This window comes from Cheilinus undulatus, linkage group 4, assembly GCF_018320785.1.
Source record: "Cheilinus undulatus linkage group 4, ASM1832078v1, whole genome shotgun sequence".
NCBI classification, from domain to species: Eukaryota; Metazoa; Chordata; class Actinopteri; order Labriformes; family Labridae; genus Cheilinus; species Cheilinus undulatus.
The window spans coordinates 11,374,721-11,518,899 of NC_054868.1; the positions used below are offsets into that span (position 1 = coordinate 11,374,721).

Below are 144,179 nucleotides of genomic sequence, written 5' to 3' on the forward strand. Positions count from 1 at the left end.
GTTCAACTCTTACATGAGGGAAGTGAAATATAGAATTACAGACATCAGAGTTGTTGAAGGTGCTACAAATACTTCTCATGATACAATAGGAGGATTTAATAGTTATTTTTGGGACTGCAAAAGATCATTTCACACTACAAAGCTCACCGAGGATTTGTTGATTTTATGATGAGAAAAGTTCTGTACATGGTGGAGAATTTTTTTACTGGTCCAAATCTGAGGCCATGGTCCTCAGTCGGAAAAGGGTGGAATGCCAACTCCAGGTTGGGAATGAGATCCTGCCCCAAGTGGAGGGGTTCAAGTACCTTGGGGTCTTGTTCACGAGTGAGGGAAGGATGGAGCGGGAGATTGACAGGCGGATTGGTGCAGGGTCGGCAGTGATGCGGTCTCTGCATCTGTCTGTCGTGATGAAGAAAGAGCTGAGTCGAAAGGCGAAGCTCTCAATTTACCGACCGATCTATGTTCCTACCCTCACCTATGGTCACGAACTGTGGGTAGTGACCAAAAGAACGAGATCAAAGATACAGGCGACCGAAATGAGTTTCTCTGCGAGGTGTCTGGGCTCTCCCTTAGAGATAGGGCGAGAAACTCGGCCATTCGGGAGGAACTCGGAGTAGAGCCGCTGCTCCTCCGCGTCAAGAGGAGCCAGATGAGGTGGCTCAGGCATCTGGTCCGGATGCCTCCTGGACGCCTCCCTGGTGAGGTGTTCCAGGCAGGTCCCACTGGGAGGAGGCCCTGGGGGAAGACCCAGGATACGCTGGAGAGACTATGTCGCTCGGCTGGCCTGGGAATGCCTTGGGATCCCAGGGAAGAGCTGGACGAAGTGGCCGGGGAGAGGAAAGTCTGGGCTTCCCTGCTTAGGCTGCTACTCCCGTGACCTGACCTCGGATAAGTGGAAGAAGATGGATGGATGGATGGATGGATGGATAGATAAACTGTTGTGTTTTTCTAAATTGCAAACTGAAAGTGTACTGTGCCATAAACATGCTGTTCCTATGATAACAACATTAATCCATTTCTAACAAATGAAGTCTGCTTCTGTGTACACCTGGTCTGAAGCCAGTGAGCACTTTCAGGAGGAGTACTATTATTTAACTTAACAGATATGAAAAAAGGCAGCTGGAAGATGAGACCAAGAACCCTTCTATACCATTTACAGAGCATTCAGAAACTATCCAGACCCCCCTCATCCCCCCTCTTTTTCAATTTTGTTTTGTTGCAGTCTGATGCTACAGTTGAAAAAATTTCATTTAATTCTAGTGCTGCCGAAAGATCAAAATTTTCCCCGTTAATCTCAGGATTACTTTTTGAAATCAAATAAAATTAGTTCACTAAATGTAGATTGTAGTTAGTCGTGATTTTTTTCATGTGAATCTACACTCAGTACCCCATAATGACAAAGTTAAAACAGAAAAAGAAAAAACTGAAATATCACATTGACATAAGTATTCTTTGCAAAAACGCTTTAATTTTACCTCAGGTTCCTCCCAGTCTTTGATGAGATGTTTTTACGCCTTAATTGGAGTCTACCTGTGGTAAATGAAATTGATTGGATATGATTTGGAAACACACATCTCTCTAAAGAAGGCCTCACAGCTGACAATGCATATCAGAGCAAGGCAAAGATCTGGGGAAGGCTCCAAAAAAATCTGTTGCACTAAAGGCTACCAAGAACATAGAAGCCTCCCTAATTCTCACATGGAAAAAGTTTGACACAATCAGAAACTCTTCTGATTTCTGAGGCTCAGTCAGAGAGACCGTTAGGTTCAGGTCACCTCTCTTATTAAAGGTCACATATTTTACCCCAAGAAAAAGTTTAAAAAAGGAAAGTTTATAATGGTCTCAGAGGTCCCCAAAACATGCCTGTGAAATTTGTTTCTAAAAAACACTCCAGTATTGTATTTTTGTATGTCTAAAAACCCCTCTGTTTCAGCCCCACCCCTCTCAGGAAATGGATGTGGCTTATGTCCAATTAGTTTCATTTACCAGAGATGGAATCCAATCAAGGTGCAGAACCATCTCAGCAACAATGGGGAGAAATGGGAGGAACCAGAGCTAAATTTTAAATATTTCTGCTAAGGATCTGAATACTTACATCACTGATATTTCAGTTTTTTCTATTGATAAATATGCAAAAAATAAAAGATTCTGCTTTCAATTTGTCATTATGGGGGACAGAGTGGAGATAAAAGAATAGAATTGTTTTTCTTACAGTAGCTTCAGGCTGCAAAATAACAAAACTGACAAAAGTGAGGGGGATCTGAATACTGTCTGAGAATTGAGTTTTAGTAAGAAAAGACTGTGTTCTTTATTTTCAAAGCTCCAGAGAGTATACACACATGTTGTCAGTAGTAGTGACATATCCATGTTCCTAAGGCACTATGCTTCAGCTTATCTTTCTTATGTGAAAGGGATTTTATATCCTTGGTAATGTGTTTCTCTTCTGTTACACTTTGCCCATACATTTGCAGGAAATAGCATTTTTAAAATGAACTAAATGTACTGATATCTCAACTGTGTGTGGGTGTTTTGTTCAACTTCACAAACAGTACCTAAAATGTCCTATTCTCTTATGAAGAACACTTTTTCAAAAATAAAATGTGACTTGCAGAGATAGCTCTTACCACTCTTTGATAATGCTGCTGAAAAAATAGCTAGGGATCAACCCTCTGATGACAAGAGGTGCTGTGGAAAGTCTGAACAGTGAAACCACAAGAAAATGCTTGAAGAAAGCATGCAATCTGAAGAGCCAGTTCAACAGCATTACACAAATGTAGTTTGTTGGCCAACTTTGGCAGAGTCCTGCTTTTGTGATTTTTTAAATCAATCAGTTTGCACATTAGAAGTTATTTATTTTATTGCACTGTTTAACAATCAGTTTTACATTGAAATACAATTAAACAGATGTTTTTCTACCTAAAGACCTGTTTTCCAAACTTGCTGCTTATCTGCGCCTCTTCAGTCTCACATATAGCTTGGAAAGAGTTGAGAACAATAACATTACATTAACAATAACATTACATTAACAATAACGATAACAATACCATTTGAAATACAACCTTTGAATTTCTCTTTAAATATCACCTGAACCAAACCAACAAGGGGACACAGCTGTTTATTCTAATATCTGAAGTATACACTGCCTATTCATCAGACTCTACAATAATTATAAGTAGACATTTGAATTTTGTGTAGAAGCAGGCCAAAACATTTTAAAATTCTAACAGGTCATAGTTCTGAAGTGCTGCTGAATTAACCCTTTCCCTGACAGCAGACATGGTGTGTTTGTAAATAAGAAAGGACAGATATTCTGCAGCAGACTACAATAGCTTCAGGGGGTTTAACTAAATCCAAGAAACAACAAGAGTCTTTACCTTGCCTGTACTCTCTGTCATGTCTACATCATACTCCCATGCTCAGGACATCTCCTTCTCCAGGAGTGGTATGTTAGCTGCCAACGATAGTGACAGCCTACGCAGTGCCCCCTGGTGCTGAGGGGATTCCTGACACACGCGGTGCACGATGGTGTTGACAGCATGCACACGCTCCATCCCTCTTTGCAAAGGAGCATCAATGGATTCAGGTCTGGATACAGCTCGGAAGGTGCCCTCTTTCACCTGCTGCAACTTCTTGGCCCGGCCCTGAAGGGCTACTAGGCGATACAGGTTCTGTGGGGTGGAAAAGATGATAATGAGTGGGGAATTGCTTTCCAACAGTGCCCCACAAAGTGGAACAAACAATGAGCAGTTATGACTGCTAGTCTTGGTGTGGGGGAGTGGTTTTCAGGAGCGGAAAAAGTGATGCACATGCCAGTAAATTTACAGCATTTTCAAAATGACCTAGATGTGTGTTTAAATAAACACTCCCGCCTCACCTCTGTTAGAGGTATAAAACAATAACAGGCAACAGACTGATTGTGCATCCTTCAGTCCGGAGACTGTCTGACTCACCGTTGTTACATTTATTAAGTAGCCTAACCCGTTTATGACTAATTACTATATTAAGACTGATGACAAAAAATCTGTCCAGAGTTAGAAACAAAGATCTGATGAGCACAAAGACTGTTGAAAATTATCTGTAAATTAATCCATTGATAGAAAATCAGTTGATATAATTCCAAACCAGTTTTGAGAAACAGGTATTTCTGTAACATACTATGTACAGTTAATTATATAGGAAAAAGATATTCAAATGTAGCTCAGAGAGCAAAGATGGGAATGGTTAATCCATTCATGTCATTGAGTGTATGAGGAGTTTGTTGGTACGACTGTATGTGATTAACTTTGAAATGCGCATGTTTTTGTGTGGAGACATGCTGTTCAAAAGTTCCAAAGTATTTTTTAAGAAGTCTATTAAGCTGAGAATACAGGAACATATAGAGTTTTTTTTTTTTTTTTATTCACGTATCTGGTTTGTTTCTTACTATTTGGACTCTTCTGTGGATGCATGTTTCGTCTCTTTGCAGGTCTTAGTGTTAGCTCTGTTCCGAGTGATAGGTCAGAGAGTAGGGTACACTTACTAAAGCAGATAACAGCCACCTGAACTGTGAAATGCAATACTTAAACATTTTGATTCAGTTAATCAAAGATGCTGTTGAATGTGATGTACTCATGCACAGATTTAATGATGTGTAGGTGCTGTATCTTAAAACAACTGCTGGTTGAAATATGAACTGTAAGACCATTTTCAGGGGAGCTTGTGTGTATGAGAGGACTCACTGACCAGTAGATAAAATCAAACTGTAACTTTTCGGATAAAATTGCTTAATCTTTTTTAAATTTAGACAAAGACATTCCATATATGTTTCGTCCATCAGCTGCACAGGTAAACAGGACACCACTAGCTGATACATAAAAAAATAAGGACATCATGGGTACATTTTTCCAGTAAAATGATTGTTTTCAGCAAATTTTAAAGTTATAATAAGACTAAGCTTGAAGGCAGATTTCTGTTTGCATGTGACACAGTGTCTGAAATTAGGCCACGACACTTTAATGGTGATGGCAAGAATTACATGAGTGCTATAATCTTAACTTAAAAAGTGAGGGAGAAGAATCATGCTCTCACGAATCATACAGCCAAATGTAAAGCATTATTATGATGAAAAATACCCAAAACAAATTCTTGGAAAATAAAATAAACAATGAATTCTTAAGTAGAAATAGTAAGAGGCTATGAAACAGCAGTAGTTCTGTTGACAGAGAACTTAGAGGAGCTAAACTCTAAACAAGCAGGTGCATCTCAATAAATTAGAATATCATCACAAAGTGGATTTATTTCAGTAATTCAATCCATAAAGTGAAACTCATATATTATACAGATTAACACATACTGATATACTTCAAGTGTTTATTTCTTCTAATTTTGTTGATTGTGGCTTACAGCTAACGTAAGCCATATACATATACAGTTGCAATCAAAATTATTCAACCCCCGTTGCAAATTAGGTTTATTGTGAAAATATACAGACTTTCTGCTTTTTGCAATGGACAAATCAAACAAAAGTAATTAAAATAGCTCTACGTAATGAATGCTTCAGGTGGTTTCCCAGAATTCAACTGAAAATACAGCTTATAATGACATCACCAGTCTCTAAATTCTTCAACCCCTTCATGGTGAGAGTCTTTAGTACCTAGTAGAGCACCTTTTTGACCTGCTGCAAATGAGATGCATATCCAGACACCAGCTTCTAGCAGCATTCCTGGGGAATCTTAGACCATTCCTCATGTGCAATGACCTCCAGTTCAGTCATATTCTTTGTCAGTATGCTGCAACCACTTTCTTCAAATTCCACTGGAAATTTTCAATGGGGTTCAAGTCATGCAACTGTGAAGACATTGCAGAATCTTCCAGGACTTCTTATGCAAGCCTTGGTGAAATCAGAAGTATGTCTGGGATTTTTGTTCGGTTGGAGGGTCCAGTGATGCCCAAGCTTCAGTTTCCTCACAGACAGCATGATGTTTCCTCCTAGATTTCAATATACTTCGATGAATCCATCTGTCATTCCACACGCTGCAGGTTTCGAGTGCCAGAGGATGCAAAGCAGCTTCAGAGCATCACCGAGCCACCGCCGTGCTTAACTGTGGGCACAGTGTTCTTTTCAGTGTATGCTTCATTCTTCTTGCAGCTAGTGAAGCCCTTGATTAGTTACATCAGGTATTCTTGAAACAACACAAGTTTTGCATATTTGAGCTGTTGTGAGGGATTCTGTTCAGAGGTTGAATAATTTTGAGACCAGAAAAGTTAATAGTCAAACTATTTCAATTGCTTTTGTTTTATTTGTTCATTGTAAACAGCTGATAGTCTGTAATTTTTTACAATGAACCTCATCTGCAATGGGGGTTGAATAATTTTTCAAAACTTTGTGTTCATCTAAACCTTTAAAGTGACTCTTTGAGTATTGGTTTGGATGTGTTTGGGAAAACAAAACAACAACCCCAGCTTACAAAATGCTAAATTAATGGTTGGGATGCACTCATGCACTCACAATGGACTGGATAGACTGTATTGCAGAAAACAATCAGTCACACATAAGCCTGTACAAAACACAAATGCACAACTATGTCAACAGTCACTGAAAATGTTGGCAGGAACAAATGTCTTGTTAAGCATATATGTTACATAAAGTTCTTACACAGTCTTTGGTGTCCTGGAGATGAACAATCTCATGTTCCAGATCGAAGTTGGTTCTGCGGAGATCCTCCAACTTCTGCTCCTGTTGTGTAATCCTGTTGCTCAGGCTCACCTTGCTCTCCTCTAGGTTCCTGATCTCCTGGTCACACTCACCCACTTTCTAAAATTGTTCATATTCCAAAAAAGAAATTGTTAAAACATGCATCGCACACATGGACAGTTAAAAAAAAAAAACATAAAAGCATCATACCTTGTGTGTGTCCCGGACCTTGCGCTGCAGCCCCTGTATTCTGCGCTCAAGATCGCCTTTTCTATTCTTTTCTCGCTGTTTACTGGGATTGTAGACCATGGCCTCTCTGCGTAACACTAAATTCTCCCTCCTTGTCACTGTTGCTTCACTTTCTTTAAGCAGTCGCTCCCGTTGCTTCATCAGTCGGTCGAGTCGAATCTGCACAAAAACACATGTTAAATGGAGTCAAAACATTTCTTAAAAAAGAATAGCATACTAACCATGGTTTGATAGTTAACACATTTCCCCTCCCAAAATAATCACAGAGGCCAAGCCATGCAGTTGTTCACTCTCTGCCATTGAGTAGATAACTATGTAACAACATAAAGCCTTACTATATCATGAATTTATTCATTCATAATCCAATCAGTCTACGGTCCTGCTTAAGGAGCTCTTAACTGCTTTTTGTTGGACAAAGTGAATAAACAATTTGGTACTTTGGTGGTGGGAGCCCTTCTTTGTGATGAGTCTACAACACTGTAGATTTTCTATAAAAATCTCTGTAAACTTGTCATATATGGGAAGGCAACATGTAAGTCCTGATGCAATAGTTCTATTAATTATCAATAGTACACATTTACAGTAAAACCATGTTTGACATATACAGTGCTTAACAAATTTATTAGACCACCCTAACCCTAACCAAAGTAAGGTTTATGCCACAGCTGCCCTAAATTAACAGCATTGGTAATTACCAAAATCATTTTTTTTGTTTCTGCAATGGTTAATACACCAATATGTAGAAGCTCTTTGACCAAAGTGATATTTTGAATGCTAAGATATAATTATTATTGTTATCCATGAATTTTCAAATTTACTGACTTACAAAAAAAAAAAAAGAAAAAATATTAAAGCACATTATTATTTCTTGATTAATATGTCAAATTATAATTATTTACTTGCATTCTTGAAGAGAAAAAATAGTTTTAGCGGTTGAATGTTATGCTTGATTAATTTCTGACTCTGAGAAGCCCAGTGAGCCGGCTCAAATTTGGGTGAATTCAGTTTCAATTTCCTCATTCCTGTTCAAAATGGTAAAACGTGGAGAACTCACTGAAAATGAAAGAGTCCGCATTAAAGCACTCCATGATGCTGGACGGTCTTTGAGACAAATATGACAGGTGGTCTAATAAATTTGTTAAGCAATGTACTTTCATTGTTTGTTTAATCTCATGAAATTCAGAAACAGCTGGTTCTCAAACATGCATTTAGCTTTACAGTTACAGGAGAGCTGACGGATAAACAACAACAAAAACCTTAAACTTTTAAGTTTGTTCAGAAGGTGTTGGCTGTTTCTTTCAGTATTCACAAAGTGTATGTAAGTGTACACACATTTAAGCACTTATTAGCTAATTAACTATGTAGATGACCACTCAGTCTTGAGTTTAAAGTCTTCAGAATAAACATCATGAGCTTTATGACACTACCTCCATACGGCGTATCTCAGCCTTCATTTCCTGGACCTCTCCCTGGCTTTCCCTGTTCACAATAGAACGAGTTTCTTTAAGAATTTGGATCTTCTTCTCCCAAAGCATTATCTGCTGCCTGTTCAACAGAGTGCATGCGAGAAACAAGACAAGAAGTAAGTGCTTGGGGAAAAGACAAAATTTGTCAAACATGAGCTGCCAAAACTAATTTAAAGTCACGTTCATCCATTTTTGGATCCAAAACTTTTACATTGCTAAATTGCTATATGTATATGTCTCAACTTTTGAATAAATACCTGGGGTAACTGTTTTTAAATCTGTTAGATAAAATAACAACATACAATAGCATACAGTTGTCCAGTTTTTGTGTATAGTCAGGAACAATTAGTAACAGTAAGGATACATTGAATAATAATTTTGTAGACTCCAATGAAAAGATAAAGTATGTAGGAACATGGTAGCATTACCACTGGGAGTCCAATTACATCAAGATATGAGTTAAAGTAATAACCCTGGAGCATTTGCATGGCAGTGCATTGTTTAGTGTTGTTGCCTTACAGTAAGTTTCAGACAAGGCCTTTCTAAGTGGAGTTATCATGTTTCTTCCTATGTACAGTTGAAACCAGAAGTTTACATACACAGTATAAAAAGATGCATTACATTACATTATTTCTATTTGTTTAATGCCAGAATAATGACAGAGAGGATTTTTCAGATAATTTTTTGTTACTTTCTTCAAAGTCAGAAGTTTAAATGTACTAAGATTACAATACTTTTAAACAATTTGGGAAAGCCCAGATAATGATGCCATGGATTCGGGAGCTTCTGATAGGTTAATTGACAACATCTGAGTTAATTGGAGGCACATCATTGGATGTATTTTAAGGTGCTTCCTTGTGTGACATCATAGGAAAATCCAAAGAAAACAGCCAAGATATCAGAAAGAGAATTGTGGACCTCCACAAGTCTGCTTCATCCTTGGGTACAATTTCCAGATGCCTGAAGGTGCCAGGTTCATCTGTTCAAACAATAACATGCAAGTATAAACACCATGGGACTGTCCAGCCATTATAGTGCCCGGGAGGGAGACGGGTTCTGTGCCCCAGAGATGAACCTGCTTTAGTGTGAAATGTGCGTATCAAAGACCTAGTGAAGATGCTGGCTGAAGCTGGTAAGAGAGTGTAATTATCCACAGTGAAAACAACCCTGCACTGACATGGGCTAAAAGGCCACTCAGCGAGGAAGAAGCCATTACTCCAAAAGCAACATAAAAACTCCAGAATACAGTTTGCAAATGCACACAGGGACAAAAGACCTTAATTTCTGGAGACATGTCTTTTGGTCTGATGAAACTAAACTCAAACAGTATGGCTGTAATAACCATTGTTACATCTGGAGGAAAAAGGGACAAGCCTCCAAGCCTGAGAATACCATCCCGACCGTGAAGTACGGGGGTGGCAGCATCATGTCGTGGGGGTGTTTGCTGTAGGAGAGACATGTGCACTTCACAAAACAGATGGCATCATGAGGAAAAACATGATGTAGAAATATTGAAGCAACATCTGAAGACATCAGCCAGGAAGTTAAAGCACAAATGGGTCTTCCAAATGGAAAATGACCCTAAGCAAACCACAAAATTAGTTACAAAGTGGCTTAAGGATGACAAAGACATTGTTTTGAAGTGGTCATCACAAAACCCTGATGTCAATCCTGAAGAAAATTTGTAGGCAGAGCTGATGAGGTGTGAGCAAGGCAGCCTACAAACCTGACTCAGTTACACCAGCTCTGTCAGCAGGAATTGGCCAAAATTCCAGCAAACTCTAGAGAGAAGCTTGTGGTAGGATACCAAAACCTTGTACCAAAGTTGTACAGTTTTAGGGAAATCCACCAAATACAAAGGAAATGTAGGTAAAATTCTGACTTTACTGAAAGTAATGAAAGATTCTCTCGTTATTCTGTTATTTAGCAAATGGGAATTATTTTGGTAATCCTAACTGACTAAAACAGGAAAAGTTCAGTTTGATTTAATGTCAGTGAGAAAAAACAGTTATGTGTCTTTTTATACAGTGTATGTAAACTTCTGGTTACAGTTGTAGGTGTGTTTTCTCTCCAAATAGTCCCGCTTCCTCACACAGACCAAAGTCATGATCCATGACTAAACAAGACTAGGTTAGGCTATCTGGGATGCCTGCTGAAATGTCTGAAAAATGTCAGTCACTCTACAACAGAAATGCTGTGTGTGACTATAGCGATATTTTGCTTGTAAATAAGAAAACAACAAACAAGAAACAATTATGGTAAGATAATAGATTATGAATGTATTAAGATGAGGACAATATGGGCTGGCTCTCCCCAGATAGAACTTAAGATATTCATGTAATAACTAAAGAAAATAAACAAAAGGTAAACATTAGTTCCCTGGAGGGATTAAAAGTAGGGACTGATACAATACAAGATAAGGAGCAAATACTCTCCTGTTGGTAGGTGTCAGGATTCACATTGTTAATGTAAGGTCAAGGTGTCAAACTGGATGACAATTTAAGAGAAAATTCCAGCATGATAGTCTTGTTGAGTCGTGGTTGTGGGATGTCACACTACAAGACTGTTTGTCATTCCCGACATTCATGAATTGGCCTAATGTTTGACAATTAGCTGCAACAATGCAGTTGAGCCAAAATCTGGCTAAATTCGTGTAGTCTCAGCCAGCCTTTAGAAACCTACTTAAGAACAAGTTTTAAGAAAAATTTTGGAAGAAATGGTGAATGAGGCCCAGTGTTAGTACAGTAAGTTGACCTAACTCAGAGTTAGGGTGCCCAAGCAACATAATACAGCACAAGGTGATGAAAAATATGTTTTATCTGATTTACTTTAATTAACTTTTATATTTAAATTTTCACCCTTGGTTGTTGTCAAACATATTAAGCCAAGTTTTGGTGTTGTCAGGTCCTAATATTGTAAAATAAACAAAGATAACTAGCAATTTTCTTTTTAAGATGAATACTACATGAGTATATAAAATACATAAACTAAGGTAGTAAAAAAGCAGGAAAATGTAGATGTGACCCACTGAACTTCCAGCAGACAGTTGAGGAGTGTCTCGTTTTCCTCCTGGGTTTTCTCGTATTTCATCTGCATCTCAGTGCACTCCCGTTCAGCATCCTTCAGACATGATCATATTTAGGGTCATTTAAGTATAACTTACAAAAGAGAAAATGATTATTAATAAAACAAACTTTTATGACATGCCTTTAGTCTGTGCATGAAGTCTGTCTCCATCAGTTCATTCTCCTGCTCTAGTGACACGCTAAGCTGCGCATTCTTGCCGATCAGAGTGTTGAGCTTCAGCAGGTCTCTTTTCAGCATCTTTGTATCCTTATCCAGCTCCGTCTCCTCACGATGTTCTATTGCCAACTGACCTGGTTGGATTTGGAGATGGTGAAATGGTAGCTAATCAGGATTCTTAAACATTTTGATCACTTCTCTGTGGTTTTTACAGACAATATCTCTTGTAACTAAATATAACTATTAGGAGAATAAACTTTTAAAATCCAAATGTAAAGATGAACCTTATATCCTGACTACATATGATGATGTATTTCCAACATCCTTTCATGTCTCCATATGTTAGTCACTATTACTGCTGACCAGTCTTGTTAATTTACCGTGTCTCTATGTGGAAAGTGCATCATGCTCTCTCCAAATACATAAAACTGTTATCTGTTAATTGGTTTGCACATACATGCTACTTTAAAAGTACTTCCTACTGTCACTTACTTTCCAAGCAGATCTTCTCCTTTTGCAATCGTGTGGACTCTTGCTGCAGTTTGAACATTTTCCTGCTGTTGGTTTCTATCTTCTGGATTAACTCCTCTAGTATCTCCTGCTTTTGCCTCCAGAACTGCTTGACTCTTGTTATACTTGCTTCCAGCTCTGCATTCTGAGACTTCAATTCCTCTATCTTGATTTGCTGAGGACTAAGGTCCTCATGCTGGGAAAAAAATGCAAATAAACCTCAAAGCGAAGGTAGAATTTAAATACCAGACTGTAAAAATATTACCACATAAATGAATGAAGGCCAAGGATGACTGCTTTCTCATTTACACTTACCCCAGTGCTGGCGATAATCTGATCTATTTTTTTGTTACAGTTAGTTATGCTGGTCTCTCTCTGCTCAACGAGTTTGAGAAGGGAAGAAGCCTTCTTCTCACTGGTTGTCAGTATCTTGCTGCTCTTTGTGATCTCTTCATCCAGGGCTTCCTGGATGAGAGCCAGGCAGTCCAGATGTTGGATGACCTCAGTGGTCTCAAGATCCACAGCTGCTATATTGTTTTCCAGCTGGCACAACTGAGAGACCTAAAAGGGATGGAGATTACATGCAGAACAGAAATAAAACAGTATTATTTGTCTTTACTGTTATTTAGCTATTATGAAAAGGGCTAGAAGAAACAAATGTATTAAGAGTCCATTATGGTCCTAACAACAATGAGCAGCCACAGGTTTGATACAGTTTTCCTAATTTCCGGGATTAAAAAAACACAATTCTTACAGGTGTTATCTCAGCAAAAGCTTTTTTTTTTTTCATAATTCACTGGATCTAATGGTACTGAACAAAGCTCACCAGAGTTGAAAATAAACCGTGAAATAAAAAAACTGCTTTTGCCATCTGGATAATCTTGGCTTTAAATAAAAAAGTCTAAGTAACTAATGACTACTGTGGTGTACAAAAGCTTTCCATGAAGAGCAAAGCCAGACGTGTTAAATCTCCGGGGGTAAGCCCAAATGAAGGGTAGTCTAGGGGCATTGCTTCTCTAGAATTATTTTGCCTATCGGCCAGTTGTACACACTATTCTAACACAAATTCAAAAGAAAAAAAACTAATTTAAAATGCTGACAAACCCAGGGATGTAGCTAGAGATTTTGGGCCCCTAGAAAGAATATTACACAGGGCTCCCCTTAGCCGGCTAGCGAAGCAACAAATGTTGCATCTTTTTTACTAATATCTATGCATTTTGATGTATTTTTTAACCATAATTTCCCAATTTATGAGCAATTTTTTTACTATGGCTTAATTAAATTTACTTGCATTATTTTGTAGTGTTGGACCACACTATTTGGACATTTTAAAGAGAGGGGCCCCCCAGAATTATATTTTACTCGTTTTGATACAAATTTCAGTCTGTTGACCGATTCATTTAGTAACTTTTGACACAATAATGACACTAATTATTAAGAAAAATTAAATAAAAACACACTTTTCATATGTGGAAGCCCATTTCTGCCACTTAAAAAAGAAAAATGTGGAAGTAGGGGAATAAAAAAAGAAATCCAAAGTCATATTTATAAGATTAAAATGTACAATCATGAGATAGAAAATCATAATTGAAAGATACAAAGTCAAAATTATGAGATAAAAAGTCATTTAGTCAATTATAACTTTTTATGTCATATTATTGACTTTTTCCATTCATAATCTTGACTTTGTATCTCATTATTATTACTTTTTCCTCTAATCCTGACTTTTTATCTCATAATAATGACTTTTTTTATCTTATAATTATGACCTTTTATTTCATAATTATGACTTTGATTTTTTTTTTCCAGACTAGCTGTACTTTCACATTTTTTTCTTTTGTATTTAACCCAAATGGGCTTCCATACAGGCATCTCAAGGACCCCTCCCAACTTTGGGCCCAGGGAATCAGTACCCCTTTTCCCCCCTGTGCTACACCCATGGACAAACCTATGCATCATAAGGGCAAAAATGATACCTAAAAACCTAAATTGCTTACATCATTTTTTCAAGTGTTATTATCATCAAAATAACGATGCACCAAGTTGAAGTTCACCAATTTTCTCTTCTGCTGTCTAAAATTGTTTTAAGTTTATATTTTAAGTTACATTGCATAAGAAGGGCAGGAATTTGTTGAAAAGGTTTACAAGTGAAACTGTGGATTTTTAAACAAAGCAACATTTGGGGTTACATACACTGCTTAACAAATTTATTAGACCACCTGTCATATTTGTCTCAAAGACCATCCAGCATCATGAAGTGCTTTAATGTGGACTCTTTCATTTTCAGTGAGCTGTCAACATTTTACCATTTTGAACAGGAATGAGGGATTTGAAACTGAATTCACCCAAAATTTGAGCCGCCTCACTGGGTTTCTCTGAGAGTCAGAAATTAATCAAGCACAACATTCAACCACTAATTCAATTTTTTCTCTTCAGGAATGCAAGTAAATAACTATAATTTGACATATTAATCAAGAAATATTCATGTGCTTTACTATTTTTTTTTAGTTTTTTTGTAAATCTGTACATTTGAAAATACATGGATAACAATAATAGTTTTATTTTAGCATTAAAAATATCATCTCGGTTAAAGAGCTTCTACATATTGGTGTGTTAATCATTGCAGAAACATAAAAATGTTTCTGGTAATTACCAATGCTGTTAATGAAAATGTGTTAAAGCACTGTATATTGATTCATTCACAAAAGTTCTGAAAACTGTGTTTTTTGAAGAATGTTGGACTAGTGTTTCACAACACAGCAGTACAGGGCTTTATCTAATCACAGTGAGTGAGATAAAGTTAGAGAGGTTTGGGGTTTCCCCCCAGGAAATGTATGCAACAATATGTGGGGGAAGATGATTAAAAATCATGTAAGGTTGGCTAGAAAACAAAGATTGGATAAGGACAACTTTTGTATATGGAGGGACTCTAAAAAGGGAAGCATGAAAAAGGACTTTGCTCTAAGAGTACTGAGGCTACACACAATATGACTGATCAATAAGTCTTGAGCACTTCCCAGACAAAATATTTCACAGCCTCCTCTTGAATCCTTTTTCCATGTTTACCTTTTCCCTCTTTAGAGCGGCTGTCTTGCTAGTGAGCCTTTGGGAGTATTTGGCATCCTTGGTGTGGGTGAGCTTCTGTTGCATATGGGTCATGATTTTGTCCTCAAGCTCCAGACGCACGGCACTCTCTTTTTCCAACTGCTTCCTCTGATCATTCACTTCAGTCTGGAGGGTACTGGCTTCCTAAATGAAAGAGTAGTTAGGGCAGAGAGAAAAAGAAAGTAGCTAGACACTGCAACAGGACACTTATATTGTTAAAATGGCTACAGAGTTGTTACAACTAAGGCCTCCACATATCCTCTAGTTTGCTACCTTAGACAGCATGGCATGGGTGTGCTCAGTCTCATTCAGGGTGCGAAGACAGGTGGTGTAGCGGGCCTGCAGAACATCTTGCTGGGCCTGCTTCTGACTTATCTGATTTTTCAAAGTGTCGCATTCCATTTGGGACCAGTTAAGCTGCATGGTTAGTATCTCATTTTGCTCCTGCTCTTCAGTGACAGACTTCTTGTACCCATCAATCTCTCTGTCCAGTAAAATCCCCTGGTCTGTGACAGCTCTGGGAGAGGCAACAGTTGTAAACATGAACAGGTATTTGCCTGCCTTCCTTTTCCTTCTGAATATAAATGAGATTTGTATCTTTTTCCAATACTGAATTGCATTTCTACAGATTCTTAACACACTGGTAAATACTGACATACAAGGACATCTGAGCCACACTCATAGTAAATGTAGTTTTTTTATTTTCATATGTCTTTTTGATTTATATTTAAAACAGCAATCTAGCAATATATCACAGCAGAGACATCATCCTCATGATAATGTAAAAAGTATTATTAAGAACTATAATCAGTTACATGTATATGCACACAGTCAGAATATTGCCCTTATTCTCACCCCATGGCCTCCTGCATTGCACTGAAGGCCTCATCTCGTCTCCTCAATTCCACCAGGCTACTGTTCCACTGCTGCAGCAACTGCTTGCGAGTCATAGCCAGAGACTCCACTTCCATCTGAGCCTGCACAAAGACACAATATAAGAAGGCATGTTTCTTGACTGATAGTGGATAAATATTTCTATCTCTTATATGTATATTAAACAATGAAACTCACTAGAGATCTGCATTATAATAAAGATTTACATATAAATTTAAATGAATGTGCAAACCAACAATACAAAATGAGATTGTGTATTGAATTGAAAACTTAAGATTTGCTTTATGAGAAAAATAATTTGCCCTAAGGGGACAGATGGCAGTCCCTTTTATTGTTATCCTTAAAGTAAATTTTGTGTGGTCAAGAGACTGAAATCGATCAAACCTAATCAATAACGTACTTTCATAATAATATTAATATATACCATATTATTGTCCGTATTTTCTCTTGTGAATAGATCCAATAATTTCTTAACCTTAATATACCATACTTAAAACAAATATCTCTTTTTTAAATCATTTTTTTGGAAACTTTAAAGCTAAACTAATCAATATCCATACAGTAGCAATTATATCTAATGCCTAGGGAGTCTCTTTACAGACAGCAATTAATCATCACAGTATGTTGTAGCTCAACAGACTGCCTTGCATCTTTTATTTCAGTATTTTGTTTTTCTGCACGGCCTTTTTGATTTTTAAGCAAAGAGATTTACATTATATGGACAAAAGAATTTTGACCACCGGACCATTACACCACCAGGGAACAGGGAACACTCTCAGGGGACTTATCTATCTGACTGCCAAACAGAGAGCCGTCATCTGCCATTCCACAGAACACGTTCCTACTACTTCACAGTCCAGTGTCGGTGTGCTGTACAACACTCCATCTATTGCTTTGCATTGGACTTGGTGATGTGATGCTTGCATGAGGCTGCTTGACCATGGAAAATCACGAAGATTTTTTTTTGCAAAGGTGGCATCAAACCACAGTACCACACTTGAAGGCACTGAGCTCTTCAGAATGACTAATTTTGTATCAAAAATGTTTGCCAATGGAGACTGCATGGCTAGATGCTTGATTGTATAAATCTGTGGTAACAGGCTGATTAAAACACCAGAAATCAAGAATTGACAGGTCTTGCCAAATACTTTTGTCCATATAGTGTAGATCATAAAGCAACCAAAGAAAAAGATAGTCTGATGAAAAATAAGGTCAATTTAGTGGCTCAAAGACCATATTTATCTGAGGAGTTGGAAGAGGTCAGAAAGAGCAAAAGGGAGGGTGAAAATTGGACTTGAAGCTGTCTAAGTGCAGACACAGAGAGACCGACAAGCAGCCACTCTTACATTCAAACTTGCGATTTAGAATCATCATTTACACAAACACACATGTATTTGTAGGAATCCGAGCTTTCAAAGAGTACCCATGCAAGAACAAGGAGAACATGCAAACTCAACCCACTCGCAGTTTGGACAAGGAACCTTCTGATGCATAGCAAAAGAGCCAAACAAAGCACCACCCAACATTGGACTTACATGCTTTGTTTGTTTAAGTCAAATTAATTCTATTGTTGTGTATAAGATATTAAAAAAATGAATGGATATAAAACCATGCCACTGTTGCTAAAAAAACATACTATAGCCTGTTAGACATTTTTCTAAGTAACCAGACACATACCCCTAATAGGAATTTAATCCACAAAATTAAAGCAGTGTTTTGTGGAGGTATTGCAAGTTCCATGTGAATTTGTAACAGCATGCATTTTAATGTGCCAGTGTATAGCAGGTATTTAAATATTGAAGCATCGAAAAAAGAGCCATCTCCTAAAACAGCAATGTAAATTTTTTAAAGCGTTAAAACCCAATGAAAAAAACCATCATTTTATTATAATAGCACACCTTAATATGCAGGTTCCTTTGAAGCTTTACACATCTTGGTCAAAAGTTTCCATATTGTTGCGGTATAAATAGTTGTACATATTAATTATACATGCAGGTGGATACTGTAGTATATACAACAGGATAGTTACCTTAGAGAGAGCCTCTTTGACTCTCTTTGTCTCTTCTGCTTGGGCGCTAGCCTGGGCATCATACATGTCTCCCTGCTGCGTTACCCTCTCCAATTCTTCCGTTAGACGCTTCACGTACTTATCCTGATAACAAAGGAGTATTTTCAGTTAATAACAATGTCAATATATGATAACTCCTTATGTGACAGCCTTGTTTTTGCCCTGCCCACCTGCTTCAATTTCTGCTCCTCGGCCTGATTCTTGTCATCTCCTGCTTTGCGTCTAGCGTTCTTCATAACTTTCACATTTGAGTGCAAATCCTCACTGACTCCTTGTGTGAAGACCACTTGTGCCATCAGCTTGTCTAGCTCTGCCTGTTGTTTGGACACTAAAGAAGAGAAAGACAGTAGTCATAATTGGCAGTATGTATGAATTCAGTGTGGAACTGTTGCACCAGTATTGCTGAGACAGGACTGAAAATCGTCTGTTTTTGTAATCAAGTCTACCAGGCAGTCACTATGATGCTGTTTGGAATACCTCTCAATAAGTTTTAAACTCTAAAATCTCTTAAAAAAGCATACCTACTATCTAATTGCTGTTGCTTAATCACTCTTCAGAAATAAAACTGCCATCAACTTTATATATTATATTATAAGATCATCAGATCTTGTAAAAGTTTATGGAATGGGCTACTAATGTACTTGTGGAATTAGTGTTTATTTGTGTATTGTTGTTGTTCAGTGTTCTAATGTAGGTGCAATGTTGCTGTGATAGCAGCAGTATGTGCAGCAACTGGAGTACGAGACAATTTTTCCATTTTAAGACGTACTGCATCTTCAGTTTCGAACCTGTGTGACAACAGTTTTTTTTATTATAATATGTAAATTAAGCTTTCTTGGAGCATTCTGAGAGTAGACTATGAAGAAAAGAACCATATTCCATAATGTAACTGAATGGAAGGTGTTATTTTTTTAATTAAGAATTCTAAAAGTAACTATTCTAAAATCTTGAAATATCTATTTACAAGCAACGTATAACTGCCAATTTCAGGAAACTTCCAAGTCATTAATTCTGATTTTAAAACATTGATGTGTCAGTGATCATAATGCTGTTGCAGCTGGTCAGCCATATCTCACAATAATTGAGTTGTATTCATTTCATTAATTTATCTCCATCATTCTCAATGTAATTCAGGTCAGATCTGGCAGAGTTTAAAATAATCTCATGTGCGATTAAATCAAAATATAGAAAAAGCAGAAAACTAGACTACAACCTCTTTAGATGAATAGGCTTTAGAATAAACTACAAAATCTAAGACCTTAAAGTTTCTCATTTAAGACTTTTGAATATGTTTTAAAAACCTGAATTTTGGCTGAGTACTTTTTAAGACTTTGTGGACACCCTGATTCACCCCTGGCCGTGTGTTTAATATTTTGGTATTTCATATATGTCCAGGCTTGTCTTTCAGACCGTTTTGTCAGAATTTTTTGTTTCTTAGAATTGTTTATCATTCTTCTTCTTTTTTAATAATTTCATTAAAATTATTGACACAGATAGAGTTTAGTGTTTAGTACAAAAATGGATCGACGACAAGAAAAGGCTGCCAATTCAATCTCACCTTTGGCTTTGGCTTCACTATTCATACGGCTAACACTGGAATAGTGGGCCTTCATCACCTCCAGCTGATCCAGTGCCTGCCTGAGCTTGGCTTCAGCCAGGTCCTTTGAATGATTGCGGTCCTCCAGCCTGGCCTGGGCTCTGGCAAGCTGCTCCTGAACCTTGTACATCTCACATTGTACCTCTAGATTGTGTTTTTCCCTTACTTTCAACTTTTCACGCTAGGAGAGTAAGAAAGAGGATATAAATTAACACTTTTAGTCTTTCAAACAGCATTTATTTGACTCTGATTACTGATTTTTCATGAACAATTTCTTGGCAACATATATTCTTGTTGTCATTATTTTTATGTTTCTGATTGAAAGCAACAAATATAACAATAAATCAAAATACAACTTAATTTCTAAAAAGGTGAACAGCACCATCTGCTGGATGCTACGTGTAGATGATTGTAAACTTCATGAAGATGTCCTTTTCCTGTGCATATCTGCTTGTGAGAACTAATAAAATAAAGAGAGAAGCAGAAAACAAACTGTGTCTGTTTAGAGAAAAGTAACCAACCTTTTCCTCCACAGCCTGGTTAAGCCTCTCTAGCTGCTTCATGAGCTGGATGTTAAGAGCAGCTTGGTATCTTTTATACAGGGGCTGCAAACAGATCAAACATTGTATCAAAAGAATGACAGAGAGCTATTTAAATTTAACCAACTGATTGGTTATGTCTAAAAAAATCTTGTCTGTATAGTACCAATATAGCTTTAGTGGACATTTCTGCATGTGTTGGTAGGAAAGATACAGCTAATATATGGGTTTTAGCAATTACTCTAATATACCTGACACACAGACAATGATACCATTATTGCATTTAAGAGTCAATAACACTACATCATTTTGAAGCTACAGACATGCTCAGGGTCAAGAACAATGAACTCCTCCTCTTCTTCTGGCAGTGGGTCATGATCATCCATGTCTCCTGATTCATTAAGGTTTGAGAGACCAGGTATCAGCGGCACCTGGGGAACATTTTCCAGCACTGAAAACAGAAAATAAGATATCAATTAATCTATGACAGCATCTACATGGGAAAAAATAACATCTCTATGTATGAAATACATTTTGATTGGACATATGTCAAAAGTATCTCTTGTCTTTCTATGACTGTCTTCTAAAGTATGGTGTAGCAGGCCTACATGAGCTGTCTTTCCTTCACTGATGTATCTAAGTGGATTTATGCACTGTATATATTTTTTTCTTTAGGTTAAAAACATGTATTTACCTGTGTTATAATGTGCCACACTGTATTGCTCTATATCACTGTAAATTACAAGCTGGGTTTCTGTATTACCGACCTGAATTAAAGGCTGCAGTGGTAATATAATCATCTGTACCACTGTGGTCAGAGTGAGTATGGAGGGTTGTGGCATCTTGCTCTGGTCCTGGCTGTCCCTTTAGGCCCAAGTGAGACACAGACAGAAAGCATGTAACAACAAAATCTTTGGCACTGATGATGACTTAGATCAGTTGTTCTCAACAACTGTTGGGTTGGGACTCAAAAGTGGCTTAGAGCTTTTTTTCTGTGGGTTGTTGTAATTGTGTACAGAAGCTGTAAACAGACATAAATCCTTTTTTGTACTCTGTTTTCCCATGATTGAGAGTAAATATTGATTGTTTTCTTGAGATCTTGACTTATCTGTCTCATTTTCTCTGGATAATCATGACAATGTGTTCATTTCTCAAAAAAGCATCCATGCATGTTCTCTCAGGGCTGCCATAATTGAGCACTTTTAACTCTGTTTGCTTTTGCTTGTCTGTTTGATCAGACACATCTAAGGTCAGAACTGATAGCATTTTTAATCAGTATTTAAGACGGATGTATGGATGTATGGCCCACGTTATGCATGCATAATCTAATAAGTCCTTACAGAAAAACAAATACTAAGCCCTTACAAATTAACATTAAACTTTACACAAAAAGTTAAAATAAAAAAAACTGAAAGCATACACAATTTAATCCAGAAAAACTAGATTTATAACTGTACAAAACTAAAGCCGTGTTTTTGGAGGTATTGCAAGTTCTGTATGATCTGTAACAGCATGCATTTTAATGTGCCAGTGTATAGCAGGAATTTAAACATTGTCACATAAAAAGCTGTCTCCTGAAACAGCAATTGTGCATTTGAAATGTTTTTAGTCTATGAACTGGTTACTATGTGCTGCTGCCCTCCTGCCATGTCACAGAAGCATGGCCAGGGAAGAAAAAAAGATTTTGAGTCTGTCAGTGGAGCAGGATTGAGACAAGAGTCTTGAGCATTTTAGACTTTTATCATTTCTGTTTGATTAGATATAAATTGTATGTAACAGCTTAACCTTTGTGTTTTCTTCATTTGGATTATGCATTTATGGTCCTTGTGAAATTTGACCCACCCTGGTTTATAAAGAATAAGCATAAAGTGTCAATTTTCTCTTAATAACTCAAGGGTTATACTTTTGTCTTCAATTCTTGTCCAGTTTTGCCTCATTCACATGAGATTATTTCTCATCTTTGAATTTTAAAGTTTTTTTTTTTTTTTTTTTTTTTTTTTTTTAATATTAATATATTTTCTATGGCAGAAAATATTAATACTTGTCCTTGTGGGTCAAAAATGACCCAGTCTGGTTTGCCCTAATATAAAGCATATGCACAATCTTTTTTAGGCAACTGTAATACAGCCTAGTCATTCACACAAACTTAAAACTTCAATAGTTTGATTACAAGCACATAAACAAATGATAATGATGAATTATCAGCAACTGGCTCATTTCACAATTTCGTCAGCATGCTGTCTGCATGTAATGTTAGTAACAATTGTAACAACACTACATTACTAACACTATTACTAAACTATACACTAACATACTTAAGTACGCCTCAATTTCCTGTAAATTATTCTAGGAAGAGGGTGGTATCATCTGGAACCGATAATAAATATCTTTTTTACTCATGGCTGAAAAAAGTTGATAAATGAGTAAAAACTGCAAAGCAGCCCTCCACCAAACCGTTACTTGACTTCCTTTGATAAAACGGTTTACCTCTTGAGCAGGTGGTGATGTTGCTCCACAGTCTTCTACAGCTATAATTTCTCCATCCTGTGTTTTGCTGTCATTGTCATTCTGACCGTTGCTTTCCATCCTTTCCTCCTCTCTTTCTCTCTCATCGTCCTCTCCAGCGGCGCTGTCCATGATCTGCAACAAGCAACAACGCTCTCTAGTCTGAAGCTGGTAGCTTTAGCATGTCTCAACAGAAAAAACTGTTGGTTCCTTTCTTTCACTTTCTTTTACACTCCGTAACTTTAGAAGTACGTGCCTTTTTGATACTGTGGTAAGCTTACCTGCCTTTTCAGGGTTGTGGTTAAAAAAGTTAACTTTTTCACGCTAACGTTAACTTGTTAGCGGTTAAACGGTAGTTCTTTGAGAGACATTCAGAGACGTTTACACAGATTAAACTGCAGTTATAACAGTAGACAGTTAGGAAATACCTTAGTTGTGGAACAAAATACTAAAATACAACTTATGTCGGGACATTAAACTGCTTATATTTCAGTTAACTGAGATAACACCTACGGTGTTGTTACTTACCACCTTGACAAGATCACCTAACAACTGTTGCTAGGCAACCGCAAACTTCCGTTGGAAGATGGGTAGCTCTCTCAGACCGGAAGTACTGGTTAATCTCCGGTGGAGAAACACAAGTGAAATGGAATTACGCTTCTTTGTTAATGGGATATTTATGGTTTGTAGACACTCGACAGCACCGAAAAAAACCAACATTTGTCCTATAGCAGTTTTATGGTCACAAATCCTTTGTGAGTGTTATACTGATAAAACGCAGTAGTAACAGTAACTAGGGCCTTCCACCATTTACTGTAGTCTACATTCCAGGATCCTTCATAGAAACATTTATTTATTTTATTTATTTCGGACAACAAACAATAAAAAAAAGTGAAGCAATGATAAAACAATTCATAGTCCATTCAACTAAGTTTTTCATGAGTCCGAAACAGGAGTAGGAAGAAGCAGAAGCTTTTCGAGTCCTACCCCCACTTACTGTCCTTTTATAAACATCATAATGTTCCCGTGTCCCTCTTTAACATCATGCCAAACTAAAAAATTGATCACTTAGCATGCAACACACCACATCAGTAAACGTGCTAATTATACTGCGTTAGCCCACAGGGGTCTATCTATTTTTTCATAATACAGTTTTTGCAATTGCTAAAAGATTTTTGTCATTCTCTGGACCAAATGGTCAGTTGCCTAAACTCATGTATAAAATCGGCTACCCTGTTTGAAAACTCTTGAACATTTTCCTGGCTGGACACAATTAGCCAAACTCATTGGCTATTTTTCCTAAACCCTAAACACAATCTCACTCTCTAAAACACATTGTGCATGTAATAAACTTGTGGTACAGTATGGTAACCACTGGTAGCAGAAGTTAAACACAATATAAGCACGGTTGTCATCGTTTAAACGCACCAGGAAAAACTGAAAACATGAATCTCTAATGATATTGAACCAGTTTAGGCCCATTCAGAGAGCTAAAGTGAGTTAAAGTCGGTATCAGAAATGGATGGAAACAATCTGAGAGTCTGAGTGGAGGAGTGTGTGAGAGGTTGAAGACTATGAATAGGAAGAAGAAAGGGAAGAGAGAGAAAGACCCAGGACCAAGGACTGACATTTCTAGGGATGCACGATATGCATGGTATAATACTGCTATCCACAGATATTATCTAGAAAAGTGAATAATCATATCAGCAGATGTTACAATATCTTCCAATATTTACAACTGATATTTTGGTAATAAAAATCTGTCCATGGCTGTAAATATTGGTCGTATGAACAAATACATTAGTGAAATTAAGGCTGGACCAACAGGCAGACAGGCCGCCTTAAGTCTTTTTCTTTGATCATTATCTTACTTTGCACTTTAGAGTTTGTTCTAAGGCCTGAAATTTGTTCATTTGCTCATCCTCAAACTTTAAATTGTGTATTATCCAGACATAAGTTTTAGGTCTTATGTACATTTAAATATCGGTGTTGATATAGTGATATCACTATTGGCTAAAATTAATTTGTAAATTGCGGCGTATTGGACATCAGCAAAAATCCAATATTGGACATCCTTAGAAATTTGAGATGAAATTCAATTAACTGTGATAAAAGAAAATAGCCTGAAAACCAGGATTTGTGTTCAATAATTTGTGAAAAGGGAGGAAGAGTTTGAGAATTGTGTCCTAGCAATTGTGAAAAACTGAAAAAAGCACATATGGGTTGTGTCTGATCCCTAAGCAATAAATGAACGAATAAATAAATAAAACACTTGTGCATATAAAATATTTTTCATTGCCAGTTTATTTTGCTCTATAAATAATGCATTAATACATAATCACTGAATTTGGCCTTCAAAAGTCTTCATAATTTTAAAAAGTCATTCATAATTCACAGATACAAATCACGGCATGTCTTCATTTATCCTTGAAAATCTTATTTCATTCTGTTTATTCCAAAGCAGTTAACAAAAATACAACCATAACCCATCTTGTGTAGTCGTTCATAAACAAATAGCAACTGAGGCATTAAGGTTTAGACAATCATATAGAAACAAATTCATTTCCTGGAACAGTGCTTTAGTATCCTAATAGGTGACAAATTAAAACAAAATAAGAATGGGTGTAAACAAAGTTAATAAAGGTGTTGTAGCTCTTCAGTAAATATTGCCTTGCATTGTATCATTTCAAGGTGTGTACCTTTGAGCAGAGAGAGATCTGACCCTAAAGGCCTGATAAGGGAGTTTGGGTCAGATAAGACACATGACACAGTTTACAAGGCATTCTCAGAGAGGGACCTGGAGATAAGTCTATACATTCATGGCAAAGTTTGTCTACTACACAGATGTACCTCAGACTTATTTTTTAATTTTACTTACAGTATGAAGTCTTTTTAAAGCACCCTCACTTTTCAGAGTTGGCCATTTAAATTCACTTCTAGCAATAACCTCTTGGCTGAAGACACAAACGCCATTAAGTATTAATGATGTACAAAACAAAACAAAACAAAACAAAACAAAACAAAACAAAACAAAACAAAACAAAACACCTCCCGGTACTCAATAACATAATTAAATGACACATTTGAATATGAAAGATATGCAAGATGAGATAGTGTTTATCACAAACTTAAAGAAAAGTTATATTTGTGCAATAAATTGCATACCACAGTCAGAATGTGACTGGGTGAAAACTGTTGGCGTACAATAACAATAGTAACCAAAACTATCTAAATATACATTCAATAGACATGTTGTAGGCCTCATACTTCTCATCAGACAGTTTATATTACATCCATACAAGACCATTCAAAGCCTATGCAGCGTCTCTATCATTGCACTTATTGTGTTTGCGTACTTGTCATCAGTGATGGAATTCCATACTAAATGACACTTTTCCTAGATGCATGTTTGCTTTGAAGCATTATTTCCATGTAAACATGGATGAGGGCATCACTGGTATAAAAAGTGCCCTCGGCAAATGAAGGAGGGTGTTCAGTAAGTTGTCACAAGACAAATCAATACTGTTACCTGTTAACACCTGATCAAAAACCAGAGACATAATGACACTTTAAGGATTAAGGTTTCATATAGCAAATAAACCTAACACCAAGTATCTGAGCTTTTTTTCCAAATAAATTTCGTTACCATTAATGCAATGCATTTTCTACAATGAAAGTTGTTGCTCTTCATCACAAAATAATTCTGAAACATTCACTGCACTTAGCACATTTCTCTAATTAAGGGGCCATCTGTAGGCTGTAAGGTATCTGGTGAATACTTATACACTGACATGACTATAAAACAATATTTACTTATATATATATATATATTTATATATATTACCCTTTATCACTCAGGCAACCCATATTTTTACACATGACTCTCTTCATTTATTGGTCCCTATTCAATAGGTCCTTACCATTATACAAGTCCTTCACAGCCAAATTAACTTCTCCTCTGGCAAGAGGAATACTCTGAACAAAGCAGCAGGCAAATGTTTTTTTTTAGTGTTTCCTTGGTCAGCTCTACTTCATCCTTTAAAATTTATTAGGTCCTCTTAAGACAGAAAAGAAATCCAGTCACTACAGGATATATATGTATTTAAAGGTAGTGTCTGACTCATCGACTTTGGCTCCAGTTCTAAGCTCTAGGAAATACTGTAAACAATCTTCATGGCTGGTTGGTGCTGTCCTTCTCCTGCTGGGAAGGCTCAGGGTCCGCTGCAGGGCCCACTAAGGGTCCGCCGGCTGAGCGTGGGTCCATGGCAGAATGCATGATAGTCAGCCATACATCATCCATGTTTGGCATAACAAAAATTTTCTGAAAAAAAGAGAGAGAAAGATTGGTGGAGAGTCAGTGTTCTGTCACTTTAATGCATTTTTGACATCCAATCTAGAGCCCATTATAGGTGTTGTGCATTGGACAACAGCAAAAAGAGTTAGAAATAGGGATGAGAGAGCAGGGAATGACATGCAAGACAGGAGCCAAAGTCCATACAAAGGGCAAGACCTAACGACAAGGCCATTTGTTTGGGTGCAAGGCTTTGTCATCTCTGAACTTTAAAAAAAATGAGTCCTGCACATATTAACTGAAATAATGATAAACACTAATTAAATTGTTTATACAAAGGACTTTTGGGAAGAAAAACACATAGGCCTGTTTTATATGGTACAGCTTTTCTTAGATAAAAGTTGGGAGAGCTCCAAGGTGAAAAAAACAAACAAACAAAAAAAAAAGTTGTAATCAATACACTACAGCATCTTCACTAGGGCTGGGCAATTAATCAAAATTAAGATTAAATCGCAATATTTCCTACTGCAATTTTCAAATTGCAAAAGTTGCAATATTTCTTTGAAATTAAAAATTTGTTAAATACCAGTTTAAATTTTTTTTATGCAGCAGAGATATGTTCCAGATTTCTACTTTCCTTATTTTCATGTTTTTCTAAATTAAAATGAGAATGACATGAAAATGATCATTCCTGTCAATATAACAATTCATACCGCAATATGAGTCAAAATAATTGCAAATAAATATTTTTTCAAAATCATTCAGCCCTAGTTTAATCTATTTCATGTTGCGGTGGTTAAAATATAGAGGGATTTACTGCTCATGTTTGTTGAAAATACATAAGATGTGGGACTTAAAAAATAATAGCACATTAAATTGCCATCGCAATATTGGAAAAAATAATCACAATTAGATTATTTTCCAAAATTCATTCAGCCCTAGTCTTCACCCTTGTGCAACTTAAAGTGTTAAATGGTTGACTCTGAACTTGATAAAATGAAATATAAAATTTACTTTCATCTGAGAACAGGACTTTGGACAACTGAACAACAGTCCGGTTCTTTTTCCTTCGCCCAGGTGAGAAGCTGCTGACGTCTTTGTTTCAGAAGTGGCTTGACACTAGGAGAATGCCACTTGTAGCCCGTTTTCTGGTTCTTGATCCAGTGACTCCAACCTCAGTCCACTCCTTGTGAAGCTCCCTTGAGTTCTTGAATCTGCTTTGTTTGATAATCCTCTGAAGGCTGAGCTCATCCCTGTTGCTTGTGCTCATTTTCTTACCTCACTTTTCTCTTCCAGACAACTTTTCATGAATCTGCTTTGATACAGCCTCTGAGAACAGCCTACCCTTCAGCAGTGACCTTCTGTGGCTTACCCTCCTTTTGAAATGTGTCAACGATTGTTTTCTGGACATTTGTCAAGTCAGTAGAATTCCCAATTATAGCAGTTGTGTGTACTGAATCAGAGTGAGAGGATGAAGGCTAAGGAGACCTTTACAAATTGGACTTTTCAACAATATTCTAATATTTTTAGATGGTGGATTTTTTGTAAGAGATGAATCTAAATTTATGGCAGTTTAACTTTCCGAACTAAATCTTGGGAAAAATTCACTTTTACATGATATTCTAATTTATTTAGATGCACCTGTACATTAAGCCCTTTGCCCTCAACTCAGACATGGACCTTTACTACCACAACTTAATAAATAAGTGAACAGTATAGATATCATGGATTAGTAGGGTCTCTTAAGGCATCCAGTAGGCTAAATATGCTGACTAAAACAAACAGCAAATATCAAAAAAAGCCAGAAGACTCTTACCTTCAGAAGCCTGTTTATTTTCGGCAAAATTTTTGTAAGAATTAGGCAAAGAGACACACCCTTTTACCCTTTCTAACTGAACAGCTAGAACACCAAAACGTGCCTATTAAACCCTTCCTATAGTAAAATTATTTCACGGTATCCTGTATACTGACAGGATCTTCTATTATGTATTTTGCCGAAAGTGTTTCCTGTATTGTGTAAGGTTATTTGTGTTGAAAAAGAAACAAAAACAATCATAGTTAAAGGGACTTGAAGCACATTGTTTCTGATATTTCCAGTATAGTAACGCTCCTCCTGTTATTATAGAAATGTAAAAAATGGGGTTTATCAATACCTGGAATTCCTGATCCAGCTTTTTCTCGATCCAGTCCGTAACATGTGCAAGAGTGACTTCTCTTTCTCCTAGTTTAGGTCGTGCCTTTAGTTCCAGGTGAGGGGGTGTCCTAAAACCATACCTGCAACAGTAAAGGTCAAGATAACATAATAATGAAAATACAAACCAACTGAGACATGGAGCCACCAACAGAGGGCAGAGATGTGTTGTATTTGGGGATAATGATTAGAAAGGAAACTATGAATTTTAGATGGTCTGAATACTGATATCTTTATATCCTTACAATTACACCCTATACAAGTTTCACATAAATTATTCAGCAAGTATGCCATTTGTTAACTGAATTGTCAATACAAGAGAGGAAACTGGCTTATTAGGAGGAATCTATGAACCAAGCTGTGAATAAAGCTGGACACTGTCTACCATTTGTGGTAAAGAGCAGGTATAAATGTGTCTCTATGTCACCCAGACAGACATTAACATTCACTTTACATTCTTAAGTTGAACTTGCAGAATACAATCCTTCCTCACGTACCATATCCTGTCAGTTGGTGGAGGAGGTATGTTGACAGCTAGAGTTCCCTGGAGTTCCTGCAGCTCCACTGTGAGAAGAAGAGGCGTGTTGGACACTTCCTCCATCTTCTTCTTGATGAACTCTGTTTCTGTAGCCTTCTGGAAATATTTGGACTTGGTGATCTTGTCCACGAAGCGCATGATTTTACTGGGTTTGTGACCTCCAACAAGTCTTCATTCAAAAAGAGAAGATGAGGGTGAGATTATAAAGGTGAAGAAGCTGTATTTGACATCAGGTTCATTTATTGTTACTGTAGGACACCGAAAAAATGAGTTCTTTTCAATATTCATAAAATTGCATCTGACTTATCATTATATTGAATTATTTTCATAGACATTTCAACTCAACATTAAAGGTGTACATTTTTACAAAGGCAAACTTGATAAAGCCTAATGGTAAGAGTTTAAAATTTCAGATAATGGTTTATGTATGCGTTGTGAGTGCTCGATGTCTCCTTTCTGAGGGTCTTGGCACACTGGTCTGCTTTATTTTGCTTCCTGAGATTGTCTCTCATTTAAGAAGAAATATGTTGTTGTATTTCATCTGATACCTTTGCACATTGTTAGTTTTTTTTATTTGATTCTCAGTGTTTTTCACATCTGTAGAGAGATCCTTTAGAGCAGTGGTCATCAACAACATTTGTACATGGGCCAGCTTTTTCTTAACAGACACTTTAGGGGCTAGACTTTCTTTTTTAGTGAGATCAGTCAGATTGCCTGTACTACAGTGAGTGTCAAAGTGGTGATTTAGACATTTTTGTCACCTATTTCTGGGGCTGTCATGTCTGCCATCACTGGCTTTGACGCTAATATGCTGCGTTGTGATTAGTGATAAAAAAGGTGCAGGAAAGTGACTTTTAATTTTGATTTTTCAGGCAAGGAAGATTACAATCAAATCAATTAAAATCAATGCAGAAAACTACAGTTTTAATCAGTGATGGACTGATTCATATGTGTTTATCATATGCCATATTTGCTTATTGTTGGCAGACAGGGATTTCAGTAAAATGGATCAAAGGTCCACACAATCATCCTCACTGCTTGCTGACTTCATTTTGTCTTGTTGGATTACAGATCCAAAAATTGCAACACACAAAAAGAAGGACAGTGTGCAAAGATCTTTAAATTAAAACAATGAACCAATAGAATCACCATTATCTAATTCCATTTTTGGCCTCATTTCTGTTTTAATGTCAGTTCAATACCAGTTCCTGTAACTCTCTGAGAAATTATTTTTCAGAGATTGTACAGAAACTGTCTCTCACCCTTCTGCTCCAGCAGAATCATTTGAGAGCTCTGATGAGTCTTCTTCATCCGATGATCCTGCGCTGGATGACTCCTCATCACTATCAGCAAGGCAGTAAGTCCTCGGTCTGTATCTGGACACACATAAGTACATAAATTAAACACTCATCATAATCATGAAACACACCTAAATGCATGCACTAATGCATGTAGAAGGTCCTGCTACATTGAATTTTTAATGTAGTGCTGAATTCTATCATAGTAGGAAATACAGACTGGTAACAATCAGAATGAGAAATCAGTGGTTTTAAGTGTAAAACCTTAAAAGAAATTACAGTTATAAAAAAGAAATGCACAGTCAGCCTTAAAATCGAAGCAAAATCTACATCTGTTTCCTGGTTGGAACCGAGAGAAAGGACCGTCAATTCTCATTTACTAGCTTCAGGAGGTTAATACTGTACTTACCCACTACAGTTTATGATTTAATCAAACCAAGATGCTGGATTTATAATGGTACAGACTCTGAACTCGTCAGTCATGTAATAGCTATAAAGATTCTCATCCATGCATGTATTTACTTCTCAAGCAGCAACCTCAGCGGTTAAAAAAAGCCAATGTAGAAGTGCAACAAGCTCTATATCCTGAAGCGTCCACTTTTGACTGGCTGGAAGCCATAAACACTCCTCATGTTAAAATGCCCATCTATACAGGAGACATGAAAATCTTAAAGCGTGGTTCAAAAACAATTTGGGCTTTTGAATAGTCCCTGTCTTAATGGGTCATTTTAATAATTAGTCCTCTGTTTTGGTTTTTAGAGGAATAGGAGTTTTGCATCAGTAGGGGTATCGCTGATATGATTGTGAGCCAGCTTGGTGTAGCTGTTGTCGTGGGACTAAATACCTGCCTCAGTTCCACATCTTTGTTTTTCAGGTTAGTTCTAAGTTGATTTAAAGCCCTATTTGCACAGGATTAGTATCACCTAGCAACATCTGGTAATTTGTAATAATTGCACAGGACATCTACATCTTTAATCCTATGTGAATTCACAATGTCTGTAATTTGTGGAGTAAAAATTCCAAATTATCTACCATATTTCAGCGCACACAGAGGCCCACAGATAATACTAATCCCATGCGAATCAGCATCTCTGTAATCAAGGGTGGTAATTGTTTTTTGTTAAAGGTCTGTGTGTTTTTTCTGATTAAAGATAAAGAAAAAAAACTCTGTAGGACTGTATTAGTGCCTAAAGAGGGAGAGAGATTGGGAGCCTACCTGGGTGAGCAGTCCTGGTTGTTGACACCCATACTGCTCTAATGCTACATTGAATTTACCTCTGCATAAAGAAAATGCACCAGATATATCCTTTCAGTTAATATCTAAGGATGGTGCGATTCACAAAATGCAGATATATTGTTACTGTTTAGGCTCCATGTAACCTGGTACACGTCTTCAATATTAGATCTTAGCCCAAGTGGCCTGGTTCATCCTTTGAATCAGTGGTTCTCAACCTTTTAGGCCCACGACCCCCAAAATAAAGGTGCCAGAGACCGGGGACCCCCACTGTGCCCGAAGGTGGTTGAACAGCCATAAACATTCAAGAATAGTCGTGTGCAGACAAGACTGTCCATAAGGAGGAATAAAGAGGGAGGTTTCTGGAACCCAGCCAAACTGGGGGACCATGGAGGTCAGCAAAACCATGGTCCATTGTGAAGTTAAGCTGTGAAAACCATTTTTTATATTTGACCTGAATAATAACGACTCTTATCAAAGAAACAAATATCTTTATTTATTTATATAGCCTTCTTTAGATTTTTTTTTGCAGCAGTCTTTGACATAATATCCTGCATTTCCATAGCAGCAATGGAAACACGTATCATGTTTGTCATGCAGGCTCTCTCACGGCGAGACAAGACAAGGACTTTTACAACAAAAAACATTGAAAAATCTCTGGCTTTGAAAACTGAAATATCTGAGGTTATTCAAGGACTCAACTTAAAATGCAGAAAAATTGTTTTGCCATTTGTATTTTTCAAATACAGGGTGAAAATTCTACATATGGTAACTTTAAAGAAATTTATACTTATGGAATTAATTATTAAGTGGGATCCAGGCAGAGACAACAAGGATAAGAGGTGAAAAAAGATAATTCTTGAAAATCATGCCGCACTCACCAAGAGCAGCAACACAGCCGAATAGCAGTTGTGTTATAGGCAGAATCCAGTCAAAGAGGGAACAGCAAGGAAAAGAAAAAAAAGAAAGTATAAAAGGCAGTAAAGAAAGCGGATGAAAGGCAGACAGAGTGTAAAGACATTACAGAGAAAGTCAGCCCTTTAGGTAGAGGGAAAAAGGCATTCGATAATGCTGCTGCAGAAAATCTTGATTCATTTGTAGAATGTGGGTCTTTCATGTAACAGACTTCGACTGTCTTACCCGTCTTTGCCAAATTCCCCCAAGCGGACGCTCTCTCCCTCCTTTCCCAGGCGAATGAGATTCATCTTTGTTTCCAGGGTCATCAGGAAGGAACCGCTGTAGGAGAGCTCCAGGTCAAACCACAGACCTGAAAGGAACACAGAGTTGTTGTTAGAAAAACTGATCGGAAGGGGAAGGTCTAGGATTATGAGCTAAATATATAGTACATTAGACACTCAATGGACATCTATACATACTGCAAGGACAGCCATGATGCACTCAGGTTAATCAAGTACAACAACAAAGAAACCACTTGACAAATCCCATTAACTCATGTTAAATGTACTTTAGGCCACCTCCCAGCATTCTGAATCTCTCCATCTTACGCCTTTGTTTCCACAGTTTTCAGTTCTATCTTTGCTGTCTTTCCCTTTCTGTGACGCCACTCCCCCCCTCCAAGCATCCCAGAAGTTGGGACCCCAACAGATTTTATTTTCTTGATCTCTCCGCTAAGACGAGAAATACTCGGCGAAAGACTCTGTGAAGGAGCAGATCATAAGGTCCTTTGAACAGAGGAGAAACAGTTGGGGAGCACGCAATCTCCCTCTAGCCCCCTTTTGATATCAGTGGGGGGGGGGACTGACTGCATAAACAGGGCTCCCTCTCTCTCTCTCTCTCTGGCTCTCTTTCTTTGTCCTCTGCTTCACCAAAACTTGCTTTAATCTGGATTACAAAAACTCCTAAAAGCCTCCATCCAAAGCCTGACTAATGCAGGGTGGGCTTTACATGCTACACACTTTTTTTGTACAACACAGGATCACATGTTTCTGCATACAAAGAGCCACATCTAACCAAAATTACCATGGTGTTTCTCTTTTCACCACTAGGAGGCAGCAAAGGATAAAAAAGAACAGAAGGAAACCATAAACCCTAAAAGCAGTTAAACAAAGACAGGACCATGCACACTCTGCATAAGTCAATAAAATAAGTATAAAATATTGTACATTTGGTGTAGTCATCAGAGTTTTCATAACATCTTTTATAGCTAAAGTATACATGAACAAGGAGCATAAAAACAAGACAGGAAAAAAAACAGGTGAACACGCTTCTCTTTTGAATGGGTTCTTATTTCTCAAGGACACTATTTGTCCAAATAGTAGTTAGACATTCTTTTTGAAAGAATGTGCCACATTTGAACATCATTGCGTTTAAAGATAAAAAGCAGTGAAATGTGTCCTGTTACCTCATTGTTATGTTAAGGTCTCAACACCAGCTAGTTCTGCAAAATGGTGTGATAAAGGAAAAAGTCAGCGGGTGAAAAAAAGTCAGAGAGAAACAGAGCTGCAATCAAATGAAAAAGACCAAAATGATTTTAAGCACTAAAAGAGAACAAGGTTAAAATGTCAGGAATGCACAAAGTATAAATAGGAAGTTTGACAGTCAGTCAAAGACAGGTTGAACTGGCTGATCCACCTGACCTTGTGAGTTTCCTTCATCTGCCTATCCTGCATGGGGCAACTGATTAAAACACTGCCCAGTTTGTTTAAATCAGAGGTCAAACTACATGTTTTTAGCCTGATTATAGCCTGAACTGACAGCTGTAGGGCTTTAGGGCCTCCAAGGTTTAAGTCTTTCCTAACTCTTTATTGCCAATTTCTGGAACTTTCCACTGTCATACCTAATTAAAGGCATAATAGCCTTAGTCTGACAGGCCAGACAGAGTGTTTTACATATCAGTGGCATGAAAGATACAGGCAAACTTGACATGTTGTTTGGCAGCCAAGGTCTCTTGTCTGGACCTTTTCACCCCTGGTATTATCATCTGGAGGCCGCCAGTGGTTTTCAGCCCCTTGGGTCATTCACAGCACAACTAGGGGCTCATGGCAAGCCTACTACTTGCCTAGACAGTACCCTAGGCTGTGCTTACTTGCCACATCCACCCCTTACTCCACCCTAAAGGTGTGGACTTTGTTATTTTTTTCAACAGACTATTTTCCCATGCCCCTGATAATATCCAAGAACATCCTGAGCATGATTGAGGTTGTGTCAGTTCTCCTTCCTGCCCCATGGTGCCCTAAGACAGTTTACTTGCCACATCTGTGCCCTACTTCTTTTTGGCCCGAACATTACTAAAAGTTCAGCATAGTACAGTATGTACCAGGTGCAGGAGACAGCGCTCATGCAGGCAGGCTAAAAGCTAAGACTTGTTAACAAACATGCATGCTAAAATGAAAATTAAGCTGTAACACTGCCAAGATGCCATACCCCCAGTCTAAAAAAGGCTGTTACAGGCAAATAAAAGCTCCAAAACATATGAAATATCAGGTGTGCATTGCCTTGGGGAATAAACTATGTTGTTTTTGTTGTTCACCATCAGTGGAGCAAGTTGGTAAATTAAACACCTGCCAAAGCCAGTCATGAAAGAGCAAAAGTGTCTTTTCCACCAAAATAAGCTTTCAATCTAGTTCTTTGCTCTTCTTTAAATGAAGAAATATTTTCCAGTTCTCATAAAACTTCTGCTATAGCTGAATTTGCACTAATTTTTCACTGGATCCATTGCTAAAAAGCTTGAACTGCAGTAAAACTAAACTGTGCCCACATCTACCTCTTTCTCCTTGAATGATGCTGATTGGTCTGGCCTTCCCTGACTGCAGCAAGCATGTCTGCTTGAAGCTGATGACAGACATCAACACTGCCCAATCCATCAGCTATGCACGGTTCTGTTAGCACAAAAATAAATCTTAAAAACAAACAACAAAAAAGGGTTGGAATCGTACAAGGGTGTTTGATTCATGTGCCCTTTAAAAACCTTGCTGGCTGACCGCCTTGATGCATCAGCAAATCAACATTTTCTTAAGCATATTTCTGAGTACATGCATGTTTTGACACACATATGAGAGTCAGTTTCATGTGGAGAAATACACACACACAGCTGGAGAGGTTCATCGATCCAACACACTCAGCATGCTTGTTCCTGGAAGGAGCAGGGTGAGACGAGGCAAAGGCAGAACTTGAGATGCTTCGAAGATACAAAGACTTTAACACCAGAGAAGATCTAAAAATAAACCAAACTGAACAGCTCCACTGGAAGTTTTTTGAAATATCAATCAAGGTAAAAGGCTATTTATCATTGAAATACACAACACAAAACAGGAATAACACAGTGACTTCCCCCTGTCTCTGCAGAGCATGGACCCTTTTTCTGTTTTCTTTCCCTTCAAAGAAATGTGTCTAAAAATTAGGCACCTTGCTGTTTTAGACTGAAACTAGATCAATTCCCTACAATCTGTTAAAAAGAAATCAAAACATTTGGCAGCACAGTGCTGTTTCTGAACAAACCACAGAAATTAAAGCTGACGACCTATCAACAACATTAACAAAATGTTAGGCTAGTGTATAGACACAGATTTCTTTTGAGGAGGCTGCTGAAGTGTGTTTTGCCTGAACAGTTCCAACAAATGCCATCTCAGTTGGAGATGCAATCAATTCCTGCTCTGATTATAGGGTAATGTGAGTGCTGCGGTGATAAAAATGAGCTGGTGACTCATAGCACAGGAGGAGGGAAGAGAGACACTGAGACTAAAGAGTGAGTAAGGACACAAAGAGGAAGATGAAATGAAAGCAAATGCACGAGGAAGAGAAAACAGGGACAGTTGGGGACAGTAAAAATTAAATACATGATGTGAGAGATCTGTCGCAGGATGTTAGAGAGAATAAGAAAAAAACAATGTCGCATAAAGGGATGGAAAGGACAGTGCTGACATACAACTGAGTGGCTATAGAAGGCATCTTAAATGTTATGCAAAGCTCCTACTGATCAAAACTTTATCACAGTTTGGTGCAAACATTGGCTATACTCTGGTAAAAAAAAAAAGGTGTGTAATTGCTGCAAGCAAATTTCCAGTCCATCTCAAAGCTGAGACCTGAAATAACTAATTCATCATTTATACGATCCACAGACCTGCAAAAGTGCTTACAACTGGATTGTATTGTACTGAGTGCATAGCTAACTAACCAATCAAATCTAGTTTTACTTCCTAACAGGGCTTTAAATTTGAAGTCGTCTCTATTTACATATTCTACATGAAGATGTAGAATCTATAAACAGGGGTCATGATTCCTGTGTTCTGGTTTCTCATCTGCAGTATATTCATTTGAGATTAATTGGCTAATCACATCCCAGCAGGCTACACCGTACAAAGGTAAAACACTGTGTGGAAAACAAAAGGCAGAGCTTTATCTGCGCAAATGATAAGCCAGCTCCCATCAATGGTATTCTTATGATATTTTGTCTCTTAAAACAGATATCAGAGTTAAAAAACAGCTAACAATCCATCACAAATCAAACATTAAAACAAGAACCACAAATCTGCTCTATGCTGTGTAGTAAAAAGTCAAACTCAATTAGATTTCCTCCCTACTTGAAACACATCAGAAATAATCAAGACAGTTTGGCTGCAGACCACAGATCTCAGACGCCCCTCTCACAGACCACGACTGTGAGACCCCACCTCTGTCAGAACGGAAAAAGCAAACCAGTATTTTCAAAATAAGATTGGATTAATATTCTGGTTAAGGTAAGGGTTAGGATACCAAAAGGTGAAAGTCAAAAACCTGACTCGCAAAACCTGATTACAAAACATTTAATACGCCATTTGCTTACAGAGTAAAAGCTTGTCCTCCATGAAAACACTAACACAGCTAACATAGCTAAGACCAAAGCTAATCAAGCCACATTAGCTATCTAATCTGCGTATGTGGCGTTAGCTAATGCTACAATTGTTAAAGCTAACAAAGCTATGTTAGGTACATAGATGCTACCTACATAGCCAAGTTAGCATGTTTTGCCAAAGCTCATGTTGTTAAATAAATGTTAATGAAGCTACTTTGGCTTACTTAGTAGCATTGACTACATAGGAAGTGTAGCTACATTAGCTTTAGTTAAAGCTAACAAAGCTAAAGTGAGTCACAGTTGACGTAAATACTTAGAAAACTGGTCTACAAACATTTTAATCCCAGATTAAACCTTTTTCTCTAGTTTATCTATGAAATGCTGCTTAGGCTGTAATGTTTGTAATGTGGTTATTTCATGACTGTAACTGTCAGACTTTGTTAATAAACTTGAATAAAAAAAAAATAAAAAAATAAAAAAAAAGGGGAAATGGATTGTACCAGAAAATTATATAACTTCTGTCCTGACAGAGGGGATGTCTCACAGTAGTGGCCTGCAAGAGTGGGTATTTCAGAGAGGTGGTCTGCAGCCAGACCCCACTTGAAATTTTTGCTTCTTCCATTAATGATAGCTCAGAGAAAGTTTGACTTTTTACAGTTCAGAATCAGTAAGGTGTTATTTCATCAAACTCATTTGCCTTTGTGGGTAAGTCACATTTACATTAGTTTTTGTGGGCTCATACCACTAAAGTGAGCCAAATAACTGGCATTCTATTGCAGATTTGGCTCAAAGTTGAACAGCTTTACTCCGGGATGCTTTGGAGTTTTTTTATTGTTGTTTACCAGAAATAACAAGAAATTCACATCCATTCCAGGACTCATATACCAAGGATTGCTGATGGATGCTAAGATTTAATTTAATTTGTAATATTTTCAGGATTTTTAAGCACATGCTATTGTGACACATCTGTATAGTGAACAACTGAACCATCTGACCTCTTTAATTAGTTTTCACTAGATGGTCAGAGCTGCTTTTGCCAGTGTTGTTTTTCTTTTTAGAAGAAGTGCTTGTCATGTTTTCTGCCATCATAGCTTGATTTTCTTCTTCACATCCAGAGGACTAGATAAAGAATGGGAGCTCTTACCAATTATAAGACAAAAGCCACTTCTGCTAACGTCAGAACTGAAAAAATACTGACCCAGTTTGAGATTTAATACTACTTGTAGTGCTAAAATTTCAAAGAGAAAGGAATTGGATTTTTGGAAAGATTTTGTGAGTGCTCTAATTCCTGTCCTGAGTAGAACTTTGGGTAAGGGAAAAAGAAACTTCGGTGACCTACATAATAAGCCGTAAATAAATCTTAAAGTGCAGGACATCAAATACATTGAAACAATCCACTTAAACTGCAGAATTCATGTACTGTCATCTAATGAACCCCCTTTCCCTTACAGATGTACAAATGTCTTTATCTCGGTCTTTCAACTTTGTCTACACCTCTGAATGTTAAACCAGTTTTCCATGATTGGATAGCATCTCTGTAACAGCACTTCATATGTATAAAATGGATAAAGCTGTTTTATACAGTGCTAAATTAATTAGAAGAATAAACTTGTCTTCTGGCTTCCATTTCCTTATCCTGTATGTAACACTCTCCTTTATTTTTCATCTTGCACATTTCACATCTAATAAATATGATCCAAAATCTTTTGTGACAAGGAAAACAAAGGCTGCAATGCCTTTGTAAAGCTGATGATATTTCTAGGCCTGGGCAATCATATCCCAATATTCCTTGGTTATGAAATATTTTTATCTTGAACTCTTTAATTCAAGGAAAAAAAAAAGTGGTTGTCACAATATAAGAAATAAAAACTTTTTTATGATTCTGGTAAAAACCATATATTATTTAAACCTGTTTTATACCCTGGCAACAAGCTCAAGACACCCATTATCGGGCAATTTTTCATTTTTCAAAAATTGCCTGATATTGGTTGCAGGTAGCACACTCAAGCTTTGACACACTGCCTACAATGTGCAAAAACATTGGCAACATTTCTGTCTGTTGTCAAATCTTTAAATACTGTTTAATACCATGTGTTTAAAAATGATTACATCTCCATTGTTTTAGAGTTGGTAACAAAAAGTATAGAAAATTAATACTCCTCAGTCATATTTCTAACCAAAAGTGAGCAAGTAAGAGAGCATTGTCCAATATGTGCCCAATATGTGGCACGGCACATTTGGAAAAGTGGGTGGCACTGTTGAGGAGTGAGGGTTTCCCACTCTTGAAAATGTTGTTGGTGTATTTTTTGTGAAATTTAGATCATATACTGGAGTTTGTTTGCAATTTCTGATTATTTAAAACTAGGGCTGAACGATTTGAAAAAATAATCTAATTGAGATTTTCTTCCCAAATATTGCGATTTAATATGCTATTATTCTTGGGTTAATCTTGTGTATTTTTTTGACAAATTCAAGGAACATATAATTCCATAAATAAGACCGTGTGTACTGAAAACAATGAAATTATTTCTGAAGCAATTAACCCACAGTAGCATGAATGTGAATATGAGGGTGCAACAATCTCTAAGCTATAAAAGAGACGGCTGGGGTGGGGGAGGTGAGGCTGGCTACCAGCTGATCGCAGCTGGGGTATGACTTTTGTGAAGTAATGCTAGGCTTCATCAGTTTTAGATAGAATAAGCTAACTATTTTTGCTCATATTGTGAATGTGATGTCATTTGCCTTGTTTAAGTGCATTATCATTTTTTTGTCACTCATTTTGACTGAGAAAAACATACATAAAACAGAAAAAGGATGATTTTTGTAGACCATTGTAAAATACCGACATCTGAGTGTTTGCATAATGTCCATAAAATCTCTGCTGCTGCAAAAATTGATTTATCAAACTGGTATTTGACACATTTCAAGTCAAAGAAATACTGCAACTTCTGTGATTTGAAAATTGTAGGAGGCCATATTGCGATTTAATCTAATTTGCGATCAGTTTCTCAGCCCTATTTAAATTAATAAATAACCCAATACTGGGTGTCTAGAAGCTACATTTTTATTGCTTTTAATGTGCTATGGTTTTGGGGGTTGTTGGTATCAGACTAGCTGGCCTGAGAATTTCACATAAAAGATATTAAAACTGTTGCCTGGTCTGATGAGCCTTGATTTCTGCTGAGACATTCGAATAGTTTTGGTCAAAATTTGCCATAAACAACATGAAAACAAAGATCTATTCTGCCTTGTCTCAGCAGTCTGGGATACTAGTGGTGGAACAATGTGAGGTTCATTTTCTTAGCACACTTTGGGCCCTGTTGTACCAACTGAGCAATGTTTAAACATCACAGCCTCCCTGAGTATTATTGCTGGCCATATCCATCTCTTTATGACCACAGCATATCCATCGTCTGATGCCTAGTTCAAGCAGGGTAACACAAACCATCAGAACCATGTTTCTTATTCATGATGTGGCATCCACAATCAGCAGATCTCAGAGCAACAGCGCATCTTTGGGATGTGGTGGAATGGGGGATTTGCATCATCGTTATGCAGCTGACAAATCTGCAGCAACTACATGATGCTGTCATATCAATATAATGTCTGAGGAATGTTTTCAGCACCTTGGCAAACTATACTATAAACTATGCCATGAAGAAATGAGGCCATTCTTAAGACTGTGCTAGCAAGGACACTGTCATACCCTATATACTGTTTAGAAATACATGCCTTTATCTTTAAAACTCAATATATTGTCCATGCCCAGCAATTTCTAATTTAAGCTCTTTAAAAGTCAGTTTAAGTCTGAATGTCTTTTCTCAACATATAAACAGGACATTAAAGGAATTTAACAACTCCAGCTCCTGAGCCTTAGCTGTTTGCTATAGTATACACTGAGTGTTCAGATAAAGAATCTGAGTAATGATGAAAATTCATGTCTCCTCTTACTAAATATGTTGTGCATTAGGTAGAAACATTTGGTCCTGCAGCAAGAAAAATACTCCTTTTAATGAGCTAGTTATTTTTAAGAGGGATCAATGCTTTAGTTATCCAGAAAATTTGTTCGAAAATTCTTTTATTTTGTGAATGAAATTGCATCCATGAAAAATATACCAGTAGATTTATTTTCCAAGCTTAACATGCCTGTGGTGTTTGTGCATGTGGGGGTATGTATATGAGCCTAAGCTGCCTCACAGATACACTCAGGGGGATGGGTTAGGTTCAAGCTACTCCTCTCAAAGACCCAATTTCCAAAGCAAACCCAACACTGCAACTTTTTAAGCTGAGTAAACCCCATCACAAACACATCAATACAAGAACAAGCTATCCTGAACACCTGCTTATTCTTGTTATCTCAACTAATATGTACACAGCTAACAATCGCCAAAGGGGTATTGTACCTTCCAACAATGTTCATTTAAATGCACTGTGTGCCTAAGCAAAGACTGTATGATGATGGAGAATTTGCAGAACAACACATGGAACCCAATGCACCAAACATAATGACATGTAACCAGTCAGACATGCCAGTATCTGTTTGCAGTAACAGTTGGGTATTTGTGTGTGTGTGTGTGTGTTCATGTTTGATTGCTTTCTTGCCTCGGTAGTCAATGGAAGGTTTGGATGCCCGGAGGATTCTGGGAGTCACTGAGCCCATGTCCAGTTCTGTCAGGGTTAGCTCATTCATGAAGTAGGGTAACTGAAAAAGACACAAATTTTACATGGATACTTCAAGAGAATAATTATGAAAAAAAAAAAAAAACAATTCACAGAGAAAAAACAAAGGTGTAAAAAGGATTTAACATACCAGCTTGAAAAAAAGGACTCAGAAATGAAAAAGGAAGACAGGAACCTTTAAGCAAACACTAAGCAGACAATAAAATACTCTGCCCTCAACAACACCTTATAATGAAGCATGAGTAAGAGTTACCCCCCTGTGGACAGAACAAAGGTTGTCATGATACAACAAATCAAACTCACATTTAAAGCGACACAGAGGAATATGAGCAGTCCTGTGGGAGAAAATCTTAAGTCTATCCGTTGGCAACCTTGTATCCTTCCACTTTGCCCCTACCACCTAATGATGCCCCAAGGAGACATGCCAGCAATGGATCTTAAATCTAGAATTGCAAGATATTACAACATGATATTGGCATCTGAAAAATATTAGCTTATAAAGCTAGTTATCATAAAACTTTCTGCTAATATTTGAAAATGATATATCACCTCTGAATATCAGCCTACATTTGTACAGATGGAATTTCAGAGTTTTAGACAGGACCACGAGACATATGTCAGCTGAATTCTCTTTCTTCATTATTTCTCTTTCCTTAAACTTAAATGTGTGTTTTAAGGACTGAAGTTTTAGGCCTGAACAAACTTAATATATATATCCGTATTGATATGGGTATGAGCTACACCAAATTTGTAAATATTGGCATATTGGATGTTGAAAAAAAAAGGAGAAAAAAAAAAAAAATCCAGCATCATGCATCCCTAAATCTCAAGGTTCAAATCAGACCACGTATTTTAATGATGTTCAAATTGTTGTCTGTATAATTCAAAGCAGGTATAATTTATAACATTCTCAATTTTTTTTTCCTTCTGCAGGTTTCTAAAATCAAAATTACAAAGAAACAAGCAGTTAGATGAATGCGACAGGCTGTGCTATGAAAAGCTGCATCATTTCAATAACAATAGTTTTAACCCTTTATCAGGGACATCAACTTTACCAACATGAAATATGAATCTTTATGTGAATACCAAATTGACACATGCCTGCCAACCTCTGACGTAGCAATTTCTTGTTGTTTGTCTGATCCGCTCAGGCAGCAGGAGAGGTCTGAGTCAATGAGATTATTTTAATTTTCAAAAATTACTTCCAACAAGAAACAGTTTTTCTTTTATATAATCTGTGGTTCCGGCTGTTTCTTATGTAAGTATTCTTATATTGTTCTACTGTGTTACCTGCCAAGAGACTTAATTTATAAATGAGTAGTTTTGCTTCCTCCGACATGTTTACATATGTATTTTACACTTATTTACATTAATGTGCTCTGTCCCTTTTAAAAACATCAATAAATATAAATAAGACATTATCTCCTGAACAGGTTCTTTTTCCTTTTTGAGCTTTGACAATGTTGAGCATGACACAGTTTAACACAGGAAATGTGTGTGTCTTACGACTGGTTGCACATGCAGTATGTCGTGTGTGAGCATTTAGGGACTGTATCTTCAGGTTTTGGAACAAATACAGCTCCCTATGTCTGTGTCTCTGATTTATGTTATCTGCAGCCACTAGCCCATACCTGCATGATAAATACAGACAAGCTGAGATAAAACAGAAAAAAACTCAGCCTATAATAAAATAATGCTTTACAACCCGTTACTGAGTGAAAATATCCACAAAATACTTTTGTGAAATAACGTTTCAAAAGCTAAACTGTCTTCCAACTCGATCAGCAGGTATTTAAGGTGTCTGCACACAACTTCAGTGTTGTTTCTGGGTCTCTGCACTGGAATTTAGCATAGTTACATTAGTCCTCTAATCACATGGCACCAGGAATATGGGATGATCCAGGTGGATCGCAGATCATCTGTGATCTGTTACACAATTAAAGCCATCATTTGTCACTGTAAAGTGTGTTCCTATCAGTAACTAATCTCAGAACAGAAACAGTGACTGCAGAACAAATAAAAAAAAAACAAAGCAGAAACAATTTGATCCTTTTTAAAAAAAAAACAAAAAACAAAAAAACAACTTACTGACAGTCCTTTTAATTGAAAGTAAAACTGCTTAATGTTTTTCATGGAAACAGCAGGATGAACGCAGTAGAGAACTAGAATAATCTGACATTTTATAAGCTCATTGGTGTGTATTCCCTGTTTGGCTTTCAGCAAGAACGAGTGGATAATAAATTCATATCTTCATCTCTTTACTCTGCTTACTTTCTCCTTGTTCTTAGTTTTAAAATAAAAGGTCAATAGGGCCATGTTTCACTCACCCGTATCTTGCTGAGTTTCATCTGAATCTTGTTGGAAACCAGTTCAGCCCAGTGGGGCTCACTTAGAAAGTCCCAGAAGATACGACCAGCAGCTGCATTCACCCAGGCAACATTGTCTTCCTCCTCCTCAATGGATGTCACTGGGGCTGAGGTGTTGCTCTGAAGCTATAGACACAGGAATTTATAGAAAAAATCAAATTCCCATTCATTTTAAATACACTATACAGCTTTACACAAACAGCCCATAGTGTCAGTTTCTTGACATGTTAGTCACTGATAAAAATGTTCTACATTAAAAATGGAAGATAAGTATGTGCTACCTTCTTGTCAGACCCAGGGCTGCTCTGAGGACTCTGGGCAGCAGGGCTGGCAGCTGCAGGGCTGACTGCCGCCTGTTTTGGCAGTATAGAGGCCATGTACACATTGTAGTCCAATAGTGGCTTGGTTTTGGCACTTCCTACTATGGATGAGGCTGAGGAGTCCTTTGACCTGGGCTGAGATGTCAGTTCATCCAAACTTCCCCGGCTGCTGCTGCGACTGTGAGAGCTCATTGTTGTGGGCACTACAAACATCAGAAAAGGTGAGGAATAAAATGCTGAACTCCTGGGCTCTAAATGTATGTTAGATGAGAAAGTTATCCATGTTTGAGCACATTTGATTTTATCAGGAAGCTGGGGCCATTTGTTTGTATAATCCAAGCAATCTGTTCATCATTACCACAGCAAAATATGTTTTGTCACCTCAATCATCAGATTTTCTTACCACTCTTACATGATGCAACACTTGCAGATTTTTTTAAATCCACTTTAAGCCTTGAAGCTGATAGAAACCTCTGGAACCACTCCTCCTTCTCTCTCCCAGTCCTTCCAAACAGGTAGAGAGTCAGCTCCCTGCTAGAAGAGGACTTTCGATCCTGCGCTCCTACTGTGCCCTCTCCTCTGTCCTTTATGTTGGGGCTCTCACTGGGCTCCCACCTGTCACCCTCAGCCTTTGACATGAAGTCATCCTGTTTGCCAAGTTCAATGCAGATGGGGTATTTTTTGTTCCATAAACGCTTTCTGGCCAGGCTCTGAGGCACCAAACACACCTTGGAGAGGATTATGAAAGACAGATCAGAGTAAAACAAAGTTTCAACATCTTTGAAAAAATCATGCCCTTTTAAAGACTATTTTAAGAGTCTGACTATCCATGCAGTAGGTACTCTCTGTTCCTACCTGTAATTATTATAATGCAACCTTATTTTGTGAACTAGTCTCCAGTTAGGCTTAAATAGCTATAAGTGCTGCCTTGAGTTACACAGATTAGTTGCAAATGAGGTATCAGCAGGATTTGCAAAAACATAATTTGTTTACTTATCACATACTTTGCTGTTGGTGAGGTCATAGATTTTCTGACTGATATAGTTGACATCAGGTTTTGGTTCATTATGTGCCGCACGGCGTGCAATGTTGTGATTGGGTTTGGACAGACGAATGATGGAGCCCTCCAACCGGACAAACACAGACTGTGTCAGTGTGGCATGGTAAGTCTCAGGATCATAGTTTGATATCTCATTCATCCAGCCCTAGAGGGAAGAAACAACCATTTATATCATGTAAAATATGTTCACAGGGATTGTGTCCCAACATAGTCATCCTACAGAGCCAGTCTCAATCTAAAATTTGAAAAAGGTATGTGTTTTTCCATCACTATCAGGGCTTCCCAAACATTTCAGTCCTGACCTACAAGACAATAGTGCCAGAGAATGGGGATCCTCAGGGTCCCTGGAGGTGTTGAAAGCATATACTGTTGAAGGACAGCAGTGCACACTCACTAACAGGTGCTCCCAACACTGGCATAAGAATAAGGCAAAAACACGTAGCAGCCTAAAAGCTATAGCAGTATTTGACATACTGATTAAAAGTAAAGTTGGAAACAGAACACATTTCATCCCCATGTACAGACTTTAGCACTGAACAGACATACTAAATCTAATAACATACAGGTGATGACTCTGTGTGTCCTTAAAGAGCAACAGACTCAATGTTATTGCTGTCATGTGGAAATTGATATTTTAAAGGTTTTTGATACATCTCTTTAATTTCAGTATTTTTAAATTTATAATCATACTATGTTCCATACTATATATATATATATATATATATATATATATATATATATATATATATATATATATATATATATATGTATGTTCAGGAATGCAAGTAAATAACTATTATTTGACATATCAATCAAGAAATATTAATGTGCTTTAATATTGTTTTGTTTTTTTGTAAATCAGTAAATTTGAAAATTCATGGATAACAATAATAATTATATTTTAGCATTCAAAATATCATTTGGGTTAAAGAGCTTCTACATAATGGTGTATTAACCATTGAAGAAACATAAAACATGATTTTGGTAATTACCAGTGCTGTTGATTTAGGACAACTGTGGCATAAACCTTACTTTGGGTGGTGGTCTAATAAATTTGTTAAGCACTGTGTATATAACATACAATATAACAGCTGCAAATCAAGAAAAGATAACAATCCAAACTTGTGCTGAAAAAAAAAATATATAGAGGACTGTAAATATCTGCTAACAGTGAGATGTCATTCATGCCCATTGTTTGTTCTATAGGTCTGCAGATACACCACACTGAAAAAGTGTGGCTGACTCTGAAGTTCCACTCTCTAAAATAAGCCAGGGGTTCACATCAAGTTTCTTTTCTGCTTTGTCATTCCAGTGCAAAAGAAAGAAAGATGCTTCTTTATTTGCAATATTTGCCTATATTCACAGCACCACAACACTACAGATATGAAAAGAACATTTCCCTCCCATTAATCAGTGATTTTTTAAAAGGTCACAGTTTGGTGTATGCTAGGGTTCAACCAATAGGCTTATGCTTTTCAGGGTTGATACCGAGAGAAGTTCATAAGCCTCATAATAAATTTTGGAACAGATATGCATTGACAGAAAAAAATGAAATACATCTTTCTAAATTTGGATTTTGAATTCCTATAGATGTATAAGTACCACATGCTTGTTTAAATGTTAAAGATGGTACAGGTGAAGCTCATTATTATGAAGCTTAATCATAACAATACATGCATAAGTAGACTTTTGCATTATATAAATAACTTTAAACTGTCTATATATTTATTCTAAGAAAAGCAGTATTTTGCCTCTTAAATCTGGTTACATTCTAACCACATTTTTTAAAGTACCAGTCAACCACCTCTCTGACAGTACTGTAGTGTCCTCAATATGCTTTGTTATTCCATGATTCTAGATCAACAGATGCCTTTGGCTATGTTTAAGGTCTATTACAGCAGTTTAGAGTATGGTTAGAATATGACCCTGGAAAAGACTTTATGGACGACTGCTAACATATTCAATTAGGCTTTATGAAACTCTACGTCTGCTCATGTCACATTATATAACATGAGAAAACACGATATCAAACAGAATAGAAATGTTACATTTGCAGTGTGGACACTTAATTAGGCCCCTGCTGCACTGGCACCAATGTAACTTCAAAGATGCAACATGAGCTGTGGCTAAACGCATCATTTTAAATCCCACTTATGTACACTGGAGGTGTACGTTAGCATGGTAAAGTTTACCATTTGGGCATTTTCTGTGGTGTAACTGTGAAACTGGAAAAACTTGTCATTGCAGAAATCGTGCAAAGGATTGTGGTGTTATTAGAAATTCAGTGTGGAGGTTCTTAATGTTTTTAAATTTAGGGATAACAGCTGTATAACTGTCACAAAGCAGCAAACTGCTTCGCCCCCTGCCTGCCCGCTATGTTTCTCAGCACCTCAAGCTGAAGTTTTTGATTTGCTATAACTCGTGAAATACCATATATGGATGCCGATAATCAGCCAGGCCAATAGTTGTTTGACCCCTTGTGTATAAGTTACTACTTAAATGCTCTGTTGCAGCAATTTTTAATAAGAAGCCAATTCTTAACAAACACAGGGTGAAGCAGCTTTTAGTTTCTTCACCTCTGACTTGTGGAATGCACTACCAGAGAGCATGGGTGACTACATTGGTTAGCACTTTTTAAAACCGGTCTTCCACTTTTTAATTTACTGCTGCATCCCCATGAATTCAACCTCCTCTAATCTTCTGAATTCATATTTATTTTCTAATGGATGTATTTAATTTAATCTACTCTGCAAGTGACTCATTTATTTATTCACCATCTACTATTCAATTTATTATTTCAACAAATTCCAATGAATTATTCCAGTTATTATTCTGCTGTTCCCAGTAGGACTCAATTACAACAATACTTCAGGACATTTCTGATCAGAGGATCATGGCTCACAGGTGCCTGCAGTCTGCATAAATCTACACCCAGAGTTTCCTGCTTTGTCGAATGCCAGTGTTTTAGAGACCCTCTACAACTTCATGAAGATAAATTGGAGAAAACACCCTCAACCAGAAGAGCTAAATGTAAAGATATAATCAAACAAAGTTTTGGGTGTCACTTTTTTCTTCTAATGGCCGATAATTAGACAAGCCAGCATGGGCACAGCATGTTTACCTTATGAAAACACACAATGTGTCAGCTAAGATAACTACCCTTACAGGCCAATCCATTCCTCCATTACTGTATTGTGTCAGCTGTAGAACACACTATTTGATCTTTAGTATTCAACTCTTTAACCAACTGATATTCATACTTTTAATTACCTTACACTATCTACTGATATCGACTGACTGAAATGTAAAATGTTCAATTATAAGTGAACTACAAACAAACAAAACAAAAACTCATTGTAGGCTCCAGTAACCAGTTCTGGGCCCTTCTATGGCTTTGTTACTTAGGAGTAGCAGGACTTAGGAGTAGGACTTAGCAGTAGGGCAAGAACACATAGCCTACTTGTTGCATCACAAGATGCTTTCTGGAGGAAATGTAAATTTAATGAACATCTTTCCATATTGTATACAATTTATGCTAATATTTCATATTAGTCCTCTTTTGACCTGAAATCATCTAGACTATGCAGAGCAACTGTACCCGCCTGCAGCACTGTACAGCCTAGCTTCCTGGCCAGTGCCCTCAGTGCAGTGTTAATTATGTCGACACAAACTATGACTAAAATTGTTTGTCGACAGCCTTTTATTCCATGACGAAAACTAGACTAAAACTAACAAAAATAGATCTGTGTTGACTAAAACGGACAAAAATTAAGTTTATTTTTCGTTGGACATTCAAAATCTGCAATATTTCTCCATTGTGGGTAAATCTGTTAAAAAAAACAATGCATCTGTAGCTATTTTGCCTCTTAGCAGCAGAAAGCAGGGACCCCAGGTTTGGCAGGGTGCATAGAACATGACTTGGTACCAGATTTAGGCAAGAAAATAAATATTTGGACTAAAAGTAAAGACTAAAATGTGAGGACTTTCTGTCGACTAAAACTAGACTAAAACTAAAAAGGGTAGAAATGACTAGAATGGGATTAAAACTAAAAGACATTTAGTCTAAAGACTAAGACTGAGGCTAAAATTTAAAAAAAAAAGGCCAAAATTAACACTGCCTCAGTGGTCTCTCCTCAAAGGGGTAACACTGACTGAAATCTCTTGTAGCTAATTAAATTACAATTACCAAGCACCTTATACAACTCAACTCCAAAAACACTGAAATACCTCCTTAGATGCCTTATTTCTGGCTCTATAAAGAACTTTAAACAACTAAATTTATGAATGTTGCTCTATAAATAAAGTTGCCTTGCCTCTCAGTAATAGGCCTAGACATAAGAGACAGGCTGTCTTAACTCCTGGAAGCACGAAATGAGTTATTTAAAGGGATGCATGCAGTTAGCCAACTAAATGGACTAAAACATATTTAGAATTAGTCACTGAAAGATTTACAAGTTGGTTAAACTAATTATCCATCCATTATTTAAAAAAAATAAAGGCCTGAGATCCTGTTCAAATTCTCTTTTGAAACTTTAAAGAAGCTTCCTCCAATTAGCAGCCATTGTAGCTTCAGGCTGCTTCCTTCCTGCAAGGGCTCTCCCAAAAGCACCTTGCTGGACATAAGAAGCTTAGCATTTGGCATGTTATAGGAACAGTGCAGTATGGCAGTATTTTGAACCATAAAATGGAAATAAAGTTGTATTAAGGCTGTTGAGGGTTATACTTGTATATAACTACTCAACCGTAGTGACAAGTAACCCCAATAAACAGGATATTAGTCTGCAGAGATAAACGAAGGCTGGGGGAGCTAGCTGCTAACCTTAACCACACTAGGAAACTTAAAATCTGGACTTCTGTAGTATTGTGTAAAATTGACTGACCTTGTAGATTTCTGGTTCCTTTATGTCCAACTTGGTCAGATTCCAAAACTTCCCACTGTATCTGGAATTTCTAAAACTCCTGCTGGAAGGTTTTGGTCCTGTCAGCCACACAACCCCAATGGCTAAAAGGAATCCAAGCCCCATCCCCAGCAGCACTCCTCCGACATAACTGGGCAGAGGCAACACAAAACATCCATAGACCAGAACAGTGAGGATGATGAGAGTATAGTGTGGAACACTTGGTGCTGGCTGAATACTCTGGGATTCGTCTTCACTGTATGGTTCAGTACTACCACTTAGTGGCACTTTAGTTTGGCTCCCAGATCTAGAATCAGTTCTATCGCCACCATCACCATCTGTGACAGTGAAAGTCTCAAAGTCTCCATTGTAAAGAATGCAATAGTCCTCATCCTCTTGTTTTGCAAGAGCAGACATGGAGCATTTGTCCAATGACATGGACAGTGAAGATGATTTGTTGGGGCACTTGGTGTCAGAACAGGGGGAGTAAGGCGGTTCTGCTGGGACAGATGTATCACTGTTGGGGCTCTCAGCCTCCAAGTCACCACCTTCTTCCTCCTTAATGCAGTAATTGTTGTTGCTCTCCATGTGACCATTGACAGAAGTTATGTTAGAGAGTTCTGTGGCACTGGCAGAGAGGGCCTTGGGCCGGTAAATTCCACTGCTTGCTAGACTGACACTCTTCTCATCCATGATCTTACTCAGCAGCTGGAGTGGTTCAGAGATGGCCTCAGAGAGACGCCGCTTGGTGTCTTCAATCTTCGCCTCAACTTCCGAGACCTTGAAGAAGCTTCGGTTATCTGGTGAGGTTAACGGGGAGGAAGGGGCTGTTTTAGAATCACTTGCTAATGCAGCAACACCAGATGGAGTCCGGGACTGTGTGAACTGCTTGAAGAGTTGCAAGTTAAGGCGAGATTCAGGAAGACGGTAGGGTGTGGAGGAGGATGAGGATGTGTCCTGGGATGTGTCTGAAGATAAAGATTTGACTAAATTCTTCATCAGTTGTCTATGCCTAACTGTGGGAGCAGCAGTAGAGGGGGTCCCCTCACGAGTCTCTATGTCAGAGGAGACAGACTTCACCATACTGAGAAAGGATTTGTCACTGGTGGGAAAACTAGAAGATTTAGTAGGAGAAGAGTTGGAAGTTGAGCCTTTTTTCTCAGAAGCACGCAATGATGCCATGTGTGTGGGTGAAGTGTTCGTGTGATGTCGAGAAGACAGAGAAAGTCTGGATGATTCAGGAATGACAGCAACCTCAGCTTCAGAGTCCGGTGTTACCCCTTCGAACATCTCCTCACTTGCTTCTAAGGCTGTCACGATGTTTGAGTCATCCTGAGTGGCTGACGTAGCAGACACAGTTGTCATGTACAAATCTTCTTCCTCCTCTTCTTCCTCCTTCCCAAAAGCTGAGAAGTGGATAGTGATGTTTTCCTTTGACAGCGATCGCTGGACATGGAGCTTGGGGGACACGGTGGATGGCTTCTTTTCTGTGGAGTGAGCGCTCTCTGCATGGCTATGATGCTTACTGGTCATTGCAGTACTCCAACTGAGTCGAAATCTGAAAAGCAAACAGATACAAAAGGCAAAAAAATCAGCAATGATTTTAAAAGTCTTATAACCACAACAATTTCAAATTAAAGTGGCATGGATTCACTGGTTCCAGTGTGAAAACTGAGAGACGTTACAGTTGTTCTTCACTACTAAGGATGCACCCTGTTGGATTTTCGCCAATATGCCAATATTTACAAATTAATTTCAGCCGATACTGACATCAATTCCAAAATATAAATGTAGTTCAGATGGAAGACTTCAGTCTTTAAAACATACTTTAAAGTTTTGATGGTAGAAGAAACAAATGGGGCGTAGGTGGCTGAGTGGTTAAGGTGTGTGCCCCATGTATGCCGATGGCCTGGGTTTGAATCCGGCCTGAGGCCCTTCACCGCATGTCTCTCCCACGCTCTCATCCCTGTTTCCGACTCTATCCACTGTCCTCCTCTATCGAATAAAGGCACAAAAATGCCCAAAATAAACCTTAAAAAACAAACAAACAAACTTTGGTCCCTAGAACAATATAATAAGGATGATTAAAGAAAAAGTGTTTGTACATATGGTGGATATTAATGGCCGGTATATCGGTAGTTAAGACTGGTAGAATTGTTCATATCTGCTTACAACAAGAAATATCTTTTTGAGCTATCTACTGAAATGCAGATGATATTGTGCTTTATTCTTCACATACAAAAATATGGAATATTTTTGGGGGGTTTAAACTGTTGGTAGGAAAAATATCTTAGATTCTGAAAAATTACAATGAAATTTTGAATATTTGTGAAGTGTTTCTGACAAAATCTTCATATCTGATTACTTGTGTCAGTGACTTATTGATAAAAGCAAAATAAACAGCTTTTATTTGCTGCCTAGTTGGTTAACACTTTCTATGAAGCCTACCTCTATAAACACATTTTAACACATTATAAATATACTTGTGATGCATTAAAACACACACAGAATGCAGCTTGATCATAGTTATCAGTGCTTATGATTATTTATAATGCTTTATAATGGAACTTATATCTCAGCATAATGCACATGTCTATAATGAATTATTAACATACTGAAAGTGTGTTATAATGTGCATGTAGTTATTACTATTCGTAAATATTCAGAATTCTTTATAAAATTAATTTCCACATTCCATGAGGCATTTTAAAATGGCTATATAGTTGGGTGTCAGGACAACACATTTGCTGGCCACTAGCTGTATTTGCAAAGATAAGACTATTAAGATTTTTTCACTTATAAAACATTATAATTATATGACAAGTTATTTGATAGTCAACATGAATTCCGTGAAAATCACTCTACCTCTAGGGCTCTGATCCAGTTCATTGATAAAATACATAGCTTAAGACCAAAAGGAATTTACACTTGGAGTTTTGACTGACTTATCTAAAGACTTTGGCACTGTAGACCAAAGCATGTTGTTGTCTAAGTTAAAGGCTTCGTGGTGTCTGGTATGAGCTTGATGTGTTTAGAAGTTTTCTGCTTAACAAGAAACATTATGTTGTTTGGAATGGAGCTACATCATCGTACAGTAAGCTACAATGTGGTGTTCTACAGGGTTCCATACTTGGTCCACTTTAATTCCTAGATATATGCCTTTAATATCGAATACGGCTGAACAATTTGGGAAAATAATCTAATTGTGATTTTTTTTACCCAATATTGCAGTTGTGATTTAATATGTGATTATTTCTTTAATTTCACATCTCGTGCATTTTCCAACAAAAACAAGCAATAATTCAGTCTGTACTATAGCCAAAACAATATTAGATAGATGAAACTAGGGCTAAATAATTGTAAAAAAAAAAATCTAATTATGATGATTTTGACCCATTTTGCAAATTGGATATGAACTGCTATATTAAAGGGAATGATAATTCATGTATATTTCTCATATTTACCAAGAAAAGCATACAAAAAAGAAGAAAATTAGATTTTTTTGTAAACTATTCTAAAAATATGCCACAAGAATGATTGCATGATATGTAATGTATAACATCTCAGCTGCAAAAAAAAAGGTTTAAAACTGGTATTTTGACATAAATATCAGTTTAAAGAAATACTGCACTTTCTGCAATTTAAAAATTGCAGCAGGCCATATTGCGATTTAATCTAATTTGCAATTAATTACCCAGTCCTAGTATCGAATGATTTTCAATGCTGATGACATTAATTCTTCGTTCTCTGCTAATGTTAGTAAAGACACTTACAACAACACAGGGTCAAGTCATAACGTCAAGCTACACTGGTGCAGTCCAGCAGACCCAGATTTGTCCCCAAAACAACAACATCTAAGCTAACTAATGGGTCACCAGAGACTGCAGACCATCAACAATGTTGACAACAAGGAGCTTCAAGACGTCATCCAGGTTGCCTAAGATGACCAGTACCACAGAACACCTACAAGAACTACTGTCACAAGAATCCGTGAACTGTATGACAGCTAAAAAGGAAACTAAAGTAGAGCCGCTGGCCGAGCTACATTTATTACACTGACGAGAGACCACTGGACATCAGTCAGCAACTTCAGCTACCTCAGGGTAACAACAGCACGCCTGATCATTCACTTTATAGCACAAGTTACTTTGTACCTGATGTGTTTGTCTTCTGGGCTCGTTTGCAGTTTATAAATATTATTGCTCAATGAGTTAAGACACTCTGATTTACAAACCACAAATAAGTTTAAAAACTCTAGTTTGTTTAATATTTCTTGATTTAAACACCATTCTTCTACTAATTTATCTCAGACAAAAATGCAAGAAAATGTTAGTATTTTAAATGTTAATTTATAGATAGTAATAATAAAATTAATTTTTTTAGTAAAAAGTGTTTTCAAAGGGCTGTACATAAAGTTAAAATAATGAAAATAATGAAAATAAACACTTGATAATAAGAATGTTTAAAAATCTAAAAATTACTAAAACTAAAGAAATGCTGTGATTAATCATGATTAATCACAGCATAGGGACGTGATTAGCTTGATTATTATTTTAATCAATTAACAACACTAATAATAATACATTATAAGTGTTGAAATCTTAAGACACTTTTATGAATGGCCTATAAATGCTTACAACTACATGCACTATTTAACACATTTTAAGGAAATTTCCATCTTTAAACACACTTTTGTTATAATGAGCTTTAGTATTAGTTCAGTACTGTTATAACACATTATAAATGACCATGACAGTCGTTAACTATGGTTGTACAACATTATAATGCTTTATAGGTATGTTTATAGTATGTTATTCAGTGTTACAGATGTAGACCTCATAGAAAGTGTTACCTTTGATTCTATATGGAAACAACATTGACTCGCGATGTGGAGCGCTCAGCTGCTGCTTCGCTCAAAATAACTCGTCCATTTAACTTGACTATGATGCACAACTTATCATATTCAAAACGAATACTAACAAGAAGGGGGAGCATGTCCCCTTCACTACACTTGTAAATCTGAGTGATTGCCCGAGGGGACTGGGATTATCTGTCTGGTAAAGTTCCTTAATAGTAGATTAAAAGTGACTTGCAACACTTATCTAAGGGGAACCACATTACAGGAAGTAATGAAATAAGTCAAGTGTATGGAAATGAACGTTCTAGATTTTGGTTTAAAATATAAAAAAGAAAGGATGATGCACATGATTTATTAAAATTATGAATACATTTTAAGGTCTTTAACCATCTGTGTAACCATATGTGTGCCTGTGTAGGTGGTGACATATGTAGCGTTATATCTGCAACAGCTGGTCACGTCACACTTAACTTCTACAGAAGTTAAGTCATTTTATATCACCACAATGTGTCACACTCAGACGTAATGGAACCCTACTCCCACTCACCACCTGCTTGGTACTTTGGCGAATACCTGCCACAAACTGCTCAACTTTACTGATGATGCAGGCCTTTAAAAATAGACTTCACACTTCAAACACATGGAGAAGACTTTATAGTGGATATAAGAACACTTTGAAATGGACCCACAGTAACTGTAGCTGCAAACTAAATAGGTTGAATATTTAAAAACTAAAACTACATCAAATCAAGTTGTGTTATTAATCTCTCTTAAAGAAATTACTAAAACCTTGGCTAACTAAAATTTAACAGAACATTATCTATGTATTATAGATTGTCTACAAGAAAGGCCTGAAGAGCAAACACCCACAGACAAAAGCAGAAGTCGAGTTAACAATCTGAGTTTGGAATAATTTAAAACTGAATACTGATGGAGAAAGCTGCCCTCCACAAAAAGATGTCTGAGATGCTGTGGTAGATAATGAGATAGCTAAATCAGACTTGGCTGCATGAGACAAAGAAAAGGATCATGCTCTCTGACAAATGCATCAATAAAGTGCAGGGCAGATAAACAGAGCAATTTAGACCTTCATTTTAACTACTTTTTTTTAAAACAGTGACCTTGTCTGACCCAAAAGCAAACAAGGCCATCATCTCTTGCTGCTTATTTTTAATGTCTATCAACTGCTGCCACCTGGTTAGATTCCAACAAAGAGATTTACAGCGTGCAGACTGAAACAGCCTTTGTGTTTTCCCTGGCCAAGTTCACTGTGACTTGTACGTGAGATAGTCACGAGATAGATAGATAGAAGTACTTTGTCTGCAGGGGCTGAAAAATGAACACCCTCTGACAGGTCCTCACAAATGCCGGACCAACTGATTCAAAGAGAACACAAGATGTGCATATTACAGCTGAATTGTAAAGATCTTAGTGGTGGGAATGCATACGACTTTAAAAAATGCTATTGTAATTCTGAAGGAAACTGCCAGAATTCTGGACCTACCTCAGATGATGTCACTTGAGTCAGGAAATGAACTGAAGACTTTAAACTGTTGTGCTTTGTGTGGGAAATATGGGCACCATGTTTTGACATCAGTTACAAAAATATGGAATAAAACAGTTGTCAAACCCTGCTGGTTTTACTACCTGCTTAATTATCATCAACTACATTTTTATCATTATTGCAATTAGGGATGTTCAGATACCATTTTTTCTTTACTGATACAACTCTGATACCAAGGTGTTGGGTATCGGCTGATACCGAGTACTCGGCGCGACTCACCGACCAGTGTGATCATGGTCAGACAAGCTTTTCGGCCAAACACTAATCGAATGGAAACTGTCAGCCCTAATAATTAGACAACCTACAGTTTGTAAAATGTGTTAACCTTATGAAAACATTGTGCCAGCTGTCAAAGTGGAAAACTGAGAAAAAAGAACTAGGTATAGTTTACTTTATTGTTGTTTTCTCTAAAGAAACCTGCAGACAAAACCGCTGATCAGATACTCTGATTTGGCATAGCACATAGCTGGCAGCCACAGCTTGCATTGCAAAATACTGCCAACCACTGAGGCTTTCTGGGTGAAAAATTACAGATAAAGCATTCAATATAGCAAAGACATAGCATTCAATTGAGTCAACATTGTTTTTGGCCCATTTTTGCCTTTAACTCTCTAAATAACAGAGCAACTGTCTGTGGTAATGTGCAGCCTAGCTTCCCCAACTACATCCTCTTTTGGGGGACAACGCTCACTGAAACCATGCTAATACTAATAGCACTACTAATTCCAAGAACCATATACAACCAAAGTTTAAAAAATACTGCTATATCTCCTTAAGTTTTTCGTACAGAAGTATGCATTATGGGTCACACCATCTTGTCAGTTTTTACATTATGCATGTAAGATAAAATGGAGTGATGAGATGCTGCAACAAATGTTTGAACAATTGCAAATGTGAGTCGTCTGATAGAATCTATTATTGTTATGGGTGTGCAATTTTGAATTTTTGGAGAACACACTTTAAAGCATTTGTTAAAGCTATTCATTTGTTTTATTCTGAACACTGTGTAAATGGTGCTACAGCTTAGAACTTTCTCTTCAAAGCTACTGTAAAACCAAATCTGGTGGAAGAATGATAAAAGGAAATTACATATTGATAGAAGTCACACTCATTTAATTAAAGAAAGCAGCTTCTTTTAGGTCAGCTCAGCCGTAAAATAGCTATTTATAGGAGTTATAATGTGATTAAAAAAAAAAAAACTTCCGACTGAGGTACAAAATTGTCAAGACACCATCTTTAGTCTGGTGATATCCAGATTAAAAAAAGTAAAAAACTAACTGATCATGAAACAGATACAGACTGCTATATGTAATTGCTCAAGATCTATAGCTATGAATTCAGTGTGATACTAAGCTGCCCACTGTAAAGCTGTACAATACGCTTAGGAATTTATTCTTAAGATGTACTTTGCATAAGCTTTTTTCACTCTCCCTTAAAATACTTGGAAAACAAAACACCAAATATTTGCTTTGACATAAACAACACAGTCCTGAAATGTTTGGAACATTTCTGTATTTAGGTGAGATATTCTGCACCGCTGCCTCATTTTACATCTATGTGACAGAAATCCATGGTTATGTCTTGTTGACATTTAGCTCTGGCAGCGTTGTGCCTTGTCTGGACAACAGAGGTGGCGTGAGGTCATGCTTCCTCGCTCATACACAGGCTCAACTTGGCCACTCATTGTCACATGGGTCACGAGTGAGCTTGTTACCCAGCCAGGCAGACTGCCAGCCACCTCTGTCTTTAGCTAGGCAGCCTTCAGTCAGCAACACAATGAACCTATTCTCCCTCACAAGTTAGACATGGATTACATTTAAACATATTGGGCTCAAAGCACAGAGATTTATTTGTCAACAGCACACTAAGATTAGTGATAAAGTGGGAAAGTATGCATTTATTTGTTTGTGCCATCTGTCGGCTAATTCTGCAAATTCAACACTCAGGAAATGCAACAGATAAATAGAGCAAAACACCAAGTATGGGTACTGGTGCGTCCATGTATTTGCCACTTCATTCCAGTGTGTATATGTCCACAATGACAATAAAGTCCTTGTTTGCCCTGTGTTCCCAGTGCTTTTCCCAGAGCTAAGCAGACGGTGCAGAATAAAATGTAGCCATTGATGTTGATGAAGTTAATTACAGAAACAAGCCTGCCTCATTCACCCTCATGTTTTGCACTAATTAGAAACATGTTCACAGCTCACTTCTTCTGTACTAAGCAGCATACACTGGTGATGAGAAGAGACTCTCAGAGCTATTACACATACTGACAACATCTAAACACATGGAAATAGCAGCTTTACACGGCTCTGTTTCTTTGAGCCAACAGATCAGTGCTAAAAAGAAAACTGGAAAGGGATTCACTGGTGGGGTGAGGTAGTTTTAATCAAAACATCTGATTATTTAATACAAAAATGTTTTGATGCAGTGCATCATAAAATGAGTCATCATGAAACAGATTCAGCCAGTGTCTGAAGCTGGATGAATCTTGAATAAAAACTAATTTACTGTATCATGAAGTATCAGACATTGGCCTGATCCTGACTCAGCTAGATCGGTTATCTGTGACAATGAGCCATAAGGCCGACTGATGCAATTCAGTTCCACGCCCATTTTGAAGCTCTAACAGCCTACACTCTTCTTGGAAGGATTTCCACAAGCTTTTGGAGCATTTCCATGGGAATTTGTGCCCACTCATTCAGTCAAGCATTTGTGAGGTCAGGCACTGATGGTGGATGTGAAGGCCTGGCTCACAATCTACGTTCCAGTTCATCCCAAAGGTGCGCAGGGGGGTTGAGGTCAGGGCTCTGTGCGAGCACGAAATTGCCCAAAGTGTCTTGGTATGCTGAAGCATTAAGACTGCTCTTAACTTGAGATAAAAGGGCCTAGCCCAAACCCTGAAAAACAGCCCCACCCTCCTAACACCACTCCATACCACTCTTACAGGCTTAAATGCAGCTGCTCGGCCTTTACATTAATGCTAGTGGAAGTCCAGAACTCTTCAGATATGGAATCAGCAGAGCATTGGCGATTTTGACATACTAGGCATCTTAGCAGTCATTGACCCCGCTCTGTGATTTTACGTAGTTTTCTGCTCTGTGGCTGTTGTTCCTAAATGCCTCCACTTTCTAATAATATGCCTAAGTTGACTGTGGAATATCCAGCAGGGATTTAATTTCACCAACTGTCTTATTGCAAAGATGGCATCCATCACAGTACCACGCTTGAAGTCACTGAGCTCTTCAGTGAGTATCTTATACTCTTCATTCAGTATCACAAATGTTTGTCAATGGGGACTTCATGGCTAGGTGCTTGATTTTACACATCTGTGGTAATGGGTCTGATTGAAACACCTGAATTCAATAATTAACAGCCAAATACTTGTGCCTATGAGTCTGCGTGTTGGTTGATAAAAATCAGTCCAGCGTCTGAAATTTACACCAGACAAGCACCAAGTGTTGATTGTTTGTCTGGGGAGTACATTTCAGAGCACCACCAGAGGACTAGTGGGTGGATGTTTGCACACAAATCGTCACAAACATATGAGAAAACTATACCCAATTGAAATGGTATTCCTTGTGGCTCTGTCTCCCATGAGCAGGAGACAGAGCTAGAGCCTGGAGACCTCTCATCTCTCCCACGGGAAACCAACTGAGCCATACTCATAATGCTGTAGTCTGTGGATCTATGAAAATGTAACATCGTGGGGTTATATCAACTGCCAATAAATCAGCAGTAATACGTATGCACCACTGAGATCTGCTAAAAACAGCCTTTTCTGTCCTCTTGATACAGATGTTGCAGAACCAAACTGCCATGTGTGCTGTAGGGCTGTCAATATTTATCTACAGTCCTCTTCAAATTTCATTTGTTATTTTTTTACAGATTGCGAATTATATTAGAACATTTATGCACATTTTTTAATTAATATGTATGTAAAAGTTCAGTTGCTTTAATCACCGTGTAGTTACACATTTGTCCACTAGAGGACCCTCCAATGTTACACAGCAGATTGCAATGAAGAAATATTGAGCTTAAAGCAAAGGTAGTTAATGTTAATTTTTATGTACTTTTTTAGTGCAAACACAGCCACCTACTCCATTTAGAGGCCTTCAGCAGGCATTTTGGTACTGATGGTCAACTTTAAAATGGACAAACATGTTAGAAATTAAATGTCAAACAAAAATAAATTAAATTGTGCCACTTATGGCGGTGATGACATCATGTTTATAACGAACAAAACATTTTAAAAAATGTTGGTTCTATCTTGTGCCTACATGTTTTTACCTAAAATCACGAGCGATCCACGTTTTCCTAATCAAGAGCAAAGCGTTTTTATGCTCACTATCATCCCAGCCGTGGAGAAAACCCTCTACGCCATGGCGGAGGTGCCCGGGTTGCACACGTAAAGCTTGCCAGCTGGGACAGAAGAGGCTAACTGGACCGAATCATTTTCCATCACCACAGCAGGTTACGGTGTGCGTTGGTGCACATCAGATTTTACATCAGCATCTCTTGATGTAGCAAAGCCTTACTTGACAGATCACCACCAGCGTTTGCAGCACATTGGCGATAAACATCCCCAAACATCTGCACTGGCGGCCATTGCGGCGCCCTAGTTTTGGTTTGAAAATTTTATTGTTCATCATGTCACGTGTCATGTGATGGAACATTTGGTTCCTACACCTACACATGGGTTAAGTAGAGGCCAAGGAGAGAGGGGAGAGACTGGAGAAGGATTAAAAAAAACCCAAAACAAACAAACAAAAAAACCCACATTTGAATAGTAACTTCAGCTTTTGAATATTACTGAGTTTTTAAATATTCAAATTATATTCGAACCCCGAAATTCATTCCAACAGCCTTAGTGTGCTGTGATGGCAGTTTTAACACATACTGTACATCCCCCATGGTGCCTGCAAAAAAAAGCCAGCAGATGGCAGCAGTCATAGGACTGCACCATGCAGCACCAACACATGCCCCACTCCTCAGACCAGAGACCAGAACAAGTTGGTACTGAGACCAGGAACATGTATAGTGTTTATCTACAGCCAGCAGACTATAAGCAAAGACAGTGGATTATTTCCATTTTTTTCAATCAGCAGTCAGGAGTTTGACATTAACAGTGAAAGAATAAACAACTTCAATAACACCAATTTTCATCGACACAACACCAGAGGTAACAGAGCTAGGCTCACTAGGCTGATCAGTGTCATTCAAGCCAGAATTAGATGACGCTGTAAGATCCAAAGTTTCTCTTAACTTTTGATCAGGACATCATAGGCAGCACTTTGGCACTCATTTATCAAACTTACAGTGCTGTGAAAAAGTATTTGCCCCCTTTCTGATTCCTAAGTTTTTTGCATATTTATCAAACTTAAATGTTTCAGATCAAACCAAATTTTATATTTCACAAAGACAACCCAAGTAAATACAAAATGCAGTGTCTGAATGATTAAATTTTTGAGGGGGGAAAGAATCCAACAAACTCTAGAAGACACTCAACATTTTATTTGTTTCCTCTGGCATTACCTCTTTTTCTCCCTTTAATAAAACAGTGGTTTTGTTCTGCTTATATCTTCCATGATATTTTCCAAGTGATATTACAGTAAACAACAAAAATTTACTAATTACCTATGGCAGCCTAAAGAAACACTTGTTCATCAAAGATAACAAGTAACAAGGAAATCAGCTGAAAGCTAGACGTGTTCAACATCATTTCAAAAGCAACATTGCTCACAGCTATTGTTTTTGTAACACCCACTCGTCTGCTCATTTAAGAAACAGTGGTGCCATTTTAATCAGAAGTAAAGAAAAAAATAATTTTTACAAACTTAAGTGGGCATATAGTTAAGTGAAACCCAAAGGTCTATGAAAATTATGACAAACAACAGGTAGGACTATTCCAAGTTCAAAAAGCTAGATATTACTGTATTTGAATGTCTTAATAGCTAAATGATTATATACTATTTCAATTTACTTGGCTCGCTAAGGATCTGCAAATAACTGTTTTAAAGTGTAAAAAACTTTAACTATACATATTCTGTTATCCTCTACAATAAAGAAAAGCTGCTGTAGTGAATTCAGTGTAAGTGATGACATTTTTATTACGTCATGTTTATGACCCTGAATCGATGTGTATCATGATGTGCATCTTATTGAGGCAGAGGGAAATACCCTGACCTAAGAAGCAGAAAAGAGTGAGATTAATAAAACAAAAATCCCAAAAGCACAAACTACACCAAAAGCTCTTCACACCAAAACAGTGAAGCTACAGTTAGTGTTTGTTTCTGTCAGCAGACAGACTTCAACTGCTGACCCCTTGTTCTCTCACTATCAGTGTTTTTTGAGAAAATGACCCATAGCCCCCTTTTTTAACTGGTCAACAAAACACATTTCAGGAAAAAAAAGAAAGAAGCCTATTGCTTCACTCTTTATTTTTTTTTGTTCTGCACTGTTTTAAACTGGCTGCTCAAACTACTCCCATTTTCTTCCTCTTGCTCACATCAAATCGCTGATTCATGACGCAGAAATGAACGATCAGATAAGTCTCTTAGAGAGCTGAATGTGTCTGCTAAGAATGTGTTTTCTAACAGGGTGTGTAATCTTGCAGCATTTGGCCATGTACTGTGTATGCCATCTGTACAAAAAATATCTAGATGTCACAATACAAACATGGCTGATGTTAAAACTACAAACTTGGGATGACAGCAAACACATCTTGTACTTGAGTGGATGATGTTGATGTCTATCGTGTGATTCAAGGGGATGTGATAATTAGATAATCAAACGCTGTATGGAAACAAAAACTGTTTGTCTCTGGCTAAGCTACTTAGCATGGCTTCACTGGAGAGTAATGATGCACAGTGTGTGGAGAAACATTATGGGGGTGGATTTTTGTTTGGACACTACCATAAAGTAGAGCAAAGAGCAATGCTGCTTCAGTGGTCAGCACTGCAGCTGACACTTCTTCTTGACCAGATGACTTCTACACTGAGTTCATCCTCAGTTTAAAGTCACTCTTCTTCATTTCACTTCTTTCCAAATGTTAAAGCAGGAAAAAAGGAAGTCCCTAACTTAAGCAGAAATTTCTAAATTCAGTGACAGGAGAAGTCAGCCTGCCAAAAGAAGAAGGGGGACGGATCCCTATTTCAAAACTGCAGAATATTTTCAAGGATGACAGTTACTGATGTGTCCTCAAGTGGTTGAGTCTTTGTCACAATCAAACTCTTCTTCTTTAGTGTGACTGTGTGTCACAATGGGTCACTTCCAGCATGAACTCTGAAGTAACCTTCTACACCAGCATGAATCAATGAACCAATCACAAACAGCAACAACATGAGGAGCAGCTTCTTCCACCAATCCATTAGACTTTCAGAAATAAAACACAAGCACAATCTAACCCCATGGCTGTGTACATTTATATTTACATGCCTGGTATTTATTTTTCTAAATGAAGCAAACATTTGTACCCACAATCATAGCAGTAAACTTTAGTTTTAAGTCTTTAACCGAGCTGTAGTTTGGATTGCTGATTCCACTTGCAACTTCAAGTGTGACAACAATACAGTATATGCAATACAGTTATTCTGATCAGGAGGCTGGAGCAGTACAGGGCCAAGGTTGATGCAGGGAAGTGCCGAACTGGTATATGATCCCATACCTAATGGAATTAATTCTTTTTTAGATTTTGCAACCACTTCAAACCCTGCATGCCATTAATGCAAAATGCATTAATGTTTTAACTGCATCTTTTCATGCCTAACAAAAGGAAATACAGCCACCTGTTTCTGACATTGGGGAATACTACGGAAGAGAAGTCAAGACAAAAACATAGTAAGGAAAAATATGTGGTAACTGGACAGATATGAATCACTAGAAAGGGTATGCAAGGTTTCAACCTTCATCTGAGGCTGGTTTGATATCAGCAGACCTGCCAACCTTGGCAAAATATTTTGAGTACCACTTGCATCGTGCGGCATTGCTCGCAGTTTTTTGCAACTCCTTTGCCTTGCACATTTAAAACCTGTAGCACAATGTATAAAATATTTCTTACAAGGTTACCAACATGTAACCACAATATATGCTCAGTAAGTGAAAGTGCTTGAAAAACAGCCTAAATTACAGCCCTACATTAATGGCAAATAAAGCTAACAGCCAATCGTTGTTAAGGATTTTGGGGTGCAGCAGAGAAGAGAGATGCTGATGGTTCATCTCCACATCCAGACCAAAACAAGAGCAACCTGCAGGAAGCTTACTAACTTCATAGAAATGTTGGTGCTTGAAGACTATTAGAACAATATGATTTGGAAATCAGACCTTAAGACAGATCAGACAGCGGAGCAAATAAGCATTCATGCTGCTATTTGCTGCTGTAATCCTTTTATCATTCTTTTTTTTTTTACTTTAGGCAGGACCAACAGACAGCTGAAGTCTTTTTCTGTGTTCATCCTTATTACTTCAACTTTAAAATGTGTTCTGGAGACTGAAGTATATTTCTTTGTGTATCCTTTAACTGTGTTTCAAGGACTGAAGTGTTAGGTCTATGTATTTTTATATTGGTATTGATATTGGCTAAACGTAATTTGTAAATATCACCATATTGTATAAACCTCAATATTGTTAATCCTAGTCCAACTAAGAAAGAGAGTGAAGCACAAGTTTTATGTTCTTATGTGGGTCTTTTTAATGGATTTCTTGCAGGCCAATTCAAGAGGACCACGGGCCACAAATGGCCCACAAGCCATAGTTTGGACACCCCTTACATATAAACTGATACTCAGAGTAATAGGAAAATATTTGTAACATTATTAGAAGTTCATTAAACATTGTTAGAGTTTGGTCCATATTGTTCTATCACACTGGGGTCTGATGTTTATAGGGCTAATGTAAATGAATAAATCCCTTTTTTCTCTCTAACAGTGTAATCATAACATCAGCACTATTGGAGTTAAATGGTAACTAAAACAAAAATCTATCACCAAATCGTGTCTTTACCCTAACAATACACACAAAGTTTATGCAGTGTGCTCCTGTCTCTCTCTCTCCCTCATACACTGCTGTCTGTCTGTCCGTGTCATATCAGAATGCTACAATCAGATGCGTATTAGCTTGTTAACCAAACAGCAGCAGCTACAATACAAATTAGTGAAGAGAAAATGCATCGTTATACATTAATATTTAATCAGAAGTTTGTGCAGACTGAGCGCTCTGTCCTCCCACTGACAGTCAACACACCACGACGTATAAGCTCGTGCAGGGCACTTTCTTGCCATCATATCAGCTGCGGAGCGTGGCCGCTCACACTCCAGACACAGAGGATTATGCATGACGAGAGGAAATAAAAATGAAAGGATTGGGCGTGAATTTCAAATCTTAAATCAAAGTGGAGTGAAGTTTTTGTGGAAACAGGTAAAACTACGCGCCTGGCAAGCGCACCTCTTTCACCTTGTCATCGCACGGGGAGGGAGTCAGAGGGCAGGAAGGAGGGGGAGCGGGGATATAACACTATAGGTTCAGCAGAATTGTTATTCTCCGCTACTCTGCATAATTAGTTTAAACTGCTTCACCACGCTGCTGCATCTGCTGTCAGACATGAGTACAACGGTACACATTTCCCTCAGAACTCACATGTCCGCAGCTTTTAGCGTAGTTTAGAGAGGCAAAGTCATACCAGCGTATTTACATTACAAATTGCGTACCTGGTACGCAAAATGCGTACAGGTTGGCAGGTCTGTATTAGGGACCCGGGTCTAGATCTTGTTCAGCTGGTCAGTGTGAATACAATGTGATGCCTGTGGTTGCTGTCTCAGACTCAGGTATGATATAAGGAGATGTGAATGCAACCGTTGCCCAAGCACTGGGTACTTGCAAGAAAATGAAGCTGTTCTGGAATATTCAACATTTTATGTCTCTTCAAATAAGAACATTGTGTCTTTTAAGCTGCGCTGTAGATGTGAAAGTAGAAAGCTGACGTCTTTAAGGATGAAAGATGAACTCTGTTGTGCACAGGGAGCATAAAAAATTGCTGACCCAAATGTTTGTCATGATTGTCTTGTCATTCGTTCTTCTTTTTGGCAGATTTGCAAGCAAATATGTGCATACCACCACCTACTGCATAGGACAAAAATCATACCCAATGGGCTCTATGCATGCATTACTTCCACATTTGACATTAAGCTGCTTACAAACTTCCAGCTGGGTGATTGAACGCAGAAGAGATCGATGTATGATGGCTGAATTTTTTGCGGTATACCCACTGTTTGCAGAAGTTACTCAAGGTGACTTTCAAAGAAGAGTTAAATTTAGCTAAAGATGTACATTGTGGCACACTGCAGTGATGTCCAGAAGTACTTTTAACCAGTCTTTGAAACATCATTTTAGTATGTTTGGATGCAATTATGATTAAGACAAATACAAAAGCCAATCCAAAAAAAAAACAAACAAACAAACAAAAAAACTGTTAAATAAATGCAGTATAGGACGGTTTACTTTTGCCGAACGATGACAGTAGGTTCCATTTTAGCCTAGTAAGTATTGTTGGGCTGAAGTTGTCATGCCGCCTAATTTTCCATGGGAAATACATCACACCCTACCGTGTATAGAGCCAACTGTGCTCAGACACAGAAAAATGTTTCAAATATGACAGCAGACAAGTGGCAGAAAGCAGACCAGTCACTTTAACTGCATACAACCATACAACGCGTGATTTCAAGCCGACTCTATGACAATCTCTCTCTCTCACTTGTGCACACACAAACAGCATCACGATCAATGTCAGCTGAAGGTCTGCAGATAGGCTATTTCCTGCTTGTTCATGTCCTTAATTATTAGGGGGCAGAGCATTAGAAAGGCATTCCTGCTGTTTATGTTTTCATGACGATAGACAAAGGAAAAACTGCCCTACAGTTGAGGACTCTGCTCGTGGCACTGTAGGAGAGAGTGCAGTGGTACATCCAAAACATCAACCATGTCAGAAATCTATCCAAGCAGTCAGGAGCAGCTGGTTTGGCTGTGGTCAGGCTGTGGTCTGTCGCTGTGTCCTCCTGTACACTGCATGACAAAGGATGCATGATCAGACTGAAAGTCGGCACAACTAACAAGATACTCTGCGATTCAAAAACCATGTCTGAGTCTGCTGAAAGTTGGGCACTGTACACCTGGCTTAAGCCAGTACATCATGAATGCTTTTAGATAAAGGAGACTAGATATTAAGACATAGTTTTATTTTACTTGCTCTTGTTTTTTGTCCAGAACTGTCCTATGATTTAGACCACAGAACCACTGTAAAATGTAATTTTTCAACAATGCATTGGTATCTAAAAAAATGTAGTGTTTCTTTCTTATATTTGATCTTCATTAATGTGGTGCAGAAGAAGCTGCTTCATAACAATATCTCTTGTATTTTTTTTCTAATTTGTTACTTTTATCAAATCCCCCTTCTTCTAACTAAATCTATTGTGAGATGCCAACAGTCCAAGAGCCTTCAAACAATAACAAATCAAATACCTGATAACAACTCTTGGCAGCTCTCTTAGCGTGAGCATGAATCATTATAGGCCTCAACACAACAATTAAGGGGAATTGTTGCTGTGTGACTGCTGTAAAATGCATGCAACTGGGAAACACTAGCCTTCATAGTCCACAACAATGGACAATGGTAATGCAAACTGTTTCCCAGAAGCTCAGAATTTCATGGAGGTATTTTTCTACTCTTTTTCTGATAACCGGTTAATTAGGTTGATTTGCATTTAAGCACTGTCCTCATCTCCTGAATGCATGTAGGCTTAAATTATCAGTACAACTGGCAGACTGTATTTCCGCTATTACAGCTCAGTAGCCACACTCTCAGAGTATTTCTGCAAGTCATCCTGCTTCCTGCCAATACAACACCACATGCCAGGCCCCTCGATGCATCTCAAATATCATAAACCACTGTTGCAGGTTACATCAGTGGCATTGAGAGGATGTTGGCTTAAGCACAGAACAGTAAACTACATGAGAGAAAGACTTATAAAAAAAAAAAAACTGCAAACATGACTCACACAACCTCCCATTGGCAGACATAATGAAATCCCAGATCACTTTATGTTTTCCAGGTTGCCTAGAGAGGGAATAGAGGACATCTCACTTTCAATCCTGCTGTTTATTTGCAGTAGTAATGGCTTTCCCTGTGCTTAAACTGACAGTGTAGCTAATGACTTGCAAAGTGTCTCACAGTCCAGTACTCCCATCAATGCTACTGCCAACAGCTGCTACATTAGGGAACAGTTATTGGCCAGGCAATGACAACTTGCAGGTATCCAACAGCTGCATATGGACAACATGCCTAATTGTTGGATGCTGTAATTAGAAAGTAACTGCTGAGGTAAAAGAAAGCTTCAGAGGAGTATTTACCAGGGATGCCCTGATCATGTTTGTCTACTTGTTTACAGATGGTCTGTAAATGAGACTGGCTAGTTCACTACTGATACTGATCATATTTTGTGCACCTTTGCAATAAGATAGTTTGTGAAATCTAATCCCTGCTAGATATTCCACAGCTAACTGTAAGTGATATTATTAGAAAGTGGAAACGTGTAGGAACAACAGCAACTCAGCCACAAAGCATAACATCATGTAAAATCACAGCCCATGGTCAATGACAGCTAAGGTGCATTGTGTGCAGCAGGAGCGTCCAGGGAGTGGGATTCCATGGTCAAGCAGGTGCATGTAAGCCTCACATCACTAAGTCCAACGCCAAGCGTCAGATAGAGTGGTGTAAAACACACTGGACTGTGGAGCAGTGGAAGCATGTTCTGTGGAGTGACGAATCACACTTCTCTGTTTGGCAGTCAGATGGGTAAGTCTGGGTTTGGTGGATGCCAGGAGAACGCTATCTGCCTGACTGCATTATAACTGTGAAGTTTGGTGGAGAAGGGATAATACGGGGCTGTTTTCAGAGTCTGGTCTAGGCCTCTTATCTTCAGTAAAGGCCAATCTTAATGCTTCACTCTACATTCTGGACAATGCTATGCTTCCAACTTCATGGCAACAGCTTCAGGAAGGCCCTATACTGTTCCAACATGACTGTGCCCCAGTGCACAAAGCAAGGACTATAAAGACATGGGGTGATGAGTCTGGTGTTAAAAGAACATGTCTGGCCCTTACTGAGCCCTGACCTCAACCTCACTGAGCACCTTTGGGATGAACTGGAACAGAAACTGCAAGCCAGGCCTTCTTTGCCAATGCCAGTGCCTGACCTAATAGATGCTCGACAGAACGAGTGGGCACAAATCCACTCCAAAATCTTGCGGAAAGCTGCTCAAGAAGAGTGGAGGCTTTTATAGCTGCAACATGGGCGTGGAACTGAATTGTAACAGTCGGCGTCATGGCTCATTGTCAAAGATAACTGATTGAGCTGAGTCAGGATCAGGCCAAGTCTGATTCTAGATGATATACATGTTAAGTACAAGTTTGAATACAATATTATTACAGTCCCTGTTGGTGGAATAGTCAGGTAACTTAATACTTTTGTCCATATAGTGTATTTTCTAATGAGACCTGGTCAATCTGGACTTCAACAGTAATTAAATTGTCTTGATGTTTCTAATCTTCTGCTCTCTCATCTTCTGTAACTTTTTAAAGTATGAATATTGTGGTCGTATACATTAAGTCAACATGGATAACAAATTCAGACCTGAGTGTGCGAGAGGGCTTGTGTGTACACGAGTATTTTAGGAGAGGCTGTTTTAAATGGCAAAATGCATTTCACTAAGTCATTTAAAATACCATGCTCTGGAGACAAATAAACAATTGCAGAGCAACAGAACTGAAACTGTTCCCAGGAATGCTGACAAACTGGTGAAACAGGTGGGGATTGAAATGTCAGGCAGCAAGATAATTATGGGTAAGGCCTGTCTCTTCGCCTTCCTCTGCCAACTCAAGCACACTATGCCACTGAAAGAAGCTCATGTACCGACAAGATACCTTTGAAAAATCTGTTTACCATATCCTCCAGCACAGCAATAAGCTATACACAGAATTGTAGTATATGTGGCTCTTGCATGTTGTTGTATGCTTCCATCAAATTTTCACTCATCAAATTATGTAAAATCTTAAGTTAAGGTTAAAAGAATCAGAATAGAAAAATGTAAAAAAAAAAAAAAAAAAAAAAAAAAAAAAAGAGTACATAAGCAAGAGTTTTTTTATCCCTGAAAAAGACTTGCATTGAAGTGTAAGGTTTCTGACAGCGATAAGTCAGCTTGAATCAGCTGTTTAGACTGGGATATGGTTAAAAAAACAAACAGTGGCAAGGACTGAATGCAGTCCAACCACCAAGTTACCTACAAGGCGCAAAACATCGTCTGAGGAAGACACTGTGTCTTGCAAAGAAGCATGTAATAGATGTATTTAACCTTCTTTAAACAAACTTTTGGCTAAAGCATGATTATTGACTCATCTTTATGTCCAACACTCACTTTTAATGGGAGGTTTCATCTATCTTCAGTTAGAAAATTCCAATTTGTAGTTGTTTGAAATATTCATTGCAGCTGCACATATCATCATCTACACTCCACCCTCATCACTCCCTGCAGATTTTATTAGGCTACATGCAGAATTTGAGGAGTGATGAGATGGTGTTGTAACCCAAATATCAGAGCCCACAGGTGGATGCTCAGGGTGGTCGTTGGGTTTGCAGAGCAAAGAGCCTGGAAATGCTGCTGCACCAACTGGGAGGAGGTATTTCAGGTGATGGGATAATGTTGTTTGAAATCTGCACAGCTTGAGTTCTCTGCTTAAATGAGAATGCAGGCATCACTCTATTGTATGTACCGGGTCAAAAAGATGGCTGCATCAGGATATGAAATTTAGGATGCAGCACCTTCGGGGATCTGCCTTTAATGCATCAAAATAGTTCACTGTTACAACTTTTCTGCTTGACTAAACCTAGGGCTCAATGACAAAATTCCCAGGAAATAACAAGAAAATCAAAGAATGCAGGCTATAGGGCAGAAACCAATGATTAATATCCATCTTAATATATCAGTCATTAATTCTTGATAAACCTTCTTCAATGAACTGCCAGGAGAAGTGAAAACTGTCATATTTACCGGTGACAGAATTTAGATTTTTTTCTTTTTGAAGAATACTGCAAAATGCACTAACAATCATGTGTAATGTTGCGGAAACAGTGTTAGTTTTTAAGGTGTTTTTAGCTGAAATCATAACATCTAAAGCTGGAGTAGGTTACTTTGTGGAAACCAGCAAGATGAAGAGGCTGTGAAAAACGTCAGCCACATGCAAACAAATGAAAGCCCACTGACAAAGTCATGGTGCAGGAGGAGTCAAAGAGAAAGTCGGGAGCTAAAGATTGCAGCATATTTTTGTCATTGCTAACTGAACTCTTCTCTTCAACTCTTGAGCAACAGACTGGCTAGTTTTAGCTCGTGGATGACTCTTGTCAGAGCACAGTGATGGCAGAGTAAGTATGTGCACAAACAGGAGGAAAGTAAGATAACAGGCACATAAGCCACTCAATCATTTGATCCAGTTTAAAATGAAAAGGTGGACTTACTGCAGGTCTTAAGTAGGGCTTGGAAATTCATGGCAAACAAAATTAAATTGCAGTATGGTCGCTGCAACTTTCAAATCACAGTGGGTGCAATATTTCTCTACCTGAAATTTGTGTCAAAATACCGGCTGAATACTTTTTTACAGCATAGAATTACATATCATGCAATCTTTTATTGGCATTTTTTAGAATAGTGTACAAAAAACATCCTATTGTCTTCATTTCTGTATGTTTTGTTCTCATTAAATATGAGAATTACATAACAAAAATGATCATTCCCTTTCATACAACAGCTCATATCCAATTTGCAAAATGAAGTCAAAATCATCACAATTAGATATTTTTTCAAAATTGTTCAGCCCCAGTTTAATCTAATATTTTGTTGGTTATAGTATAGAATGAATTATTGTTTGTTTTTGTTGAAAAATACATGAGATGAGGAACTTAAGAAATAATTTTATATCAAATCGCAATCACGATATTGGCTAAAAAAACAAACAAACAAACAAACAAAAAAAATCATAATTACATTATTTTCCCAAATCATTCAACCCTAGTCTTAAGTAGCCAGAAATCCCTTTTTTGTCAGAGTTGTTTTGGTTATTGAGTGCTTTTTTGATGTTATTAAGAATTTGTAGAACCTATTTACTCAAGCTTTAAGCAGCTAAAATAACAGAACCCTAAGAAATGTTCTAGATTCTGTCTTACAGATTAAAAGTAAAATGAGCTTTAGTACAAAAATACAGATTTTTATCAAAAATCAGCATGCCAGGCATATGTACATTGGTGTAATCTAGGGACGTACGATATCATTGGTCTGGTATCAGTATCGGCAGATATTAGCTTAAAAAGGCAAATATCGGTATCATCAGATATCAAAATTTCTGCCGATATTTACATCTAATATTTTGCCTGAGTATTTCAGCATACATTAACTGTAAATTTTGTCCATTTATACTGATAAATTAGTGGAGTTTTACGCTGAACCAACAGACCTATGTCAGTTGAGGTCATTTTATTTATTTATCCTCATTCTTTAAACCTTAAATTGTTTTTTTAAAGTCGAAAGTTTTTTTTCCTTGGTCGTCCTCAAACCTTAAAGTGTGTCCAAAAAGGACTGAAATTTCTTGTCTCAAAAGCATATCTAAACATTGGTATCGATATCAGCTAAAACAAATCTGTACATTTCGGCAGAGTGGATATCAGCAAAAATCCAATATTGTGCATCCCTAGTCTAATCTGTATTAATAAATCCTATGTGTTCTTAACTAGCTGGCGTGTGCACACTCAGGGACATCTACATTTAGAAACACCTTCAATAACCCATATATGGTAATATCACACCCCTTAAAAACCAAGTGTCTATTTTTAACACCCTTGAATAAAATAACCCTTGACTGATATTAAACATTAAAAAAGATATGTAGTACATTTCTGTGACTACTACTACCACAAAGACAAGAAAAGCTGTGCCACCTAAAACAGACTACAATTGAAAATGAACTGAAAGAAGCCTGGTCTGAAGGGAAAATGGTCATTATTTGAGTATTTATGGTAGATTCACACTTCTGCATCAATGCAGAATTGTCCACGTCTGCATCACGATGCTAACCTTGCAAAGCAGATGGATACGCCCGTTTCCTTGTTTTTCACTGGTGAATCCATCTTGCAAAGCTCCCGTCTGAACTGCTTGGGCCCAGTAAGAAAGTGACAGGACCAATCAGCGATGAGGGGCAGTATTTTCAGGCACAGCAGAGTCGTGACATAAACAAGCAGCAGCAAGAGAGGATACAATTATGGTGGAAGACGCTGCTAAACCGCCAGTTTTATCAGAACTTGACAACAATTCTTTGTTAAAAGAACAAAGAACAGCAGTGAGTTGTTTTCTTTTCAAAAACGACAAAAGTCGAGTACTGACATGTCTATAGTTGGCATGTTTTGTGTTATTCCTCGTAGCTGCGCATGCACAGCTCGATAGATGCTACGTCACGTGTTTTGTTGCTCTTATTGGCCCGTAGAGATGTGACAGACAGAACATTCATCCAATCACACTCCAAGTTTTTTTTTCAAAGCCTCTGCCTTTTCTCAAACATTTCCTATTGAAACTTTCCCAGATGGATGTGTGAAACAAATCCATCTAGCGTGTCAGGTTATCACAATGCACCATGAAAATTATTTTTTTCAACACCACCAAATATCAGTTTCTGCTAAGTTTGTTTGGACAAATCAGCATATCTGCAAATATCCAATATGCAACCCTAGCTTTTCCTTAAATAGCTGCAAGCTATTTATTATGTAACTAACTAATCCTCATGGCTCTAGGTTTAATAGATGTTTAATTTTTCCTAGCCCAGACACAATGAAATCCAACTCAGTAACTTTTGCTTTCAAACTGCTTACTAATAAAGTTTTTTTACAGTATTGTTATTACAGATTTTAAAGAAAGGTGTATTTCCAAGTCAGAATAGACGGATTGCTCAATTATTGCCTGAAATGGCTCAGCTGTTGTGGATCAAAACAGTGAGAACAGGCTGGCTCGTGGAGAGCATGTGACAGAGTGACCATTGAGGCTAGGAAGTGAGAATGAACCTAACAGAGGAACACACAGAGTGTTAGAGACTTTAACTGTAGGCTTTCATAATACTAAAGCTTTACACAAGCAGACTACTCACAGCCTGTACACTAATGATTGCATTTACTTACAAAGAACATAAAGAAGCCTTGTTTTTCTCTATGTAGTTCACACTCTAAGTGTACAGCAGCATTTAAAACCTTTCCCATTCACTGACCCACAATGTGTTCATGTTAAATAATGCACTCTTCACTTAACTGCTTAACCTTGTCAACAGGCCATCATTACTTATGAATGAGTGCCTTGGCTGCAGCAGTGACAAACCTGTGACATAGATCAAGTGCAGAGATCTGGCACTCTGCTCTGGTTTGAGCTACTAACTCAGTCAATACTTTACACCAACTATTCAAGGGACAATCTGAAATTTTAACACTTTTAGCACTTAGAATCGTTAAAGAAGATTCTAGCTGTGCCCTTTGTTTTTTGTAATTCCAGTTTTAATCCTGTTCACTAGCTATTTAACCAGCAGCCTAGTTTGGTTATTCAAAAAAGTAAAGCAGCCAGTCACGTGTACAATTCTTTTATGAAGTCAGCTATTAAACACAAGATCACTTAAAGTCTCTGTTTCTAATTACTGCAAGAGGTCAAGCATGTAATCATGTTTTGCAGATGGGATATTAAGACAAAGCAGGTCTCTATTCATTCCCACTGTAAAGACCAGGGCCTGGTTCTTGGTTTAGCTCTGGTTCTTCTTTCCAAGGAAACATAGGAAGAAATAAAGAGGTAAAAGAGTTAGCAGATGCACTAGATTGTGTTGGTGTTAATCATGAGTTAGTGGGGAAAATGTGAAAAGATTCCTCCATGTTTAGTATGGTGAGACTAATCCTTCTAGCCAACACAATAACACAAGAATGGCACTCTAGGTCAAGTCCATAGACAGTAGAAAGTAGTGGAAAAAGTCTGAATGACATCACTTGGCTACCTAAGCCATTATTTGAAGCCAACCATGGCAACCATTTTAAAACTATTTTTGGCTAAAATGTTGGAGCTGAAAAAACAAGAAAGAGCATTTACAGTGCAAAGTATTTAGACCCCTTCACTGTTCTAAATTTTGATATTTTGCAGCCTGATGCTACAATAATTTAGATTAATTTTTATTCTTATTCATCTGTACTCAGTACCCCACCATGACAATTTTTTTTTCTGCAAATGTATAGAAAATAAAACCCTAAAACATCACACTGACATAAATATTCAAACCCTTTGCAAAAACACTTAAAATTTAGCTCTGTTTCCACCTGTAAGTGAGATGTTTCTACACCTTGACTGGAGCCCACCTGTGGTAAATTATATTGATTGGACATGATTTGGAAAGGCACACACCTGTAGGAGGCCTCAAAGCTGAGTACAAATCAGAGCAAACATTCTGTTGCATTTTTTTGTCCATGCAAAACACATGAAGGCTTGCTTGACTTTCATATGGAGTTTTTTTTGCAAGTGGGTTTTCATGTGTATTGCACTGAGCAGAGGCTCACTCTGCAAACACCTAGATCAGTGGAGGGCTGCAGTGATAATTGTCCTTCTGGAACTTTGTTGGGACCATTGTGGGACACGTTCACCCAGCCACTCGAAAGACGAAAGCGTTTCACGATGATCTCTCAGATCTATGAGAGATGCCGTGATGTTTGTCCTTCTGAAATTTTTCCCATCTTCACACAAGATCTCTAGAGCTCCCTGAATGACCATCAGGCTCTTGGTCACCTCTCTTACTTACCTTCTCCCCTGGTTGCTCAGTTTGGTCAGATGACAAGCTCTTGGAGGAGTCCTGGTTGTGCCAAACTTCTTTCACTTCAGAATTATGGGGGCCAGTGAGATTTTTTGCTTTGCCAAGGGTCTGAATACTTATGTCAGTGTGATGTTTTAGTTTTTTATTGTTAATACATTTTCAAACATTTCTAAAATTCTGTTTTCACTTTGTCATGATAGGGTACTGAGTGTAGATGAATGAGAATAGAAATATTTTTTGACTGTAGAATCAGGCTGTAACATAAAGTTGAAAAAATTGAAGGGGGTCTGAATACTTTCTGAATGCACTGTACATAAGGAGTGGCTGGCTGCTTTGACAGCCAGCCTCAAGTGGACACTCGAGGAACTGCAGGTTCTTGCACTTTTTTTTTTTCAACAAAGAGGTGGCTGCTGGTTACACCACAGAGTGCTTGAAGAAATTTGGGACGGTAATGTGTCCACTGACCACATCTGGATGAGGTCAGAGGGGGGCTGGACCAACCTCTTGCTTTGTCTGCACAAAGACTCTTGTGTTTCCAAAACAGACCCCAATACATGCGAAATGTCAACAGTCTGCATTCATTAATGTCCTTCTATTTAACATGGAAATCAGCCAATGGCAAAATACCCATGATTCATATGATTTTGTGAGGGCAGAAGTAAATGTGTGTGAAGTGATGATGTCAGGAAGATTTGGCACAAGACGAACGTGCACACCGGCGCAAAAGAAACTCGTGGTTGGCACAGTGCTGTGGTATAGTCTTCTCTAAAATCAAACTTTTCAATGTGCACTGCTGACTTCAGGGGGATCAATGACAATGTGAATTTAAAAACACTTTACTTCTTCTTTCTGGGTGCAGATAAAGATTAATAACCAAACACTGGGCTGCACGGTGGCACAGGGGTTAACGCTGTTGCCTCACAGCAAGGTTAAATAACTTCCACATATTACCATATTGCTTTGCCATACTGCCACCTACTGTTGACAACCAGAGCTACCTCATATACAAAGTGCAATATACTCATTATTTTTGATTTAATGACAGTCTTTGTAGGATCTACAAGGTCTCTTCAGTGTGCAGCATCACAATGGGTTGCAAACACCTATTATTACAAAACCACGGTTGCAACACACCCCAGTATGCACCAAGGTTCAAGGGCCCCTCAATGCTGCTTGCAGCCCTAGTAAAGTATAATCTTCAAATATCCTCTTCAATACATCAGTCAAAACATTTAGAAATATCCATAGGCCCTAGATATTTTGATCTGAGCACATATGGGCCATTTCCCCCTCTTACATCATCACATATATACAGTAAACATAGCATAAAAAGTAAACACATTTGTGTTTGGTAGACTATTTCATTGTTGTGACAATGTTTCTTTGCAATAAATCTTATACCATGGGAAATCCTGTTTATTTCCCTTTAAAATGGTGCTACATTTGTAAGGAACATACATTTGTAGGATGAGCAGCAGAGCTGAGTATGTGGGTTACACCCATGAAACATTTGCCAAATCTTTCCTGCCAATCCTAAAAGGCTTATTCTGCCATTGACTCTTGTTTGGTGGATTGGATTATTAAAATCTAAAGAAACAAGACATACTGGAAATGTAACAATTATTCATTTAACAAACAGAAGCCTCAGTAACGTGTGGAAGAACCATACACAGACACAACAGCCATGCACCTCCTCCTCATGCTGGTCAGCAGCCTGGTGACACACTGCTATAGGATGGCATCCCATTCTTCAACCAGCATTTGACGCAAGTCAGCAAAATGTGGTTGTGTTGGTCACTCTGGCATGAACAGGACGCTCAAGCTGATCCCACAAGTGTTTGATGGGGTTGAGGTCAGGACTGCTGGCAGGCCATTCCATCCTCTCCACTCTGAAATTCTGGAGGTAGTCTCTGATAAACCCCGCTCTGTGGGGGGCGAGTGTTCTCATCTTTGCTTCCAGACTGTAGAGATATGAGATCACCTCCGGTTGCAAAATCTCATCTCGATATCTCTCTGCATTAAAATAGCCAATCAGGCACCTGATTGTCAGCACTTGGGGGTTCCAGAAGCTCAAAACAAGGGTCAAATGCAACAGAAAAAAAAAAAAACAACTGTGTGGCACTGGCAGAGAAGGTTTGGCAAATTTTTCACTGCCGCAACCCACATACTCAGCTCTGCTTCTCATCCCACAAATGCATGCTCCTTACAATTGATTTGAATTGTCAAGAGGCATTGTTACAACAAAGAAATAGTCCACTGGCTATAGATATCCACTGGCTTTAGTTCTGAACAGTAAATAAAAAGATGCTTAACTGAGAAAATGGAATAAAGTTGTTGTTATTGTTTTGACCAGAGTGAAGAATTCTATGTCTCAGCCAAAATGTAAAGACAAAAGATGTTGGGTTTTTTTTGATGGAGAGCAACCCATGGGAGACTAAAATGCTCTCTTTGGTCTGTAGATCATGGTTAGTAACTGCCAGATATTCAAAGGGAATTTGCTTTAATCTGATTAAAAGACAGCTCTACTATTCCTTAGGGCCCAAATTAACACAGAAGATTAATTCACTGATGTTTACACATCTTTTTTTTTTACCTCACACAAATGCTGTGAATGCACTCTGGCTTTGTAAATAATGTCTCAGTTTCTAGCGAAGATCTCTGAAGCAATATTTATAGACAGACTATTTTTATACATCTTCCCACCTCACCTTTTTTTTCTTTCCTTTGGTAACAAGTTATTATGATGATGTGGTGAGATCAATAGAGCTGTCATTGCAAAATGCAGGCTGAAAAAGCTCCAGTAAATGTTGATGGCTTGCAGACTGATACACAGTACACATTGGTGATTGGACGAACAAGGGTGCTGCACCTGCAATACTGACACCTGCATGAATGATGATGATAGCTAGACTGAAATTTTAAAAAGCCCTAAATACACTTTCTCTTCCTATAGACAATAAAAAAGCAACAATGTCAACATGTATTTAGATCTAGAATTGTGTCCAAGGACAAAAACATCACATCAGTAACTGTATGACACTACCAGTATTTTACTAGCAGACATCCCAATTGTCTTTATCAACAGAGACACACCCCTGAGTGGAATTCTCAAAAGATCACAGATCTAACAAAGCCCTACATTGCTCCAATGAAAACTGAGTTGCCTCCCCCAGCATGTGCTCATGTAACAATAGACAAGGCTTACTTGCAGATTGTTCCTGTGTCAAGCTGGGGCAGGCTGTCACACTTTTCCATCACATTAATATAAAAATGAAGGAAAATTTTAGTAACCAAGTAACTCTGTACATATGTTGTCAAGGAAACTTTTAAAAGAGAGTGTGACATTATGGTGGAATGAACAGTAAGAGGGCAACCCTGAAGCAAGGCAGCTCTTATTAATTTAATGAAAAGACAGTGTTGTTAGAAGAGGGGGCTTTGTCTGTTGTCATTTAATCTAAATAAGCCTTGAGTAAGGGGCCTAGAAACTGTTACATGTTTAAAATCCCAAGCCAAAGAAGTTCAGCATACTACAGAAGGCAAACTGCAGTTTCTAAGGCCTCCTTTTTATTCAAGACATTAGCTTTAATACGTAAGCCATACTGGACTCTGTTAAAAGATCCAAGAGTAAACAAGTTTATCAATGTTGTCATGACGGTGATGATACAGGGTAGCACACCCAATTGAAGAAAAATGTCAAACACTACACTGGGCCTGTGCTAAAAAATGAGAACAGCAATATATCGTCATGCACACCTTGCTGATACACACATCAAAACAGATATTACAGAATTGATATTGCCATAGGTGCAGTGACAGCAGTTTTAAAATACACTGTATATACCCCATGGTGCAGTTAACAAAAAAGCCAGCAGATGGCAGCAGTTGTAAAACTGCATGATGCAGTGCATGCCTCCTTTAACCAAAACAAGTTACCAGTCAGACTGGTAACATGGATCTTTGTGTTTATCTACAGCCAGCAGGCTAAAAGCAAAGATACTGGATTATTTCAGGCTTCTCCAAACACTGTTTTACATGACAGTTTCACATGAGCCATACAAGCTATAAGAGGGTAAAGCACTGCAGCAACACCAGTCTTCATTGACACACAACACCAGGCTTATTAGAGGTTAGCAACAACTGCTAGGCTCACAGGGCTTATCTGTGTCGTCCCAGCTAGAGTTGAATGACATTGTAAACTCAAAGCTTCCCTCAATTTCTGATCAGAAGATGATAAGCAGCACTTTATGCTTTATTTGTAGAGACATGAGCCAAACGGCTGTGCTGATAACAATAGCTTCAGGCAGCTGCTTAAGGAGTGTGACTAACGCCGTTTAATCCTCACTCCTCTGTTCATTACAGAAACTGTGGTGTTGTTTTATGCAGAAGTAGAGCAAACAGTCATTTTTACAAATTCAAGTGGGCTGATAGTAAAGTGAAAACAGACTGTTATATGAGAGTGACTATTTCAACCACTTGGATCTCTGAGGATCTACAATATAGAACAGTTGCTGTGGGGACTCCAGGGTTGGGCATGTTTATTATGTCATGTTTATTACCCCAAATTAACATGTGCATCCTATTTTAAGCTTTTTGAAATACCCGGCCTTACACTACAGTGCTTTAGCCTATTGCTAATTTGCCACACACTGCAACATCTGACCTGGTCAATCCTTTGACTAAGCCTCGACCAAAACAAGAAATCTTAGTATAATAAAAATGGATAAGACCTGCTAAGAACTTGAAAGGCTATAAAATGTGTCAAACTTTTGAACAGTCAAAGGTTGTAGGCCAATTTCTAGCCTGGGTAAGCGCTGCTTGTATTAGAGTAAGTTTAATATGACGCACCCATATTGTGGAAAATAACACCAGTGAAAGGTCACTGCACCTGCTGCTTAAAACCCTAAACCTCTTTCCTTCTCTAAGAGCTGTTTAAATCCTGTTTTTGTTTTGCCTTAGAAAACTGACACCTCCTGCTCCAATTCTTCTAACATGACAGCTAAACTGCACATTCACATCATCACATCACATTCACAGAACTCCTGAAAGTTTCTATGTTTTTTCTGGAGAAGCTGTGAATGCAAACAGTCAGATTTTCATCCAGACTTTTTCCCACCAGCAGTGTGGTATATTGTCTGCATGAGTTCAGAGCTGATGTGAGAACAGAAGGAACTATTTAAATTCACTATGGACGAGTGGGTAGGGTTGTTGACTTTTATTTGTATTTTAATTATTAGACACAATGACTTTTTAATTTTACATTGTCAGCATGCACTTTGAAAAACAAGCAATACATTAATATAAATAAGTGAAAATTCATCACAATAAATCAACAAAAAATATTTCCATGGCCAAAATATCACAACAAACACTGAAACATTAACAAAGCACAAACCCATAGACAAAAAGAGTGTAACACAGTATGTGGCAGAGTAATCCTGATTATCTTGTTTTCATGAACATGGGAAGTCAAAATTGTAATGGAAACTCTTAATTGCTCAGCACTACTATGAAAAAAACCTTTAAACAACAACAAAAAAGCCAAGCATTCCAACAACCAGCAGAGTATTTGCAGCCAAAAATCAAAACAACCTTAGCCTTCTTGCTTTGGAACTCTATGGTCATGCAAAGCCAAATATATAATAAATAAATAAATACATAAAAAATAAAAAAGCTATACTATTTACAACTCCAACAGCTCTCTTTTAATTAGACTTGGAGCTAGTGCTTCAAACACATTAAAACTTCACTTACAATGTAAATCTGTTGTTGATTTTAAAAAATGTATACATTGATGATGTGTCTTTTTAACTTGTTTAGAAGCTGCGGATATTCAGATTATAACTATTGAAGGACTATGAATTCTTGGATTTGGTCACCTTTGGAATTTGTTGGTGAACTTAAGCCTAAGCACTTAACTTCCTTCACTGTAGTTCAAGTTAATTTCTCATTATGAAGGCTGTTTTAACTGAATTGTCACATAAACTTGTTTTTTTTACCATTAGAAATGATATTTTTCTGGATTTATTGTACACTGCCATATATTTAAAGATTACAAAAATTCATTGGAGATTCCTATTTGGGATCAATGTGTAGCAAATCCATGTCAAATTTAAGCAAATAAAGAAAATACACCTTTATACATCACATGAAAAAAACCTCATCTATGTTCAGAAGAAATCAATATATATACATATTATACAAGACCAAAACATGCAAAACAAAAACCTCTGGATCTTATTACTTCAGAGGGGCTTGTATTGAATAGAATCATATATTCTGACCGAATTACAAAAAAAGACAGCATAGGTCTCTAAATCTCAGCATTCTTGAGTCTAATGCAAGCTTACAAGTTAGTTTAAATTATGCTGGAGTTAATGCCAGTCTTAAATTTAAGAATTCTCCACTGCCCCAAATCTTGTCTTTAAAAACAAGGGCTAAAACTACAGATGAACTCATTTTCAAAACCATTGCCCCTCACCCTGACAGATCATAAGTAACTTTCCTTTAGACCACTGGTTTTTGACTGGTTGGCATCAGGACCCACCACAACCTCCTTGACGACAAATTGCAACCCAAATTTCCTAAAATTTTCAATCAAAACCAAATGTTTTTAATAATGGAAAATAGGGGTTAAGACTGAACAAAAGATGTGATGGAACAAAGAGATGAAGACATACATAGACCTTTTAGGCACACACCTGCAACCCACTGAAAGTGGCATTGTGACCCACTTTTGGGTCCTGACCCTTCAATTGAGAACCAACGCTTTAGCCAACAGTAAGATTTAGGTAAAAGTTTGGTCTATTCCGTGTTCACAAGATTTTTCATGTTTATTTTAGGGTTTTAGCCTGAATTGTAGACAGGACAATGCCGGAACCTAGGTAGAGAGGGCAGGGAATGATGTGCGGGAAATGAGCAACAGGCCTAATTTGAACCCAAGTCACCTGCTTCAAAGACAACAGCATCTGTATATGGGTCACAAAGACATAAACACTAGGCTGCCAGTGCCCCTGCAATAAATAAAATGTAATAACAGAGGGTTTTTTTTTTACTGTGTCTTATCACTAAACAACACAGGAAGTATTTTTTTTAATAAATTAACTTTCTTAACTCTATATGCAGCATAAGGAAGGGGGAAAACTGCAATAACATTTCCAAAAGATGGCTGTGGAAGTCCAAAGTTCAGAAGCATCATTACACCTGAATCAAGAAAAAGTTTAAGTGATAAATACTGAGGACAGGAGAGGAGAAAGTTTAAGAATCCCATTAGCATCAAAACAAGGGTCTACAGTTTACAACTGTGGTACAGGAGCATAGATACCTATGACAGATTTTGTGATCAATCAATCATTCTTACATTGGCCCTGAGGATATGAAAGCCTGTTTATAGGTCCAAAAGGTTCATAACAGCTCTCTGGGGTGCAGCAGTTATAGCAATAAAACGTCTGAGATGTGTAAAATACTCTTTATGGGCAATGAACAATGATCTGCCGGTGTCTTTGAGGTTGCCTATATACTTATACAGGAGAGACAGCTATACAATAAAGGAGTACAGTAACGGGGAAAACTAAAGAGAGACCACTGTAAACATGTCTGATGGCAGCAGGTCATTATGCATGGGAACTTTGCAAAGCAAGTTACTTTACATTTTAAACATACCTGGAGGTCAATGTGTGCAAAGAAACCTGTAAAACACCTTGCTGCTATTGACTTTAACCATCTACACTGATGGGCTTTTACCAGACAGCCCTGGAGTGAAACTGTAGGCCCACATAAAGACAAGCCTTAAGGTTGTAAACAGTTTCATTGCAAAATAGGTCACTTATCTTCCTTCAGGCCTTGAGATATGTGTTGTTCAAAAACAGATGGAAAATCACACATCTAGACTTCTGGTCTGTTAAGATTTTCTAAGATGAACACATTTCTCAGATAATTTCAAATGTTTCATGTTCTACTTGCATTTTTGAAGCTTTAAGTGAATAACAGAGAATGCAAACCTGCTCTTTGCAGTTATGATTCCCCAGTGATGAGGGATGCAGCATTTTATATATATCCTCAGTGTCTCTGACTGCTCCCTCACTTGAGGATTATCACTTGATATGGACTCGGTGATTCAATTGAGCTTTCTTTGAACCTTAAAAGCATGAGTGTAAACCGATTTCTGTACATTCCTACTGCCATTTCCAAAGCCTTTTGTTCTTCCTTCCTCACCCCCCCCCCCGTCTATCCAGACATCTCCTTCACCAAGGAAATGGATCAATAATGAGTTCAAATTTACTGGCAAAGTGCTTACCTTGTATCCTCAGTGCCATTCAATCCAGCCTGGGACTTGCATCTGCCTGCTGGAGAGTCAAGTTTCACATTTCCATGATGCTCAGGGGGCTTCCGAAGAACACGTTCAAAACAGGAGAAATGCTAAATTAGTACATGTGATAAAATAAAAACCAAAAAATGGACACAAAAGGGAGTATTTTCTTTTAGGAGAAGTTGCTACACTGGTCACCTTTGTATCACATGTTCGTTGGCTGTGACCTTACCATATGGCATTTGCCATAACACATTCCCTATGACGGTTATCATTATAGGATTCTGAAAGGAATATTAGCCTGAATACTAATAAATATGCTACGTGGTCTCAATAAAACAGTGTTGTTAAGCTTTGGTGGCACAAATCTACTAAAGACCTGTGTAACCAGCCTGTCTTGTGATTCAGGAAAGATTACAAACTAGCAACAACGTTGACCGACAGACCTGCCTTTATTAGCTTAAATATGAATTCAGCTACAACTATGTGGTGCAAGTAATATAAAAGATAAAAAAACTGACTTGTTTTCAAGTTCTACTTGTCGAGGTCGCCTGTCAAACTCGCAAAACCTTTCAAAAAGAGCCAAGTGAAATATATCTTACCGTGTCAGGGGGACTTCATTTTTTGTCTGGATACAACCACCAACCAAACGAATCGAAAAGCTTTTCTCAGCAAAGGTACAGTCTCGTTTGTGATATCACTTCCACGTACCAAGTTGTATCAACGGCTCGTTTTCTCGCTCAGCCTGTTGACAACTGACTAACTGGACCCAGTTCCTTAAAGGAAAAACGCAGCAGCATACCAAGGCTAAAGTAATCGAGTCAGAGCATTTGGATAGCTTGTCGGCGGTCTGGTGGAGGATTGACGATCGATTTTTCCACGCATCTTCTTCGAAGCCTTAGATCGTATGAGGCAGATGTGAAAAAGTAAACATTGTAAAATGTAAATAAGTTTTTACAGTGTTTCGCCGTCCTTTCTCTCTTTCTTATCGACATCAGAAAAGTAAAACACAAAGTGGAAAGTTAGTATTTTGAAACACAAAATAAAAACTGTGCAATTAAATAAGCAGCATCTTTTAGCGTATTAATATATTTAAAATGCAACCAGAAGATTACTGGACCCATGACATTTTCTCCGGGTTTATCATACACTTTTGTCATGTAAAAACCTTTTACTAAGTCAGTTCAGTGCATGCTCTTTCCTTTTGAACTGATGCCATGTTATTCAGATGCCATTGAACTATTAAAATGAAATAATGTAATATGTGACAATGGCCACCAAAAAAAAGTCTATTATGATACAAATGAATTTTCTATCGTATAGAGACAGTTTGAATAAAATCTACATTTATTAAGCCCAGTCCTGTGATTTAAGTAGTGACCAAACTAATAGAGCATTGCCACCTAGTGTTACTTTATAGCAACTGTTCTGATTAAATCGGGGAAGTGGAGTTTATTTGAAAGCCTTCAAGTTTACTATTTGAGATATTTAAAAAAACACGAGAATTGGGATTATTACCACATTTTATCTGTTCTTTTTTATTTGATCTGTTGTAAGCTCTGTGCTCTGACATACAGTCCATTCATAGTGTATTCAAAATCTCTTCACTTTAACTTATGTTGCTGCCTGATGCTACATAAAATAGTCTCATTAATCCACACTCATTACCCCATCTTGAGAAAGTGAAAACAGAATTTAAGAAATTACTGAAAATCTGTGAAAAATAATCACCTGAAATGTCACAATGACATTAGCTGTCAGACTCTGCAAAACACCTGAAATTAAGCTCAGGTTCCTCACATTTCTTTCACTCTTTGCTGAGATGTTTCTAGTCCTTGGTTGGAGTCCACCTGTGGTAAATTAAATTGATTGGACATGATACGGAAAAGCACACACCTCTCTATAGAAGGCCTCACAGCTGACAATGCATATCAGAACAAAAACCAAGCCATGAGGTCAAAGGAACTGCCTGCAGAGCTCGGAGACAGGATTGTTGCAGTGAAACACATGAAAACCCTACTGGGTTTCATTTTAAGTTTTTGCAAACTCCAAGCAGGCTTTTATGTGTTTTGCACTGGGAGACACTTTCTAGCCACTCTGCCATTAGCCTGGATCTATGAGAGATGCAGTGATGTTTGTCCTTCTGAAATTTGTTTGATCTCTACACAAGATCTTTGGAGCTAAGCCAGAGTGACCATCAGGTTCTTGGCCACCTCTCTTACTAAAAGCCCTTCGCCCCTGATTGCTTAGTTTGGCTGGACGATCAACTCTGGGAAGAGTCCTAGTCATGCCAGGCAATTGAGAAGTATGGAGGCCACTGTGCTCTTGGGAACCTTCAGTGCAGCAGAATTTTTTTGTAACTTTCCCCATACCTGTGCCTTGAAACAATCCTGTCTCTGCAGGCAGTTCCTTTGACTTCCTGGCTTGGATTTTGCTCTGATATGCATTGTCAGCTGTGAGGCCTTCTATAGAGAGTAGAGGTGGGAGAAAAAATCAATTCTTAGATGCACTGTGATGTGGAGGTGGAAGATTCTGAATTTATAAATGTCCAATAATTAATAATTGTTTTTAATTTAAATCTTTAATTCTGTGTAATAACAGGAACAAAAGGTGGAAATCTGACATGCCGCACATAACAGGAAGATTTATATTACCAGTTGTTCATCTGTGAAAAAGGACATTTTTATGTTTTTAACTTCAGATGTTTAAGAAAGAAAGGATGCTGCTTCATTTGGTTCAGTGCAATTGTAAATTTCCAGTTTACACACATCTTCAATTAGAGGAAAGTGGAAATTTAATTTGTCTCCACATTTCTAAATACAAATATAATGTTTATATTATGTTTGACACAATGAGAACAAAAGAAATGTAAAAAGAACCCAAGTTCAGCAAAATGCATCAATAATTGATTACGAATCAAATCGTAGCCCCATGAATCATAATCGAATCGAATCGTGAGGTGCCAAAAGATTTCCACCTCTTACAGAGAGGTGTGTGCCTTTCCAAACCATGTTCATTCAGTTTATTTTACCACAGGTGGACTCCAATCAGTGTTCAAACATCTCAGTAATGATCAAGAGAAATGGGAGGAACCTGAGCTAAAAGAATTTTTGAAAAGGGTCTGACTGCTGATGCCAGTGTAATATTTCAACTTTTTACTCTTCATTAATTTGCAAAAAATTCTAAATTTCTTTTTTCATTTCATTATGATGGGGTCCTGGGTGTAGATTAACGAGAATGTATATGTATATTTTCATCTGTAGCATCAGGCTGCAACAAAACAAAATTGAAAAAAAGTGAGGGGGATCTGAATACTTTCTGAATGCACTGTATATGTGTCAGAGAGAGTCAATATTTTATGATTTAATAGGCTTTATCCTGTTGTTTGTGTACAAGAGTGTGCAGTAAAAATTATATGACCGCCAGGGAAGTTGTGTAAAAATGAGTACGCCTGTCACAGGATCCAGGTTTAGTGGCTGTACTGTATGTGGGTTAAAGTGAACTACATCATAAACCTCATGTAACCCCTTCATGATGAGATAACCTGATCCCATTTTTTGAACTCAACAAAACAATCCAGTGCCATCTTGGTTCTTTGTTTCATAATTTTATCTGGTTTGTTTAGTTTGTAATCAGCATTTTTTGTTCTAAATCAACAATTCATGGGTAAAGAGAAAGAATTTGATTAGGCAGCATGAATTCATGATTAAAAAAACATTGGTTCTGTTTGACTTGTACACTCGTCCCAAAGATATATTTGTCTTCAAAACTTTTCATAGGTCTCAATGAAAAAAAGGTAGGATGCATTACTAGTAAAGATTGCCTCATGCACGGCTCCTGTCACACAACAGTTTAATGGAAAAGGCAAGGTCCAATGTATAAGCTAAGAGTGTTATACTGGCAACCACCGTCTCCATAATGATCAGCCCTGCACTTTCACTTGAGATGTGTTGTTCGGGGTCTCTCAGCTGCAGAATCTTGGTAAAACAAATCACTGTGGCCATCATGTAGAGCAAAACCCCAGTCAGACTGAAGCCAGCCAAGAATCTATCAAAAGGTAGAAGGCACCGTCCAGCAAAGTCACCTAATATCACCACCAGAGTGACCAGGGACATGAGCATACAAACTCCATATGAGACTCCAGTGACCAATATTTGCCAACTGTGCGTTCCATCCTGCAGTGCTCCGGCCACCTCTACGACCAGGGGTATCATCTGACAGCCTCCCCAGAGTTGGATTGTCTTGAGGAGACCAGGCAGGCTGCCCATGTAACCTCTTTGCTCTTGTGTGTGAAGAACGTAGGACTCGGAAGTGTAAGCCAGGAGGGTGAGGCCGGATGTCACAGCGGCCGCCACAGAGCGCGGCGATACTTTTTGGTAATCCATGATGATCCAGGGGAAAATCACTGAAGCAGTGAAACACATCAGTGCACCCAAAACTGCCACAGTCATTGTGAAGTTCTTCCACGATATTGGGATGAGGCTGTGAAACTGGATGACACTGATAATGTGGATGAGAAGTGAAAGGATGAAGAAGAAGCACCAGGTGAACATGCAGGAGATCCTGAATGTGTTGAAGTGGAGGTTGGAGGAATTGTTGTTTAACTCAAAATCTTCCAGAGAGGCTACGAGACTGACAGTGATGCAGCTAGATATGACCTCCCATGTCCTTATCAAGAACAGAGGACTAGTGAAGTCTCGGGCCTCCAGTACGATCACAGGCATTGTCACAATGTTGAATCAAAGAAACCCAGTGTCCAAGAAACTATATATCCTTTTGGTGTCAAATAATTCCTCAAGTTATTTCTGAGTGATAATCCTCAAATTCGAAAGCTTTGCCAGCCTGCTAGATCTGTCCCCAAAATAACAGGCTGATGTGAAATTCAGAGAATTGGTCCACCGAAGTCCATAAAACTGCATTGAGCAAATCTTTGCAAAGCATATGCTCTCTTTCTGTTCAGTTCAGCGGTGCTTCATCCTGTTTACACACAGAGTAAAACGTTGTAGTAGAATCTCCGGGAATATATTTTGCAGCACTGTTGCTGTCAAAGTTGGCCTCGCCTACTTCCTTTCTGAGGTTGCAGCAGTGCTCTCAGTCCCGCTTCAGGTAGGTGCAAATGACCACAATAAAAAAAAAAAAGCATATGCAAACAAAGTTATCTTCCACCCACCTGTGATTCTCATGAACTGTTGTTCCTTTTTTCTGGTGTAACAATAGAAAACAAAGTGGGAACAGGAGTTGCAGTCAGTATGTTTTAAATGACTGCCTGCTTTTGATCAATTCAACCTCAAAGTTGAGGACGACAAAATAAGATTAAACATGGCTGTCTGAATGGCTCTTCATAGTGTTTAAACCAAGACATGAGCTGCTGTTGAGTGCTGATCTGTTTGTGGGTGTGGACCCTCTTTATCCTCAGGGGAGAAGAAGCTGATATTGTGAAGAGCATCTTGCTTTTCATTTGACAGCACTTGAAAATGTGCTTGGCTTTCTTGGATGGATATGAGTGTTTTGGATATCAGTGTGGGAGCAAGAGCTGCATCTTGTATTGTCCTTATGTATGCATGCATGGGAAAACATTTGTCTCTTAGGAGTGCATGCGTACACCTGCTTTGTAAATGTAGTTCCTACATCACATAACTGTACTGTATATGCATATGTTTGTGTGCCTGCATGCTTCCATCACACATAGACAGGCATTCTGATGGAGTGAAGCCTATATATGTGTATCATATTTACACAAGCATGGCAGGCTTCTGAAGTACTCAACCAATCACTTTGCCTTTGTGTGTAGCAGCACACCTGCTCTCTCTGTTATAAATAGATGGAGGATACATCAATTCCCTCGTGTCACACAGATTCACTTCAAAAACCTCAGTTTTGACAGAAAGGAGGAGACAAAGACAGGCAAAAGCTGATAGAGAGAAAACCTCCAGAAGAATGGTGGCTTTGTGTTTATAGTTGTATGTGTTTTCATGTTAAAGATGAGCCACAGGACCAAACCTAACCTCCTTCATGAGAAATTGTGACCCAAATTTCTGAAAAGTCTCAGCCACTTAACCCTTTCCAGGGCAAGGAACCACATATGGTTACTTTGGTCAACTTCCTTCGCTGCCTCCCCCCAACTCTCTGTGATAGTAGAGCCAGAATGATTTTTCTCTGCCATCAGTGGAGATCAGTCAACATCAATGTCAGTCAACTATCCAACAGTGTCTCAAACATCCTGTTACCTCCAGAACTTGAAAAATACTGTTTTACATCTCCTTTGGGAGACTACACAAATGTCCCTAAATTAATAACTAACCATAATAACCCCACTCACATCATCTGTACCGTAGAGTATTCAGCTGCTCCACAAGCTCTGACAATAGATGACCTTCGCACTTGCATTTTTTTTTTTTTTTTGTTGAACCTGTTGCTTGACATTCCTTACATGTATGCTTTCATAATGATTTGTTTGAGTGATACTTGTGGATGGTTTTAGTGGTGTACTTATGTTTTAATTTGTATTATGTGCTGTCCCCTGGATGTAAATATCTTTTGTTGAAGGTTTTTATGCTTTTGGTGCAAGACAAATTCCCGAAGGGGCAGTAAAGATTTCATTCATTCATTCATTTGTCTGCATAGGATTTCCAGCAATTATTGAAATTTTTACACAAAAAGGCTTGTTTAGGGGTGTAAAATGTTAATATTATACACCACTAAGTATATGTTGATAATATTAAGATGTCAACTCATCTAGCAACCATACTGAAGGTTAACCTTACATAGAAGATGGATAATCCCGTTCCCATGTTTCTCACTGGCAAATCCATCTTGCAAAGCTCCTGTCTGAACCGTTTGGACCCGGTTTGAAAGTGACAGGACCAATCAGCATCAAAGGGCAGTACTTTCTGGCGCAGCAGAGTCGTGATGTATGCAAGCAGCAACAAGAGACCAGTGCAATGGCAGAAGACATTACCGTGGATGCTGCTAAAACACCAGTTTTGTCAGAACTTGACAAAATTTCTTGACAAAATTTCTTGAAAAAAATGTCATGCAGGAACTGCTGACACACCAGCCACAGGTGAGGCCGAGCATTGTCTTGTATCAGAAGGAACCCAGGGCCCACTGCACCAGTGTATGGTCTGACAGTGGGTCTTAGGACCTCATCCCAGTCCCTGATGGCAGTCAGGGTACCCCTGGCTAGCACATGGAGGTCTGTGCGGCCCTCCAAGGATATGCCTCCCAAGACCATCACTTATCCACCGCCAAACTGGTCATGCTAGGATGCTGCAGGCAGCAGAACGTTGTCCACAACGTCTCCAGACCCTCTCACTTCTGTCATGTGCTCAGTGTGACCCTGCTCTCATCTGTGAAGAACACAGGGCCCAAAGGCGAATCTGCCAACTTAGGTGTCCTCTGGCAGATGCCAATCAAGATGCCAAGCGCTGGGCTGAGAGCACAGGCCCCACTTGTGGATGCCGGGCCCTCATTCCACCCTCATGGAGTCTGTTTCTGACAGTTTAAGCAGAAACATGCACATTAGTGGCCTGTTGGATGATTTAGGGCTCTGGCAGTGCTTCCCCTGTTCCTCTTTACACAAAGGAGCAGATAGTGATCCTGCTGCCGGGTTGTTTCCCTCCTATGGCCCCCTCCACATCTCCTGGTGTACTGGCCTATCTCCTGGTATCTCCTCCACGCTCTTGACAGTTTGCTGGGAGACACAACAAACCTTCTTGCCAGGGTGCGCATGGATCCTAGATGAGCTGTGCTACCTGAGCAACTTCAAAGGGTTGCAGATGCCATCTCATGCTACCACTAGTGGTGAGGGCTCTGTAAAAATGCCAGGTAACCAAAAATCAACCAGAAAGGATGAGGAAAAGGAAGTGGTGCGTGGCCACTTCCTGAAAAACCATTCCTTTATAGGGGTCGTCTTACTAATTGCCTCTCCTTTCCACCTGTTGTCTGGTTCATGTGCACAACAGCAGATTAAATTGATTCACATCAGTGTTGCTTCCAAACTGGACAGGTTGATATCCTTGAAGTGTGACTGACTTGGAGTTACACTGTGATGGTCATGTGATCCCTTTATTTCTTTGAGCAGTGTATATTTTTGTGGTTTATATTGGTTGAATTTTTACTGTGGGCCTTATTTCTGCTTAAACTCATTCAGATATTTAGTATTTTTTTGTGTATCTTAGGCTTCCTGGTGAAATTATGTTGAAATATAAATCGTATAAAGAGTGAAAATTTCTGTGATTTAGCTAAGTTTTACAAAAGTTTAAGTTTTATTATAGTACGGTGGTATAAATAAGTTCTTATTTTTATTGTGAGCCTCATCACTGCTAAAATTATGTTAGTTATACAATATTTGTGTCCTGTTGGAATTACAAGATAAAACTGGTGGTTTCACCATCCAAGGTTATTAGAGTTAACTAAAACTAACAAAATAACTAAAATGTGGAAATATTATTAATTAACTGAAAAACTGAATAACTTTAAAATCAACTTCAAAATCAAAACTAACTAAAACTGTATAGTGCACTTACAAAACTAACTAAAATACAATAAAAATAAAGATAGAATATCCTTACTATTAGTCTTTGACACAACCATACTGACTAACACCTACACCCAGTCTGGGATCATAAAATGGCCTGATTTGATTGGTTGAGACTTCACACAGTGGTAGTTTTACGTCAAACATCATCTTTAAATAAATAAATAAATAATAAGTGAAGAGTAGCCTGTTTATAAAAATGTATGATGTCCAGTCGGCCCTGACATGCACCAGAAAAAACTGACACTACAACTAATAAAAACTAAACTAAAAAGAAGCATGTTTGGGGAAAAAAAATAAATAAATAAACTAACAAACCAGCAGTAAAAATGAATAAAACCTTGACTGAAATAGAACAGAGAAAGTGATAACATAATAAAAATAAAAACTAAAGAGAAATCCAAAACTCTTCTAACATTTCCACCATCATTTAAACAGTGTTCTGAAGCCAGACATGTCTTACCTCTGAAAGAGGTCAGAATTTAAATCAGTAAATAAGAGGAAATACTCATTAAACACATTGTGTTTATTGTCCATCATATATATTTCACTAGCATACACGTTATGTTTTTTCATTTTGTTTCTTTTCTTTTCTTCTTCTTTTTTTTTTTTTTACCTTTTTATTTATTATTATTATTATTATTTTTTTTTTTTTTTACCATTTTTACCATTTTTACCATGGACAAGCAAGAAACCATACATGGCCACTTAAATGACCTTGATTTCCCCATTTAAAAAAAAAAAAAAAAAAAAATCAGTGACATGATCATGAGTGACAAAAGTAAAGTACTGGGATGCCCACCAATAATACTCTTGGGAATTTTCAAGTATTTCAAGGAGTTCCCTATGAAGGGTTAAATGTTGCAGTTTGGATTTCTTTGAATAAACAAAGAGACAAGACAAAACATATAACTACAGCAGCCCTGGAAGGACATGCATGCTCTTTTATTTTTTCCTCACTTTCCTGAGATAGCACCAACATTTTGCTGTCTTGACCTCGAGAAATGAACACATTACCTTTGAAAAGTCAGCTTTGTTATCCTGAGACAGCGACATTTTTTAAAAAGTCCTGATCCCAGTAAAATGACAGAAAATAAAATAAAATGTATGGATATGTGTCCATGTTTTTCTCAGTCAGATCACAAAAAAAGTTCCCTTATCCACAAAAATCTGCCGAACAATGTTCTGTAAACAAATTATGGAGGAACATTCAGTGGGCTTTGTGTAAATCACTGTAAGGCAGTGTTTACAGTAATTCCAACAACTTTACAAAGTCATTAAGACGATCACTCCTGCATCGACACACGTTCCTTTAAGGTCTGTTGGGTAAAAAGCTGCAATGGGCATCTCAAACTGACAATCATTTCTTTGAGAAACTGGTGCCACTCTGTGGTATTGATATGAATTGCAATTTTTCAGCCACACAGAAACCTTTGAGTAGAGACAGAGGCCAGCCTGTCTGACTGAATAAGCAGAGACAGAGGAAGGAAATGTTTGTTCTCTCTGTAAAACTGCTTCATTTTCTGAGAACTCAACCATCCCTAAAAATATTTGGCCTATCTTCTTTAGTGCATGTTAATAAACATACAAAGTTTTAAAAGTGTTTCCCAAAGATTTTCTGCCAGGCCCTCACTTGGCCTTTCAAAATATTTTCAACCCCTTTTTCCCCACAATTAATGTTATCTTTATCAATGATTAATGAGACCATAGGAAGACAGGAAGGATGTGGCAGAAGGAAGGAGTGTGGCTTTCTCTTTAATACTCAGTTTTACACGGGAAGATATACTCATCATATTTTCTCGTCTTTGTTTTGATAGTCATAATGTACATCTGGCGTAGATTCATTGTCAGCCCATTTACCTCTAATACACTTTGCAGAGCTTTGCTAGAGGTGCAAAATGGCTCAAATTGTTTTTTTTTATTAAGTCTTGCAGCCCCCCAACCCTATAATGTAACATACTTGTTACAGAGAGAAAAATGTTAATGAACTGCTTCTTCATTGAAGCCAAATCAGTCATATTGAATTTGAAACATAAAAAATGTAAGGCATATTGAAACACGTCAGCTCCATCAGATTATTAATCATAATTCTCAGCAGTCCTCCTGGAAGATGATGGTGATTTTGAGGGATGTAAAGATTACTAAGATGAAGACTCTGCAGACCCTGATTACACATAAAGGAAAACATGGCTGGTATCACGTCACGTGACAACAAATCTGTTACCGTAATCAAAGCTTGATATTTGAGCAGATCAGGCAGTAGATCAACCGAGGTCTGAGGGACTCTGAGACCCTGACATTTTACTGATCTGATCATTTGATAAATTAAATTCAAGAGTTGAGCTATCCCTGTTGCTGACAGAGAGGCTCCCACCTTAGGGTCTGGGGGCTGTTTGTCAGGGGACCAGGCCCAACCACTATCATTAGGACCGTGGGTAACCCCAAGGCATACAAGAAAAAAATAACAATAAAAACCAAGAGACAGTTGTGCAGTTAATGACTGTGCTGTCTTAATCTGTTGTATATTAGTGCTTGAGCCAAGCCTGGCTGCCTAGAGGGAGGCGGTGGTCTACACTCCCCCTTACAAAAAAAACAAAACAAAATAAAACAAAACAAAACAAAACAAAACAAAAAAAATCTGACATTATATTGAAAGGTTTTTGTTTTATTTTCTTTATATTATCATAAATGATGCATAAAAATGTCAGAAATACTGTAGCTAACAGTATCTGCCTCTTTTTAAATTTAATTTATTTGATTTATTTATGTTGTTTCTAAGAAAAAGCCCATTCTCTCTCTCTCTCTCTCTCTCTCTCTCTCTCTCTCTCTGTGTGTGTGTGTCACTCACCACACTCACACCCCCACACCCACCCACACCAATTACTTGGCCTGTCTGTATTCTGCCATCATCTAACTTGTGCTCTGTACATCTTGTTTTATTGATTATTATTAATTATTAGTCAATTGCTGTCAAAAAAAGGTCAACAGGCCACATTCTGCAAAGGGGTCAATGACAAGAGAAAACTGTAGACCTACTAAGATTTATTTCACTTGGTAACAAGAAACTGAATTAATTTTTGCTACTCAAGTCAATTCATGACTTGTTAACAACTGAAGCCATTTTTAATGGTTTTCTTCTTTTCTTTTTTGTGTGAACAACACGTTTATTGGGGTGATAGACCACCTCGGCATATGCATTGCTAAGTACAAGTGCTATATGAGGCCATGGTGGTGGTTCCTCTAGCTGTTCAGGCCTCGACTGATTTTCTACTACTACTTCCTGGACTCCACAAGTCACTCAGGCAGAGGTTACAACCTGCTCATTCTCCTGCATATTCAAACGGGCCAATCACATAACACCACATCTCCACAACCTTCATCACCTGAGAAAGTTTCTGTTAGAAAGGTCAATAAAAAAATGATGCAACCATGATCTCCTGTAAGAAAATTGATGTCCAACTTTGTCTCACTTCTTTTAATAACAGAGCAAGCATGGTGCTGATGATTGAATTTAGTTTCTACTTTTTGTTAGCTTTGTGATTTATCAAGTCTGTAAGTCTGATGCTCAGTGAGCCACAGCAATAGTAATTTGTTAAGACCTAAAAAATAAAGCAGTCTGGCCTATCTTGATTAAACTTGAGAACATTTGTGTTGGCAAACAAATCTGAAAGATTATTTTTGTTGTTAAATCTAAAGAGGGAGGGTTATATTTTGACCTTTTGTGGAAATACAAATAAAAAGATAAAGTTACACCAAGAAGCAAACAAGATTGGTAGTCTAAGCCAGGGTTTCTCAGATGGTGTGGCACATCAAGGTGGGCAGTGGAAATGTGTGCAAACATACATTTCATACATGAGATATATTATTTCATTAACAACACTTAAACTAAAAATCTGTAGCTCCTGTTAAGGAGGCTCTTTCTGCATGGATATAATTATGGTGTGCCTTCAGATTGTTGTTAGGTTGTAGTTGATCCTTGGGCAAAAAAGTTTCAGAACCACTGGTCTAACCTGTGACAGTTTTACAGAGACAAATCACTGAAATGACATCAGATTTTCTTTATTTTTTCAGTTTTTTAACTGTTTGATTAGGCTAATGAAAGCTTCCATGGTACTGAGAAAAGCTAAATTTTCAGATGCACAGTCAAGTGCACAAGTTTAAGGCATGTAGGGCAATTAAAAATCATCACTGGGCCTAGTGCTTAACAACCTGGGGCTCGGGGGTGGGTAGCATAGTCAAGCTTGTCACGTGTGTGTGGCTCAGCAGTTAAGGGTTAACTTGATGGCATCTTTTATCTGAGCTTTTCACCCCTTGTAATGCAACTGGAGACCACCCATTACTCCACCCTAAAGGTGTGGACTTTGTTATTATTTCAACAGATTATTTTCCCATGCTGTCAGAGAAATGAAACAACATCAGCCTGTGATGGTTTGGCCCAGTCTGCCCACACTGAGAGATGCAAAAATCAAACATGGCAATGTAGCGCTGCATGCCTGAAAGTAAAAACATATATTTTATGTAGCATACTATAATTATTATCTAAAGTGTAGCACAGTGAGTGGATTCTACCTGACATTGAAAAGTCAATATGTCAGTCAAAGATTAAATGATTGATTAATTTATTTTCACTTTATGTACCAAGTTATAACACCTGTAGTATACCTCAGATGTCCTATTTGATTTTGTTGCAGTATCAGTTTAGTGTGCATAGAGAGAGAACAACATGTCTGTACCTTTTGACTCAAAATGTGTGAAACCATTCGTGTCACTTCAAGTTCCTTTACAATACATCTACTTTAACGAAGCACTTTCTTATTCAAGTTTATGAGTCTGACCACAAGAGACTATGTGAGAAATGAGTCACAAGAGCCAAACAACACTAAGTTTGAATGTGTGACATTTTGGTTCATGTGGTGTTGGAACAAGGTACACACTGAACACAGCTTGTATAGAAATGTTTCAGCTTGTTCTAAGTAGTAAGTCAACATTTGTTTTTACATCCACTGTTTTTCAGTGTATGTAGTGCACAAGTTTTAGGCATGTAGGGCGATAAAATTCATCACTGGGCCTAATGCTTCACAACCTGGGGCTCGGGGGTGGGGGGCAGAGTCAAGCTTGTCACATGTGTATGGCTCAGCAGCTAAGGGTTAACTTGATGGCATCTCTTTTAGTCCACCCATTACCTCACCCTAAAGGTGTGGACTTTGTTTGAATGTGTCACATTTTGGTTCATTTTGGTATAGAAATGTTTCATCTTGTACTGAGTAGTAAGTCAACCTTTGTTTTTACATCCAGTGTTTTATGTAGCACATGTAGAGATAATTTTCTTATGTTTGGAAGCTGGATGCATTGCAGCACTACTGGAAAGCACAGTTCCAGTGTGTAACACAGGAATTCAGTACACTTCTCTTGACATGATTGTCACTTTTGTTTGTTTGTTTGTTTTTTTTTAAAAATCTCTCCACAGTCATCTATAGTACTGCATACTACACTGATTGGGCCAATCAACACGAATTTGTTTTGTTTATAAAACTGTTCATCTTAAGGAATATTTCTCTTGTTTAGCTCAAGTTCATGTTCATACTGTTATTTGCTCCCCCCACTATTTTTGTTACCAAACAGTGGATAAATGGTAAATTTATTGGACTTCTGTAGGACCTTTCTGATTACCCAAACTGCCTTCTGTTACAACCACACCCATTTATACACCATTCATACACCACCTGCCCATAGGGATCTATTTTAACCTTTTACACAGACTTTGACAAACCTATGACTGTGCCTCAGAGCAAGTTTTGGGTTAAGTGTCTTATTAAAGAACACTTTGAAATTTGGACTGGAGATGCCGGCCTCCACGACCCTTGAACAGGATAAGCAATGTAGATGATGGATGGATAGATAGAACAATTGTATTACTGAAAAAGCCCTCTGAATAAGTTGTGCCAGAGTGTAGCAGATGAAAACTGCTGTAAAACTGCTGTGTGTAAACTGCTATGTATATATATATAGTGCTTAACAAATTTATTAGACCACCCTAACCCTAACCAAAGTAAGATTTATGCCACAGCTGCTCTAAATTAACAGCACTGGTAATTACCAAAATCATTTTTTATATTTCTGCAATAGTTAATACACCAATATATAGAAGCTCTTTAACCCAAATGATATTTTTAATGCTAAAATATAATTATTATTGTTATCCATGTATTTTCAAATTTACTGATTTACAAAAACACTGAAAAAATAATAAAGCACATTATTATTTCTTGATTAATATGTCAAATTATAGTTATTTACTTGCATTCCTGGACAGAAAAATGAGTTTTGGTGGTTGAATGTTATACTTGATTCATTTCTGACTTCTCAGAGAAGCCCAGTAAGCTGGCTCAAATTTGGGCGAGTTCAGTTTGAAATCCCTCATTCCTGTTCAAAATGGTAAAACGTGGGAAGCTCACTGAAAATGAAAGAGTCTGCATTAAAGCACTTCATGATGCTGGATGGTCTCTGAGACAAATATGACAGGTGGTCTAATAAATTTGTTAAGCACTGTATACAGTCATGGAAATGGAAAATATTGACCCCCCTGGAATTCTTCCAGAAAATACATCATTTCTTCCAGAAATTGTTGTAATCGACAAATGTTTTCGGTATACAAGTGTTTATTTCCTTTATGTGCATTGGAACAACATAAAAAAATCCAAAGAAAAAAGACAAAATTGACATAGTTTTACACAAAACTAAAAAAATGGGCCGGACAAAATTATTGGCACCCTCAACTTAATATTTGGTTGCACATCCTCAGAAAAAAATGACTGAAACCAATCGCTTCCTATAACCATAAACAAGCTTCCTACAACTCGCAACTGGAATTTTGGACCACTCTTCTTTTGCAAACTGCTCCAGGTCTCTCTGATATGAAGAGGGCTTCTTGCAACAGCAGTTTTGAGATCTCTCCATAGGTGTTCAATGGGATTTCGATCCGAACTCATTGCTGGCCACTTCAGAACTCCCCAGTGCTTTGTCTCCAACCATTTCTTGGTGCTTTTTGAGGTACGTTTGGGGTCGTTGCCCAGCTGGAACACCCATGACCTCTGATGCAGACCCAACTTTCTGACACTAGGCCCTACACTGCAGCCCAAAATTTTTGATAGTCTCAGATTTCATGATTCCTTGCACACAGCCAAGGCACCCAATGCCAGAGGCAACAAAATAACCCCAAAACATCCTTGAACCTCCACCATGTTTGACTGTAGGTACTGTGTTCTTTTCTTTGTAGGCCTCATTCTGTTTTCTGTAAACAGTAGAATGACCTGCTTTTCCAAAAAGCTCTACCTTAGTCTCATCTGTCCACAAAATGTTCTTCCAGAACGATTGAGGCTTACTCAGGTACATTTTTGCAAACTCCAGTCTGACTTTTTTATGTCTCTTTGTCAGCAGTGGGGTTCTCCTTGGTCTCCTGCCATAGCGCTTCATCTCATTCAGATGACAACGTATGGTCCGAGCTGACACTTTTGCACCCTGAGTCTGCAGGACAGCCTGAATTTGTGTGGAAGTTGACTGAGGATGTTTATCCACCATTCCAACTATCCTGCGTTGCATGCTTTTGTCAAATTTTCTTTTTCGTCCACGTCCAGGGAGATTAGCCACAGTACCATGGGTTATAAACTTCTTGATTATATTACGCACAGTGGACAAAGGAATTTCAAGATCTCTGGAGATGGTCTTGAAACCTTGAGATTGTTCATATTTTTTTCCACAATTTTGCTTCCTAAGTTCTCAGACAATTCTCAGCTCTTCTTTCTCTTCTCCATGCTTGGTGTGACACACACAGGCACACAACACAAAGGTTGAGTCAACTTTTATACGTTCTAACTGGCTTCAGGTGTGATTTCCAGATTGCCAGCACCTGTTACCTGCCACAGGTGAGTTTAAATGAGCATCACATGCTTGAAATAAAATGTTTTACCCACAGTTTTAAAAGGGTGCCAACAATTTTGCCTGGCCCATTTTTTGAGTTTTGTGTAAAATTATGTCAATTTTGTATTTTTTCCACCTTTTGCGGGTGAAACAGTGGGTGTGATGTGACTCATCTTATTTTCTTGTTAGAGGTTTAGTCATTATGGTGTCTGCTGTAGATTCACAGTCAGCCCTACATTTACCTGGAAGTTGGCCTCACTAGATTAGTCACACTTTAGAAATCACAAAGTTAACTAGCCATGCATGAAAACTTGTGTCTTATTTACAGCATTTAGACTGATTTCCTTTGTGGTCAGTCCGATCACAATTAGGGCTGGGTAATTAATTGCAAATTTGGTTAAATCTCAATATGGCCTGCTGCAATTTACAAATCTCAAAGTTGCAATATTACTATAACTTGAAACATGTCAAAATACCAGTTTAATACTTTTTTGCAGTAGGGATTTTGTGCACATTTTGCAAACATTCAAGTTTTCTAGAATAAAAATTCCTGCTCTACTAATGCTTATGTTTTCTGATGAAAAATGAGATTGACATAAAAATGACTATCCCACTTCAATATAGCAATTGCTATCATATTTGCAATATCAGCCAAAATAATCAAAATTAGATACATTATTTGTTTAAATTGTTTTTCTCTTGTATATTGTATCTAAAACTGTGTATATTATAATATATAATGATTTACTGCTTGTATTTATTGAAACATATATAAGATGAGGAACCTAAAAATATCGCCTTATAAATCGCAATCACAACATTGGGGGAAGAAAATCGTGATTGGATTATTTTTGCAAATCATTCAGCTGTAATCACAATGGTTTATCACATCTATTACAGCAGATGTGTAGTTCTTAAACTGCAGTGATGTCATCACTGCTTAGTAAGTCCTGTTACCATCAAAGCTCTCTCCATCCAAGCATGTTATTCTGGAAACCCGAGCATTCATTTCTTATTTGAAATGTATCATTATATTTTAATGCCTTTTTTAATGTAAGTTCTGGTACTTAATCAACAAAAGTTTCTCCGACTGTTACAGCAACCAGACAGAAAATCGGGCTAACAAAAGTGGTAATGATAGCAGCAATGATGAATAGAAATGAAGACAAAATAACATGAATTGATAAAAAAACATAATAACAAAGTTAATAATGATAAAATGATAATAACAGAACAGAAATAAAAAGTGAAATAAGAGCTAATTTACTAAATAGGTGAGTTAGCTCATCTAGCTTAAATCTAAAAGAAGAACAAAAAATATAACAATGAAAAGGAAGATTAGGTTAAAACCTAGCATGTTTCTGGGACTATCATGTTCTGCTAATGTGCTGTGTCCTGGTTGGTGAAGAAAACATGCAAGACACAGGTCTTTAGTTTTGATTCTCAAAAAAAACCCTGAATTTGAAAGAAAACCACAGAATTAATGAACGGTGTTAATTCAGAATGAACTGATAAGTATGTGTTTATCATCCATCTTGTTGTCCAGTAATAGCTGACAAGTAGTTTTATGTGAAATGGATCAAATATTAAACCAACCTGGACATATTTTTCCATCTCAATTGTATTTGGAGGGTTTAAATAGCTGTAGGAATTTAAAAAACAAAAACAAATCAAAAGATGCCTGATACACATCAACATGTTTTTTCCTCTGAATATTTCTGAATTTGATACTATTCTGGGGGTGGATGGGAAGATGTGGGGGGCCTGATGTGGCCCTTGGGTGCCAGATGATGATCACTGTTCTATCCATTTACAGCCCAGCACAGTTTCAGCAGACTAACCAGTAAAAATAGTATTTTTTTCCCTTTCCATTGTAACTTTGTTAAAATATCTGTAAAAGTGAAATACATTTTTTTCCTCCGCGCATTAAATATTTTGGAATAAAGTTGCTGTACACATATGAAAACACTAAGAGCTACACTTTATTGCCAAAACTATTCACTCACCTGTATTTACTCGCATATGAACTTCAGTGACATCCCATTCTTAATCCATAGGGTTTAATATGACTTCGGTCTACCCTTTGCAGCTATAACAGCTTCAACTCTTCTGGGAAGGCTTTTAGAGTTCCTTTCACTGGGACTAAGGGGCCAAGCCCAGCTCCTTAAAAAACAACCCCACACCATATTCCCCCTCCACTAAACTTTACACTTGGCACAATGCAGTCAGACAAGTACCGTTCTCCTGGCAACCACCAAACCCAGACACGTCCATCAGATTGCCAGATGGAGAAGCGCGATTCGTTACTCCAGAGAACGCATCTCCACTGCTCTTGAGTCCAGTGGGCGGCATGCTTTACATCACTTGCACTTTGTGATGTATGGCTTAGATGCAGCTGCTCAGCCATGGAAACCCATTCCTTGAAGCTCTCTGTTCTTGAGCTAATCTGTAGGCCACATGAAGTTTTGAGGTTTTTAGTGATTGACTCTGCAGAGAGTTGGCGACCTCTGCGCACTATTCGCCTCAGCATCCCCTGACCCCGCTCTGTCATTTTACGTGGACTACCACTTCGTGGCTGAGTTGCTGTTGTTCCCAATCGTTACCACTTTGTTATAATACCACTGACAGTTGACTGTGGAATATAGGAGCAAAGAAATTTCATGACTGGACTTGTTGCACAGGTGGCATCCTATCACAGTACCACGCTGGAATTCACTGAGCTCCTGAGAGCGACCCATTCTTTCACAAATGTTTGTAGAAACAGTCTGCATGCCTAGGTGCTGGATTTTATACACCCGTGAACATGGAAGTGGTTGGAACAACTGATTTCAATTATTTGTATGGATGAGTGAATACTTTTGGTAATACAGTGTATATATTCACAAATATATCAGCCATGGTGGCCTATGGGCCATTCAAAGTATCCTAACAGATAGATTTGTACCAGAAAACAGACATCTGTCTCAATGCTCTGGCCGGAGTTCACCATAAGGTCAGAGAGAAAGCTAATTGCTGAAGTGCTTGTCAGTTTTTACTTGAACTAGACACAACAGAAACAAACAGCTTACATGCTGAAGGTGTGTTTAAGTCCACATTTCAATTGTCTTAAGTCCTGTCTGATTAAAGCAGACTGTGGCGTTGTCTTTCTCAAAGCTGTCTGTAAGCATTGCAATACTAAAGTTTAGTAGTATTTGACGATGTACACATTCTATAGCTGCCAAGTTTTTCAAAATAAAAGTTTACAATGATAATTGTAATTAAAGACTTTTATTTCGAAGAGCAACATAAGGAAATGAAGTGTTTTAAACAGCAACTTAACGACAGACGTCTCATAAACAGGGTGAAACATACCTACATAACTAAAAAAAAAAAAAGGGTGATTTAAAAAATACCTGAAGTGTTAAAAACAGAATGAGAAGATAAATTTAGATTTCTTAGCTCTAAACAGTCTCTATCATGACAAACATGTGATTAATTCTCTGGTTTGTCGTGACTGAAATTTGGCCTTGTGGTTTTTAACACAGTGACCTGTCAGACAATAAACCTAATTAAAGAACTATTTTTTTTTTCACTTCACAAGGACTTTAAATGTTGCTCAATGCTGAACCCATGGAGGATTAATGTTGGGTTTGAATAAATAACATAACAGAGTACTGTCTAGATAACATTGGTGATGAACTGGTACTATAAAAATATAGAATGGTCATAAATTTTAAGCCACTTGCTGTAACAAAAGATGTTCCCCTTAATCTCTCACCTGATGGTGTGTGAAATACAAAATGTGAGATATTCACACCTCCTCCTCCTTCTTTGTCTCAGTATAAACACTGTAAATAAATCAAACTGTGGGCTTCTGAGCAGAGCTTGTTGTCAGCAAACATGGTAAGACAAGAAACTTTGTAAAACTGTGGTGAAGCTGACATTCATGTTTTTATTTGTTAACCTAAGTCCATCCTGTTTATAATGAAGAGTAAACTTTAGAGTGTTGGATGATTTCTAACATTACATTTTGGCTTGTCTAATTGTTAAACTTCTCCCTACAGATGGCAGAGCTGTGGCTTGTCATGCTCCTGTGCTGGGCATGCTGTCCTCAGTGCTTCCCGTCCCGTGTTGGCTTCCCTGGTACACCACAGCAGTGTGAAAAGGCCCACTTTGTCCCCGGTTATAACCTTGGTGGAGAAGGTTTCGACATCGTCACAATGGAGAGGAAAGGTGCATATGTCATCGACACTGAAACCTGGAAGCCTGTCAATAGTACCTGCAAGCTGTACAGAAACGCCTACATGAACGGAGAGATCCAGAAGGTGCCAGTAGCCGTGGAGGACTGGAGAACCCTCCCGAAGTGCAGCACAAAGGTCTCCAGTACAGTGCACAACTCGGCTGAATCTTTGGTCAATGATTCCACATCGTCAGTGTCTAATGACTGGAAAATCGGCTTTGACATTCCTGTGGACCCTTCTGTCACTCTTGGGGTTGGTCTTGGCGGATCCCACTCCAGAGAATCTTCCTTCGCCACTCAGAAGTCGAAATAAGACCACTACTCGTTTTTGAGCCATTCTGTCCACTGCAGCTTCTACCGGTGAGTAAATTTCTTTGTTCCAAAATGCATTGTGCCCATGACTGTTGAGAGCTCTGCAGAATTTGAATTGGACTGACAGATTCAAATTAATCAATGCACTTCTTATGCTTCACAGCTACAGAATGAAATCAAATCCTCCCTTGAGTCCAGACTTTAAATCAGCTGTGGATTCCCTTCAGCCGTATTCACCCCAAACTGAGCCAGCGTATCGCAGAATCATCGACACATATGGCACACATTACATCACACAGGTGTCCCTAGGAGGGGAAATAAAAGCCACCACTGCTGTCAGGACATGCCAGGCAACCATGAGTGGACTGTCAATGACTGAAGTCAGTGACTGTTTGTCAGTTGAGGCCTCTGCTAGCCTTGCGAGCAGTGCCAAGGTTGAGGCTATGACCAAACACTGTGAGGCAAAGAAGAAGAAGTTAGGCCATAGCCAGAGTTTTAGCACCACGTTCAATGAGCGCCATACTGAGGTCACTGGAGGAAACATGAATGAGGCTGATTTCCTCTTTGAAAAGCAATCTCAACCCTCCGTCTATAACAGCTGGCTTAGCTCCCTGAAAACCACGCCTGATGTTGTTCGATACAACTTACAGCCTCTGCACACCCTACTGCCCACCAGTCACACTGCCAGGGTCGGCCTCAAGTGTGAGGTGGAGAAGTACATCAAGAAAAATGCAGTGTTCAGGAAATGCTCAGAAACCTGTCAGATAGGGCACAGGTCAAACAGAAGGGATCCTTGTGCTTGTGTCTGTAACAGTAATCAGAGTATCAAGTCAAACTGCTGCCCTGCAGGGAAAGGTCTAGCCACGCTGAAGGTGTTCAAGCTCAGTGCAAATGGTCTGTACGGTGATAGGTGGACAGAGACAGACGGCTCGGTCGAGGTGAAGTATGGTGATCAGATTAAGTGTACAGTCATCATAGGTGACAATGATAACCCTACGTGGCCAGAGACGTTTGAATTTGGGCCGATCACCATCAACATGAAAAACAGGCTGATGTTCTCTGTGTATGATGAGGATAGTTACTGGAACAGCGATCTGCTTGGCAAGTGTTTGTTTAAGCTGCGTAAAGGGAAGGTGAGCGATTCTTGCATGTTTAGACACGGTACATTCTACTTCTCCTACATAGTAGAGTGTGCAGGAAGTCTCAGTGGCAGCCAGTGTCAGGAGTACACACCCACCCCCATGAGTTCTTCTTTTGCAAACGTCTTCTACTCCAGAAATGGCGTCCTTGGTGAGGAGATGGCGAAGACGAAAGTCAGTCAGGCTGAGGTTGCCGTTGATGTGACACTGTGATGAAAGAAGAGATTTGAATTCACAATGACCTTGCATTTCCTATAAAGCATTCTCCTTCTACTATTAATATTCCTTTTTGTTTGGCTTCTGATCTCAGATATTATCACATGCTTGTGTTTGAGAGCAATGATGTTTGTAATAATCCACTTTTTACTGCTTCAGTCCTGTCATTCTCCAAATCTGCCAATAAAGCATCAACAAAGACAAAAAAAACTGTCCGTCTGATTTTATTAATAGTTATCAAACCCTAAAAAGCATGAATTATTAAATAATAATAATAAACAGAGTTTGTATTCTTTAGGTCATTCAACGTGATGTTATCTTCTTGATTTGTTATTTTATACCTCTTGTATTATTGGCCTAATTTGACCCACCCTGTTTTCACTGTTTCAGCATAAATGTCATTCATTTCTGTGACATCATGGTAACACTTTATTTATAAGTGTGTGTATAAGACAGACATGACACCAGTCATTCACATGAAGGAGACTTTATGAACGTTTATGAATGTTGTTATTAAGGGTACTGGAAGTTTCCAGTGTACTCAGCGCTCTGTCTGGTTGCTCTGCAGGTTTTTTTTCCTTTTCTGAGGAGCCACATAAGTAAAGACTGGATCTTACCCTACTGTCCCCTATTGTATCCTGTCTCTCTGCAGGGCTAAGACAGCTACAGCCTTATTTTACTGTACAAAGAAGTAAAAAGGATAAAACAATGTCAGCTTCACATTAAAGGTGGCATAACTGACCACAGTACACTTAATGACAGCATTCATAAGCATTCATAAAGACTCATTCATCTCAGCAACAGGTATAATGTCTTTCTTTCCTGTTTTAACCCTTATGTTTGATGCATTTGATAGCATTTAGCAAGGATTACAGAATTGTAAATGTTAAATGTCAATTAGAAATTCATGTTGACTTTTATATGTTTCACTTTGAGGTGAGGCTAACATTTAGACACTCAGTTATAAGTAATGTTATTCCCATTCAGATACCAGTATTGGAAACATGTCCGATACTGCCTAAAATGCAGGTATTGGTATTGGCAAGTACACGAGTTTATGCACTGATCCAATACCGTTCGGTTTAGCTTTATATTTTGCTTCATTTAGCCATGCTAAATGTTAGCACTATAAACTGGAAATCAGTTCTTCTTCACTGCTGGAAAGCACGCTGTGCATGTACTACCATTTTCAGAGCAGCATAAAAGAACCAAAGAACCCACTGCAGCAGAAAAGATTAGTGGCTGCTTGGCAGTTTATCTCTGAATATGATTGTTTAAATGCCTTCCAGACATCCTGCAGTTCTTTAGTTGTCATTCTGGGTTCTTTTGTGACTTCCTGGATGAGTCGTTGTTGCACTCTTGGAGTCATTTTGGTTGGCCGACCACTCCTGGGAAGGTTCACCACTGTCCCCAGTTTTCTTCATTTGTGGATAATGGCTTTGACTGTGGTTCGCTGGACTCCCAAAGCATTGGAAATGGCTTTGTAACCTTTTCCAGACTAATAGATTGTTTGTTTCTCATTTGTTCTTGAATTTCTTTAGATCGTGGCCTGATGTGATTCTTTCTGAGATCTTGTAGCCTACTTTGTCTTTGTCTGACGCTTTGTCTGACAGTTTCTATTTAAGTGATTTCTTGATTCAGCCAGTCTGGCGGTAATCAGGCCTGGGTGTGACCAGTGAAATTGAACTCAGCTTTTAGAAAACTGTGCTTAATCACAGTTAAGTCATGATTGAACGGGGGGCAATTACTTTTCACACAGGGCCAGACAGGTTTGGATTTTTTTCCCCCCTTAAAAAAAAAAAAAATCATTCAGACACTGCATTTTGAATTTACTTGGGTTGTCTTTGTGAAATATAAAAATTGGTTTAATGACCCAAAATATTTAAGTGTGATAAATATGCAAAAACATCAGGAATTAGAAAAGGGGAAAATACTTTTTCATTCTTTAAATACATAAATAACAAGTGAAGAGTAGCCTGTTTATAGAAATGTATGATGTCCACTCAGCCCTGACATGTTGCTAAAAAGACCTGACACTAAAACTAATAAAAACTAAACTCAAAAGAAGCATTTTTGCTAGACGAAATCTAAACTTAACTAACAAACCAGCAGTAAAAACTAATATAAACTTAACTGAAATAGAACACAGAAAGTGAAAATGAAATAAAAATAAAAACCAAAGAGAAATCCAAAACTCTTCTAACCATTCCCCATCACTTAAACCGTATTCTGGAGCCAGTCATGTCTTGCCTCTAAAAGAGGCAGTGTATCGATGTATGCCAATGTTTCTCTCAGTCAGATCGAGAAAAAAGTTCCCTTATCTATTAAAAAGTATCTCACAATGTTCTGTAAACAAATTATGGAGGAACATAATTTGAGTAAATCACATAAATCACTGTAAAGCAGTGTTTACAGTAATTCCAACAACTTTACAAAGTCATTAAGACGATCACTCCTGCATAGACACACGTTCCTTTAAGGTCTGTTGGGTAAAAAGCTGCAATGAGCATCTCAAACTGATCAACAGTCACTTCTTTGAGAAACTGGTGCCACTCTGTGGTATTGATATGAATTGCAATTTTTCAGCCACACAGAAACCTTTGAGTAGAGACAGAAGCCAGCCTGTCTGACTGAATAAGCAGAGACAGAGGAAGGAAATGTTTGTTCTCTCTGTAAAACTGCTTCATTTTCTGAGAACTCAACCATCCCTAAAAGTATTTGGTTTATCTTCTTTAGTGCATGTTAATAAACATACAAAGTGTTAAAAGTGTTTCCCAAAGATTTTCTGCCAGGCTCTCACTTGGCCTTTAAAAATATTGTCAACCCCTTTCTGCCACCTCTCCCCCTACGGCAGGAGTGTCCAAACTTTTTTCACTGGGGGCTTATGATGGTTAAGATATGCTTAGTTATGGGGTATGCTTAAATGGCTTTTTAATGGCTGACAAGGCAAATAGCAAGTCATCTCAAGGATTTTAGGGGGATCAGTGAGATATCAGGGGGCCCTGGTCGGCCCTGGCTACTACTGGTTCTGCCCCTTAAACACCACTGGTGCTGCTATAAGCCTTCATAATCCATCAGGACATTATAAATCAAAATATTTTATTATGTTGGTTGCCAATATGTTTTCCATTTACAGCGTAGTCATCATTTAGTCACAAAAAACTCAAGTCAATGAAGTCTTCTTGTCAAAATGTTTGTTCACAGAAATAGCATGGCAACACTGCCTTGTGCTGAAATGAAGAAGTACAATACAGTCAAGCTTCAGGTTCAAATGCGGCCATATTCCATTTAATGTTTAGAATTTTCTGAAGGCCGATCATAAATGGCATGCGGGCTGCATTTGGCCCCTGGGCCATAGCTTGGACACCCCTGTCCTACAGTGAATGTTATCTGTATCATTGATCAATGAGACCCCAGGATGACAGGAAGGAGTGTGGCTTTCTCTTTAATACCCACAGTTTCACAGGGGAAGGTACTAATCATAGTTTCTCATCTTTGTTTCGATAGTTATGACGTGCAACTGGCTTAGATTCATTGTTAGCCCTGCATTTACAACTTGCACACAACTTGCAGAGCCTTGCTAGTGTTGCAAAGTGGCTCACATTGTTTTTTTTCAAGTCTTCCATCACGTAACTCCACATATTAAGAACCTTCATCACCTGAGAGAGTTTCTGTTAGCTCCAGATGATGCTGCATGGATCAGGTTGTACACTGCATTCTCCAAAATTTGACAAGAAAAAAAATGATGCAAGCATGACCTCCTGTGAGAAACTTGATGTCCAACTTTGTCTCACTTCTTTTAATAACAGAGCAAGCATGGTGCTGATGATTGAATTTAGTTTCTACTTTTTGTTAGCTTTGTGATTTATCAAGTCTGCAAGTCTGATGCTCAGTGAGCCACAGCAACAGTAATTTGTTAAGACCTAAAAAATAAAGCAGTCTGATCTATCTTGATTAAACTTGAGAACATTTGTGTTGGCAAACAAATCTGAAAGATGATTTTTGTTGTTAAATCTAAAGAGGAAGTGGAAATACAAATATAAAAGATGTGTTTATATCAAGAGGCAAACAAAATTGTTAGTCTGAGCCAGGGTTTCTCAAATGGTGTGGCACATCAAGGTGGGCCATGGAATTGTGTGCAAATATACATTTCATACATTAGATACATTTTTTCATTAACAACACAACAACTAAAAATCTGTTGCTCGTGTTAAGGAGGCTTTTTTGCAAGTATATGATTATGATGTGCCCTCACATTGTTGGTAGGTGTAGGCAAAAAATGTATAGAACCACTGGTCTAATCTGTGACAGTTTTACAGAGATGAATCATCTTCATTTTTTTTAACTGTTTGATTAGGCTAATGAAAGCTTCCATGATAGTGAGAAAAGCTACATTTTCAGCCGTGCACAAGTTTTATGCACATAGGGAGATAAAAACTTATCACTGGGCCTAATGCTTCACAACCATTCGTGTTACTCCAAGTTCTTTTACGATAAACCTACTTTAAAGAAGCACTTCCTTATTCAGGTTAATGAGGCTGACCACAAGAGACTATGTGAGAAATGAGTCACAAGAGCCAAACAACACTAACTTTGAATGTGTGACATTTTTTAAATTTTTGTTTAGAAATGTTTCATCTCGTACTAAGTAGTAAGTCAACATTTGTTTTTACATCCAGTGTTCTTAAATGTATGTAGTGCACATAGAGATTATTTTCTAAAGTGTGATTTGCAAACTTGCAGCACTATTAGAAAGCACAGTTCCACAGTTCTAGTGTGTGATACAGGAAGTCAGTAGACCTCTCTTGAGATGATTATCACTTTTTTTTTTTTTCATCTCCACAACCATCTATAGTACTGCATACTACACTGATGGGACCAATCAACATGTATTTGTTTTGTTTATAAAACTATTCATCCTCAGGAATATTTCTCATGTTTAGCTCAAGCTCATGTTTGCTGTTATTTGCTCCCCCTGATTTTTGTTACCAAACAGTGGATAAATGGTAAATGTATTAGATTCATGTAGGACCTTTCTGATTACCCAAACTGCCTTCTGTTACAACCACACCCATTCATACACCACTTGCCCATAGGGATCTATTTTAATCTTTTCACACAGACTTTGACAAACCTATGACTGTGCCTCAGAGCAAATTTTGGGTTAAGTGTCTTACCAAAGAACCCTTTGAAATTTGGACCCTGGCCTCCTCGACCCCTGAACAGGATAAGCAGTTTAGATGATGGATAGATAGATAAAAAAAAAAACTGTACTACTGAAAAAGGCCTGAATAAGTTGTGCCAGAGTGTGGCAGATGAAAACTTCTCAACTTACTCATCAACTTATAAATGTATATAGACATGCACAAAAAAGAGCATATATATATATATATGTATATATATATATATAAAGCAGATTACAAGAACTCTCCTCTTAATACAGCACCTCTCCCTGTACACAGCACACTACAGAGATATGTCATACTTCACTGTTAGAGACATTCATCTAAGAGTCAACACTCTTAGATTTTTATTTTCTTCAATGAATATTAAGTTTATGCTAATAGCAAAATACTGTTAACTGGCTGTTTACTAGGAAAAACTACAGCAGACTACAAGAACATCTCTAATTTTCACTCTGACTAATCTCCACCAGAGAAGTGTTCAACTTCTCCTGTCCTCTGCTCTATTGTCCTTTAAACTGTATGGTGGAAATGTCTTTATACATGTGTCTGAAATTAATTAAAATATCTGTTTAAATAATAGATGACTTACATTTGGTGGTGAAGCTCACATTTGGAGAACATTAAACAACTGATGTATAAGAAGCAAAAAAAATAGTTTAGTTGAATTCTCTTTTACTCCTAAGTGATCAGTGACAGACTTTAACCCTTCTGCCTCTGTTTCTCACTGCCTCAGTGAACTGATTTAAAGTTTCAGTTTTTCTCGTCTTTTACACCCGTTAATTATTGAGATATGGCAAATCTTAATATACCCTGAATATACAAATGTTAAAAAGGTTTCAATAACATTTAAAGTATTCACACATTTGCGCAGGATTTATAATTTAGATCGCCCTCAACAAACAAAGAATATACACGAAGTCATTCAAAAATTTCAAAAAAGGCAGCACATCTCAGTATCCAAGTTATGGAGGACAAAACATCACCATTTTGACTCGTTTATTTGGCTCACATCACAAACAAACGCTTACACGTTTCGGCACAAGGCCGAGCATTTGAATGCTCTGATGAAGTCTGAGTTTTGAACTTAGGCTTAGCACTCCACTGACGGTGTACATTGATGTGAAGCACAACTCTCCCCTCCAACTGAATACAGATGAAGTATTAATCAAACAATATTCAGACAAGCTGCACACCCTGGCTAGCATGAGCGACAGAGACACAGCTGGAGCACACACACAAATAAATGGTGCTGATGCGCTGATCCTCCATGGACAGAGAGAAGCTTTAAAGCAGAAGGAGAAAGTTCAGGTGCGAGCTTATCCTCCAACATTCTGAAACATTTTCCCTGAACAGATCAAAGCCTTCAGTCTACATTACCAACACGTCGTTGCGAGTGTGTATCAATATATGTTTGTCATGCAGCATCAATGCCCTTGGCACTGCATAAAAACGCACAAATGGATGACGAGACCAGCCTTTTCAGTTAATTTGGAGGGAAATTTGAGTCTTTGTGTGCCAAACGGCCTCTCTGTAAGCCTAAATCATAATGACTAACAGACCATCACAGTCAGAGTAAAGCATTAGTTGTGACACTGATAAATTCAACCCGCATCATGGCTAGTTAGACTCACGCTGCTACCTGCCACGGCCAAAATCCCCCCGCATTTGGCTAGTTGGCGGGTGTAAATGTCAAGCCCTGTATACAGGGCTTAACAAATTTATTAGACCACCTGTCATATTTGTCTCAGAGACCATCCAGCATCATGAAGTGCTTTAATGCGGACTCTTTCATTTTCAGTGAGCTCTCCACGTTTTACCATTTTGAACAGGAATGAGGAATTTCAAACTGAATTCGCCCAAATTTGAACCAGCTCACTGGGCTGCTCTGAGAAGTCAGAAATGAATCAAGTATAACATTCAACCACTAAAACTCATTTTTCTCTTCAGGAATACAAGTAAATAACTATAATTTGACATATTAATCAAGAAATATAAATGTGCTTTACTATATTTTTCAGTTTTTTTGTAAATCAGTAAATTTGAAAATACATGGATAACAATAATAATTATATTTTAGAATTAAAAATATCATTTGGGTTGAAGAGCTTCTACATATTGGTGTATTAACCATTGCAGAAACATAACAAATGATTTTGGTAATTACCAATGCTGTTAATTTAGGACAGCTGTGGCATAAACCTTACTTTGGTTAGGGTTAGGGTGGTCTAATACATTTGTTAAGCACTGTATATATATCGTTGACTGATAGGATGTGGAAGAAGTCATTATTTTACAGGTGAAGCTGTGGGTGAGATGTGACTCATCTTATTTCCCTGTCATTGTTTTAGTCATCGTGGTGTCAGACATGCATGAGACTTGTGTCTTATTTACAGCATTTAGACTGATTTCCTTTGTGGTCAGGCCGATCACAATTAGGGCTGGGTAATTAATCGCAAATTTGGTTAAATCTCAATATGGCCTTCTGCAATTTACAAATCTCAAAGGTTGCAATATTACTTTAACTGGAAACATGTCTAAATACCAGTTTAATACTTCTTTGCAGTAGAGATTTTGTGCACATTTTGCAAACATTCAAGTTTTCTTGAATAAAAATTCCTGCTTTACTAATGTTTATGTTTTCTGATGAAAAATGAGATATCTGTTTAATTTGTTTTTCTCTTGTATATTATGTCTAATATTGTGTATATGGTAATACAGAATGATTTACTGCTTGTAATTATTGAAATATATATAAGATGAGGAACCTAGAAAATAATTGCATAAATTGCAGTCGCAATATTGGAGGGGAAAAAGGTTGCAATTAGGTTATTTTTGCAAATCATTCAGCTGTAATCACAATGGTTTATCACATCTATTACAGCAGATGTGTAGTTCTTAAACTGTAGTAATGTCATTACTGCTTGGTAAGTCCTGTTACCATCAAAGCTCTCTCCTCCCAAGCATGTTGTTCTGGAAACCTGAGCATTTATTTCTGATTTATTTTCATCATTTGTATTTTAACACTTTTTATTTATTTTTTTTTTTTTTAGTTTTGGCACTTAGTGAACAAATGTTTCTCCAGCTGTTTCAGAAATGTGCTCATTTTTTCATAGGCAAACCAGACAGAAAATCAGGCTAACAAAAGTGGTAATGATAGCAGCAATAATAAATAGAAATGAAGACAAAATATCATGAATTGATAAAAAATGGTAATAACAAGGTAGTAACGATTAAAATGATAACAGTACAGCAATAGAGAGAGTGAAATAAGACCTAATGCACTAAACAGATGAATATGGCTCATTTGGCTTAAATTTAAAGTAATAGAAAAGCAAAAAAATAGAACAATAAAATCATTTAAAAAGAAATGGAACAAGGCTAGTTAAAAACTAGCATGTTTCTGGGACTGTCATGTTCTGCTAATGTGCTGTGTCCTGATCGTGAAAAAAAAAAGCAAGACACAGGTCTTTAGTTTTGATTCTCAAAAAAACCCTGAATTTGAAAGAAAACCACAGAATTAATGAACGGTGTTAATTCAGAATGAACTGATAAGTATGTGTTTATCATTCATCTTGTTGTCCAATAATAGCTGACAAGTAGGTTTATGTGAAATGGATCAAATATTAAACAGATCTGGACATTTTTTTCCATCTCAATTGTATTTGGAGGGTTTTAATAGCTGTAGGAATTTAAAAAACAAAAACAAATCAAAAGATGCCTGATACACATCAACAAGTTTTTTCCTCTGAATATTTCTGAATTTGATACTATTCTTGGGACCGGATGGGAAGATGTGGGGGGCCTGATGTGGCCCTTGGGTGCCAGTTGATGATCACTGTTCTATCCATTTACAGCCCAGCACAGTTTCAGCAGACTTAACTAGTAATAAAGATCTTGTTTTTTCCCTTTCCACTGTACCTTTGTTAAAATATCTGTACAAGTGAAATCCAAATTTTTTTTCTAACACAAAAGATGTTTTGGAATAAGGTTGCTGCACACCTGTGAAAACACTGAGATCTATGTGTGACTGAATTTTGGATTTAGACTGTTAGAGAGTTTTTCCATCTCTTTCCTGACTTGGTTTAATCTGAACAGGGCAAATATAGCGACACATGACGTCATCGGGTGCTATAAGAATTAGCCTGCCCCCGCTACAACTATATTAAATCAGGAGCAATTTTTCTAAATACTCTGCTGTTATCTAATGCCACTGCCTTCACTGAAAATTAACTGCCCGTTACATGCTGTGTTTTTGTTTACAGAGGTAAATTTTCCAAAATATATTCACAAATATATCAGCCACGGTGGCCTATGGGCCAATCAAAGTATCCTCACAGATAGATTTGTACCAGAAAACAGACATCTGTCTCTGTGCTCTTGCCAGAGTTCACCATAAAGTCAGAAAGAAAGGTAATTGCTGGACTGCTTGTGAGTTTTTTTTTTTTTAATTTAACTTTTTAAAATTCATTTTAAACATAAACAGGTGTACATCCTCATGTATCAGTGCGATTTTCTAAATTCACAATTACAATCAACAGAGGTACACAAAACTTAAGATTACAAACTTGCAACTATCTTTTCATCTTAGTTTTGAACCCCAAACCCTCCCCTTCCCCATGGGTCTTTTTCTGCAAAAACAAATTGATGAGATATCTTTACAATACATAAACAAAACAAAACAAAACAAAACAAAACAAAACAAAACAAAACAAAACAAAACAAAACAAAAAAAAAAAACAAAACAGAAAAATGATAAAAAATAAATACATAAATAAATAAAGATTAAAAAAATAATTAATTAATAATTCCATATTTCATTATTTCATTCTCATATCAAGGACAAGGAGAGACAATAAAATACATATATATAAATGTATACATATTAATGCTAGTACAGATAGCAACATAACATTTACATCATAGATCTTACAGCATTTAATGCTCCAACTCTATTTTCAATCATAACACTACCTGCCTGATTTATCCTAGCAACTGAAAGCTCCATTATCAAAATATCTATCACTGAATCCATTGCTGTATAGAGAGAGTATGTGGTGGTTTCCACCTAACTGCTAACATCTTTTTAGCTGCAGTGCATGCTGATAGCCACAACAACCTTTGTGTTTGGTTAGGATTATGCCCAGAATCGTTGTTCAAAAGCATGAATTCATGAGAACAAGTAACTGTGACTCCAACTGCTTTAGAGAGAAGTTTTGCTATTTGTTCCCAAAATTTTCTAACTGGAGGGCACTCCCACATAATATGTAAAAATGCCCCCACTCGGTTTAAATCACACAAAGAACAATTTGGAGATGGATCAATGCTCATCCTAAAACGCCGTATAGGAGTTAAATAAGTCTGATAGATAAAATATAGGTTTGTTAGTTTATAATTTAGATTTTGCGATACACGAGATGTATTTTGCCATACTTTAACCCAGTTGATGGATGATTCAGGGCAGTCTCTGTTCCATTTTGATGTAATTGTTAAGGAAGACTGTGATTGCTCTAGAAGTGTACTATAAATCATGGACGCATGTCCTTTAGAGAGCACTGAAAGTTTCTTAACCAACACCATTACTGGGTGTAGGGCAGGTGGCCTATCAATAGAAATGTCAGCAGCACATATGGCTGAAACAAAAAAAAATGTACTGGGTGGCAATTTATACGTTTCCATGAAGTCCTGGAAACTCCTTAATCCTCCACTATTCATAATATCTCCCAAACAGTGAATCCCCAGGTTGTACCACTCTTGTGAAACAAAATGCTTTCCACCAGATCTTAATAGACAATTATGAAATAATGGTGTGTTGGCATGTCACTTAGATTTTCATTTATATATCTTTTCAATTTTCTTAACATTTTCAATTGCATAACTTATTATTTGACCATACTTAACCCTGCATTTTTTAATTGAGCATTGTGCAAATAAGTTGACTTTTAATGAAGCTGGAGCCACCAAATCTCTCAATATTTATCCATGGAGTTGAAAGATTGTTTCCAAACCAATTCATAATTAGACGAAGTGTAAGAGCTTGAATAATAACTTAAAATTAGGTACAGAAAACCCCCCTAACTCCTTTTTCCTTTGTAAACTAGCAAGTTTTATTTTAGGTCGTCTGCCTTTCCATAGAAATTTCACAATAATACTATGTATTATTGTGAGTTTTTGCTTGTGAGTTTTTCACTTGAACTAGACACAACAGGAACAAACGTCTTACCTACTGAAGGTGTGTTTAAGTCCACATTTCACTTGTTGTTAGTCCTTGATGATAAAAAGAAGCAGACTGTGGCTTTGTCTCTCTCAAAGCAGCAACGATTCAATTCCTCCTGTCTGTTGGCAGTGCAATACTTAATTTTAGTAGTATCTGACAAGATAGGGGTTCTATTCCTGCAAAGTGTTTCAAAATAAAAGCCTCCAATGATAATAATGAAGACTTTTATTTCGAAGAGAAACGTAAGGAAATGAAAAATAAGGAAATGAAGTGATTTAAAAAGCAACTTAACAACAAAGACGTCTCACAAATGAGGGAGAAACATACCTATATAACTAAAAAATAAGAGATTTTAGAAATACCTGAAGGGTTAAAAACAGAAGGTGAAAATAAAAATTTGATTTCTTAGCTCTAAACAGTCTCTGTAAAGACAACAATATGATTATTTCTTGGTGGCTTAAAAAAGAGAGTTGTAACAGCAGCATAGCAGACAGATTTGTTTTACATTCAGGTTGAAGGGTTTTTTTTTTTAATTTGAGAGGATTGTAATTCTTGAGAGTGGGCGTGGTTTTGGCTCATTCAACTGCCACACCCACATTATCCTAGAGCAGATATTACTGCCTCATTTTCATGATTTTGAAGCTTAATTTTATAATATTGGAGATGTTTTTCATGACTGAAATTTGGCCTGGTGGTTTTTAACACAGTGGCCTGTCAAACAACAAACCTAGTAATAACAAATTTGTTTATTATCACTTAACAGGGACTTTAAATGTTGCTTGGTGCTGAGCTCATGGAGGATTAATGTTGGGTTTGAATAAATAACATAACAGAGAGTACTGTCTAGACCTACCCTCTTTGGAAAGAGTCTTGAGATAACACTGGTGATGAATTGGTACTATACAAATATAGAATGGTCAGAAATTTTAATCCACTTGATGTAACACAAGATGTTCCCCTTGATCTCTCAGCTTTAGCCTGATGGTGTGTGTGAAATATAAAATGTGAGATATTCACACCTCCTCCTCCTCCTTCTTCATCTTATTATATATACTATAAATAAATGAAACTGTAAGCTTCAGAGCAGAGCTTGCCATCAGCAGACAAGGTAAGACAAGAAAACTTTGTAAAAATATGATAAAGCTGACATTTTTTTTTGTTGTTGTTTAACTTAGTGCCTTCCTGTTTATATTGAAGTGTAACCTTCAGAGTGTTGGATGCTTTTTTTTTTGGCTTGTCTAATTGATAAACTTCTCCCTACAGATGGCAGAGCTGTGGCTTGTCATGCTCCTGTGCTGGGCATGCTGTCCTCAGTGCTTCCCGTCCCGTGTTGGCTTCCCTGGTACACCACAGCAGTGTGAAAAGGCCCACTTTGTCCCCGGTTATAACCTTGGTGGAGAGGGTTTCGACATCGTCACAATGGAGAGGAAAGGGGCATATGTCATCGACACTGAAACCTGGAAGCCTGTCAATAGTACCTGCAAGCTGTACAGAAACGCCTACATGAATGGAGAGATCCAGAAGGTGCCAGTAGCCATGGAGGACTGGAGAACCCTCCCGAAGTGCAGCACGAAGGTCTCCAGTACAGTGCATAACTCAGCTGAATCTTTGGTCAATGATTCCACATCGTCAGTGTCTAATGACTGGAAAATCGGCCTTGACATTCCTGTGGACCCTTCTGTCACTCTTGGGGTTGGTTTCGGCGGATCCCACTCCAGAGTATCTTCCTTCGCCATGCAGAAGTCGAAACAAGACCACTACTCGTTTTTGAGCCATTCTGTCCACTGCAGCTTCTACCGGTGAGTAAATTTCTTTGTTCCAAAATGCATTGTGCCCATGACTGTTGAGAGCTCTGCAGAATTTAAATTGGACTGACAGATTCAAATTAATCAATGCACTTCTTATGCTTCACAGCTACAGAATGAAATCAAATCCTCCCTTGAGTCCAGACTTTAAATCAGCTGTGGATTCCCTTCAGCCGTATTCACCCCAAACTGAGCCAGCGTATCGCAGAATCATCGACACATATGGCACACATTACATCACACAGGTGTCCCTAGGAGGGGAAATAAAAGCCACCACTGCTGTCAGGACATGCCAGGCAACCATGAGTGGACTGTCAATGACTGAAGTCAGTGACTGTTTGTCAGTTGAGGCCTCTGCTAGCTTTGCGAGCAGTGCCAAGGTTGAGGCTATGACCAAACACTGTGAGGCAAAGAAGAAGAAGTTAGGCCATAGCCAGAGTTTTAGCACCACGTTCAATGAGCGCCATACTGAGGTCACTGGAGGAAACATGAATGAGGCTGATTTCCTCTTTGAAGAGCAATCTCAACCCTCCGTCTATAAGAGCTGGCTTAGCTCCCTGAAAACCACGCCTGATGTTGTTCGATACAATTTACAGCCTCTGCACACCCTACTGCCCACCAGTCACACTGCCAGGGTCGGCCTCAAGCGTGAGGTGGAGACGTACATCAAGAAAAATGCAGTGTTCAGGAAATGCTCAGAAACCTGTCAGATAGGGCACAGGTCAAACAGAAGGGATCCTTGTGCTTGTGTCTGTAACAGTAATCAGAATATCAAGTCAAACTGCTGCCCTGCAGGGAAAGGTCTAGCCACGCTGAAGGTGTTCAAGCTCAGTGCAAATGGTCTGTACGGTGATAGGTGGACAGAGACAGACGGCTCGGTCGAGGTGAAGTATGGTGATAAGATTAAACGCACAGTCATCATACCTGACAATGATAACCCTACGTGGCCAGAGACATTTGAATTTGGGCCGATCACCATCAACATGAAAAACAGGCTGATGTTCTCTGTGTATGATGAGGATACTTACTGGAACAGCGATCTGCTTGGTGAGTGTTCGTTTGAGCTGCATAAAGGGAAGGTGAGCGATTCTTGCATGTTTGATCACGGTACATTCTACTTCTCCTACATAGTAGAGTGTGCAGGAAGTCTCAGTGGTAGCCAGTGTCAGGAGTACACACCCACCCCCATGAGTTCTTCTCTTGCAAACGTCTTCTACTCCAGAAATGGCGTCCTTGGTGAGGAGATGGCGAAGACGAAAGTCAGTCAGGCTGAGGTTGCCGTTGATGTGACACTGTGATGAAAGAAGAGATTTGAATTCACAATGACCTTGCATTTCCTATAAAGCATTCTCCTTCTATTATTAATATTACTTTTTGTTTGGCTTCTGATCTCAGATATTATCACAGCTTGTGTTTGAGAGCAATGGTGTTTGTAATAATCCACTTTTTACTGCTTCAGTCCTGTCATTCTCCAAATCTGCCAATAAAGCATCAACAAAGACAAAAAAAAACTGTCCGTCTGATTTTATTAATAGTTATCAAACCCTAAAAAGCATGAATTATTAAATAACAGCAGAGTTTGTGAATATTCTTTAGGCCATTCAAAGTGATGTTTTCTTTTTGATTTGTTATTTTATAACTCTTGTATTATTGGCCTAATCTGACCCACCCTGGTTTCACTGTTTCAGCATGAATGTCACTCATTTCTGACATCATGGTATCACTTTATTTAAGGGTGTATGCATAAGACAGACATGAGATCTGTCATTCACATGAAGGAGCATTTTTGCAAAATGAAATCTAAACTAGACTAACAAACTAGCAGTAAAAACTAATATAAACTTAACTGAAATAGAACACAGAAAGTGAAAATTAAATAAAAGTCAAAACTAATGAAAAATCCAAAACTCTTCTAACCGTTCCCCATCACTTAAACCGTATTCTGGAGCCAGTCATGTCTTGCCTCTAAAAGAGGCAGTGTATCGATGTATGCCAATGTTTCTCTCAGTCAGATCGAGAAAAAAAGTTCCCTTATCTACAAAAAAGTACTGTAAACAAATTATGGAGGAACATTCAGTGGGCTTTGCATAAATCACTGTAAGGCAGTGTTTACAGGAATTCCAACAACTTTACAAAGTCATTAAGACGATCACTCCTGCATCGACACACGTTCCTTTAAGGTCTGTTGGGTAAAAAGCTGCAATGAGCATCTCAAACTGACAATCATTTCTTTGAGAAACTGGTGCCACTCTGTGGTATTGATATGAATTGCAATTTTTCAGCCACACAGAAACCTTTGAGTAGAGACAGAAGCCAGCCTGTCTGACTGAATAAGCAGAGACAGAGGAAGGAAATGATGGTTCTCTCTGTAAAACAGCTTCATTTTCTGAGAACTCAACCATCCCTAAAAGTATTTGGTTTATCTTCTTTAGTGCATGTTAATAAACATACAAAGTGTTAAAAGTGTTTCCCAGAGATTTTCTGCCAGGCTCTCACTTGGCCTATAAAAATATTGTCAACCCCTTTCTGCCACCTCTCCCCCTACAGCAGGAGTGTCCAAACTTTTTCCACTGGGGGCTTATGATGGTTAAGATATGCTTAGTTATGGGGTATGCTTAAATGGCTTTTTAATGGCTGACAAGGCAAATAGCTAGCCTGGCTACTACTAGTTCTGCCCCTAAAACACCATTGGTACTGCTATAAGCATTCATAATTCATCAGGGCGCTATAAATCAAAATATTTTAATTATGTTATTATATTTATTATGTTGGTTGCAAATATGTTTTCCATTTACAGTGTTGTCATCATTTAGTTGCAAAAAAAACTCAACTCAGTGAAGCCTTCTTGTCAAAATGTTTGTTTACAGAAATAGCATGGCAACACTGCCTTGTGCTGAAATGAAGAAGTACAATACAGTCAAGCTTCAGGTTCAAATGCGGCCATATTCCATTTAATGTTTAGAATTTACTGAAGGCCAATCATAAATGGCATGCAGGCCGCATTTGGTCCCCGGGCCATAACTTGGACACCCCTGCCAATGTTGAATGTTATCTGTAACGTTGATCAATGAGACCCCAGGATGACAGGAAGGATGTGGCTGAAGGAAGGAGTGTGGCTTTCTCTTTATTACCCACATTTCACAAGGGAAGGTACTTACCATAGTTTCTCATCTTTGTTTTGATAAACAAAGATGATGTGCATCCGGTTAGATTCATTGTTAGCCCTGCATTTACAACCCACACAACGTGCAGAACTTTGCTAGTGGTGCAAAGTGGCTCACATTGTTTTTTTTTTTTTTTCAAGTCTTTTTTTCAAGTCTTTCATCATGTAACTCCACATATTCACAATACACACTCAACCTTCATCACCTGAAAGAGTTTCTGTTAGCTCCAGATGATGCTGCATGGATCAGGTTGTAACTGCACTCTCCAAAATTTGAGAAGAAAAAAATGATGCAAGCATGACCTCCTGTGAGAAACTTGATGTCCAACTTTGTCTCACTTCTTTTAACAACAGAACAAGCATGGTGCTGATGATTGAATTTAGTTTCTACTTTTTGTTAGCTTTGTGATTTATCAAGTCTGCAAGTCTGATGCTCAGTGAGCCACAGCAACAGTAATTTGTTCAGACCTAAAAAATAAAGCAGTCTGATCTATCTTGATTAAACTTGAGAACATTTGTGTTGGCAAACAAATCTGAAAGTTGATTATTGTTGTTAAATCTAAAGAGGGAGGTTTTTATTTTGACCTGTTGTGGAGATACAAACAAAAAGATAAAGTTATGTATTGTTAGTCTAAGCCAGGGTTTCTCAAATGGTGTGGCACATCAAGGGGGGCTGTAGAAATGTGTGCAAACATACATTTCACACATTTGATGCATTATTTCATAAACACTAAAACTAAACATCTGTAGCTCAAGTCAAGGAGGCTTTTTTGCATGGATGATTATGGTGCCTTCAGATTGTTGCAAGGTTGTAGGTGTTCCTTGGGCAAAAAAGTTTTAGAACCACTGATCTAACCTGTGACAGTTTTACAGAGACAAATCATTGAAATGACATCAGATTTTCTTTCATTTTTTTTCGTTTTTAAACTGTTTGATTAGGCTTATAAAAGATTCCATGAAAGTGAGAAAAGCTAAATTCACAACTTGGGGGGGGGGGGGATAAAGTGGAGACCACAGGTGGTTGTCAGGCCCTTTGGACATCCACATCATGACCAGGGGCTCATGGCAACCCTACTACCCACAACAAAGTTGCCCTTGACCATGCTTTCTTGCAACATCCACCCATTACTCCACCCTAAAGGTGTGGACTTTGTTATTATTTCAACAAATTATATTCCCATGCTCCAGGAATATGCAAGGACAACCAGAGCACCCATGGTGCCCTCAGGGCAGCCTGCTTGCCACATCTGTGTCTTACTTCAGTGTAAGTTTTTGGCCTGGACATGCCTACAGGCCCTGCACAGTGCTGTGTTCTTCTAGAGATCTTCTTGTGCAATTTCAACTGTCAGAGAAATTAAACAGCATCAGCCTGTGACGGTTTAGTGTGCACAGAGAGAGAACAACAGGTCTGTACAGAAAACTTTTGATTCAAAATGTGTGAAACCATTTGTTACTCCAAGTTCCTTTATGATTAGGGGTGAGTATTGGCAAGAACCTCACGATACGATACGCATCACAATACTTGGGTTACGATACGATAGTATCACGATATATCAGGATATCATGATATTGTGATATATTGCGATATTCTACACAGTTAACTAAGAAAAATATAGAGATGATGTATGTGTAAATCACACAATACGTTGGTGGTGTTCCCGCTATATTTCACGGCAGCAAGACAGAGCTTGCAAACGGCATTTCCTTTCTCTAACTCGCTGTTTGTGCTCCCCGTTTTAACTTTGAAGCCTAAATGCTTCCAAACGTCTGCTCTGAATTGTGCAGGTGTTGTGATTTTGTAAGCCATGTGGAGGTGCGGAAGTCGTATTTTACTAACAACTCGGCTAAAATATGAGTTTTTACTTTTTACAAAAAAATCGATATTAAGAGTTGAAGTATCGATATTGTATCGGATGTCAAAGTATCGCGATATATTGCCGTATCGATATTTTTTCACAGCTCTATTTATGATACATCTACTTTTACGAAGCACCACCTTATTCAAGTTTATTTGTCTGACGACAAGAGACGATGTGAGAAATGAGTCACAATGGCCAAACAGCTCAAAGTTTGAATGTGTGACATTTTGGTTCATGTGGTGTGTGAACAAGGCACATACTGAACATGAACATCTTGTATAGAAATGTTTCATATTTTACTAATAAGTAAGTCAACATTTGTTTTTACATCCAGTGTTTTTAAATGCATGTAGTGACTATTCTCTTATGTTTAATTTGCAAACAGCACCATGGACACACAGTTCAGGTGTGTGACACAGGAAGTCAGTACACTTCTCTTGAGATGATTATCATTGTTATTTTTCTTGCTGTCATTTTTAATCCCTTCACAATCATCTGTAGTACTGCATACTACACTGATTGGGCCAATCAACATGTATTTGTTTTGTTTATAAACCTATTCATCTTTAGGAATATTTCTCGTGTTAAGCTCAAGCTCATGTTTGCTGTTATTTGCTCTCCCCACCATTTTTGTTACCAAACAGTGGATAAATGGTAAATGTATTAGACTTATGTAGGACCTTTCTGATTACCCAAACTGCCTTCTGTTACAATCAAACCTATTCACACACCATTCATACACCACCAGCGCATAGGGATCTATTTTAATCTTTTCACACAGACTTTGACAAACCTAAGACTATGCCTCAGAGTTTTAAGTTGTGCCAGTGTGTGGCAGATGAAAACTCCTCACCTTACTCATCCATCCATTTTCTAAACCGCTTAACCCGTTAGGGGGTCGCAGGGTTGCTGGAGCCTATCTCAGCTGTCATTGAGTGAGAGGCCATGGACTGGTCGCCACTCAATCACAAGGCTGACAACAGGCACGCTCACATTCACACCTACGGCCAATTTAGAGTGATCAATTAATTCATTCATTTTTTTGGTGGTGGGAGCCAGAGTACCCGGAGAGAACCTACACATGCCATGCCATGCAAACCCCACACAGAAAGACCCTGACCGAGAATCAAACCAGGAACTTGCTGTGAGCCAATCCATTTTAGGCAATAGCGCTAACCCCTGCACCGCTGTGCCCCCCCTCCCCTGCCCTCCTATCACCTTCTCATCAAATGATGAATGTTTATGTTTATATTAGTTCTCTCAATTGATTCACATCATTAATCATGATTAATCACAGCATTTCTTTAGTTTCAGTAATTTTTAGGGTTTTAAATGTTCTTGTTTTCAAGTGTTTATCTTCATTAATTTAACTTTATGTACAGCACTTTGAAAGCGCATTTTACAAAAATGAATTTTATTATTATTGATTTTATTATTATTATTATCCATGAATTAACATTTAAAAGACTACCATTTACTTGCATTTTTGTTTGAGATAAATTAGTTCAAGAATGGTGTTTAAATGAAAAAATATTTAACAAACTAGAGTTTTTGAACTTATTTGTGGTTTGTAAATCAGAATGTCGTAATTCACTGAGCAATAATATTTATAAACTGCAAACGAGCCCAGAAAACAAACACATCAGGCACAAAATAATTGCTGTAAAGTGAATGATCAGGTGTGCTGTTACCCCGAGGTAGCTGAAGTTGCTGACTGATGTCCAGTGGTCTCTCGTCAGTGCAATAAAAGTAGCTCTGGCCACCCGCTCCACTTTGGATGCCTTTTCAGCTGTCATACAGTTCACGGATTCTTGTGACAGTAGTTCTCGTAGGTGTTCTGTGGTACAGGTCTTCAGAGGTGACCCCGATGATATCTTGAAGTCCCTTGTTGTCAACGATGTTGATGGTTTGCAGTCTCTGGCGACCCAATAGCCTACGCATTAGTCAGCTTAGATGGGCCAAATCCGGGTCTGCTGGACTGCTCTGGTGTTGCTTGGTGTTATGGTTGATCCCGTGTTGTTGTCAGTGTCTTTGCTAACATTAGCAACATTAGCTATCATAGCTTGATCCCTTGTTGTGTCTTTGCTAACACTGGAAAAGATGCGTTTTGCCTGGAGGTGGTACTTCAGACTCGTTGTGCTTTGGAGTGAAGATAGTTCATCACTGCAGTATGTACACACAGCTGCTGCTTCATCCAGACTTCCATCAGGCAGCTTTTTAAATCGAAAATGCCGTGAAGCAGTCTGTCTCCTATGGTGGCCGTAATAAGAAAAGAGATGAAAATGTGTCATCAGAGGGGGTAAATCACAATCAGAAGGGGAGAATCTCCCCAGTCCACCCATCAATTCACACCTTGATATAACTATAACTGGTAACAAGTATTATTACCACGTAATGACTTGCACAACACAATCACAAGTCCGTCCTCGGCTCGTTCTCTCTTCTATCTCTCTGTCTCTCCCTCTCATTTTTCCTGCTAGAGCGCCCCCTGGTTGCTGAGTGCTTTTTAACATTTCTGGTTTTGAAGCACATTTTGGATTCAGATTGTTTTGAGTGTGTAATCGCTTCTGTATTAGAAGTGCGTTTGTCGTACATGAATTTGTTTTTGATTCTTGGAGAACGTTTTGTCAGTTGCATCGCATTTCTCATTTTGATGTTCATTCGGACTTTTGATTGCGTCTCTAAAGTTGAAGTGTTTCTCTTATTGAAGCCGTTTTGTTTCATTTAGAGTACATCTGGCTTTTGCAGACCGTTTGCCCTTACCGGCCACCGTAGTCTTGTCACTCATCGCTGCTGGCTGCGTTTGACCCGCCTTTAACCTTTTCACCCCAGGGATGTAAACATCCATGCAGGAGGACTACAGGAGGAAGTTGTGGTCAAACTTAGTCATATGATTAAACAGCATTATAATTTTCTTTAAACACATTAAGCTTTCCAGATTTATCAAGAGCGTCAATGCATTTATATTAACAGGCCTAATATACACTATATTGCCAAAAGTATTCGCTCACCTGCCTTGACTAGCATATGAACTTAAGTGACATCCCATTCTAAATCCATAGGGTATAGTATGATGTTGGTCCATCCTTTGCAGCTATAACAGCTTCAGCTCTTCTGGGAAGGCTTTCCACAAGGTTTAGGAGTGTGTTCATGGGAATTTTTGACCATTCTTCCAGAAGCGCATTTGTGAGGTCACACACTGATGTTGGATGAGAAGGCCTGGCTCTCAGTCTCCGCTCTAATTCATGCCAAAGGTGTTCTAACGGGTTTAGGTCAGGACTCTGTGCAGGCAAGTCAAGTTCATCCACACCAAACTCTCTCATCCATGTCTTTATGGACCTTGCTTTGTGCACTGGTGCACAGTCATGTAGGAACAGGAAGGGGCCATCCCCAAACTGTTCCCACAAAGTTGAGAGCATGAAATTGTCTAAAATCTCTTGGTATGCTGAAGCATTCAGAGTTGAACACCTGATTTCAATTATTTGAATGGGTGAGTGAATACTTTTGTCAATATAGTGTATATATGTGTGTCATTGACTGATGCATCCTGGTAGGATGTGACTCATCTTATTTTCTTGTCATTGTTTTAGTCATCGTGGTGCCTGATATATATTCACAGTCAGCCCTACATTTACTGGAAGTTGGCCTTGTTAGATTAGTCCCATTTTAGAGATCACAGCATTAACCAGCCATGCATGAAAACTTGTGTCTTATTTACAGCATTTTGAGCTCTTATGTACTGAATGGCCTCTCTGTAACAAGCCTAAATCATAAGGGCTAACTGACAAGCACTTTCAGAGTGAAGCATAAGTTGTGACTGATAAATTCAACCTGCCATCGTGGCTAGTTAGAGTCATGCTGCGACCTGCCACGGCTGAAATCCACCTGCATTTGGCTAGTTGGCCGACGTAAATGTCAAACCCTGGTTCTATCCATTTACAGCCCAGCACAGTTCTGGCAGACTAACCAGTAAAAACAATATATTAATTTGCTTTCCACTGTGACTTTGTTAAAATATCTGAAAAAGTGAAATCCAAAGTTTTTTTCTCAACACACGAGATATTTTTGAACAAGGTTGCTATACATGTGAAAATACTGAAATCTATTGTGACTGAATTTTGTATTTAGACTGTTAGAGAGTTTTTTCATCTCTTTCCTGACTTGGTTTAATTTGAACGGGGCAAATAGCACCACATGACATTATAGGGCGCTATGGGAATTACCCCACCTCCTAATGCTACAATGATATGAAATCAGGAGCAGTTATTCTAAATACTCTGCTGTTAGCTAAGGTCACTGCCTTCACTGAAAATTAAAAGCCAGGTACATGCTGTGTTTTTGTTTATTGGGAGGTAAAGTTTGCCAAAATATATGTTCACAAATTTATCAGCCATGGTGGCCTATGGGCCAATCAAAGTATCCTAACAGATAGATTTGTACCAGAAAACAGACTTCTGTCCCTGACCATAAGGTCAGAGAGAAAGCTAATTGCTGGAGTGCTTGTGAGTTTTTCACTTGAACTAGACACAACAGGAACAAACATCTTACCTGCTGAAGGTGTGTAAGTCCACATTTCATTTGTCTTTAGCCCTGAATGATTAAAAGAAGCAGACTGTGGCTTTGTCTCTCTCAAAGCAGCAAAATCCTTCCTGTCTGATTGCGTTGTGATGCTAAAGTTTAGTAGTATCTGACGATGGTATGTGCTTTACAAAACAAAAGTCTCCAATGATAATTTTCATGAAAGACTTTTATTCAACATAAGGAAATGAAGTGTTTTAAACAGCAAATAACAACAAAGACGTCTCATCAACGGGGGAGAAACACAGGGCATAGGCGATATAGGCGGTTGCCTAGGGCACCACGCTGAGGAGGCGCCATCATCAGCACTGAACATTTTGAATAGGTCCACCAATGTAACAGATCACCAACTCCTGCACTCCTCTAACCTCTGCGCCCCTCGTTTGTGAAACGGTCCCGCCTCATCTCACGGCTCTCTGTCTCTCTCTCCACACTCACCCCCAGCACACACGCTGGGAGCCTAGCAAGATGTTGACGTTAGAAAGAGTTTTGTTTTCCCTCGTTCACTCAGTGCTGAACGGACAGGACGTTGAGATAGAACGTTCTGTTTGGGACTGCTAACACCCTACCTGCCTGTTCCTCCTGAATTCCTGACCGTAAACACCTGCCTGTGCAGTGTGTCACCCGTCCCTCCCACCTGTACCCGCAACGTGCACGTCCATTTGTCCTAAAGTCTGACCCTCCACGTAAAGCACAGAATGACAGACTTTGCGTTCAGTTTAAGAAATTATAATAAATTGTAATTTTGCCTAGGGCGCCAAAATATCTAGAGCCCGCCCTGGAGAAACATACCCACATAACAAAAATAAAGAGATTTTAGAAATACCTAAAGTGTTAAAAACAAACAAACAAACAAAAAAAAAAAAACAAAAACAAAACAAAACAAAAACACAGAAACAGAATTAGAAATTAAAAAATTTGATTTCTTAGCTCTAAACTGTCTCTGTCATGACAAAAGTGTGATTGTTTCTCTGGTGGCTTGAGCAGCAAAGCAGACAGCATTGGTGGAGTTGGGGGCTGGCTACATGGAATTAAGCCCCGGACGTTTTCATAGAAGACACGACCCCTTTTTGTCTTAAAGCGACGCCCTCCTCTGATAAGTTATTTATTGTGCATGAATTGGGGATGAAGTGAGTGCTCTTCTCGTCAATATTCAATCTTTGTTAAATACCGAGGCTGCAGTAGCAAAACCAAAGTTCAGCAGAGAGGACAGCCGACGGTCAAAATACAGGTGCAGTATGATTCAGACAGCCAGCATACAGCACGTTCATTCAGTCTGAGCTCACAGCTCGTTCACGTCGTGTTTCTGCTTGTATCCGTGCCGTTTCAGTTAGACTCACCACTCTTAAAAGCTAAAAACATAGACAGGTCCACATGAACCAGTCAGAGCAATAACTGAGGAAAATAAACATGCATCCTCCTCGTTTCTGACAACACTCCTTTCTTGGAGTTTTTCTATGAGTTCTGAATATTTTGGATTAACAGTGATCTGATCCTGTCAGCAGTTATTATGCTGACCCTGGGTCAGTCTGTCACACACACACTGAGCACAGTAGAGATGTTAAGTACAGTCTCACTTATTTTGGGGAAAAATCTCGCTCTCTCTCAAACTTTTAACATTTGGTGAAATCTGTGTCTGTGAGAGGAAATTAAACTTTTACTCATACCCATACTCACTTATGGGTCTTTACTGTGTTTCTGCTTAAGTGTGAGCTGACTGGACTGGAGTGGTTAGAATCAGATAGAAAACACCTCTTTGTGCTCTTTAAAATGTTTGCTTTTTTCTGTAGTGTCAGATTTAAGAAAAAAAACCTCACACATTTGTTCCTTTGGGCAGAAATCAGCCACCTCCCCAAAACTGCTGTAAAAATATGATACAAATAGATTTTTTTTCCGCTTTAAAAGAATCAATCTTGTTAAACTACTTCAGCCTGAAATATATGTCGCAAATAATTATTATATTTTGGAAATGTTAACCCTTTAAATGTCAGCACGATTCCATAACCTCCCACTATTTTTTCATTAAAAAATAACAAAAATTTAAATAATTTACAAAAATACATTTTAATTAGTACTTGCTTATTTTGTGTATAAGGTCCTGAGATGGGATAATGATTGGCAGCAACATTGATTTTCATGCATTTTCATTTTTTCTGTAGTGTCAGATTTAAGAAAAAACTCATACATTTGTTCTTTCGGGGAGAAATCAGCCACCTCCCCAAAACTGCTGTAAAAATGTGATATATTAATATTTTTTCCACATTAAAAGGGGCAGTCTTGTTAAACTACTTCAGCCTGAAATATACATATCAAATAATAATTATAATATGGAAATTATAACCCTTTAAAGGCCAGGATGGCTCCATAACCCCACTTTTTTGTCTTTGAAAAAACCTAAAAACTGAAATAATTTCCATAAATACATTTAAATTAGTATTTGCTTATTTTTTCTCTTTAGGTCCTGAGATGGGATAATGATTGGCAGCAACATTGATTTGCATTGAGTTTTATTTTTTTCTGTAGTGTCAGATTCAAGAAAAAACTCACACATTTGTTCCTTCGGGCAGAAATCAGCCACCTCCCCAAAACTGCTGTAAAAATATAATTCATTAATGTTTTTTACACTTTAAAAGAGTCAGGCTGTTCAACTACTACAGCCTGAAATATACATATCAAATAATAGTTACGTTTTGGAAATTATAACCCTTTCAATGCCAGCACGGTTCCATAACCCCACTGTTTTTTTCATTGAAAAAACCTAGAAACTAAAATGATTTCCATAAAATACATTTCAATTAGTATTTGCTTATTTTTCTCATTAGGTCCTGAGATAGAATAATGATTGGCAGCAACATTGATTTTCATTGATTTTTCATTTTTTCTGTAGTGTCAGATTTAAGAAAAAACTCACACATTTGTTCCTTCAGGCAGAAATCAGCCACCTCCCCAAAACTGCTGTAAAAATATGATACAAATAATATTTTTTTCCGCTTTAAAAGAATCAATCTCGTTAAACTACTTCAGCCTGAAATATTTGTATGAAATAATTATTTTATTTTGGAAATTTTAACCCTTTAAATGTCGGCATGGTTCCATAACCTCCCACTGTTTTTTCATGGAAAAATAACTCAAATTTAAATAATTTGCAAAAAATAAATTTCAATTAGTATTTGCTTATTTTGTTTATAAGGTTCTGAGATGGGATAATGATTGGCAGCAACATTGATTTTCATTGATTTTTATTTTTTTTCTGTAGTGTCAGATTTAAGAAAAAACTCATACATTTGTTCCTTCAGGCAGAAATCAGCCACCTCCCCAAAACTGCTGTAAAAATATCATACATAATATTTTTTCCACTTTAAAAGGGGCAGTCCTGTTAAACTACTTCAGTCTGAAATATACATATCAAATAATAATGATATTATGGAAATTTTATTTGATTTTATTCTTTTTATTTAAAGATTTATTTTTGCACTGTTCATGCCTTTATTTTGAACGGAGGAGGACCGAGGACAGAGCTGAAAATGGGAGAGAGTGGGGAAAGACATGAGGCAAAGGGCCATGGGCCAGATTTGAATCCGGGTCGCCCGTGTACATGGGTAGTGCTGTAGACCGCTAGGCCATCTGCTCCCCTATTTTAGAAATTTTGACCTGTTAAATGCCAGTATGGTTTCATAACCCCACTGTTTTTTCATTGAAAAAAACTTACTGCTGTAAACTCCTGTAACTTGTTTTTTATTATTGAATAATAATAATGTGTGTAGCTGGACATGAAAGAGACACACACAGACACACACACACACACCAACCCACCCCTGCACACACCCACACAGAGACACACACACACACAATTATCCAACATCAAAAGTGGCACACACTAACATTTCAGCAGCAATGTACCCTTTTAGAGAACAGTAAAAATATGAGATTTTGTTGCATGCTTAGGATGGGGAAAAAGTAGCAGCATCTGGTTAACTAACATAAAAATTAAAAGCTGAAGGCCAGTAGTACAAAATTAAATCTTAAGATTAAGGAATGCATTAGTTAAAATTAAGATAAATCTGGGATCAAAAATGGCATTTTCATTGGTTTTCAATGGGGCAGTTTTTTTCTGAAGGAACAATTTTTTTTCTTTCTTTTTTTTTTTTTTTTTTTTTCATAGTTTAGCCGTTTTAGGCTAATTTAACGAACTGGTACAACTATTCAAAAATTTGTTAAAAATTGATATCCACTGGCATATTTGAGCTAACCCTGTCCGATTGGTTGAATGTTTGGTCGAAAAGCTTTTGTCCGACCAAGGTCACCTTTGTTGGTGAGTCACTGGCCAGTAGCGTCTGTTAATTAGAAAAATCTCACTGGGCTTAACCCCATGACCCTCCTAGTCTGGGCTTAAGCCCCTAATAATTGCAACCCCAGCTCCGCCCTGGCAGATAAATTCTCCATTCAGGTTGACGCATTTTTTTGAGAGGATAATATTTCTTGTGAGGGGACGTGGTTTTGACTCATTCAACCGCCACGCCCACATCATCCTAGAGCAGATATTACTGCCTCATTTTCATGATTTTGAAGCTTAATTTTATAAACTTAGAGATGTTTTCATGACTGAAATTTGTCCTGATGGTTTATTAGGCAGTGGCCAGTCGAACAAAAAACTTTATTACACATTTTTTTCTCACTTAACAGGGACTTTAAGTGTTGCTCAATACTGAGCCCATGAAGGATTAATGTTGGGTTTAAATAAATAACATAACAGAGAGTACTGTCTAGACCTACCCTCTTTGGAAAGAGTCTTGAGATAACATTGGTGATGAATTGGTACTATACAAATATAGAATGATCATACATTTTAATCCACTTGATGTAACACAAGATGTTCACCTTTATCTCTCATCTTTAGCCTGATGGTGTGTGCAAAAGGCAAAATGTGAGATATTTACACCTCCTCCTTGTTCTTCATCAATAAATCTAACTGTAAGCTTCATAGCAGAGCTTGCCATCAGCAGACAAGAAAACTTTGTAAAACTGTGGTGAAGCTGACATTCATTTTTTTTTGTTGTTAACCTAAGTCCATCCTGTTTATATTGAAGTGTAAACTTTAGTGTTGGATGATTTCTAACGCTACATTTTGGCTTGTCTAATTGTTAAACTTCTCCCTACAGATGGCAGAGCTGTGGCTTGTCATGCTCCTGTGCTGGGCATGCTGTCCTCAGTGCTTCCCGTCCCGTGTTGGCTTCCCTGGTACACCACAGCAGTGTGAAAAGGCCCACTTTGTCCCCGGTTATAACCTTGGTGGAGAAGGTTTCGACATCGTCACAATGGAGAGGAAAGGTGCATATGTCATCGACACTGAAACCTGGAAGCCTGTCAATAGTACCTGCAAGCTGTACAGAAACGCCCACTTGAACGGAGAGATCCAGAAGGTGCCAGTAGCCGTGGAGGACTGGAGAACCCTCCCGAAGTGCAGCACGAAGGTCTCCAGTACAGTGCATAACTCAGCTGAATCTTTGGTCAATGATTCCACATCGTCAGTGTCTAATGACTGGAAAATCGGCCTTGACATTCCTGTGGACCCTTCTGTCACTCTCGGGGTTGGTTTTGGCGGATCCCATTCCAGAGAATCTTCCTTCGCCACTCAGAAGTCGAAACAAGACCACTACTCGTTTTTGAGCCATTCTGTCCACTGCAGCTTCTACCGGTGAGTAAATTTCTTTGTTCCAAAATGCGTTGTGCCCATGACTGTTGAGAGCTCTGCAGAATTTGAATTGGACTGACAGATTCAAATTAATCAATGCACTTCTTATACTTCACAGCTACAGAATGAAATCAAATCCTCCCTTGAGTCCAGACTTTAAATCAGCTGTGGATTCCCTTCAGCCGTATTCACCCCAAACTGAGCCAGCGTATCGCAGAATCATCGACACATATGGCACACATTACATCACACAGGTGTCCCTAGGAGGAAATAAAGCCACCACTGCTGTCAGGACATGCCAGGCAACCATGAGTGGACTGTCAATGACTGAAGTCAGTGACTGTTTGTCAGTTGAGGCCTCTGCTAGCTTTGCGAGCAGTGCCAAGGTTGAGGCTATGATCAAACACTGTGAGGCAAAGAAGAAGAAGTTAGGCCGTAGCCAGAGTTTTAGCACCACGTTCAATGAGCGCCATACTGAGGTCACTGGAGGAAACATGAATGAGGCTGATTTCCTCTTTGAAGAGCAATCTCAACCCTCCGTCTATAAGAGCTGGCTTAGCTCCCTGAAAACCACGCCTGATGTTGTTCGATACAACTTACAGCCTCTGCACACCCTACTGCCCACCAGTCACACTGCCAGGGTCGGCCTCAAGCGTGAGGTGGAGACGTACATCAAGAAAAATGCAGTGTTCAGGAAATGCTCAGAAACCTGTCAGATAGGGCACAGGTCAAACAGAAGGGATCCTTGTGCTTGTGTTTGTAACAGTAATCAGTATATCAAGTCAAACTGCTGCCCTGCAGGGAAAGGTCTAGCCACGCTGAAGGTGTTCAAGCTCAGTGCAAATGGTCTGTACGGTGATAGGGTGACAAAGACAGACGGCTCGGTCGAGGTGAAGTATGGTGATCAGATTAAGCGTACAGTCATCATACATAACAATGATAACCCTACGTGGCCGGAGAAGTTTGAATTTGGGCCGATCACCATCAACATGAAAAACAGGCTGATGTTCTCTGTGTATGATAAGGATAGTTACTGGAACAGCGATCTGCTTGGCAAGTGTTCGTTTGAGCTGCATAAAGGGAAGGTGAGCGATTCTTGCATGTTTAGACACGGTACATTCTACTTCTCCTACATAGTAGAGTGTGCAGGAAGTCTCAGTGGTAGCCAGTGTCAGGAGTACACACCCACCCCCATGAGTTCTTCTCTTGCAAACGTCTTCTACTCCAGAAATGGCGTCTTTGGTGAGGAGATGGCGAAGACAAAAGTCAGTCAGGCTGAGGTTGCCGTTGATGTGACACTGTGATGAAAGAAGAGATTTGAATTCACAATGACCTTGCATTTCCTATAAAGCATTCTCCTTCTATTATTAATATTACTTTTTGTTTGGCTTCTGATCTCAGATATTATCACAGCTTGTGTTTGAGAGCAATGGTGTTTGTAATAATCCACTTTTTACTGCTTCAGTCCTGTCATTCTCCAAATCTGCCAATAAAGCATCAACAAAGACAAAAAAAAAACTGTCCGTTTGATTTTATTAATAGTTATCAAACCATAAAAAGCATGAATTATTAAATAATAATAATAATTAACAGAGTTTGTATTCTTTAGGTCATTCAACGTGATGTTATCTTCTTGATTTGTTATTTTATACCTCTTGTATTATTGGCCTAATTTGACCCACCCTGTTTTCACTGTTTCAGCATAAATGTCATTCATTTCTGTGACATCATGGTAACACTTTATTTATAAGTGTGTGCATAAGACAGACATGACACCAGTCATTCACATGAAGGAGACTTTATGAACGTTTATGAATGTTGTTATTAAATTTACTGGAAGTTTCCAGTGTACTCAGCGCTCTGTCTTGCTGCTCTGCAGGGGTTTTTTTCCTTTTCTGAGGAGCGACATAAGTAAAGACTGGATCTTACCCCACTCCCCCCTATTGTCTCCTGTCTTGCTGTAAGGCTAAGACAGCTACAGCCTTATTTTACTGTACAAAGAAGTAAAAACAAATAAAACAATGTCAGCTTCACTTTCGTGGTAACATAACTGACCACATTACACTTAATGACAGCATTCATAAGCATTCATAAAGCCTCATTTATCTTGGCGACAGGTGTCATGTCACGATTTTGACAGTTTTATGCCAGATTTACGGATATCCCTTTAAATAAACTGTTACCTACATAATTTCCTCCAGCTCTTTTTCAACTTAATCACACAAGCTATACCCCAAAAAAAAAACTTCTGGCCAATACACCTCAATCGAATGACATTACTTGTTTTTTATTTTTTAAATACTGACAATTTCTTTACTTTTTTCATTCTTGTTATGTTTGATGCATTTGATAGCATTTGGCAAGGATTACGGAAACATTTCAGTTAGAAATTTACGTGTTTTTTTTATGTGTTTGGCACTAAGGTAAGGCTAACATTTAGCCACTCTTTTAAAAGCCCAGGTCAGTGAAGGATGCAGTGATGTTTGCCCTCCTGGAACTTTGTCCCATCTCCACACAGCATCTCTAGCTCAGTCAGAGTGACCACGCAGTGTTCCCCATTCACCTCAGCTAATGAACGGGAAGATTCGACTGCTGTTTTGTTCAATATCACCAAAAATTTCAAGTTAAGGGGTTGCTCAACTTTTAAGCTGATCACTTTCCTTAGGAAAAACAAGTGCACTTCAATCAGTAACCAGCAGTGAACTAAAGATGACACTTTTTGGAAATTCACAGCAGTTGTGCATGAATACCCAACTTTTAACAATTACACTCAATGTGACCATGAACCATGTGGTTTTATCCTCATAAGTGCAGTCTCATTATCTTACAGCCATACCTCAGAATTAAATAATATGCACAAATACATGTCCTAAATATAGTTGAGTATCAATTTAAACATGCAGTGTTGATCTTAACTGCAAATGTTAAATTATGAATATGAATTTAGCACATGATTGGGATTTCTTTTTCATTATTTAACACTTATTCAAAACAATAAAAACAAAAACAAGCAGCATGATGGAGGTCATGTGTGATGAGGTCAAGTGCTGAAAAAATCCAGGGGCAGAATGGAGCTCTGTCAGCTGTGAGGTAGTCAACATAATATTTGCAAGTTGAAATCATGATTAGACAGATGATTCGACAGAGGTTTTTTCTTGGATTTGTGTGTGTGTGTGGGTGTGTGTGCGTGCACTAGCCTTTTTCAACCCCTGTGTGGCTTCAGTAGATGGCTTTCAACATGAGTCTGGTTCTGCCCTCTTAAAAGGAAGGTATTTGTCATCACTCTAAGGGGGCCAAATACTGCTAGTGCTGAGCTCATGCTGATTAATGCTGATTATCTTAATAGGCCACATCAGAGAGTACGGTCTAGACCAGCCCTCTTTGTAAAGAGTCATGAGAACTTTGGTAATGGTAACATAATTACCTCAGTTGTTTACTCCTTAATAAAGTATTACTGATGAATTTGTTGGATATAGACCTACAGTATGTTTTTCCTGGGGTCATTAAAATCACTTTCAGTTCACCATTTACTCAAACTGAAAGGAGAGAAGTGGTAATAGCCTGCAGTGTGCTACCATGAAAAGCACATTATCGGGGGGAAATCATTGTTTTTGAAGAAGATGCACGTTGCACCCACAGGAGTGATAAAACGTGCTGCAGAATGAGGAACAGAAAACACAAATGATAAAGGAAGTGAAGCACAATTATAAAGGAAATAAAGCACATCTAAAATAAAGGGGTGTGTGGGGCACTAGAGCTACAATAAAAAGAAAAAAACAACACATTATTTATCTTGGGCCTTTCTGAATCAATAAAGCCGTAACTGACCTGAAAGACTGGCATTCAGTCATTTGAAAACTTAAAATTGTAACCTATGATTTTCTCCCCAATTAAAAAAAAAATTTAAGTCAACACACTTATTGTTTCAATCTGTTTCATGATGACTCAGCTAACTGTCAGACGAGATGGCAGAAACATTTTGCTCCCTTTAAACATCACAGCTGTCTTCACTCTACACCAGTGATACTCAACACGTGGCTCTTGAGCCACATGTGGCTCTTTTGTGATGATTTGTGGCTCTTTTATGTCTTAATTTGAAATAACATTTCCCAGAAAACCTTAAAAATGGAAACTTTGACCTCAGAAATTACCCATTAATTATCACATTAATCAGTTTGTTTCCCTGACTTATATGGTAGGTTTTAATGGTCAAACTTAATTGTCAACCTTTGTTTTTTCTCTTGGCCTTATTTGCAGTTTTGTCCCTTTTTTTTTTTTTTTTACATTTTTGCCACTTTTTTAAAATCAGTTTCTGCTGCTTTTAACCCATTTTTACCACTTCTTGTAGCAACTTTTTGACCATTATTGCCACTTTTTATCCCATTTTTGCCCTTTTTCATCAGCTTTAGCCACTTTTATTCTGCTTCTTTGCAATTTTTCGCCCATTCAAACTGCCTTTTGCCATTAAATTCCATTGTCCCCCATCGTTCCCACCTTTATTACCCACCCATTTTAGTCACTTTTCACTATTTTTTTGCACTTTTCTGACCACCTGTAACTTAATTATTGAGACTTTGCATCCATTTTTGCCACTTTTAACTCAGTTTTCCCCACTGTATGCCTATTTTGCCTTTTTTCCCCTCATTTTTTGCCACTTTTTTGCTGTTTTTGACCATTTTGGCGACCTTTCACTTATTTTCATTGCCACTTTAACCCATTTTGGCGACTTTGCACCATTTAGATTGTGGCTCTTGCAAAGACAATTTTTCAACAATTTGGCTCTTTGGTTCAGATGGGTTGGGCTGCACGGCAGCACAGGGGTTAGCGCTGTTGCCTCACTGCAAGAAAGTCCCAATCAGAGTTTGCATGTTCTACCTGTGCATGCGTGGGTTCTCTCCAGGTACTCCGGTTTCCTCCCACCACCAAAAACATGCTCATTAGGTTAATTGGTGACTAAATTGGCTGAAGGTGTGAGTGTGAGCGTGCCTGGTTGTCTGTCTCTATATGATGTGTAGCTTTTTGAGATCTTGTAGCCTACTATACAGTCAGACAGGTTCTGTTTAAGGGATTTCTCGACTCGACAAGCCTGGCCGTAATCAGGCCTGTGTATGGCTAGTGAAGTTGAAAATCAACTTTCCAAAACTTCATGATTTAACAAGGGTGGTGATTGCTTTTTCACAAAGGTTTGGATTTGGATTCCTTTTTTCCTTAATAAATAAAATTATCAGTCAAAACTGAATTTTGTATTTACTCAGGTTACCTTTGTCTAATATTAAAAATTGTTAGACGATCTCAAACACTTAAGTGTAACAAATATGAAAAAAAAAAGAAAAATCAGGAAGGAATCAACTACTTTTCTTTTTTTACAGCACTGTAAGTCCCTTTAGGAGCATTGTATGAACCTTCTGGTAAAATTAGGTTTTTCCTTGTCACCTGTCACCTGGGGTACCAGAAGCTCAAAATAAGAGTCAATAGGAACAGCAAAATAAGCTGTTTGGCATTGGCAGAGAAGATTAGGCAAATTTTTTCATGGGCGCAACCCACATACTCAGCTCCGCTGCTCATCCCACAAATGCATGTTCCTTGCAAATGTGGCACCATTTAAAAGGGTAATAAACAGGCTCTCCAATGGTATAAGATTTATTACCAAGAAGCATTGTTTCAACAAAGAAATAATCTACCAAACACAAATTTCATTAGTTTTTGTTCTAAGTTATTTTGAAGTTTCTTCTGAAATGTCATTTCTGTAGTCAAGTCAATGGCACCATCTTCTGGACAATTTATTAAATCATTGTGGACTGCAGGTTGTGTTAGCATTATTAAAAGATAAAGATTTTTCTCCTCACAAATTTAAATCAAAGGACCAAGTAGCACAGTGTAAAAGAATCATGCATGTTAAGCTCATAGTTTCCAAGCAAAGTTTTGCAGAAAGTGACGTGTGGCTGTTAAGAGGAAGAAGGATGACAATATTTTGATCTCATAACACAACTTCCTCATGTTCAGTGAATAAAAATGTACTTTCTCCACAAGGAAAACAAAATCAGAATCAACCCTACCTCACAGATTTGCTACCACTTTTAGTGCACTGCTCTTAATTGACTTGTTTTCTTTATTATTAGCTGCATTAAGAATAAGCCTTGGGCATTGTTATACAGCTTTGATAACTTTGCATATGCAGATTTGCTCCTCTCCTGCTCAGTATTCTCCTCAAAATATATTATCTTCAGCTTAAGAAAAAGAACAAAAAGATTTCCATACAGCCACAATGCTAGCCTCTGCCATTAATGTGAATGACTAAACAGAATGTCAGAATGAATAGGACATGTTACACAAAAGCTCCTTTAGTGGTCCAGAAGACTACAGCAAGTCAACATGCTGAAACATGCTGTATGATAAAATATCTGAATATAAAATGTTACCTGAAAAGTGTGATTACAGGTGACCTAATATGTGTATTCATTAAATAAAGAGAGGCTGTGAGGCCTTCTATAGAGAGGTGTGTGTACACACATCTCAGCAAGGATCAGGAAAGATGAGGGTCTGCCAAGCTAAATTTCAAGTGTTTTTGCAAAGGAACTATTTATGTCAATGTGATATTTCAGTTTTTATCTTTGATAAATTTGCAAAAATCTCTAAAATTCTGTTTTTCAGTGCAGTGTAGATTAATGAGAGACATATTCAATTGAAACATCAGGCACTGTATTTTGATGAAAGTAAATTATTATTGACTGTCAGCTTCCTTTTCTGTGGTTGCAGCGCTGCTTTCAGTCTTTAAAGGAAAATGCAAATAACGGTAAAATGCATGAGCAAACAAAGTTATCTTCCACTGAGTGGTCAACACAGTATGATTCCTTTGAAATTCTGTTTCTGATGCTGCAGGAGCAGGTTCTTCTGACACTACAGGCATGCCTTTGCTACCAACTGCCTGCTTTCTCACTACTCTGGCCTTACTGTTTGATGAATAAAAACAAGGTCACAGGTGGTGGTCTAAATAGTTCCTTACAAACAGTCTCTGAAGCATTTTTACTCAGTAGCATGAGCTGCTGCAGAGTGGTGATGGTTGTGGGTGTGGACCTGCTTTACTCTCAGGGGAGATGATGCTGATATTGTGAAGAGCATCTTGCCTCGCTTTCCACTTGAAAACTCTTGGAAATGTGTTTGACTTTCTTGGATGTAGATGTGT

The 144,179-nt window shown here is 38.1% G+C and overlaps 5 protein-coding genes and 1 pseudogene across 6 annotated transcripts; 3 read left to right on the forward strand and 3 right to left on the reverse strand.

Annotated features, from left to right (window-relative positions):
- Window positions 1–3,416: 3,416 nt before the first annotated feature.
- Window positions 3,417–22,962, reverse strand: ccdc40 (coiled-coil domain containing 40). Its single transcript, XM_041785600.1, has 18 exons — window positions 22,832–22,962; window positions 21,112–21,208; window positions 20,668–20,795; window positions 20,323–20,410; window positions 19,767–19,970; window positions 18,379–18,536; window positions 18,170–18,292; window positions 16,102–16,223; window positions 15,520–15,763; window positions 15,208–15,390; window positions 12,457–12,702; window positions 12,124–12,337; window positions 11,596–11,765; window positions 11,417–11,508; window positions 8,350–8,467; window positions 6,884–7,081; window positions 6,635–6,793; window positions 3,417–3,668 (listed from the first exon to the last, which is right to left on the reverse strand). Exons 1-18 carry the CDS (start codon window positions 22,928–22,930, stop codon window positions 3,417–3,419), a joined length of 2,895 nt encoding a protein of 964 aa, XP_041641534.1. The 5' UTR covers window positions 22,931–22,962.
- Window positions 22,963–25,135: 2,173 nt separating this feature from the next.
- LOC121508167 (testis-expressed protein 2-like) lies at window positions 25,136–86,907 on the reverse strand. Of its 2 annotated transcripts, none has more exons than XM_041784773.1 (13): window positions 86,760–86,907; window positions 86,146–86,234; window positions 51,499–53,074; window positions 46,563–46,763; window positions 45,962–46,286; window positions 45,520–45,761; window positions 45,200–45,364; window positions 42,795–42,894; window positions 33,542–33,668; window positions 31,132–31,239; window positions 29,829–30,038; window positions 29,294–29,414; window positions 25,136–27,170 (listed from the first exon to the last, which is right to left on the reverse strand). In XM_041784773.1, the coding sequence occupies exons 3-13, from the start codon at window positions 53,047–53,049 to the stop codon at window positions 27,021–27,023; spliced, it is 3,300 nt and encodes a 1,099-aa protein (XP_041640707.1). In that variant the 5' UTR covers window positions 53,050–53,074; window positions 86,146–86,234; window positions 86,760–86,907; the 3' UTR covers window positions 25,136–27,020. The 2 variants fall into 2 exon arrangements, with proteins under 2 accessions (XP_041640707.1, XP_041640705.1); XM_041784771.1 differs by having other exon boundaries at window positions 31,132–31,245.
- Window positions 86,908–89,588: 2,681 nt separating this feature from the next.
- LOC121508983 (myeloid-associated differentiation marker homolog) lies at window positions 89,589–91,133 on the reverse strand. Its single transcript, XM_041786135.1, has one exon. The coding sequence runs from the start codon at window positions 90,879–90,881 to the stop codon at window positions 89,982–89,984; it is 900 nt and encodes a 299-aa protein (XP_041642069.1). The 5' UTR covers window positions 90,882–91,133; the 3' UTR covers window positions 89,589–89,981.
- Window positions 91,134–106,656: 15,523 nt separating this feature from the next.
- LOC121509014 lies at window positions 106,657–108,545 on the forward strand (annotated as a pseudogene).
- Window positions 108,546–120,991: 12,446 nt separating this feature from the next.
- On the forward strand, window positions 120,992–123,203 carry LOC121508655 (perforin-1-like). Its single transcript, XM_041785646.1, has 3 exons — window positions 120,992–121,007; window positions 121,163–121,698; window positions 121,814–123,203. The coding sequence occupies exons 2-3, from the start codon at window positions 121,163–121,165 to the stop codon at window positions 123,000–123,002; spliced, it is 1,725 nt and encodes a 574-aa protein (XP_041641580.1). The 5' UTR covers window positions 120,992–121,007; the 3' UTR covers window positions 123,003–123,203.
- Window positions 123,204–132,420: 9,217 nt separating this feature from the next.
- LOC121508718 (perforin-1-like) lies at window positions 132,421–138,501 on the forward strand. The gene is made up of 3 exons (XM_041785746.1): window positions 132,421–132,535; window positions 136,464–136,999; window positions 137,115–138,501. The coding sequence occupies exons 2-3, from the start codon at window positions 136,464–136,466 to the stop codon at window positions 138,298–138,300; spliced, it is 1,722 nt and encodes a 573-aa protein (XP_041641680.1). The 5' UTR covers window positions 132,421–132,535; the 3' UTR covers window positions 138,301–138,501.
- The last annotated feature ends 5,678 nt before the right edge of the window (window positions 138,502–144,179 follow it).

What these genes read in the sequence shown, in the direction of transcription:
- ccdc40 (XM_041785600.1), bottom strand. Translation starts at nt 22,930, where the DNA reads ATGGAAAGCAACGGTCAGAATGACAATGACAGCAAAACACAGGATGGA. An exon ending in TCAAAGAGGCTCTCTCTAAG is followed by an intron (nt 16,224 to 18,169) that starts GTAACTATCCTG and finishes GTCTTTGTGCAG; the next exon opens with GCTCAGATGGAAGTGGAGTC. An exon ending in CCCATGCCATGCTGTCTAAG is followed by an intron (nt 15,391 to 15,519) that starts GTAGCAAACTAG and finishes TCTTTCATTTAG; the next exon opens with GAAGCCAGTACCCTCCAGAC.
- LOC121508167 (XM_041784771.1), bottom strand. Translation starts at nt 53,049, where the DNA reads ATGACCAGTAAGCATCATAGCCATGCAGAGAGCGCTCACTCCACAGAA. An exon ending in AGGAACCAGAAATCTACAAG is followed by an intron (nt 46,764 to 51,498) that starts GTCAGTCAATTT and finishes TCTTCCCTCTAG; the next exon opens with GGCTGGATGAATGAGATATC. An exon ending in GCCCTGGGTCTGACAAGAAG is followed by an intron (nt 45,365 to 45,519) that starts GTAGCACATACT and finishes CTGTGTCTATAG; the next exon opens with CTTCAGAGCAACACCTCAGC.
- LOC121508983 (XM_041786135.1), bottom strand. Translation starts at nt 90,881, where the DNA reads ATGCCTGTGATCGTACTGGAGGCCCGAGACTTCACTAGTCCTCTGTTC.
- LOC121508655 (XM_041785646.1), top strand. Translation starts at nt 121,163, where the DNA reads ATGGCAGAGCTGTGGCTTGTCATGCTCCTGTGCTGGGCATGCTGTCCT. An exon ending in GTCCACTGCAGCTTCTACCG is followed by an intron (nt 121,699 to 121,813) that starts GTGAGTAAATTT and finishes TATGCTTCACAG; the next exon opens with CTACAGAATGAAATCAAATC.
- LOC121508718 (XM_041785746.1), top strand. Translation starts at nt 136,464, where the DNA reads ATGGCAGAGCTGTGGCTTGTCATGCTCCTGTGCTGGGCATGCTGTCCT. An exon ending in GTCCACTGCAGCTTCTACCG is followed by an intron (nt 137,000 to 137,114) that starts GTGAGTAAATTT and finishes TATACTTCACAG; the next exon opens with CTACAGAATGAAATCAAATC.